The 144,179-nt window shown below is 46.1% G+C and overlaps 1 protein-coding gene and 1 non-coding gene across 2 annotated transcripts; one reads left to right on the top strand and one right to left on the bottom strand.

The window, feature by feature from the left end:
* Positions 1–27,544: 27,544 nt before the first annotated feature.
* LOC144480760 (NACHT, LRR and PYD domains-containing protein 3-like) lies at positions 27,545–99,075 on the bottom strand. Its single transcript, XM_078200336.1, has 10 exons — positions 98,964–99,075; positions 89,156–89,250; positions 87,865–88,028; positions 79,887–80,058; positions 79,732–79,797; positions 60,402–62,139; positions 53,932–54,018; positions 41,694–41,864; positions 37,854–38,021; positions 27,545–29,426 (listed from the first exon to the last, which is right to left on the bottom strand). The coding sequence occupies exons 2-10, from the start codon at positions 89,217–89,219 to the stop codon at positions 29,339–29,341; spliced, it is 2,718 nt and encodes a 905-aa protein (XP_078056462.1). The 5' UTR covers positions 89,220–89,250; positions 98,964–99,075; the 3' UTR covers positions 27,545–29,338.
* A 25,847-nt stretch (positions 99,076–124,922) lies between these two features.
* On the top strand, positions 124,923–125,112 carry LOC144481073 (U2 spliceosomal RNA). Its single transcript, XR_013495739.1, has one exon. It is a non-coding gene; the product is annotated as a U2 spliceosomal RNA (small nuclear RNA).
* The last annotated feature ends 19,067 nt before the right edge of the window (positions 125,113–144,179 follow it).

Here is a 144,179-nt window from a genome sequence, read left to right as displayed (position 1 = left end):
CGGAAGTGCTGATCTCTGACAACGGGACATCACTTTTCCAGCCAGGGGTTCACCAGGTTCATGAAAATGAATGAGATTCAACATATCAGAATGGCACCACACCATCCATTGTCGAACAGCCTAGTGGAGAGAGCGGTCCAGACTTTAAAAGTTGCTGTAAAGAAAGCAGCCCGCAGCCTTAATAGACAACAAACTCTCCCAAATGTTACTTGATATAGGAGAAAACCCTCATATCATGATGGGAATAGTGCCTGCGGAATTGCTCATGGGCAGACGCCTCCACCTTTGATCTTCCTGAAACTGGTGGGAGAAGAATGGAAACGCAGCAAGAAGCTCAAAGCGGAGGCCATGGCACCAGCAACCATGAGAGGCAATTGGAGGCAGGTGAAAAAGTACTGGCAGAAAAATTACGCCAAGGTTTCTGCAGGGTACAGTTGTGTCTAAGGGGTCCGGCATCCAATAAAATATGCGTGGGTGAGGCCATCCAGTAAAAATCGTCTGGACCAGGTGTAGGCCTCCAAAGCCCAGTTCATGCCGAAGCCAACTATGCCCAGCCGGCCACCACCCCGGACCGGGCTCTCCATCATTTGTATTTAGGAATTTGCAGCCGGAAATGAACAGGGCACATGAAGCCGCGGCTACTCCTTTGCCTCCTGAGGAATGGAGTGAACCAACACTCTGGCACTCGCTTCATCAGAGAGGAGCGACTGTTCGAAGTACGCCACCCATGTCAGACACTCTGTCGGCGGAACCAGACCGGCGCTGAAACGTCACAAGGGATGCATGCGGGGCGTGAAGCACTGAGGTTCTTTGGACTTAACGTGGGAGGGGCGTAACGACCTCAACGAGGCACATGAGGTTTGTCTCTTGGTGTCTCAGCTCCCTGATTGAGTTGATGATTGTCTGCTCAATCAGGGAGCCTTGCCTGTATATATGTTGAGGAGTGTCAGGGCTACTGACGATCTGGATTCTGACTGTGTACCTGAAACACTTTTAAGAGTGGAACTAAGATTGTAAATAAAGGGAATCTGGTGAAGGGACAGCGGCCTCTGAGTAATTATTTCAACAATCAGACCTGACCCGTGTTTCTGAGCAATGTGAGGTTGCAATTTTGCAAAGTGATACTAGGTGATTCATATGCGCAGGTAAAACATAAATCTGTTCCAGCAGAGAATCCGCCAAGGCCCTATCCCCTTCAGACTCACGTATTTACCCCGATATCTCTGTAATACACACACCTTGGAACAGACACTAAGGGGCAATATAGAATGGCTAGTTCACCTAACCTGCTCATATTTGGACTCTGGGGGAAAGCTGCAGGACACCCACACTTACAAATTCCACAAAGCCACCCAACCCCATAATCGAAGCTGGGACCCGGATGCTGTCAGGCCGACAATATTAGGGATGAGGTCTCACCAATCACTGTATAATTAAGGCATAACATCCTTATTCGATGTTAAGTTCCTCTGATAATTAAACATATCTCTCCATTGGCCTTTTTACCCACTGTCTGAACCTGTGTGCACCGTAAGACCGAGATCCCTCTACAACTTGGGATTCTGCAGCTGTTCTTCGTCTAAGTAACATTCCCTTTTTGATTTTTCCTTCCAAAGTGAAGAACTCCACACGTTCCGACCTCACTCTCCACCTCCAGATTGTGCACACACACAACTCTTCGAGATCCATATTCAATCTCCTCATGCCCCCCTCACGATATATTATCTTCCATACTTTTGTGTTAAATGCGAAACTAGGCCTCCTATCTTTACTGTCCTCAATTCAATCATCCATATAAGTTGGAAAAATGTAACGGGCCAGCACAAACCTCTGACAGAATGCTAGAATCAATTATATGATTGAAAAACTGAATATTTCCATTAAAGTATAAGGACGAAGAAGAGACTTATGAAAAAACATAACAGAGGCAGCATCATTTTGTGATGCGGAAAATAGGATTGAGAAATGTCTTGATGCTCACAGAGGCTGTAAGAATCACCGTGTATTCAAGGAGAATCACTCAATTACTGTACTTAGTTCATAAACCCATGCCATTAAAAAACATGCCAGCTGTTTGCTCACAACACTGGTGGTAATACATTAGCAGCGAGAGAGGATAAAACATCTACCAGGAAACGGGAAATCCGGATAACTGCTCTCCAATTAGGACGATAAAACTATTGGGTTCCTTAAGTATTCAGAAGGTCGATATATGACCAATGTTTTAGATGATGAGGCCATGTGCATTGCACATAGTTGTGTTCACACTCACAAAGTGCCTAAGGGAAATGTGAGGAGGGCAGATGGGATATTAAAAGTGTCAGGGAATGTGCAGGAAATGTCATATTGAGTACAAACTGGGACAATTGTAGATCATACACTTTGTCAGAAGAACAGAAACACGGGCTGTTGTCTAAATGCAGAGGGACTACAGAAGATTGCAGTGGAGAAGAGTTTGTTTTTTTCATACATGGATCAGGAAATGTCATCTTACATATCCAGCAAAAATGGAATGTTGACCTTTACTCAAATAGGACTGCAGCTCACATCGAGGGAACTCCTGCTACAACAGGCCAGTGCATTGGTGAGGCCACATCCAGAGTTGTTGCGGACAATTTCTCATATTTACATAGTAATAAACTTGCATTGCAGGCAGTTCATAGAATTTACTAGGCTGTTTCCAGGAATGACGGAGTTGTTGTCTGAGAATAAACAGAATAACTTGCGCCCATACCAATGGGAGTTGAGAGAAAAGAGAACGAATCTTACAGACACATGTCAGATTCTGACCTTTTCAATATCATAGGATATTGTCATTCATGGGACAACCAAGAATTACGGGAAACCGTTCCAAAATAACATGAGAAAACTTCAGATTCTGTGCGGATAAAAGTATAGAGTCCGATTGTCAATTTACCAATAATGACGAATAACAAATGTTAATCGAGGAAAGAACAGTAAGGGGGATAAGCACACTCTGATGTGGTGCAGGCTGACCAGTGTGTGCTGAATTGGATATGGTGGCTGCGAGAATTCACCCCAAACAACGACAGATGCGCTAATGTTGCTCATTGGAAAATGACCATCTTTGAGTGAATGCAGCTTCAAATTAGCACTCATGAGAAATGACGTGGAACTTTCTTTCCAACTTAAAAACAGAGCTAAAAATAGGTCAGAACAACAGGGACTTAACACAGGTGGCGTCATCTGTTTGTTCAGTATTTCAAAGAACACTAAATAATGAAGTAATTTCTATACCCCGTGGACATTCCGCAGAGTATATGTTAAGGACTTTCTGAAAACAACTCAAAGTTTATCTGAGGCAGATTTCCACCAGTATACAGAGAGATAGACTTCTACTCGGAATGCAATGCATCGTCCAATGCAATGGGTCAAGAAAGTATTCTATATGGTCCTTGCTGTCGTTGGTGTTCCTGGTAAATCACAAATGCTTTAAAATTATATGAATCTATGTGTGAGTCTGTGCCTGCTTTTAATCTGTTCAATGTGCCATATGCTGTTTAATGTGTTATACGCTGATCTGATGCTGACTATTGTGCAGATATCTGTGATATTTTCCCAATCGCTTGCATGATTTAATTCTGGTTCCTGCACGGAAAATCAAACTGTGGTCACAATTCCTATCAATTATGAAGCGATTATTTATTGAGTCCCACTGTGGGTACTGTTGAATTAGAGATCAGAACACGGAAAGTTTCTGAGGGAAAGTTATAATACAGGTATCTGTGATTGTGTGTTAGATTGGCACTAACTCGAGGGGACCCTGACCATGCAAAATTTGAGCTCTGAGTCACGGGGAAATTGTGCTGATTGTGACTATCAGAACATGTGAGAATGGAACAGGAGTAGTACATTCGTACCTTCCCCACTATTCAATAAGATCACGAATGACATGACTTTTTCTCAATTCGAATTTCCTCCCGTCTGGCACTAACACTTTAGTCGTTTATTTATCAAATAAATCTACTGAAATCAGCATTGAATATATTGAATGTCACAACAGCTACGGCTTTCTGAGGAACAGAGTCGACAGACAAATCACTTTCTGTGTTTGATAGAAATAATCTCTTAACATCCCAAAACCAAGAGAGACCTCTTCTTTTGACTTGGGACCTCCAATTGTAATCTCCCTTCCACGAGGAGACTCCCACTTGGTACCCATCCTTTCAAGAGCCCTCAAGATCTCAAAAACATTAAATTAAAATACCGCTGATGCTGAAAAACGGGCATTGAAACAGCAAATGTGGAAACATCTCAACCAGTCTGGCAGCGATGGCACATTGTCCCATTGTTTGTGGGAGTGTAATGAGATGAGTTTGCTCAGCACAACAGGAGACCTACCAGGGAGAAGAGAAAAGCAGATTCAAGAATGTGGTTTTCCACGACTTGTGCAGAGTGTGGAATGGAAGCGGGAACAAGAGCCATGCAAGGATCTATCAGAGACAATATAGGTCCAGACCCTGGTTCAGGGCCACTCGCTTACCTGGAAAGAGCAGGAAGAGGGATCCAGGGAAGTTTTGGGGAGTTTGAAATTAAAACAATTCCTGTCATCGCAGGAAAGTTCGAAGTTAAATGGTTGGTGATGGAGTTTACTTAGAGGTGGGGCCAGAACAGATGGTGAGACTTTCGTGTTATTTAAAGTTTTATTAATCCGACTGAAACTAATTAAAATAGGGAAGTAAATTCTTCATATTTCTAACATTATTAATGCAAGAAGTCAGGCTATTTATTTGGCAATATGTTTCAATGTTGATGAGGTTTATTAATATTTTTAGAATGTATCAATATTTGTAAGAGTTGAGGTTTATTAATGATGGTGTGGTTTGTTGAAACAGTTGCTTTTATTAAAATAGAAAGGAATAATGGCATTGAAAATTGTATATTGCGCAATTATGTTTACTATCAGCCGTGTTCAAGTGATCAACTGCAATGAACAGTGAACAGCAGAAGCAACACCTCTGGAATGGGCCATCATCATCTCAGGGATAATTCGGCCACAGTCAACGTTCATTCCCAGCAAAGGGAGAGGCAGAGAGAACAGTTACAGTGCTCACTGTATCCCGAAAAAGACAGGGATTAAGTTCAAGAAGAAAAAGTAAGAAAATATGGAGGATGGGGTGTGGAATGGACTGCCTGCAGTGATAGTGGAGTCAGACACTTTAGGAACATTTAAGCGGTTATTGGATAGGCACATGGAGCACACCAGGATGATAGGGAGTGGGATAGCTTGATCTTGGTTTCAGATAAAGCTCGGCACAACATCGTGGACCGAAGGGCCTGTTCTGTGCTGTACTGTTCTATGTTCTATGTTAACATGACGAAGGACCAGATTCACTGTCGAAAGAGAAGAGAACTTACAAACAACTCAAATAAGAGAAGCAAAGAGAGAGCAGGATAAAATAATGGCTTCTTGTTGTAAGAGAATATCACAGTTTTAGTTTCAATAACAGATAGTAAGAGGACGATAGGGACGAATGGTGGTGGTGGGGGGGGGGGCGGTGGATGATTTATGATTGGCGATATAGGTCATAGTTACCATCAAATGAAGAGTTAACATTCACTTTTAAGAGGGGAGACTGCAAATTTCAAGTAGCCAATACCAACCAAGCAATCCACCTATGGGACTCATGCATCCTCAGTTTGAATTCTTATCTGTAACTCTTCCCTTCCTCCATCACCCACCTCACTGTCAGTTCAAGAAGGCCGATCACCTTCTCAAAGGCAACATGGGCTTTCACACCAAATGTTGGCCTTATCAGAGGCGTGCCGACGCCATGAAATAATATGTTAATCAGAGTTGCTGTGTCATTTCCATGTTCTGTTCCCTTCTCTGTCTACAGTTAATTTAATGGCGATTCTGGTCCTGCTCCGGGGGAAGTGTGGCCTCTCCAGCTGCACCACTCGCTACCTGGTGGCCATGGCAGCCGGGGATCTGATGGTTATTATCTTTGAGATCATACTGCGGCGGTTCTCTTTGTATTATTACCCATGGTGTTTCCTGGACTTGACCCCCGTGTGCAGTGCTGTCAGTGTCCTTCGCCGTGCAGCCATGGACTGTTCTGTCTGGTTCACCGTCATGTTCACCTTTGACCGATTTATTGCCATGTGTTCCCAGAAGCTGAAAGCTAAATATTGCACCAAAAAAACTGCGGCTGTGGTTCTTGCAACAACAACCTTTCTACTCTGTCTAAAAAATGTGCCTCGTTACTTTAGATATGAACCCAAGAAAATAATCAACAATGTATCGTGGTTATGCAAAAATAAGAGAATTTTTTACACTGATCCTAGGTGGCAGGGGTTCACTAACTTTTCAACAGCATTAACTCCAATGATCCCATTCGCAGTAATTCTGATCCTTAACGCTCTGATTTTCCGACGCATTTTAATGGCCAGCCGAGCTCGCAAGTCACTGAAGGGTCAGAGCAAGGGAGACAAACACAGTGACCCAGAGATGGAGAGCAGAAAGAAGTCTATTATTTTACTCTTTGCCATATCCAGCAACTTCATAATTCTGTGGTTATTCTATGTTTTATATATGCTGGATGTGCCAGAACTCTTTTTAGATGACAGTGGTTATGATATCTTTGAGGACATCGCCTATATGCTGCAGAGTTTAAGCTGCTGCACAAACACCTTTATTTATGTGGCCGCTCAGCCCAAATTCAGAACAGAGTTAAAGAAAATGCTGAAATATCCGTTTGTATCGATTGCTCAGTACATTGATTGAAACAACAGTTTAAAAAAATCCATAGGGACAGGAACATGGTGGTCCTGTGAGCAGAGATATGATAGATATCCAGCTCAAGAAGAGCAAGATGTGACATGCGGGGAGGAGGTGAAGGGAAGTGTCTGCAGGAATGAACTGCATTGGAGGGATGTGCGCGGCGCAGGGAGAGAGAGAGAGCAGAAGAACCAGAGCTTGACTTCTACAAGGTCAGACAGGGCGAGGGGAAGGCTGCGAAGGACAAGGGGTGAACTTGACCTAACCCAGCATAAAGAGATCAGAAACAAAGTATCGCCTGAATGTATTGATTTAAACAGTTCCTAAACTTGAAAACAGCGGAAAGGGAGCTTGTTAATTGAACATTTCGGGGTATCTATTGGACCGAGGAGGGTTTTTTGCTGTCAGCATGTTGCCGTTTCTGGGATTTTGCTGTGTGAAGAGGACAAGTGTGTGGCTTTCTACCTGACAGCAATGTTGCAGAAACAGATGAAGGGAGAGAGGGAAAGACAGAGAAAAAGAATCAGGGAGAGAGATAGAGCGGCTGGATGTTGTGTGTTAGAGGCAGAGGGAGAGGTACAAGCTGCTATTGAGGTGCGGGGTTCTAAATGGGGGACAGGGTCTCCATTTAATTCTGAGGCTCCCGGGATGTGGATTTCACTGCCCCAGCCTCACTCTGCCTCACTCTGTACCTCTGTATAAAAACTGAGCACATTTCAATCACACTCCACACTGTTGACTGCATCTTGTGGGATCTTTCTCAGCAAGATCAGGGGCTTCGTTATAAAAACCGTCATGCTTTTCATGAAGGACGTTTACCCTTTCAGGAATGAAGGGATATACCCAGACTTGAGAAAATGCCCACAGACACAGGGGTGTGTGTGCGTGTGTGTGTTTGTCTGGCTGTTGTCTTGGTGTGTTTCTATGTATGTGCGTGCGTCTGTGTGTGAGTGTTCATGTGTTTGTGTGGGTGCATGCCTGTGTCTATGTCTCAGTTTGTTTTTCTGTGTGTGCAGCTTTGTGTGTTCCATGTGTTTGTGTGTATGTGTGTGCCTATATATATGTGTGTGTATGTGTGCGAGCGTGAGTGTATGTGTGTTTGTTTGTCTCAGTGCGTTTGTGTGTGCATGCATGTGTGCATGTGGGTGTGACGGGAGACAGAGTGAGGGAAGACAGTGAGGGGCGACTTTGAGGCATCGCACAGTGCGGGAATAATGCGAAGGGAAAAAGAGTGAGGGGGGAGAGAGTGAGATGGAGAGAGCAAGGCGGAATAGTGCAAGAGGAGGATAGAGCGACGGGCAAAGTGTATAACGGGAAAAGAGTTGGGGAGAATGTGAGGGAAGAGAAAGTGAGGGGGAGAGTGAATGAGTGGGAGAAGGGTTTCAGGGTGCGAAGGAATAGTGTGATAGGACAGAGTAAGAGGGGGAAGGAATAAAGGAGTTGAGGGAGTGAGATACTGGGTAAGGGACGAGCAGATGGGGTGAGAGAGAGAGATTGATGAGGTGAGAGGGGAGTTAACAGAAAGCAGAATATACTGGCCAGTTTGAATTTAATCTCAATTCATGAATTCTAACTTTCTATCTGAAGGAATTCACATCTGAGGATTCCAGTTAAAAATCCCAGTGACCCTCCCACTGTGATGTTGCTGAAAATGCTGTATTTAGTAAGTGGAAATATTATATCTCACAATGAGCAAATAAAATTTAATCAGATTTCTAGAGCAAGCAAATCCTAATTGAGGTAAGAAGAACAAAACTGTACACAATGCTCCAGGTCTGGTCTGGCCAAGGTTCTGTGCAATTGCAGCAAGACATCTTTACTGCTTTACACAAATCCCCTTGTGACGAAGGCCAACGGACCATTAACCTTGCTAAATGATTGCAGTCCCTGCATGCTAGCTTTTAGAGTCCCATGAACAAGGACACCCAGAACTTTCTGGACATCATCTATTTCCAATTTTGCATCATTGCATAATTACTTTGTTTCCCTGTATTTTCTACCAAATTTGGAGAACTAGACACTTATCCATGTTATATTCCATCTGCCCTGTCCTTGCCCATTTACACAGCCTGTCCAAATCCCGCTGAAGAACCATCACAAGTGTGTGTGTGTGTGCGTGTGTGTGTGTGAGTGTGTGTGGGTGGGTGGGTGTGTGTTTGTGTGGCTTCAAGGTGATTTAAACAAGTTGATTAAGTGGGCAAATACACAGGGAATGCAATGTAACGTAGATAAAAATAGTATCATGTAATTAAATGTGAATTTATCCATTTTGGATGGAGAAAGAGAATTGTATAGTATTCTTTAAATGGTGACATAGTAAATTTTAGAAAATTCAGAAATCAAATTCACAACAAAGTGTTGGATTGGACATAGAACAAAGAACAACAAAGAACAAAGAACAATACAGCACAGGAACAGGCCCTTCGGCCCTCCGAGCCCGCGCCGCTCCCCGGTCCAGGATTGAATCCTGAATCCAGGATCCCCGCCCAATTTTCCAGCCTACCTACATCCTAATATCCTATCCACCGAGCTGTCCCTCACAGTTACGATGCTTTGTTCATCACAACCTATTAACTCACCCCCACCCCCCCATTCCAGACCATGTGATCTCCAGGGAGAGGCGAAAACCCAGAGTGAAAACCCCAGGGCCAATGTGGGGAAAAAAAAATCTGGGAAATTCCTCTCCGACCCCCTGTGGCGATCGAAACGAGTCCAGGAGATCACACTGGCACTGATCAGAAAATGCTTCCCAACCCTATTCATTTCCACTTCTGCTTTACGAACACCATCTGAATTCCCTTCCCCCGAGACAGGCTCCCAACTATCCGCAGTCTCGCACTGTACTGGCACCAGCAAGATGATCATAGAATGAAGCCTTGAAACGAGAAACAAAGAACAATTAGCCCGCGCCGCTCCCTGGTCCAAACTAGACCACTCTTTTGTATCCCTCCATTCCCACTCCGTTCATACAGCTGTCTAGATAAGTCTTAAACGTTCCCAGTGTGTCCGCCTCCACAACCTTGCCCGGCAACACATTCCAGGCCCCCACGACCCTTTGTGTAAAATATGTCCTTCTGATATCTGTGTTAAACCTCCCCGCTTCACCTTGAACCTATGACCCCTCGTGAACGTCACCACCGACCCGGTGAAAAGCTTCCCACCGTTCACCCTATCCATGCCTTTCATAATTTTATACACCTCTATTAAGTCTCCCCTCATCCTCCGTCTTTCCAAGGAGAACAACCCCAGTTTCCCCAATCTCTCCTCATAACCAAGCCCCTCCATACCAGGCAACATCCTGGTAAACCTCCTCTGTACTCTCTCCAAAGCCTCCACGTCCTTCTGGTAGTGTGGCGACCAGAACTGGACGCAGTATTCCAAATGCGGCCGAACCAACGTTCTATACATCTGCAACATCAGACCCCAACTTTTATACTCTATGCCCCGTCCTATAAAGGCAAGCATGCCATGTGCCTTCTTCACCACCTTCTCCACCTGTGACGTCACCTTCAAAGATCTGTGGACTTGCACACCCAGGTCCCTCTGCGTCTTTACACTCTTTATGGTTCTTCCATTTATCGTGTAGCTCCTCCCGACATTATTCCCACCAAAATGCATCACTTCGCATTCATCAGGATTGAACTCCATCTGCCATTTCTTTGCCCAAATTTCCAGCCTATCTATATCCTTCTGAAGCCTCTGACAATGTTCCTCACTATCTGCAAGTGCTGCCAGTTTTGTGTCGTCCGCAAACTTACTGATCACCCCAGTTACTCCTTCTTCCAGATCATTTATATAAATCACAAACAGCAGAGGTCCCAATACAGAGCCCTGCGGTACACCACTAATCACAGGCCTCCAGCCGGAAAAAGACTCTTCCACTACCACCCTCTGTCTTCTCTGACCAAGCCAGTTCTCCACCCATCTAGCCACCTCCCCCTTTATCCCATGGGATCCAACCTTTTTCACCAGCCTACCATGAGGGACTTTGTCAAACGCTTTACTAAAGTCCATATAGACAACATCCACGGCCCTTCCTTCGTCAACCATTTTGGTCACTTCTTCAAAAAACACCACCAGGTTAGTGAGGCATGACCTCCCTCTCACAAAACCATGCTGACTATCGTTAATGAGTTTATCCCTTTCTAAATGCGCATACATGCTATCTCTAAGAATCTTCTCCAACAACTTCCCCACCACGGACGTCAAGCTCACCGGCCTATAATTACCCGGGTTATCCTTCCTACCCTTCTTAAATAACGGGACCACATTGGCTATCCTCCAATCCTCTGGGACCTCACCTGCGTCCAGTGACGAGACAAAGATTTGCGTCAGAGGCCCAACGATTTCACCTCTCGTCTCCCTGAGCAGCCTTGGATAGATTCCATCAGGCCCTGGGATTTGTCAGTCTTTATATTCTCTAACAAACCTAACACTTCCTCCTTTGTAATGGAGATTTTCTCCAACGGTTCAACACTCCCCTCCGAGACACTCCCAGTCAACACAAGGCTTTCTACAAATATGTCAAGAGTAAAAGGATGAGATGTGAAGGCATAGGACCCTTAAAAGGTGAAGGGGGAAAAGTTTGTGCGGAACCGTTAGAAATGGCGGAGGTGCTTAATGAATACTTTACCTCGGTATTCACGGTGGAAAGGGATCTGGGTGGTTGTACTGCTGGTTTGCGGTGGACAGAAAGGATCGAGCATGTGGACATAAAGAAAGAGGATGTGTTGGAACTATTGAATGGCATCAAGGTTGGTAAGTCGCCGGGACCGGATGGGATGTACCCCAGGTTACTGTGGGAGGCGAGGGAGGAGATTGCGGAGCCTTTGGCGATGATCTTTGCATCGTCGATGGAGACGGGAGAGGTTCCGGAGGATTGGAGGATTGCAGATGTGGTCCCTATATTCAAGAAAGGGAACAGGGACAGCCCGGGAAATTACCGACCGGTGAGTCTAACCTCAGTGGTTGGTAAGTTGATGGAGAGGATCCTGAGAGACAGGATTTATGATCATCTAGAGAAGTTTAGTATGATCAAAAGTAGTCAGCACGGCTTTGTCAAGGGCAGGTCGTGCCTTACGAGCCTGGTTGAGTTCTTTGAAAATGTGACCAAACACATTGACGAAGGAAGAGCGGTGGATGTGGTCTATATGGACTTCAGCAAGGCGATCGATAAGGTCCCCCATGCAAGACTTCTTGAGAAAGTGAGAGGGCATGGGATCCAAGGGGCTGTTGCCTTGTGGATCCAGAACTGGCTTGCCTGCAGAAGGCAGAGAGTGGCTGTGGAGGGGTCTTTCTCTGCATGGAGGTCAGTGACCAGTGGAGTGCCCCAGGGATCTGTTCTGGGACCCTTGCTGTTTGTCATTTTCATAAATGACCTGGATGAGGAAGTGGAGGGATGGGTTGGTAAGTTTGCTGACGACACCAAGGTAGGTGGTGTTGTGGATAGTTTGGAGGGATGTCAGAAGTTGCAGCGAGACATAGATAGAATGCAAGGCTGGGCGGAGAAGTGGCAGATGGACTTCAACCCGGATATGTGTGTAGTGATCCATTTTGGCAGATCCAATGGGATGAAGCAGCAGTATAATATGAAGGGTACCATTCTTAGCAGTGTAGAGGATCAGAAGAACCTTGGGGTCCGGGTCCATAGGACTCTTAAATCGGTCTCGCAGGTGGAGGATGCGGTCAAGAAGGCGTACGGAGTACTAGCCTTCATTAATCGAGGGATTGAGTTTAGGAGTCGGGAGATAATGCTGCAGCTTTATAGGACCCTGGTTAGACCCCACTTGGAGTACTGCGCGCAGTTCTGGTCACCTCATTACAGGAAAGATGTTGAAGCCATTGAAAGGGTGCAGAGGAGATTTACAAGGATGTTGCCTGGATTGGGGGGCATGCCTTATGAGGATAGGTTGAGGGAGCTTGGTCTCTTCTCCCTGGAAAGACGAAGGATGAGAGGTGACCTGATAGAGGTTTACAAGATGTTGAGAGGTCTGGATAGGGTAGACTCTCAGAGGCTATTTCCAAGGGCTGAAATGGTTGCTACGAGAGGACACAGGTTTAAGGTGCTGGGGGGTAGGTACAGAGGAGATGTCAGGGGTAAGTTTTTCACTCAGACGGTGGTGGGTAAGTGGAATCGGCTGACGTCGGTGGCGGTGGAGGCAAACTCGTTGGGGTCTTTTAAGAGACTTCTGGATGAGTACATGGGATTTAATGGGATTGAGGGCTATAGATAGGCCTCCAGGTAGGGATATGATCGGCGCAACTTGTGGGCCGAAGGGCCTGTTTGTGCTGTGGCTTTCTATGTTCTATGTTCTAACACATCCCTCTCCTTTGTGAATACCGACGCAAAGTATTCATTTAGGATCTCCCCTACTTCTTTGGGCTCCAAGCATAAGTCCCCACTTTTGTCCCTGAGAGGTCCGATTTTTTCCCTAACAACCCTTTTGTTCCTAACGTATGAATAAAATGCCTTGGGATTCTCCTTAATCCTGTCTGCCAAGAACATTTCGTGACCCCTTTTTGCTCTTCTAATTCCCCGTTTGAGTACGTTCCTACTTTCTTTGTACTCCTCCAGAGCTCCCTCCGTTTTTCGCTGCTTGGACCTAACATACGCCTCTCTTTTCTTTTTGACCAGTCCCTCAATTTCCCTGGTTATCCACGGTTCTCTAATCCTACCCTTCCTATCCTTCTTTTTTACAGGCACCTGCTTGTCCTGTAGCCCTAACAACTTTTCCTTAAAAGACTGCCACATACCAGATGTGGATTTACCCTCAAACAGCCTCTCCCAATCAAGAGCTGCCAATTTCTGCCTGATCCCAATAAAGTTAGCCTTCCCCCAATCCAACACCTTACCCTTGGGACACCACTCATCCTTTTCCATCACTATCCTGAAGCTAACAGAATTGTGGTCACTATTTGCCACATGTTCCCCTACCAAAACTTTGAAGACCTGACCGGGCTCATTCCCCAGTACCAGGTCCAGTGTAGCCCCCTCTCTAGTCGGCTGTCTACATATTGTTCCAACGAACCCTCCTGTACACATTTTACGAATTCCTCCCCATCCAGAGTCCCTGCCCTCAGCGATTTCCAGTCTATACCAGGGAAATTGAAGTCTCCCACTACAACAACCCTATATTTCCTGCACCTATCCAGTATCTCCTGACATATCCATTCTTCCACTTCCCTTGGGCTGTTGGGGGGCCTGTAGTACACATGTTCAATTATAAACCCAGGATTAAAGTTCAAACATACAATATGTTCACACTCTTCATTAGTTTCCTCACAGTTACTTCCCTGCCTACCTTAATATCATTAGCAAATTTATAATTGATATATATCGTTCCTTCATCCAACTTACAGATATCGGAACAGCAGCACTGATCATCGTTACGTATACCATTAAAAAGTGGATAGAGAAAATCACAAGGAACACCAATCAGAGCGAGAACAGGATAATAAAAATACTGAATAACATAAAGTGCGTATTCGATCCGTGTATCCATCCATCTGGCTGTAGTGGCAAGGTGAAGCCACACTGGTAAACCCCTTTCCAATGTTGTAACATTCGAATCTATTGTTCTGAGATCCTGATCCATTGCTTTATCATCCCAAACTATTGTTCTCAGATTCTCATCCATTGCTGAACCGTTCCAAATTATTGCTCTCAGAATTGGATCAATTGTTGTCATCTTTCAAACTACAGTTCCAATCCCTCCCATAACTCTCACTTGAGCCACCGTTTCCTGTTGCTGCTGTTACCAGTTCATAACTTATCGAGGTGACTCCCTTATAAATGAAACAATGACGCCCTCCCGTGAGACATAATTGTCACGAATCCATGGAGAATGAAATTAATATCTGTCACGAAACAAACAGGTTACGTTAACCCGTTTTGATTTTTGGATTCCGGGGCTTCAAAAACAACAATGGTCAGTTGACTGGCCGTGACTAGTTTAACATTATTTAATATAGTTATTGATAACAAACAGTTTGGCTGTAGCAAATTATCTGCATTGCCGAGACAAATCGACAGTTGACAGCTGATCACTGATCCGAGAGGAGCACCGAGAGAGTGGCAAGGAATGCACATTTTTTTCCTGCATTCTCCAGGCTCATCATGTGTCACCACTTTGATATTTGACAGTCAAAACGGTATATTCCCTGAGACAGGTTGGACAGCCAACCGCATTCGGGATCAGCATATTTGAATCATCGACTCTACCCACCATCATGTACCCCCCACCCCCCAACGTCCCCTCCCACTCCTCCCCCCCCCCCCACCCCGCCCCCCCTCCCCCCACCTCCCCCCCCACGAACAATTACCATTCACTTTCCCCTTGCCCTATCGTATGTCGCCACTCGGGCTGAATCTCTAAGCCTGGTTTGTCGCAAACCTCAATCCAGACATCCATTCACAAAGGTCACCTAAAAATGGGGTGTGGGGTTTCTTTTGGAGGGGGGTCCGAGTGTAAGTGAGTTGATAGAGTGGAAGTAAGGTGACAGAGACTGAAAGTGCATGTGCATTAACACAAACTAGCGGAAATGTTCGACGTAGAGGAATATGAGAGGGGCGATTAATTCTGGGGCCGAATGGCAAAACGTTGGAGTGTCAATTTGAGGTGAATTGAGACCAATTGAGACCAGGATCCTTCAGCAAGATAACTGATGAGAGTTCAAATAATTAACAAAAAAAACAGAGTCAATTGCTTCGAGATACGTTGAAGTGAAATTCAATGATATTCAATCCCACAAAGGCCCTATCCCTGTAACCCCATATGTTTACCCTGCTAGTCCCTCTGATATTCAGTGGCAATTGACCATGGCCAATCATCCTAACTCGCACATCTTTGGCACGTGGGAGGAAACCGGAGCACCCGGAGGTAACCCACGCAGACATGGGGAGAATGTACAGACTCCATACAGACAGTCACCCGAAGCCGATATTGAACACGGGCCCTTGGCGCTGTGAGGCAGCAGTGTTATCCACTGTGCCACCGTGCCGCCCATATGAGACTGCAAATCCCAAACTTAACCGGGTGAATGGCTTCCCAAAAGGAAAACCAAATGTGAAACTTCGATTCTGCAAGGACAGAAATATTTTTTTGCAATGTATGATCTGGTACATGTAAGGAATTTAGGGGATGGTTCCGATGAGTCCATGGCATTGTTATGAAAGAAAAAAACATGACCAGATTCTTACAAGGCAAATTTCAGGCAAAAGCGCTAAACAGAGAAATATCGAAACCAAAAGTAGGAGTATCAAGGTCAAGGGTGGGTACCGGTAGACAGGAAGGTGGGTTGAAGTGTGTCTACTTCAATGCAAGGAGCATCCGGAACAAGGTGGATGAACTTGGGGCATGGATTGCTACTTGGGACTACGATGTTGTGGCCATTACGGAGACGTGGGTAGAACAAGGACAGGAATGGTTGTTGGACGTTCCGGGGTATAGATGTTTCAGTAAGTGTAGGGAAGCTGGTAAAAGAGGTGGAGGAGTAGCATTGTTAATCAAGGATAGTTTAACGGCTGCGGAAAAGCACTTTGAGGGGGATATGCACACTGAGGTAATATGGGCTGCAGTTAGAAACAGGAAAGGAGCGGTCACGTTGTTAGGAGTTTACTATAGGCCCCCAAATAGTAATAGAGATGTGGAGGAAGAAATTGCTAAGCAGATTATGGATACGCGTGGGGGTCACAGGGTAGTTGTCATGGGGGACTTTAACTTTCCAAATATTGATTGGAACCTTTGTAGGTCGAATAGTTTGGATGGGGCACTTTTTGTGCAGTGTGTGCAGGAGGGTTTCCTGACACAATATGTGGATAGGCCGACAAGGGGTGAGGCCACATTGGATTTGGTACTGGGAAATGAACCGGGCCAAGTGTTAGATTTGGTTGTGGGAGAGAACTTTGGAGATAGTGACCACAATTCTGTGTCTTTTGTTATTGCAATGGAGAGGGATAGGGCCGGACGGCAGGGCAAGGCTTACAATTGGGGGAGAGGTAATTATGATGCGATTAGGCAAGAATTAGGGGGCATAAGATGGGAACAGAAACTGTCAGGGAAAGGCACTGATGAAAAGTGGAACTTTTTCAAGGAACAAATACTGGGTGTCCTTGATAGGTATGTCCCTGTCAGGCAGGGAGGAAATGGCCGAGTGAGGGAACCGTGGTTCACAAAAGAGGTGGAATGTCTTGTGAAAAGGAAGAGGGAAGCTTATGTAGGGATGAGGAAACAAGGTTCAGATGGCTCGATTGAGGGTTACAAGTTAGCAAGGAATGAGCTGAAAAAGGGGCTGAGGAGAGCTAGGAGGGGACATGAGAAGTCCTTGGCGGGTCGGATCAAGGAAAACCCCAAGGCTTTTTACTCTTATGTGAGGAATAAAAGAATGACCAGGGTGAGGTTAGGGCCGGTCAAGGACAGTGGTGGGAACTTGTGTATGGAATCAGTAGAGATAAGCGAGGTGATGAATGAATACTTTTCTTCAGTGTTCACCAAGGAGAGGGGCCATGTTTTTCAGGAAGAGAAGGTGTTACAGGCTAATAGGCTGGAGGAAATAGATGTTCGGAGGGAGGCTGTATTGGCAGTTTTGAATAAACTGAAGGTCGATAAGTCCCCTGGGCCTGATGAAATGTATCCTAGGATTCTTTGGGAGGCGAGGGATGAGATTGCAGAGCCTTTGGCTTTGATCTTTGGGTCCTCGCTGTCCACGGGGATGGTGCCAGAGGACTGGAGAGTGGCAAATGTTGTTCCTCTGTTTAAGAAAGGGAATAGAAATGACCCTGGTAATTATAGACCGGTTAGTCTGACTTCGGTGGTTGGTAAATTGATGGAAAAGGTCCTTAGGGATGGGATTTACGACCATTTAGAAAGATGCGGATTAATCCAGGATAGTCAGCACGGATTTGTGAAGGGCAAATCGTGCCTCACAAATTTGATAGAATTTTTTGAGGAGGTAACTAGGTGTGTTGATGAAGGTAGGGCGGTTGATGTCATATACATGGATTTTAGTAAGGCGTTTGATAAGGTCCCCCATGGTCGGCTTATGATGAAAGTAAGGAGGTGTGGGATAGAGGGAAAGTTGGCCGATTGGATAGGTAACTGGCTATCTGATCGAAGACAGAGGGTGGTGGTGGATGGAAAATTTTCGGACTGGAGGCAGGTTGCTAGCGGAGTGCCGCAGGGATCGGTGCTTGGTCCTCTGCTCTTTGTGATTTTTATTAATGACTTAGAGGAGGGGGCTGAAGGGTGGATCAGTAAATTTGCTGATGACACCAAGATTGGTGGAGTAGTGGATGAGGTGGAGTGGTGTTGTAGGCTGCAAAGAGACATAGATAGGATGCAAAGCTGGGCTGAAAAATGGCAAATGGAGTTTAACCCTGATAAATGTGAGGTGATTCATTTTGGTCGGACTAATTTAAATGTGGATTACAGGGTCAAAGGTAGGGTTCTGAAGACTGTGGAGGAACAGAGAGATCTTGGGGTCCATATCCACAGATCTCTAAAGGTTGCCACTCAAGTGGATAGAGCTGTGAAGAAGGCATATAGTGTGTTAGCTTTTATTAACAGGGGGTTGGAGTTTAAGAGCCGTGGGGTTATGCTGCAACTGTACAGGACCTTGGTGAGACCGCATTTGGAATATTGCGTGCAGTTCTGGTCACCTCACTATAAGAAGGATGTGGAAGCGCTGGAGAGAGTGCAGAGGAGATTTACCAGGATGCTGCCTGGTTTGGAGTGTCGGTCTTATGAGGAAAGGTTGAGGGAGCTGGGGCTGTTCTCTCTGGAGCGGAGGAGATTGAGGGGAGACTTAATAGAGGTTTATAAAATGATGAAGGGGATAGATCGAGTGAACGTTCAAAGACTATTTCCTCGGGTGGATGGAGCTATTACAAGGGGGCATAACTATAGGGTTCATGGTGGGAGATATAGGAAGGATATCAGAGGTAGGTTCTTCACGCAGAGAGTGGTTGGGGTGTGGAATGGACTGCCTGCAGTGATAGTGGAGTCAGACACTTTAGGAACATTTAAGCGGTTATTGGATAGGCACATGGAGCACACCAGGATGGTAGGGAGTGGGATAGCTTGATCTTGGTTTCAGATGAAGGTCGGCACAACATCGTGGGCCGAAGGGCCTGTTCTGTGCTGTACTGTTCTATGTTCTATGTACGCCATTCGGCCCCTTGAGCCTGCCCCGCCATTCATTTCGATCATGGCTGATCATCAAATTCAATATCATGATCCCCTCCCCCGCCCTCCCCCCCTCCCCACCTCCCTCCTCCCCCCTCCCCACCTCCCTACTCCCCCCCACCCTCCTCCCCCCCTCTACACCTACCACCCCCCGCCCCATCAATATACCTTGTCCCCTTGAGCTGCATCTAATTTCTTCTTGAAATCAGATAAAGTTTTGGTCTCAATTACAATCGGTTGTACTGAACTCCACATGCTCACCACCTTCTGGGTGAAGAAAATCCTCCTCACCTTAGCTCTGAAAGGTTTAAGCCGTATCCACAAACTATGACCCTAGTTCTGGACTCCCCCCGCCATTACAGAGATTCTTTCGGAATCAACCCTGTCTAACGCTATTTGAATTTTATAAATTTCTCTGAGATCCCCTATCACTCGTTTAAATTCAACGGAATCTAATCCTAACCGGCTTAATCTCTCGTCATACGGCACACCTGTCATAGAGCCATAGAGGTTTACAGAATCGAGACAGGCCCTTGGGCCCAAATTGTCCATGCCGCCAGTTCTTAAACCCCTAAGCTAGTCCCAATTGCCCACATTTGGCCCATATCCCTCTGTACCCATCTTAGCCATGTAACTTCCTAAACGCTTTTTAAAAGACAAAGTTGTGCCTGCCTCTACTACTAACTCGGACAGCTTATTCCAGACACCCACCACCCTCTGTGTCAAAAAAATGTCCATCTGGGCCCTTTTGCATCTCTCCCCTCTCACCTTGAACCTATGCCCTCTAGTTTTAGACTCCCCTACCTTTGGGGAAAGATATTGACTATCCAGCTGATCTATGCCCCTCATTATGTTATAGACTTCTATTAGATCTCCTCTAAGCCTCCTACGCTCCAGAGAGAGAAGTCCCAGTCTAACCAGCCTTTTGTTATAACTGGAAACATCAAGTCCCGTTGCATCCTCGTGAGGTTTTTCTGCACTCTTTCCAGTTTAATAATATACTTTCTAGATTTGGGTGACCAGACCTGTACACAGTGTTCCAAGTGTGGCCTTACCAATGTCTTGTCCAACTTCAACAATTCGCCCCAACTCCTGTATTCAATGTTCTGACTAATGCATACTCTGTGACTCCGCTGCCACACACACACTCACTCCCTCATTCCCACACACTGTAACACTCACACACCCACTACAGTATAAACTTACACTCTCCAACCACCCCCCTTCCCACCAAATACAAACTTACCCGTTCACGCACTCTCTCCCTCACTCCCACACACAGCAACACTCACACCCTCACTCCAGTATAAATTTACACTCTCCAACTCCCCCTCAAAATGCACACTCATCCGCTCACACATTCGCTCCCTCACTCCCACACGCAGCAGCACTCACACTCTCACTACAGTATAAATTTACACTCTCCAACTCCCCCATCAAATTCACACTCACCCGCTCACAAACTCAGTTGCTCTCTTACCCCACACGTAATCACTCACTGTCTGACTCAGACAGATGCACACGAACAATCTAGAGACTCACTCTCTCTTCCAGTTACAGTCACACTCAAGCTTTCTCTGCAACACACTCACTTCCTCAATGCAACACAACCACAAACCGAGTCTCTCATTCCCACACACAAATATAGACTAACCACCTCACTCACTTACATAGATACACTCAAACAAGCACAGACAAAACAGCAAGTCTATATCCCTCTCACATGCATGCATGCACTCCCAATTTCACATGCAAGCCAACATTCACAAACACACGCAAACACTGTCTTTGTCTTTTCCCACGCTCACACACACACACACACATTTCTCTCTTGCACACCTTTCTCTCACACGTACAATCACACTCATTTTCACATTCCCACAATCTCTCACCCACACTCGCACATGTCCTGTCGCTGGTCTTTCTGACACAACACAGACACACACACACATGCACGCACACAGGCAGAGTTTATTTTCTTTTGTTCAGGTGCAATATTCCCAGGCAACAGTGAATGGAGCAGTAACGCTGAACGTTAAAGTAACTTTTTAATTCAAGTGTTTACTTTGTTCTATGTCCATTATCTATGTGACTGTGTATTTCACTTTCTTGCAACTAACCTATTTACTGGTTTGATACTAACACGTGGAACATGTGGTCTCTCCAAATGTGTCACCTGCTAGTTAGTGGCCATGGCAACAGCAGAAATATTTGTCATTATTTTCGACGTGATAATGAAGCAGATTCCGCATGTTTACCTTTTACATTTTTTATTATTTGCTGCACTCTCTCAAAAGGTGCAATATCCACAGTAGAATTCTTCGCACAGCCACGGACTGTTCTGTTTGGTTCACCGTGACTGTCACCTTTGATAGATTTGTGGCCAGATGTTGCAGAAAGCTGAGAAGTAAACACTGCACCGTGAAATCCGCAGCGGTGATTCTGGGAACAGTAACTGGGTTGAGCTGTTTAAAAAACATGTTCTGGTGTTTTACGTTCACAGGTTCATCTGCGTTTATGAAAAGACTATGGCTTTGTAGACTTACAGGCGGCTTTATAAGCTCCCCTATGTGGGCATCAATCGAATTGCGGCAATATATTTTAACACCTTGTATTCCATTTATCCTGATTATAATGCTCAATATCTTCACCGTCAGAAACATTTTAGTGACCAGCAGAGCCCGTAGGAGACTCCGTGCTCAGAGCACTGAGAAGACTCACCTAGACCCAGAAATGGAGAATAGGAGGAAATCCATCATTTTACTGTTTGCTATATCAGCGAATTGTATTCTGTTATGGGGATTGTTGGTGTTTTCTTCGATACAGACACGCATGACATTTCTCCAGATTACGGATATTGCTGTGGGCTATTTTATCATAAAATTGGGCACCATGCTTCAACTTCTTAGTTGCTGCACAAACACTTGCATCTATGCAATAACACAGACAAAGTTCAGGCAGCAGGTGAAAACTATGCTAATATATCCCTTCAGTAGAATTGTGAAATCTATCCAATGATTCAAATAGATGAATAATTGAAATTTCCCATGAAGTCAAGATCTACTTTTACTTGTAAATGGACCAATTCTTTAAAGTTGTAGACAGTGTGTGGTTGGTTCATGTCACTGTCCATGTGCAGCAACTGTCCCTGAACTAATAGAACATGTGGTGCATCTTAATCTAGGATAGGAAAGGTTGGCTGGGGGGCGGGGGGGGGATGGTAGGGGAATGACAGAGCGGGGGGTGGGGGGGGGGGTGGTAGTGGGGTGCAGAGCCTGTCATTATGGCAACAGAACTGGCTGAAGAATATCCCTGTTGCAGTAGAGATGGAATGCAGGCAAAATGATGGTAGCAGAGCAGGGCGGAGGATTGCCGCTAATCAAACAAAGCATGGAAGGTGCCAGCACTGTGCTGGCAGAGTATGGGTAAGAGCACTATGTGTTTTCACAGAGCAGGGATGGGACCTATAACTAGGGTAACACATTGATGAGCATCTGTTTTGGGGCACAATTGTAATGATGTTAATCTCTTAGTAACACAATACGAATTGTGCTGCCATTGTGGTGAAACGTGCAGCCATGGGATATCTCTTTAGCTGCAGCGATGTGGTGTGGCAGTTTTCAGCCAGAATTGGAGGATCTGTTTATGTTAGTGTGCGTTAACAATATTTCAGTGTCTATGTTAGATTTTCTGCCTCTTATAGAATCATAGAAATCATAGAAACCCTACAGTGCAGAAGGAGGCCATTCGGCCCATCGAGTCTGCACCGACCACAATCCCACCCCACATATTTACCCGCTAATCCCTCTAACCTACACATCCCAGGACTCTAAGGGGCAATTTGCCGCTCTTAGATTCAGGACCCCCATTAATTTCAGGGTCTTTGTCAGTATAAAGGTATCTTTCAGTTGCAGCAACCTTAATTGCAGTCTCACTGAAGAGCCCCCATTCCCGACCCCTCCCCCTTCAATCACTGCAAATCACAAACACTTTTAGAACAGTACAATTGCATCTAATGGGAACTCTCTGCTTGGACATTGTCATGTGATTGTACATTAAAGCAATGTAAATGCCATGCAGCTTACAGCTTCAGCTATGTCATCGGGGAGCTGCAGCTAAGCTGTGGCAGTCGGGTGATAGGGTTCTTTTCCTTTGGGCTTTCAGTTACATTTTTGGAAGCAGTTTATCTGCAAGCTAAGAAGCAGACTGATTTTCTCCCTGTTTTTTTTTCTCTTTGTTTGGTTCTGCCTTAAAGGATCTGTGTTTTGGAAAAATAGATCCGACTACAACCTCTTCTGACTTTCTTCACAAGGAAAACGTGGCAAATAGGAACAGGAGGAGACCATTCAGCCGATCACAGGCCTGCACCGACAACAGTCCCACCTTATCCCATAACACCTCACACTTACCCTGCTGATCCCCCCGAAACTAGGATCAATTTGTCATGGCCAATTCACCTAACCCTCACATCTTTTGACTGTGGGTGGGAACTGGAGCACCCGGAGGAAACCATGACCAGCCATGATCACAATGCATGGCACAATGGATCACAATGGATCACAGGCTTTGAATTGAGGCCTAGTCACATCGGCCTTGAATTGAGGACTTGTGACATACAACTGGAATTGAGGCCTAGTCACACAGGCCTTGAATTGAGGCTTAGTAACGCAGGCCTTGAATTGAGGCCAAATAACACACAACTTCAATTGAAGCCTGGTCATACAGGCCTTAAACTGAGGTCTAATCCGCAGGTCTTGTGCTGAGGTCTAGTCACACAGAACTTGTATTGAGGCCTAGTCACACAGAAATTGAATTAAGAACAAGTCACACAGGCCTTGAATTGAGGCCTGGTCACACTGGCCTTGGATTGAGGCCTTGTAACATAGGCCTTGAATTGATGCCTGGCCACACAGGCTTTGAATTGAGGCCCAGTCAGAAAGGCTGTATTATACCTCAGGTACAAAGAACAAGTCCCTTTCCCACTGCCCTCCCCCCCACAGCTCACCCACCCCCAGTGAAACTGAACAATCCTTTCCATCCACAAATCCCACCACCCTGTCTAAAAACACAAGCAGTACTCTGCCTTTCCCCAGGCTCAGGAATGTGAATTTCAGCTCCCTCTCCCTCCCGAGTACTTCGCAGTGAGAGAGGCAGACTGAGAATGTTATAAAGAGAAACTCAGTAAAAGTAGATTGAAGCGCTGCCCTGGGCTCTCACACAGCACCGTGACATTACTGAGAGTAAAGCACAGGCACTGTCCAATTGGCCAATTAAACCGGGTCCCAATCACAGCCTTTTTCATTCCAGGCCCTTGTAAGAACTCGATCAAAATGTCCTCTCTACAGCTCTGTATCACCCTGTTCCTATCTATATCCCACCCTCATTTCCCTCAGTCTTTTATGTTTAAAATATAGACACTGTTGTAGTGTGAGGAATATGGGGCGGGGTTAAGGAGGCACAGAGCATGAGTGCACAGCAAGATCCCACACAGTCTGAACATGTCCAGATACAATGTGATATTTAAGTGAGGATTGAGGTGAAGTCAGTGGGCAATGAGGGACCACACCTCTCCCTCTCTCTCCCTCCCTGCCTCTTCCTTCCACCCCTCCCCAGTTAAAATAAGGGGACATCACTCCAGGTTTGGTGCTGTTTGTACATTTGACATGAACAGGGAACCTTCCACTTCTAGCACAGTCACGCCTCTGATTCCCTCTCTCTTTTACCTCCACCATCCCTGTCCCTATCCACCCCCCTCCTCTCTCTCTCTCCTGCACTTGATGATCTATCTCTTTTCTCTCTCTCTCTGTCTGTTTATCCCCCCCCCCCTATCTCTGTACGCACCCATCACCCTCCTCTCTCTCGCCTGCTCTGGATAATCTCTCTCTCTCTCTCGCCTGCTCTGGATAATCTCTCTCTCGCTCTGACGATGAATCTGGATTGAAATGCTCTCTGAAAGGTTTCTGTCTGACCATTTTAAATCATGTCACCCTGTGACCACTGTTTGTGTTGATCACTGATTCACATCGAGAAACGAGGCTGGGGGCAGTGGTGGGAGATGGAAGCAATAGTGTGTTAGCTTTTATTAACAGGGGGTTGGAGTTTAAGAGCCGTGGGGTTATGCTGCAACTGTACAGGACCTTGGTGAGACCACATTTGGAATATTGTGTGCAGTTCTGGTCACCTCACTATAAGAAGGATGTGGAAGCGCTGGAAAGAGTGCAGAGGAGATTTACCAGGATGCTGCCTGGTTTGGAGGGTAGGTCATATGAGGAAAGGTTGAGGGAGCTAGGGCTGTTCTCTCTGGAGCGGAGGAGGCTGAGGGGAGACTTAATAGAGGTGTATAAAATGATGAAGGGGATAGATAGAGTGAACGTTCAAAGACTATTTCCTCGGGTGGATGGAGCTATTACAAGGGGGCATAACTATAGGGTTCGTGGTGGGAGATACAGGACGGATATCAGAGGTAGGTTCTTTACGCAGAGAGTGGTTGGGGTGTGGAATGGACTGCCTGCAGTGATAGTGGAGTCAGACACTTTAGAAACATTTAAGCGGTTATTGGGTAGGCAGATGGAGCACACCAGGATGATAGGGAGTGGGATAGCTTGATCTTGGTTTCAGATAAAGCTCGGCACAACATCGTGGGCCGAAGGGCCTGTTCTGTGCTGTACTGTTCTATGTTCTATGTTCAATCGCAGTCAGTTGTCAGTACACTGAATTTGGGGAGCGGAACCATGGTCTCCCAGCAGGATAGGCTGCAGGGAAAATACACACAGCAAGATCCCACAAGCAAACTGCTCTGTTACCCTCCCCCCACCACCCCCTCACTGTTACCCTCCATTTCCCATTTCTCTCACTGATAACTCACAATCAAAGGAGAACGATGGGAGACACAGAGAGAGCCGGAAAACCCACAATCACATCCTGAATTAAATGAATTATTTTGTTTTTAACCACCGAGTTCTCCCACTTCAGCACAGACACTGTTCGGGAATGAAGCAAATACAAAAGGACATTCTGAGGGCCCTCTGAGATTAGGCCTTGAATTGAGGCCTAGTCACAGAGGCTGCATTAAACCTCGGGGACAGAGAACAGTTTTCTCCCCCCTCCCGCAGTGAATGAGGACAATCCTCTCCAGCCCCGAAACTGTCCCAGACACCACTGGAAGGAGTGAGAGGGAAAAGGGAGCCAGTGATCCCCAGACCCTGCCCCTTCCACCCTCCCCCCACCCTGCCCCTTCCACCCTCCCCCCACCATTAAAACAACAAATCACATTGGGATTTTCCTCGACTTTATTATAAGATGCAACACAGAAGCAAATAGGTGGAGCAACGGGGAAAGATTGCAGGGAAGTGAGTGAAAAAACGCCCTCGCCCTCTCTCTCCCTCCCTCCTCCTCCACCTCATTCTCTCCCCCTACTCTTGCCCTCTCTCTTGCTCCCCACATTCTAGAACCTTTGATCTCACCCCCTTGCACACTCTGCCTCCCTCACACTTTCCCCTCTTTTCCACTCCCTCTCCCACTGATTCTCTTCCCCTCACCCTCTCTTCTCCTCACTCCCTCCCCCTCATGCCCTCCCAGTCACTTTCCTCCTCACTTAATTTCTCCCTCCCCCTCACTCCCTCCCTCAATTCCTTCCCTTTCACTCCCTTCCCCCTCAGCCTCTGCCCTCACACTCTCCCCTTTACTTTCCATCCCTTAGTCTCTCTCCCTTCACACTTCCCCACTCGCCCTCCCCTCTCTCTCCTCCTCACTCTCTCCCTTCCCCCTCAGTCTTTTCCGTCACACTATTCCACCTCAGACACTCCCCTTCACTATCCGTCCCATCAGCCTCTCTCCCGCTTATGCTCTCTCCCCTCAGTCACTCTTCACTTACTCTCCCCCTCTCTCCTCTGACTCTCTCCCCGTCAGTTCCTCTCCCCGTTCTCTCCCTCCCTCATTCTTCACCTTTCTCCCCCTCACTCCGTTCCTTCACTCCATCTCCGCTCACTTTCTCCCCTTCACTCTACCTCTCATTCTCTTCTCTCTCTCTCCTCACTTTCATCCCCCTCTCTCCCCCTCACTCCCTCCCCTGTATCTCTCCGCTTCACCCTTCTCCTCCCCCTGCGTCCCCCGCACTCCCCTCTCATTCTCTTATCCCTCATGCGCTATCTTCCCGTCACTCTCCCTCCCCTCCTCACAATCTCCCTCCCCCTCACTCTCCCTCCCCCATTCTCTCCCTCACTTTTCACCTATTCTCCCCCTCATTCGACCTCTCATCACGCTCTCCCCTCACACCATCTGCCCTCAACCTCACTCGCTCTTCACCTACTCTCCCCCTCACTCTTTCTGCTCACTCACTCTCTCATTGAGTGTATTTAAGACAGAGATAGATATGTTCTTGATTGGTAAGGGGATCAAATGTTATGGGGGGAAGGCGGGAGAATGGGGTTGGAAACTTATCAGCCGTGATTAAATGGTGGAGGAGACTCGATGAGCAGAATAGCTGAATTCTGCTCCTGTATCTTATGGTCTTTTCAGTTTCACGCTCACTGTTAGCTACAGTATTTACACTAGTCCCCCGCTCTTTATTAGCTTGTGTACGTATTAGTTTCAGCATTCCAATGATTCACAATTAGCATTTAACTAAATAACCAGTATGTATTTAATTGTAAACAACTAGTTATACAGATGATAAAATTAGGAACATTCATTACAATTACAGAGCAGCAGCATTAAGCCTTTCTCTTCCAAGACTCAATAACACAGATCATGTCACATACTGAGCAGTATTCAGTTAAAACTAGCACAGACCAGAAAAGTTAGTTTACATTAATTTACATTGAAATAACAGATAATGCGAGGAGATTGTTCTGACGAAATGATACTAATTTGAAAGTGATTAATTCATAGTCTTTGAAGAATTTCCCTGATTCAATGTGATGCTTTTAATGGTATAGAATATCTACCCACTTTTCAGCGCCGGCATCTGCAACTGTAGATGGATGAAAAGCAACAATCTGACAAACACCAGGTAATATCTGTCATGGTAAAATAAACAGTTTGATAAATAATGGTAATATCTGACATCATGCATCTGTCCTGAGATCTTTGGGATAATCCAAAATAAATCATACATTCAGAAATTAAATAGAGCTGAGGTGAGTGTGCAGGAACAGAGTGAAATTGTGAATTCTAGCTTTCTATGCTCTCGCTCTGCATCTGCTCAGTGAGATATAAGGAACAAGGAAAGAGGAAACTGCATTTCCGAGGCTCCGATCCTGTGCAATGCTGCTCCAGTGTTCCTGTGTTGCTTTCGTTCTAGGGATGTCGGTTTCAGAGGAAATGTTATCACTTGTTGCCCAACTTAAATGTTATTTGGTTACAGAGCGCTGCGATTTCATTAACCTCTGCAATGCATGGGTTTGTTGCTTGATAGTGGTTTGTGATGTGCGTTTCTGTGGGTTTATGGCTGCGTGTTGAGAGTATTTAAGAGAGATTCTGTGTTTCTCTCTGTGTCAGTACGTGGATAAGAGTGTACAATTGTCTGCGTTTGTGAGTGTGTGGGTGTCAGTTTGTGCCTGTGTGTCTGGAAATATGTGCAGATGTATTATCTTGGAAACAGGAATTACAGAGTGCAGCAGAGTTTACCCACTCCCATTCTGAATGGGATTAGTGTCTGATAACTGCACCAAATGTACACATTACAGTCTGAGATCATCCCCAACTACAATCTCCAGACAATATCTCCCATAGGGAATGAGGGAACAGAGTTCATGTACAGTGTCTGGTGATAAAAGGGTTAATTCACCAGCCGGGGTTCCTGCTACAAACTCCAATCCCTGTCAATATTGTTCAATATTCACGCTGCAGTAACCGGTTCCCAGATGCAGACATGGAACTCACTGAACTTGTCTGAGGCTCACGGAGAGCAGCGCCTGCAGTAGCTGTGAGCCGCCAGCAGATGGTGGCATTGTGTCACTTTAATCACCAGATAGTGAAAGAGGTTTTGAGGAGAGGCTGGTGGAGCCTTTAATTCATTCACAGAGACAGAGAGGAAACTCTGACAAGATTGACCAATCTGCCCTCTGCTGGGTACTGTCAGAATCACACACACACTGTTCTCTCTCTGGGGAATTATCTCTGCTGCTCCATTTTGAAAGGAGGTTGAAGACTCTGTTGCTGAGAACACTGACAACACATTGCTGCTTAAACAATGGTTTGCAGCAATCTTTCCTTCAATGTGGAGACTAAAACTACAACAGTTTTCCAGCTGGGAAACCAGGTAAGCAGGGAAATCAGTGCCAGGCTGGAGGGGCTGATGGAATAGGGAGGGAGAGGGGCAGGAATGAAGGGTTTGGAAGGAGCTGTCGAAGATCTTCACAATTCAGGATTTCACTGTAACCGGTGGAGCAGCAATGTTTATAGATTGAAATGTTCACACTGTCACTCTCAGTCCCCGTCTGGATCCCTGCAGCGACTCCAGATGTCTCTTCCCATTTGGACTGAACTGATTTCGCCACAGCCTGAAACAGATTAAAGATGAAACAGGAAATAAACAGATTGAACAACAGGGTAAATAACAGGAGACTGGAGTTAATGGGACAAATCTTCTGGTCTCTGGATCGCCAGAGGCCAGACACACATCCGAAGATGAGCATCGGGATCCTGTGGATGTCCTGACGCACTGATCTACCTGGGAATTGTCCCAGAGGTATTAACTACTATTGGGGAATTCCCCTGCTGCAGTTAGAGTCAGATACTTGGGACAGATTCACAAAGTTTACCTGGATTATTACTCAGGTAATGTTAGACAGCTCACCACCTGGGCTAATACCTGAATAGCACACCCGAGTCCCCCAATCACTTCCCACTGATCCCCATACTCCACCTCCCACAATCTGACTAGACCCACTCATAGAGTCATAGAGGTTTACAGCATGGAAACAGGCCCAACTTGTCCATGCCACCCTTTTTCTTAAAACCCTAAGCTAATCCCAATTGCCCACATTTGGCCCATAACCCTCTGTAGCCAACGTACCCATGTAACTACCTAAATGTTTTTTGCAAGATAAAATTGTACCCGCCTCTACTACTACATCTGGCAGCTTGTTCCAGGCACTCACCACTCTCTGTGAAAAAATTGCCCCTCTGGACACTTTTGTATCTCTCCCCTCTCACCTTAAACCTATGCCCTCTACTTTTAGACTCCCCTACCTTTGGGAAAAGATATTGACTATCTCGCTGATCTAAGCCCCTCATTATTTTATAGACCTCTATCAGGTCACCCCTCAGCCTCCTTCGCTCCAAGGAAAAAAGTCCCAATCTATTAGCCTCTCCTTATAACTCAATCCATCAAGTCCCAGTAGCATTCTAGTAAATCTTTTCTGCACTCTTTCTAGTTTCAGAATATTCTTTCTATAATAGGGTGACCAGAACTGTACACAGTATTCCAAGTGTGGCCTTACCAATGTCTTGTACAACTTTAACAAGACATCCCAACTCCTGTATTAAATGTTCTGACCGATGAAACCAAGCATGCTGAATGCCTTCTTCACCACTCTGTCCACCTGTGACTCCACTTTCAAGGAGCTATGAACAAGTACCCCGAGATCTTTTTATTCTGTAACTCTCCCCAATGCCCTAGCATTAACTGAGGAAGTCCTGCCCTGGTTCAATCTAGCAAAATGCATTACCTCGCATTTGTCTAAATTAAACTCGAACTGCCATTCGTCAGCCCACTGGCCCAATTGATCAAGATCCCGCTGCAATTGGAGATAACCTTCCTCACTGTCACTATGCCACCAATTTTGGTGTCATCTGCAAACTTACTAACCATGCCCCCTATATCCTCATCCAAATCATTAATATAAATGACAAATAACAGTGGGCCCAGCACTGATCTCTGAGGCACAACGCTGGTCACAGGCCTCCAGTTTGAAAAACAATCCTCTACAACCACCCTCTGGCTTCTGTCAAGGAGCCAATTTTGTATCCATTTAGATACCTCACCCTGGATCCCGTGAGATTTAACTTTATGCAACAATCTGCCATGCAGTACCTTGTCAAACGCCTTGCTAAAGTCCATGTAGACATCAACTGCACTGCCCTCATCTACCTTCTTGGTTACCCCTTCAAAAAACTCAATTAAATTTGTGAGACATGATTTTCCACTCACAAAGTCATGCTGACTGTCCCTAATTAGTCTTTGCGTCTCTAAATGCCTGTAGATAGAACATAGAACATTACAGCACAGTACAGGTCCTTCGGCCCTCGATGTTGCGCCGACCAGTAAAACCAATCTAAAGCCCCTCTAACCTACACTATTCCAATGTCATCCATATGTTTATCCAGAAACCATTTAAATGCCCTTAATGCTGGCGAGTCCACTACTGCTGCAGGCAGGGCATTCCACGCCCTTACTACTCTCTGAGTGAAGAACCCACCTCTAACATCTGTCCTATATCTTTCACCCCTCAATTTAAAGCTATGTCCCGTCGTGCTAGCTATCAAGATCCGAGGAAAAAGGCTCTCACTATCCACCCTATCTAATCCTCTGATCATCTTGTATGCCTCTATTAAGTCACCTCTTAACCTTCTTCTCTCTAACGAAAACAGCCTGAAGTCCCTCAGCCTTTCCTCATAAGACCTTCCCACCATTCCAGGCAACATCCTGGTAAATCTCCTCTGCACCCTTTCCAATGCTTCCACGTCCTTCCTATAATGCAGCGACCACAACTGTACGCAATACTCCAAATGCGGCCACACCAGAGTCTTGTACAGTTGCAACATGACCTCCTGGCTCCGAAACTCAATCCCTCTACCAATAAAAGCTAACACACCGTACGCCTTCTTAACAACCCTATCAACCTGGGTGCCAACTTTCAGGGATCTATGCACACGGACACCCAGATCTCTCTGTTCATCCACACTACCAAGTATCTTACCATTAGCCCAGTACTCTGTAATCCTGTTACTCCTTTCAAAGTGAATCCCCTCACACTTTTCCGCATTGAACTCCATTTGCCACCTCTCAGCCCAGCTCTGCAGCTTATCTATGTCCCTCTGTAACCTGCAACAACCTTCCGCACTGTCCACAACTCCACCGACTTTAGTGTCATCCGCAAATTTACTAACCCATCCTTCTACGCCCTCATCGCATTTATAAAAATGACAAACAGCAGTGGCCCCAAAACAGATCCTTGCGGTACACCACTAGTAACTGAACTCCAGGATGAACATTTCCGATCAACCACCACCCTCTGTCTTGTTACATTTAGCCAATTCCTGATCCAAATCGCTAAATCACCCTCAATCCCATGCGTCCGGATCTTCTGCAATAGCTGACCGTGGGGAACCTTATCAAACGCTTTACTGAAATCCACTGCTTTACCCTCATCCACCTCTTTGGTCACCTTCTCAAAGAACTCAATAAGGTTTGTGAGGCACGACCTACCCTTCACAAAACCGTGCTGACTATCCCTAATCAAATTATTCCTTTCTAGATGATTATAAATCCTATCTCTTATAATCCTTTCCAAAACTTTGCCCACAACAGAAGTAAGGCTCACTGGTCTATAATTACCAGGTTTGTCTCTACTCTCCTTCTTGAACAAGGGGACAACATTTGCTGTCCTCCAGTCTTCTGGCACTATTCCTGTAGACAATGACGACATAAAGATCAAAGCCAAAGGCTCTGCAATCTCCTCCCTAGCCTCCCAGAGAATCCTAGGATAAATCCCATCCGGCCCAGGGGACTTATCTATTTTCACACTTTCCAGAATTGCTAACACCTCCTCCTTATGAACCTCAATCCCGTCTAGTCCAATAGCCTGTATCTCAGTATTCTCCTCGACAACATTGTCTTTTTCCTGCGTGAATACTGACGAAAAATATTCATTTAGCGCCTCTCCTATCTCTTCAGACTCCACGCACAACTTCCCACTACTGTCCTTGACTGGCCCTAATCTTACCCTAGTCATTCTTTTATTGCTGACATACCGAGAGAAAGCTTTAGAGTTTTCCTTGATCCTACCTGCCAAAGACTTCTCATGTCCCCTCCTGGCTCTTCTTAACTCTCTCTTTAGGTCCTTCCTGGCTAACTTGTAACTCTCAAGCGCCGTAACTGAACCTTCACATCTCATCTTTATACAAGTCTCCTTCTTCCTCTTCACAAGAGATTCAACGTCTTTTGTAAGCCACGGTTCCCTCGCTTGACCACTTCCTCCCTGCCTGACAGGTACATGCTTATCAAGGACACGCAGTAGCTGTTCCTTGAGCAAGCTCCACATTTCAATTGTGCCCATCCCCTGCAGTTTCCTTCCCCAACCTATGCATCCTAAATCTCTCCTAATCGCATCATAATTTCCTTTCCCCCAGCTATAACTCTTGCCCTTCGGTATATACCTATCCCTTTCCATCGCTAAAGTAAACGTAACTGAATTGTGGTCACTATCACCAAAGTGCTCACCTACCTCCAAATCTAACACCTGGTCTGGTTCATTACCCAGTACCAAATCCAATGTGGCCTCGCCTCTTGTTGGCCTATCTACATACTGTGTCAGGAAACCCTCCTGCACACATTGGACAAAAACTGACCCCTCTAAAGAACTCGAACTATAGCTTCTCTAGTCAATATTTGCAAAGTTAAAGTGCCCCATAACAAGTACCCTGTTACTTTCGCTCCTATCCAGAATCATCTTTGCAATCCTTTCCTCTACATCTCTGGAACTTTTCGGCGGCCTATAGAAAACTCCCAACAGGTGACCTCTCCTTTCCTGTTTCTAACCTCAGTCCATACTACCTCAGTAGACGAGTCCTCATCGAACGTCCTTTCTGCCACCGTAATACTGTCCTTGACTAACAATGCCACACCTCCACCACTTTTACCACCTTCCCTGCTCTTACTGAAAAATTTAAACCCCGGAACCTGCAACAAGCATTCCTGTCCCTGTTCCATCCATGTCAGCCAGATAGCCACAACATCGAAGTCCCAGGTACCAACCCATGCTACAAGTTCACCCACCTTATTCCGGATGCTCCTGGCGTTGAAGTGTACACACTTCAAACCACCTTCCTGCCTGCCAGTACACTCCCGCGATGTTGAAACCTTTTACCCATGACCTCACTACTCTCAACCTCCTGTACACGGGAGCTACAATTCAGGTTCCCACCCCCCTGCTGAATTAGTTTAAACCCTCCCGAAGAGCATTAGCAAATTTCCCCCCCAGGATATTGGTACCCCTCTGGTTCAGGTGTAGACCATCCTGTTTGTAGAGGTCCCACCTACCCCAGAGTGAGCCCCAATTGTCCAGGTATCGGAATCCCTCCGTCCTGCACCATCCCTCTAGCCACGTGTTCAATTGCTCTCTCTCCCTATTTCTCTCCTCACTATCACGTGGCACGGGAAACAAACCAGAGATACCAAACCCTGTCCCTCAATATATCTTCCAACAATTTACCCACCACAGATGTGAGGCTCATTGGCCTGTAGTTTCCCTGCAGCCCTTTTTAAACAATGGCACAACATTTGCCCCTCTCCAATCTTCAGGCAGCTGACCCATGACCATCGATGATTCAAATATCTCGGCTAGGGGACCCGCAATTTCCTCCCTAGCCTCCCACAACGTCCTGGGATATACCTCACCAGGTCCCGCAGATTTATCGACCTTGATGCGCTTTAAGACTTCCAGCACCTCCTTCTCTGTAATATGTACGCTCCTCAAGACATCAATATTTATTTCCCCAAGTTCCCTAACATCCATGCTTTTTTCAACAGTAAATACAGATGACAAATATTCATTTAGGATCTCACCCATCTCTTGTGGATCCGCACATAGATTAACTTGTTGATCCGTAAGAGGCCCTACTCTCTCCCTTGTTAATCTTTTGCCCTTTATGTATTTGTAGAAGCTCTTTGGATTCTCCTTTGCCTAATCTGCCAAAACAATTTCGTGTCCCCTCTTTGCCCTCCTGATTTCTCTCTTAACTCTACTCCTCCACCCCCTATACTCTTCAAGAGATTCACTTAATCCCAGCTGCACGTCATGTGCCTCTTTCTTCTTCTTGACCAGGGCCTCAATATCCCGAGTCATCCAGGGTTCCCGACTTCTGCCAGCCTTGCCCTTCACTCTAAGAGGAATGTGTTTACCCTGAACCCTGGTTAACACACTTTTGAAAGCATGCCACTTACCAGACGTCCCTCTTCCTTCCCACAGACTCCCCCAATTAACTTTTGAAAGTTCCTGCCTGATACCATCAAAATTGGCCTTGTCCCAGTTTAGAATATTAACTTTTGGGACAGACCTATCATTCTCCATAGCTATCTTAAAACTAATAGAATTATGGTCACTGGTCCCAAAGTGATCCCTCACAAACACTTCTATCACCTGCCCTTCCTTATTTCCCAAGAGGTGGTCAAGTTTTGCCCCCTCTCTCGTTGGGCCATCCACATACTGAATGAGAAATTCCTCCTGAATACACTCAACAAATTTCTCTCCATCCAACCCTCTAATACTATGCCTGTCCCAGTCAATGTTGGGAAAATTAAAATCGCCGACTATTACCGCCCTATTTTTCTTGGAGCTATCTGTAATCTCCTTACATATTTGCTCCTCTGTTTCCCGCTGACTATTTGGGGGCCTATAGTACAACCCTATCAAAGTGATTTCCCCCTTCTTATTTCTCAGTTCTACCCATATAGACTCAGTGGCCGAACCCTCGGATATATCCCCTCTCAGTACAGCCGTGATGCTTTCCCTAATCAAAAGTGCAACTCCCCCTCCTCTCTTACCTCCTGTTCTATCTTTCCTATAGCATCTGTACCCTGGAACATTAAGCTGCCAGTCCTGTCCCTCCCTTAGCCATGTTTCAGTAATTGCTATAATATCCCAGTCCCACGTACCCATCAATGCCCTGAGTTCATCTGCCTTGCCCGTCAGGCCTCTTGCATTGAAATAAATGCAGTTTAATCTGGACTTCCCTTGCTCTGTCTTGCTTCTGTCTGATCTGTCTGGTACTAGGATTACTGACACTGCCTTTACTAATTAATGAGCTCTCTTTAACTTCTGAAACATGGCTAAGGGAGGGACAGGACTGGCAGCTTAATGTTCCAGGGTACAGATGCTATAGGAAAGATAGAACAGGAGGTAAGAGAGGAGGGGGAGTTGCACTTTTGATTAGGGAAAGCATCACGGCCGTACTGAGAGGGGATATATCCGAGGGTTCGGCCACTGAGTCTATATGGGTAGAACTGAGAAATAAGAAAGGGGAAATCACTTTGATACGATTGTACTATAGGCCCCCAAATAGTCGGCGGGAAATTGAGGAGCAAATATGTAAGGAGATTACAGATAGCTCCAAGAAAAATACGTTGGTAATAGTGCTGTCCTCAAACTTCTCTTCTGTCTCCCTACTGCTTTGGATCCCACCCCTCTGCCAAACTAGTTTAAACCCTCCCGAGCGGTACGAGCAAATCTCCCCGCCAGGATGTTAGTCCCCCTCCAATTCAAATGTAACCCATCCCTCTTGAACAGATCAGCCCTTCCCCAGAAAAGATCCCAATGATCCAAAAATCTAAATCCCTGCCCCAGCTCTCAAGCCAGTCATTCATCTGCCTAATCCTCCTATTCCTACTCTCACTAGCACGTGGTACCGATAGTAGTCCTGAAATTACTACCTTCGAGGTCCTACACGTTAGCCTTCTGCCTAACTCACTGTATTCACATTTCAGGACCTCATCCCTTTTCCTACCTATGTCATTGGTACCAATATGTACAACAACCTCCGGTTGCTCACCCTCCCCCTTAAGAATGTCCTGCAATCGCTCAGAGACGTCCTTGACCCTGGCACCAGGGAGGCAACACACCATCCTGGAGTCTCGATTGCAGCCACAGAAACGCCTGTCTGTGCCTCTAACTAGCGAGTCCCCTATTACTCCTGCTGGCTTGCTCTTTGCCCAACCCTGTCCCACAGCAGAACCAGCTGTGGTGTCACAGGCCTGGCTACTGCTGGTATCTCCCCCTGACAGGCTATCACTCCCGTAAATCATCTCTCCCTCCCCTCCAGCCCGACTACCTCCCACTAGCCCTTGAACAAATCTGACTAAACCTCCCAACTTGGCCTCATCCGTCCCAACCTCTCCTGACCTGACATATAAACATGGAAGATAGGAGCAGGAGGCGGCCATTTGGCCCTTTAAGCCTACTCCACCATTCATCACAATCATGGCTGATCGTCCAACTCAAAAGCCTAATCCTGCTTTCGCCCCATAACCTTTGATCCTGTTCGCCCCAAGTGCTATATGCAGCCGCCTCTTGAATACATTCTTGACGATATCTCCGACTTAAACTGATTACTCAAGAACCAAACCCCAACCCACTACTCTCCAAAGCTAGAAACCAATCCCAACCCCCGACCACGCAACCACATCGGACTGGACACCCAACAACATTACCAACTCCCAGCCACCATCCAAACTGCTGATTAACCCTCCAACCCAACACAATACAACTCGACCACCCTCCCGACACCCAGAACTAATCCTTGAACCTCTCCTCAGCTCCCTGACTAACCATTTATCCAGTGACACACCAACCCATTCACTCCCACAATCAACTAACACTTATGGAGCTCCCCGGGGTCACTGTGCTGTAAATAAGGTGTGATCGCTCTACCGCGACTCCACTCTGCTCTGATGGAGATCGCCGGGGTCACTGTGCTGTAAATAGGGTGTGTGCTGTCTTTTCCCCGAATCTTGTCTGCTCTGATGGAGCTCCCAGGGTCGCAGTGCCGAAGATCCTGGGAGAAATATTCAGCAGTTTCAGGTTGGGAGAATTTTAAAACATACCGGCAATCTGCTTACCATTGCTGCTGTTTGGAAGGTTCAGGCCCATTTATATTTTAAATCCATTTATATTTTAATTGTTACACTAAAAATTAGCACAAACACTCACGAGATCCACTCCAGACTCCTGCAGGTCAGTATGAGGCGGCGGAGAGCAGGGACAGATCGATCTGTGAAGGAGTTTAATCCCAGGTCCAGAAACCTCAGTGACTGTTTTGTACAGAGAGCGGAGGCGAGATCCTCAGCACAAGAATCTGTCAGAGCGTTCTCATACAGACTGGAGACCAGAGAGAGAAATAACAGGAATCACGCTCAATCCCCAGTGTTTTAAATAATACCGTTAATAACAATAATAATGTATTGTATCAGACATTCCAAAAACACAACCTGCATTTCTGTAGAATGAGGAAATACTCAATGCTGAAAATGAAATATAAATAAACTGGAAATGCTCAGCAGGTTAGCTAAGTGTTTGTGAAGAGAGAAACAGGGGTAAAGATCGAGCTTCCATTGGAACTGGGAACAGGCAGTGAATTGACAGGTTTGAAGTGACAGCGGTGGGTGGCTGGGGAAGAAACAAAGAAAGGACAAACTGGAATTACAGGAGTGATTAAATGATAAAAGTGATGATGGGACAGGACCATAATCACAGGATCCCCATGTCCTTACTCGGAGTGGTTCGGGAGGGACATGGGATGGTCAGTGGTTTGGGAATGCAGTTTGTGGCGAGGTTGAAGATAATGCTGTGACTTTACCAGAAGCTCTGAAGTCCCAGCATGGGGATTGGAAATGGGTGGTGTGTCCGTGTGGGCAGGATAGGCAGAGTTATGAAGGTGATATTGTCAGAGGCGGACAATTAACGGCTGGCAGGCAGGGGGAGGTGCCCACTGAGGCAGCCCGGGCACGGGGCAGTCCCATTTCAGGCAATGCTGGCACCATCTCCAAAGGCAGCAGGACTTTCAAACACAGCAGCTCTGGAGGGAGCAGCGAGGGAGTTCTGCTTATTGAATGAGGGGCTGAAATGTCAGAAAGCAGAGCAAGGCTTGCCCCCCGCCCCCCTCCCCCTCCCTGGAGGGGGTCCTCCCGGGTGCTCAGGCTCAGAGGGAGGTCCTGTTCCCTCAGGATGGGAGGAGATTATCCCATCGGTACAAGCCAGTCTGGATGGAGATTGCTGGGAGGTGAGCAGGTTTCAGACACGTGGTTATAGAGTGGAAAAGGATCAATGTTCTGATGTGTTCTGCCACGGTGAGTGCAGCACAGCCTGATATGTGAATAAGGATGAGAGGGAAATTGTGGAAAGAACATCTCCACCCAGACACTGGCAATGCAAAGGATTTGCAGAATCTCACTGGCTGTCCTGTCTGGAGACAATACACATCTCTGTAACCTGTGCTTAATGCTCCCTTCTCTCACATTATCTGTCTTTTTAAGACCTGGTTGGCTGTAGAGATTCGCATTCTAATCAGTATTCTGTAACTTGATTTTGTGTCTCTGTGTCCTGTTTGAGAGCAGATTTCCACTCCATCTGACGAAGGAGCAGCGCTCTGAAAGCTAATGGTATTTGCTACCAAATAAACCTGTTGGACTTTAACCTGGTGTTGTTAAAACTCTTACAATGCAAAGGCAGCAGCATTGACTGTCAGAGACATGTCCGTTAGGCTGGCACCAGCATAGGCTCGAGCAGGGCTGACCAACATATTCACTGGGACTGGGCAAACACACGTCAATGTTTTTCTCACTCAAGGGGCCGATGAGTAAATTTCAGAATGATAAAGTTTGGCACAGCAGAAATTTCAATTAAAAACTAAACTGAGGTATGAAAAGAAACAACTTGCTGAGCACAATAATGAGTAATAAATAAAGATGATTATTAGAGTTTAATCCTCATCAATCACAAATTGTTTCTCTCCCACATTTGCTGCAGGTTGGCTCAAAAACCCAGCAGCAGCCCCTGGCTGGAATGCAACAATGTTAACCACTGTGTCACCGTGCCAGCCTTTTATAAATACATGTTGGCCCTGTCTAATCCTGCCATTAATTTCGAAGTGTTCTGTTATCACTTCCTTTATTATAGATTATTATAGGATTTCCATGCCATCAATGTCAGACTAATAGATCTGCAGTTGCCCGGTTTCCCGTAACCCCACATATTTACGCCGCTAATCCACCTAAACTACACATCTTGGACACTAACTGGCAATTTAGCATGGCCAATGCACCCAACCTGCACAGTTTTTTTGGACTATGGGAAGAAACAGGCGCAGCCAAAGGAAACCCACACAGACACGGGGTGAACGTGAAAACTCCACAGTCGCCCAAAGCTGGAATGAATCCGGGTCCCTGACGCTGTGAGGCAGCAGTGCCAACCCCGGTGCCACATCTTCACTTAATCTAATACAGTCCTTGAATTAGCAACGGTTGGAACACTTCTGCTGCTGTTTTTCAAATGAAAGGAATCTATTTTTGTTGGAAACGCCACACATTTGCACATCACCATGTCTAAAACAGCTTGTTGTGTGATTGGCACTGGAACGTGCTTCTCCAAGAAATTGCTTGAATACATTCTGTGAACGAATCTTCTATTCAACTTTTGACAATCTGAGCGATTTATACAGTAAATGGAAGAAGCCACAGGAGCATTGACCTACAGAGGGATCTGTGTGTACAAGTCTACAGATCCCTGAAAGTGGCAACACAGGTGGATGAGGTGGTCAAGAAGGCAGACAACATGCTTGTCTTCATCGACCGGAGCATCAATTATAAAAGTTGTCAAGTTATGTTACAGCTGGATGAAACTTCAGTTGGCCACATTTGAATATTGCTTGCAGTTCCGTTTGCGACACTACCAGAATGATGTGGATGCTTTGGAGAGGGTGCAAGGAAGGTTTACCAGAATGTTGCCTGGTCAAGGACGGTTAGGTTATGAGGAGACGATGTATAAACACAGATTGTTTCACTACAAAAAGGGAGGCTGAGGGGTGACCTGATGGAGGTGTCCACAATTATGAGAAGCATCAATATGGTGGATAATCAGAGACTTTTCTCCAGGGTGGAATGGTCAACTACAAGAGGGCACAGGTTGAAGGTGAGAGGAGCAAAGTTTGAAGGGAGGTGTGTGGGGTAAGTTTTCACCCAGAGGGTGGTGGGTGCCTGGAAGGCACTGTCAATGGAGGTGGCAGAAGCAGGCACGTTTCCAATGTCCAAGGTGCATCTTGGTAGATACATGAACAAGAGACAAACAGAGGAATAGAAACCGCAAATTGGCAGTAAGTTCTGGGTCTGAATAAGCGTTAGGAGGCGCCACAGGCTTGGTGGGCTGAAGGGCCTGTTACTGTGCTGAGCGGTTCTTTGTTCTTCTTTGTATATGAAGATTAAAGTCACCCGTGGTTATTGCAATATGTTTTTACAAAGGCCCCATTATTTTTCCTGTGTATTGTGTCGGAGATTGTGACTGTTGTTAGGAGCCTATCAATGATTCCCACAAGAGAACTTTTAACTTTGTTAAATCTTATCTCTATCCAAACTGATTCTGCATCTTGAACTAAGTTCACCTCTCGCTACTGTACTGACATCTGTTACTAACAGAGTGACTCCACCACCATGTCCTGTCCTCCATTTACTGTCATCTATTCACTCTCCCCCTTTTCACAGATCAATGGATGCTGTGTCCTGGGAGAGCTGTGAACATCTGAGGAGGAGGAGAGGACCTCAGAGGGTGAACCATAACATTATTCCCCCACTCCCTCAACATAAGGATTTGTGGGACTGACATCCCATTGCTCAGGGATCAGAGAGAGAAGCAACAGGAGTCAGAGGAAAAGCAGTTTTCCTTATTCATAACTGACGCCAATAGTGATGGGCAGTGTTTTTTATACAAATACCAGTGGTGAAATTATATTTTTGAACATTCAGTTATTATAAACACAATCTCTCACAGTCTGCTACTTACTCCAGTTTCTGTATTTTACAGTCTGAATTCCTCAGAGCCACAGACAGCAGTTTCACTCCAGAAGCTCCCAGTTTATTGCCACCCAGATACAGATGTATCAGTGAGCGGTTTGTACTGAGAGCAGAGGCCAGGTCCTCGGCACAAGAATCTGAGAGATCATTATCATGGAGACTGGAGATCAGAGAGAGAAAAATAACAGGAATCAGGGTAAATCCACAGTGTTTTTAAGAATAAGATCATTAACAATAATAATGTACAGCGCGGGACATTCAAGAAACACAACTTCAGTTGATACAGAAGGCAAAATTATGTTGATGCTATCAGTCTGAAATGTGAATAAAATATGTGGAAAATCGCAGCAGGTCAGGCAGTATCTGTGAAGAGAGAAACAGATTTAGTTCCAGTTCAATTCGCTAAAATTAAAACTTGGGAGGAGCAGTGAATTAAATTGTTTTAAGTGACAGGGAGCTGGGGATGGACGGGTGACAAGGAAAGAACAAAATGGAAGTGCCGGAGTGTTTAAATGACAAAAAGGATGATGGTGAAAAGAGAAAAGTACAGGATTCCCATGTCCTTATCCTGAGGGAGGGACATGGGATGGTCAGTGGCTCAGGAATGGATTCAGTGGTTTTGTTGAAGATGATGTGCGAGAAACTTTTTTCACAATGCCAGTGGTTCGGGTCTGGAATGTACAGTCTGGAAGTGTGTTGGAGGCGGGCTGATTCGAGGCATCACAGAGGGCAATCGATGAACAATCGAATGAAACAATGTGCAAAGATACGAGGAGAAGGCAGTAGAATGAGACAAATTCCTAATCCTAGCTTGGTGAGCCGGTGCAGACACATTTCGCCTCGTGGTATTCCGCAATAATTCTGTGAAGATAATTGTTGGAAATGTATCGAGATTTTAACTGGAAGCTGGTGATGTTGCAGTGTCAACAGGGTTAGGTTATTTAGCCAGTGTCCACAAAGGGCCATTGGTATCTCTCTCAGATAGAATCAGAGAATTGTTACAGAGCAGAAGGAGACCATTCGGCCCATGCTCTCTGCACTGACTCTCTGAATGAGCAATTTACTCAGTGTCATTCCCCCAAATTCTCCCCGTAACCCTGCACAATCTTCCTTTTCAGGTAATAATCCAATTCCCTTTGGAAATTTTCAACTGAATGTGTCTCCACCACACTCCCAGACAGTGAACTCCAGCCCATAACCACTGGCACGGGCAGCACTTTGATAGGCGGCAGTGCTGGAGAGACCAGTGAGGAAGACCTGGTTAAGAACACAGGGCTGGAATGGGAGGAGAATGATGCACTTGGCAACACTTGTTACTCTTCCCCAAGGCTACGTGAGTTTGGAGCAAATTTCTGTTCTCTCAGGACTGGACAGTATCTGCCACATCAATCCAAGTATATCGGGATGGAGATTACTGGAGACCTGAGTAGGCATGGGTTATATGGTTGCATGAGGCAAAAGGATGAATAACTTGCCAAGTTCTGACAAGGCGGTGAACCATTTTATAGCATATAATCCAAGGCATATGGGGTTGAATGAGAATGAAAGTGAAATGGTCGAAAGGTAATTCCCACACAGACACAGGCAATGCCCAGAAAGCAGCATCAACATGTCAGAGACATGTGAGCCTCTCTCTGCAGGGTTCTGGTTTTAACAACACCAGGCTAAAGTCCAACAGGTTTATTTGGTAGCAAATGCCATTAGCTTTCGGAGCGCTGCTCCTTCGTCAGGTGGAGTGGATATCTACCCTCAAACAGGTTCTGGTTAGTCAGATAACTCTAGCACTGAGAGAATGGGATGGTCAAAGGCAAGAGTTTTCCTTGCGTAGACATGGTGGTCAGTCAGGTTGTCACCAGCATAGGCTTGTGTCTTTGATGGGAGAGTAACAATGGAACTTTATGTGTCTGTTGAAGAGAGCACGAAACGTCAGGAAATGAACTAAAAATCGTGACAGCGTCCAGATTTTGTAATCCTCACACCGAGAATTAGCAGCTCTGCAGTTAGGAGAACAGCACATAGTGTGGGAAATCGCTGATTGTGACACTGGTTTTAGAGCTGAGAGTGTGCGGTCGAATGGATGGACACAGGAGACTCTCTGGCAACACAGAGCTTGTTTGCCCATCACTGGTCACATGGAACCGTCTGAAGGACGTGTTGGAATCTATACTTCATTACAAGCTATGCCTTGAAGAAATATACTGAATATTGAAGGATATTGAATTCGATGACCAGCCATAAACAAAATGAATGGTGGATCAGGCTCGAAGGGCCGAATGGCCGACTCCTGCTTCTAGTTTCTATTTTAATCATGTTTCTATGCAGGTTATGTTGTCGGCACCGTGCTATCTGTAGCCGGTTTCCTTTATTGTTACTGAAGCAGTATAATTGACATCATGTTGATTTTAATCTGAACTAATGCAGTGTTCTGTTGTTTCAGTGTTTCCCCTGGGATGGCAGAGTAGAGCTTGATTGCGGGTGATTGACAGGTTATGTCATGTGACTGAGGGACAGCTATTTTTCACAGAACATTCTAGTTTCAATTCTGCTTTCAGAAGCTGCTTGAAGTTAAGACAAACAGCAGTGCTGTTTCCCTCTCTGAAGTTGGAGTTTTTGCTGTTTAAGTGTTGCTGTGTTGGAAGCTGTCAGAGACTGGGGTGACCTCTCTGCGGTTGGACTGTTCGGAGGCGACGTCCTTCTCTGAAAACAATTGTCTGTTGGCACTCCGGAAGTGGTAAAAAGCTGGAAATCGGCATCACGTGAGCATACTTGTTTTTGTGCTAACTAATGTTGGAGAAGGGTGTATGTCTGTGGGTATTGCTTTATATTGGAACAACAGAGATAGCTAGCTGTTAAGAGTTATATTGTGTCATGTCTAAGTCTTGCAATTGGTAAAGTTTATGCCAATTCTTGTTGTTATATTCTAACTGCATTCTTAAATAAACTGTGTTTGATAAAAGCATCCTAGTGGGTCACTTCATTCATACCTGGAGTGAAACACCTCATGCTCATCAATGCCAAAATCAAATGTAAAACCAAGGGTCCAGGCTAACTTCACAAAACACCTTGGAGTTTCTGGTCTGCATCTTAACAATTGCCTCCATTCACTCTGTACTCTTCCTCACAAATCAAGGGTTGTGTGACTGGGTGACGTGTGTCCCCCTGTAAGCATGTGAACGGGTCCTCAGAGTCACCGTCACATTATTCCCCTACACCCAGGGCACAAAAATCAATGTGATTGACATTCCACTGCATTGGGATCAGAGAGAGAGAAATAACAGGAATCAGTGAAAATTCAGGTTCTGGTTCATAACTTCCAACCCCTGGGCCTTTATAGAGATTTTCAGCACAGAAAGAGGCCCTTCAGCCCATCCTGTCTGTGTCAGCCATCAAGCAGCAATCTATTCTAATACATTTCCAGCACTTGCTCCATAGCCTTGTATGCTGCGACATTTCAAGTGTTCGTCTAACTGCTTCTCAAATGTTGTGAGTGTTCCTGACTCCACCACCCTTTCAGATAGCGAGATTCAGATTTCCATCACACTCTGGGTGAAAAAGCGTTTCCATAGAACCATAGAATCCCTACCTGGACATTTACCATGGCAAATCCAACGCCACTACACATCTTGGGACACTAAGTGACAATTTAGCATGGTCGATCCACCTAACCTACACATCTTTGGACTGTGGCAGGAAACCAGAGTACCTGACAGAAACCCGCACACACAGGAAGAACATTCAAACTCCACAGGCAGTCACCCGAGGCTGGAATTGAACAAAGGTCCCAATGTTCAAGGTTTATCTTGATAGAAACATGAACGGGAGACGAACAGAGGAATAGAAACCGCATACGAGCAATAAGTACTGGGTCTGAATAAGAATGAGGAGTCGCTGCAGGCTTGGTGGGCCGAAGCGCCTGTTACTGTGCTGCATGACTCTTTGTTCTTCTTTGTCCATGAATGTTAAAATCACCTGTGATTATTGCAGAATGTTTTTACAAGACCCCATTATTTTTCCTGTGTACTATGTCGGAGATTCTGAATATTTTTAGGGGCCTATTAATGATTCCCACAAGTGATCATTTAAGTTTGATAATTCTTATCTCTACCCAAGCTGATTCTGCATCTTGATCATTGGAACTAAGTTCACCTCTCGCTACTGTACTGACATCTGTGACTAACAGCGAGACTCCACCACCATGTCCTGTCCTCCATTTACTGTCATCTATTCACTCTCCCCCTTTTCCCAAATCAATGGATGCTGTGCACATCTGAGGAGGAGGAGAGAACCTCAGAGGGTGCACCATAACATTATTCCCCCACTCCCTCAACATAAGGATTTGTGGGACTGACATCCCATTGCTCAGGGATCAGAGAGAGAAGGTAGGGCAGTTGATGTCATATACATGGATTTTAGTGAGGCGTTTGATAAGGTCCCCCATGGTCGGCTTATGATGAAAGTAAGGAGGTGTGGGATAGAGGGAAAGTTGACCGATTGGATAGGTAACTGGCTGTCTGATCGAAGACAGAGGGTGGTGGTGGATGGAAAAGTTTCGGATTGGAGGCAGGTTGCTAGCGGAGTGCCACAGAGATCAGTGCTTGGTCCTCTGCTCTTTGTGATTTTTATTAATGACTTCGAGAAGGGGGCTGAAGGGTGGATCAGTAAATTTGCTGATGACACCAAGATTGGTGGAGTAGTGGATGAGGTGGAGGGCTGTTGTAGGCTGCAAAGAGACATAGATAGGATGCAAAGCTGGGCTGAAAAATGGCAAATGGAGTTTAACCCTGTTAAATGTGAGGTGATTCATTTTGGTAGGACTAATTTAAATGTGGATTACAGGGTCAAAGGTAGGTTTCTGAAGACTGTGGAGGAACAGAGAGATCTTGGGGTCCATATCCACATATCTCTAAAGGTTGCCACTCAAGTGGATAGAGCTGTGAAGAAGGCCAATAGTGTGTTAGCTTTTATTAACAGGGGGTTGGAGTTTAAGAGCCGTGGGGTTATGCTGCAACTGTACAGGAACTTGGCGAGACCACATTTGGAATATTGTGTGCAGTTCTGGTCACCTCACTATAAGAAGGATGTGGAAGCGCTGGAAAGAGTGCAGAGGAGATTTACCAGGATGCTGCCTGGTTTGGAGGGTAGGTCTCATGAGGAAAGGTTGACAGAGCTCGGGCTGTTCTTTCTGGAGCGGAGGAGGCTGAGGGGAGACTTAATAGAGGTTTATAAAATGATGAAGGGGATAGATAGAGTGAACGTTCAAAGACTATTTCCTCGGGTGGATGGAGCTATTACAAGGGGGCATAACTATAGGGTTCGTGGTGGGAGATATAGGAAGGATATCAGAGGTAGGTTCTTTACGCAGAGAGTGGTTGGGGTGTGGAATGGACTGCCTGCAGTGATAGTGGAGTCAGACACTTTAGGAACATTTAAGCGGTTATTGGATAGGCACGTGGAGCACACCAGGATGATAGGGAGTGGGATAGCGTGATCTTGGTTTCAGATAAAGCTCGGCACAACATCGAGGCCCGAAGGGCCTGTTCTGTGCTGTACTGTTCTATGTTCTAGAAGCAACAGGAGTCAGAGCTTATTCATAACTGACGCCAATAGTAATGGGCAGTGTTTTTTATACACATACCAGTGGTCAAATTATATTGTTGAATATTCAGTTATTATAAACACCATCTCACACAAAATAACAGGAATCAGGGTAAATCCCCAGTGTTTTTAAGAATAAGATCATTAACAATAATAATGTACAGCGCGGGACATTCAAAAAACACAACTTCAGTTCATACAGAAGGCAAAATTCTATTGATGCTGTAAATCTGAAATATAAATAAAATATGTTGGAAACTCTCAGCAGGACAGGCAGCATCTGTGAAGAGAGAAACCGATTTAGTTTCAGTTCAATTAGCTAAAATCAGAAATTGGAAATTAAATTGTTTTAAGTGACAGGGAGCTGGTTGGACGGGTGACAAGGAAAGAACAAAATGGAAGTGCCGGAGTGATTAAATGACAAAAAGGATGATGGTGAAAGGGAAGAGCACAGGATTCCCACGTCCTTACCCTGAGTCACAGGGAGGGACATGGGATGGTCAGTGGCTCAGGAATGGAGTGTGTGGTGGGGATGAAGATGATGAGAGAGAAACCTTTTTCACACTGCCAGTGGTTCAGGTCTGGAATTCACAGCCGGGAAGTGTGGTGGAGGTCGGCTGAATCGAAGCAGTCAAAAAGGAATTAGATGATTATTTGAATATAAACAATGAGCGAGGATACGAGAAAAAGGCTGGAGAATGACACAAATTCCTAATGCTAATTTGATGAGCTGGTGCAGACACGATGGGCCAAATGGCCTCATTGTGCACCGTAAGAATTCTGTGAAGATATTGGTTGGAAATGTATCGATATTTCAACTGGAAGTTGGTGGTGTTGCAGTGTGGACAGTGTTAGTAGCCATAGTCCTCAATGAAATATTAATATTTCTCTCCAATAGAGAGAGACAATTTGTTACATGTAGCTTCAGGGACACAACTTAGTAAATGTGGGGCAATGGGAGGAGGTGGGACTCCATGAACCCCACAGCGGTAAGAGGACCAAACCCTCAACATTAGCGTCATTCTACATCACACTCGAGACACCGAGCCAACTGAACTAACCAACTCCACACTATTGCCAGAACGGGCACATAAATATCTGACAGGTGAGGGGAATCCGTCCACTCAGGCAGCACAGGCAGAATCACAGAATTGTTACAGAGCAGGAGGAGGCCATTCGGCCCATTGTGTCTGCACTGACTCTCCGAATGGGCAACTCACTAAGTGTCATTCCCCCACCTTCCCCCAAAACCCTGTGCATTCCAGAGCTTAACCACTGTCTGCAGGGGAAGGCCCCATTCAGGCAAAGCTGGCACCAGATTTAAAGGCAGACAGCAGCACTTTTAAAGGCTCTGAAGGGAGCAGTGAGGGAGCCCTGGTTAATGAACAAAGGGCTGAAATGGCAGAAGGCAGATTAAACCCAATACGCTGACACTTCCCTGGAAATTCTCACGGCTATATCGGTTTGGAGGGAGGTTCTGTTCCCTCAGGACTGGAGGAGGAGGAGACCGGTCACATCAACCCATGCAACTCTGGATAGAAACTGCCGAGGGCCAGAGCAGGCAGCACGTGGCTGCAGTGAGGCAAAAGGATCAATAACCTGATATGTTCTGACAAGGTGAGCGTTAAACTTACAGGCTGATGTGTGAATAAGGATGAAAGAGAAATTGTGGAAAGAACATCTCCACCCAGACACTGGCAATGTCTAAACAGCAGCATCAATCTTCAGGAACATGTCAGCCTCTCTGAGAAGGGTTCCGGTCGGTCAGAGATGACTGCTGCACTGCCGACCCTGAGTGACCATTCTGGTGGTCCCATGATGGGCAGTCTGGCAGCACCATAGGCTTGTGTGTGTCTCTGATGGGTGAGTAACAATGGAAATTTATGTGCTTGTAAAAGAGGGAACACAGCGTCAGAGAAGGAGCCAAGAGTGACAGTGTCTGGATTGTGTCATCCTTATGCCAATGGAAGATGCAGTGCTGGAGCTGGGAGACCTGGAGGCTGGGTGGGCAATCGCTGATGGTGAGATGGGTTGTGGATCCAGAGAGAGAGTGAGTGAGTGAATGGATAGGCACAGGAGAGACTCTGCTGCTCTAGTCCATAATTTGGCAATTGTGTTTTCACCATTGATCACATGGAGCTCTGGATGAGGAACAGTCTCCAGGACATGTTGGAATGTGCATTACCCGCTAACATTCTTCACTCTCTCACAAATCAACAGCTGCTGCGAGAGGGAGACAAGTGTCCACCTTGGAAGAAGAGGAGGTGTTCACAGAGGGTGCTCTGTCACATTATTCCCCATAACCTCCACCAGAGCTGATACTGCCTCACACGATTAGCGAAGAGATTGCAATCTGGCAGCACAGGGCAGTACACACAAACCCGAGCAGCTGATGGAGGCAGCAATAGCTGAGTTCTCTCACACTCTTGAATGGACAGGTCATTGTCAGCTTCAGGTCGATGAAATGTGACTGGAGTCTTTAACAAGGTGGCAGATACTGGAGCTGCAGTGTAAGATATTTTAACATCCAGTGGAGTTTCCAAAGGCTCTGTGTATCCAAACACAAAGGATGGAGTCAATCCAGGCCAGCAGTGTTACCATGTCTCAGGTATGAGCACAAATAGCATCCTCCACAGAGAGATTGGTGACCTTCATGGAGAGTCACATCCAGCCTATCACCCACAGGAAATACACATGAACCTGCAGGTTCTCACCAACTCCATGAGCTCTGTGGAACACGGTCTGCGGGAGGGGTGGGAAAATGTGCCTGGAGTCACTGTCAGGACCTCCCCAGCTGAGCAGGGAGGGTCCAGTTTGCCCTGAATGGATAGAGGAGCGGCTGCCTGCAGCATTGGGGAGCTCCTCTCAGGATGCCCCTGGTGTGGGCAGTGGGTCCTCTTCTGCTCCGACTGGAGGTCTGTGACCAGTGATTGTCGAGCGGTGTTCATTCATCCGTTGTCTCAGCGTCTGCATAGTTTCCCCAATGTACATTGTACAGCGTCTGCATAGTTTCCCCAATGTACATTGGGGAAACTATGCAGACGCTGTGACAACGGATGAATGAACACTGCTCGACAATCACCAGGCAAGACTGTTCTCTTCCTGTTGGGGAGCACTTCAGCGGTCACGGGCATTCGGCCTCTGATATTCGGGTAAGCGTTCTCCAAGGCGGCCTTCGCGACACACGACAGCGTAGAGTCGCTGAGCAGAAACTGATAGCCAAGTTCCGCACACACGAGGGCGGCCTCAACCGGGATATTGGGTTCATGTCACACTATTTGTAACTCCCACAGTTGCGTGGACCTGCAGAGTTTCACTGGCTGTCTTGTCTGGAGACAATACACATCTTTTTAGCCTGTCTTGATGCTCTCTCCACTCCCATTGTTTTGTTTCTTAAAGACTTGATTAGTTGTAAGTATTCACATTCCAACCATTGTTCATGTAAATTGAGTCTGTGTCTTTATAAGCTCTGTTTGTGAACAGAATTCCCACTCACCTGAAGAAGGGGCTTGGAGCTCCGAAAGCTTGTGTGGCTTTTGCTACCAAATAAACCTGTTGGACTTTAACCTGGTGTTGTTAAACTTCTTACTGTGTTTACCCCAGTCCAACGCCGGCATCTCCACATAATGCAAACACTTGCAGCCCATCCCCAATTGCCTTTGAGAAGGAGGTGGTGAGCCATCTTCTTAAATTCTGCAGAACATCTGGTACAAAACCGTTAGGAAGGGACATCCGGGATTATGATCAATGATGGAAAAGCAATATATTCCAAGTCAGAATGGTGTGTGGTTTGGAAAGAAATCTGAAGCTGGTTGGTGTTCCATCCTTCTGATATCCTTGCCCATCTCGGTGATGGATAGTGCCTGTTTGGATGATGCTGGCTCAGGAACCTTGGTGAGCTGCTACATTCCATCTTGTATGTGGTAAAATACTGCCACTGTGCGTCAGTGGTAGAGACAGTCAATGCTTAGTTTGGTGAATAGCCAGCTGATCCAGTGGGCTCCTTTTCCATGGATGAGCTTCTTCAGTGTTTTTGAAGCTGCAGTCAATCCAGCAAGATGAGCAGATTCCATCACACTGCTGACTTGTGCCTTGGAGATGGTGGGCAAAAATTTGGGAGATAGGACGCGAGTTCCTCATGTCCGAATTCCCAGACTGTGATCTACCCTTGGAGCCATAGTGTTTAGAGTTCAGTGACTGTTCAATGGTCCCAGTGCGCCCCCACCACTCGGGATGGACGAGGATTCAGCGATGGTGCTGACATTCAATGTAAAGGGAATATATTTAGATTCCCGTCTGTTGGAGATGGTCCTTGGCTGGCATTTGTGTCGTGAAACATTACTTGCCATTCATCAGGTTAAGCCTGAACGTTCTTCAGACCTTAAGACGCCTGCTCTGTTGAAGAGTCATCCTGATTCGAAGGGTTAGCTGTTCTCTCTCCACAGAAGCTGTCAAACATGCTGAGCCTTTCCAGAATTTTCTGTTTTGTTCAGATCTTGCTGTTTATGGGCATGGACTGCTTCAGTCTCTGAGGAATTGTGAACAGTACTGAGCATTGTGCAATCATTAGTGAGCATCCTCACTTCTGACATTATAATGGAAGGAGGGTCATTTATAAAGCAAATTAAAGGTGGTTGGGCTTTGGACATCACCCTGAGGAACTCCTGCAGTGATGTTCATGAGGCACTGGAAGGATGACACTTTTCTGACGATCAAGAGCAGACTGATGGAGTAGCAATTCATCAGATTGGATTTGCCCTGCTTTGTTCCACATTGTCCGGTAGATCCAGTGTTGTAGCTGTACTGGAACAGTTTGGCCAGGGGAATGGCTAGTTATGGAGCACAATTCTTCAGTACCATTGCTGGGCTACTGCCAGGCTGACAGATTTTGCAGTACGCGGTGCCTTCAGTCATTTCCTAACCTCACATGCAGTGAATTAAATTATCATCTGTAATGTTGGGGACCTCAGGAGGAGGCTGAGATTAATCATTCTACTCAGCACTTCTGGCTGAAGATGGCACTGATGCTCTGGGTTCCCTCATCAGTAATGATGGAATTCTTGTGGCATGTTTATAGAATCATAGAATTCCCACAGTGTAGAAGGCGGCCCTTTGGCCCATCGCGTCTTCACCAATTCGTTGAAAGAATATCTTACTCAGGCCCTATCTCTGTAACTCCACATATATGGCCCACTAATCCCCTAACCTACACACCCTGACACACCTAGGGACAACTTAGTGTAGCCAATCAACCGAACGTGCACATCTTTGGACTGTGGGAGAAAATAAGAGGACCCTGAGGAAACCCACACAGACACTGGGAGAACGTGCAAGCTCTACACATAAAGTCACCCAAGGCCGGAATTGAACCCTGGTCCCTGGCGCTGTGAGTCAGCAGTGCTAACCACTGTGCCACCTTGTCACCTAATGTAACCGGCATGTCCAATATTTGTGGCATGTCTAACACTACTTATGACTGGATATGGCAAGACAGCAGATCTCTGATCTGATCCATTGGTTTTGGTGTGATTGAGCTCGGTCTATCACATGCTCCGTCCGGTCTGTGGTCTGGTGGCCGTGTGCTGGAGCTTCACCAGGTGCACATCTCATTTTTAGATAAACCCAAGTCTAATTTGTTAGTATATATAAAGAAAATTAGTTGTAGTAACACAGTACTGGTTGCTGGAGAAAGCCACTGTCAGCTTCCTATAAATGAAAAGGTACAGTTCACCTCTCCTGCCGGTTTCCTGTCACTTCGATAACTTCATATCCAGGCTGCCTTTGTCTCTTTTATTTCATGGTCTCCAACTTTGCTGCCAGGCTTATTATGTGTCTACTAATAGCGGACAGTGTTTTTAATAACAGGAATACTGATAGCAATGGTATATTTAGTATCATTATTTGTGTTCTTAAAAACAATGTCCATTATTAATAGGGACATCATTCAGACTATTCTACACTGTGATTATTGCCATTGCCAGCTGAGCCTTGAACTGCTGAGCTGTAAGCTCTGGAATTCTCTTCATAAACCTCCCCACCTCGATCGCTGCATTCTCTTTTAAGATGCTCCTTAAGCTCCGTTTAACACAAATTTGAGTGTGGATCCCTCGGGATAAAACTCATCAGAATTCCATGTAATTTGTAATCTGCCTCACCGATATACTGCAGTTTTCCATGTTTAATCAAACTGAGAAGCCGACAGACATAAACATCGATAATCTGAATGACAAATTAAACTAAACTGAACATGCGACCAGCCATGTCGGTTAATTCTATAAACATTTAATTGTTTTGTCCATCTTTTTTATTCTCATGAATGGTTTTGAGAATAATTATAACTGATTAGTTAATTCTTTCACTCCTGAATCTCACAGTTTATTGTAACTCAGGTTCAGACACATGACTGGTTTGTACTGAGAGCAGAGATGAGAATATCTGAGGCTGTTACTCTCCAAACTGGAGATCAGAAAGAGAAAGATTTCAGGAATCAGAGTGAATCCGTGGTGTTTAACACGCACACTGACAGGAATGATGTGGAATGGTTATTAATGACACTATTACTGACACTGATAATAATTTACAGTGTCAGACATCAACTGATTATTAACAATCTCGCACAGTCTGATACTTACTGCAGTTTCTGTGTTTTACATTCTGGATTCCTCAGAGCCGCAGACAATAGTTTCACTCCTGAATCTCCCACTTTATTGACACCCAGACTAAATGGAGAAAGTGGGAAACACATTAAATTCAGATTAATGTTCAGCAGAAAAAATAGCTGGATCTATTTTTGTGTCAGAAACGTAGCACCAGTGGTGACCTGATTCAAGTTACGATATTATATCTCACCCAAGTTGATCTTTCTCTACACCCCAGCTGTGACTGTAACACTGCATTCTGGACTCTTTCCTTTCCTTCCCTATGTACGGTATGTTTTGGCACTAATAAATGTGACAATATATTAGACAATATCAAACCCTTTCTGTTGAATGGAAAAGGCAATAGTCAGCATTGAAAAATGATGAACAATTAACTCCCACTGGTTTGCCTACTGGGGGAAACCACTTTTACACCTCTCAAAATGTATATTTTGTTTAATTGTCCATGGGATATGGGTGTCGCTGGCTAGACCAGCATTTATTTCCCACTGCTAATGGCCCAAGAGGAGGTGATGCCGACATCCTGTGAACAAGCAAGGAACGTTTAAACATGTCCCACATTCTGGTCTCATTTCCTGATCATCAGAATTACCCTCCTGAATCTCACTGACCCTGCCAAGTTTCTGGAAATTCAAATCATTTCTGCTGTTACATAAATCCAGGATTTTATGAGAATTGTACATTTTACTGAGAGTTAAATGATAAAGCTGTGAGAGTGGATCCCTCGGGATTCCCTGCACTTCTTAACTATTGACATTATAACATCTGTATAATATCTCAGGGTGAGTTAAAGTGTGAAACTGTGCTAACTGTTGCTTTAAGATCCATCCCCTAGATTTTATACAACCAGGAAAGATTATTCTCCCATTTGAAAGTTGAAATGTTTCTGTTTGATTAGTTTATAGGGGAGGGGTGTCTCCCGCTACATTCCACAGTAAACAGGCTCTACATTTTCTGCAGGTATGGCTAGTGTTCTATCTCCGGGAAATACCGGGAGTTCCCTCTTCCCAGTAGATCCTCACATAGGAAAAGGATTATCCGAAAATCCTGTTTCATATCACTGACGGGTTGACTGGAGATTTTCCAGCAACAGGTTTCCTCATTCAGGAAATTCTGGTTTCCTCGGCTCAGATGTAAGCTCTGCAGTCCTGCCACATTTAGTTGTGAATGATAGTGGACGATGAAACAACAGAAGGAGGAGGCTCCACAAATATCCCATCCTCATGATGGAGGAGACTCGCACATCAGTGCAAAAGATATGGTTCAAATATGAGTAACTAACTTCAGTGGCTGAACCATCCAAAGGGCCACAACATCACAGATATCAGCTCATTCCATTCACTCCACGTCAAGAAATAGTTAAAGATAATGGATACTGCAAAGACCACAGATCTTGACAATATTCCAGTAACTGTACTGAAGATTACTGCTCCAGAAGTTGCTCTGTTCCTCGCCAAGCTGTTCCAGTAGAGCTACAACACTGATGTTTACCCAAAATAGTGGGAAATTGCCCAGATATGACCGTAAACAAAAAGGAGAGAACAAATCCAATCTGTCCATTTACCACCCCACCAGTCTACTCTCAATCATCAACAGAGGAAGGCGTCATCGAGACTATCAAGCAGCACTTAATTAGCAATGACCTGCTATCTGACTTGAAGCTAGTGCTTAATCAGGGTCACTCAGTCCCCTACCTCATTACAGCCTTGATGCAAACACGGACAACAGAGGTGAACTCAGGATGTGAGATGAGAGTGTCTGCCCTTGACATCAAGGCAGCAAATGGCTACATGTAGCAAAAAGGAGCCAGAGGAAAACTGAGGTCAATGGAAATGAGAGAAAAAACCTCCCTGCCGGTTGGAGCAACACCAGCACAAAGGAAGATAGTTATGGTTGTTGGACCATCGACAAGATGCAGTGCAACAACTCAGCATGGCTCGTTACACAGCACTGTCCAGTCTTGTGATGATTTCTATCCCTGGAAGGACAAGGGCAGCAGATGAATGGAAACATCACCTGGAAGTTCCCTTCCAAGATACACACCATCCTGACTTGGAAACATATCACCGTTCCCTCACAGTGACCGGGTCAAAATCTTGGGACTCTCTTTCTCACAGCACTGTGGGTGCACCTACACCACAGGAGTCCCGAAATGCAATTCTAGTGATATAATTGTGAGCATAGTTGCTTTCCAAGCAGTTGATAGGGGTTTAATTCCCAGATATTTCTGTTTGTTGGAGTGTGTGAAGAGAGGGTCATCTCAATTCCAGGAAATCACAGCAGGAATTTCTCAGGGCAGTGTCCTCGGCCCAACCATCTTCAGCTACTTCATCAATTAAATTTCATCCATCATAAAGTCAGAAGTGTAGATGTTTGCTGATGTCTGCACAACGTTCAGCACCATTCTCAACTCCGCAAGACAGTGATGCAGGACCTGTCCATATTTAGCAAGGCTTGAACAATATTCAAGGAACGCTGACAAGTGCCAGGCGATGACCATCTCCACCAAGAATGAATACAATCAACTCCCTTTACATTCAATGGGATTATCATCACCTGAATCCTGACGATCAGCACCTTCGATGCTACCATTGGCCAGAAACAGACTAGACATATCATTACTGTGGATTTTAGAGAAGATTAAAGGCCAGGAACTCTGCGCAGAGTAACTCACCTCCTGACTTCCAAATACATTTCCACCATCTACAAGACACACGTCAGGAATTTAATTAAATACCATCCACTTGTCTGCATGAGTGCAGCTCAAGATTCAGGAAGCTCGCCACCATCCAGGATAACTCTGCTTGTTGACTGGTGCTCCACGCTCAACATTCATTCCATCCACCAGAGAGGTACAGAGCGAGCAGTGTGTACCATATATAAGATGCAGTGCAACAACTCACCATGGCTCATTACACAGCACCTTCCAAACTTGTGATTTCTATCCCTAAGGACAAGGGCAGCAGATGAATGGAAACATCTCCACCTGGAAGTTTCCTTCCAAGATACACACCATCCTGACTTGGAAATATAGCACCATTCCCTCACAGTGACTGGGCCAACATTCTGGAACTCTCTTTCTCACAGCTCTGTGGGTGCACCTACACAGTAAGAAGTTTAACAACACCAGGTTAAAGTCCAACAGGTTTATTTGGTAGCAAAAGCCACACAAGCTTTCGAGGCTCTGAGCCCCTTCTTCAGGCCTACACCACAGGAGTCACTAAATGCAATGACAGTGATATAATAATGAGCATAGTTGCTTTCCAAGCAGTTGATACGGGTTTAATTCCCAGCTATCTCAGTTTGTTGGAGTGGATGAAGAGAGGGCCAGGAGGTAGTAACCACAACATAAAAGATTGGGTCAATCCAATTTAGTCAAGTCTGCGGCTCCAGCCTGGAGCAGTAGTGTGAAACTGAGCTGAGGGTCCGAGAGTCAGTTGTTCATTTAACTACTCTGAGCCGGCCCACGCTGAGTTCTAAAGGGAAATGGTGAATCTAATAGCGACACAGAGGAAACAAAATTCATTGGTTGGTTAAAAAAAATGCCGTTTGTGACTGGCTTTATATTGCTGTGAATTGGAGGAAGCAACAGAAAGGGTCAATGATGGTTCTGCTGTTGATGTGGTGCACATGGATATTCAAAAATCATCTGATGCAGTGACGCAACAGACTTGTGGCATAAGCTCATAAAATAAATGGGAAAGTCGCAATGTGGATACAAAATTGGATGAACAATGAATAATGGGTATTTTTCAGGCTGGAGGATGTCAGTAGTGGAGAACCCGAGAGGTCAGTATTGGGATCCTTGCTTTTCCCTGATATATATGAATGATCTAGGTAACTGCAGTATAGAGGAAAATTTCAAAGTTTGTTGATCACAGAAACCTTTGAGGCGTCGTAAACTGTGAGGAGGAGAGCTTGGGACTGAAAAACAGACAATAGTGGAGTGTACAGATAGGTGGCAGATTAAGTTCAATGCAGAGACATGCGAGGTGATACTTTCTGCTAACATGCACGAGGAAGGAATATAAAATAATCGGTAGAATAGTTAACAGAGTGCAGGAGCAGAGGGACTGGACGTATATGCACATTGATCATTGCTGTTAGCAGGCAAGTGTAGGTAGCAGTTAATAAAGAATACAGCATCTTGGGCTTTACTGCTGTGAAATAGTTTATGTTTGTAGGCATCAGATAATAATTCATGAGTTTAAGTTGAATTTGTGCTTGTGTGTTAAGAAAGAGCCAAAACTTTAATTTCACTTTGTGTTAAACAAAGCTGCCTGCCTGCGGGTTTTTTGTGTCCCTGCATTTTAATTTAAGGTTTACGACATTGTCAGAGTTATAGAGGTTAAAAAAATGGTTGCTTATATTCAGAAGTCCACAATGAATGATAGAAACACTGAGTTTCAGTTGCAACCTGTTAACCCAAGAAGCAAGATGGAGTTCACAGAGGCTGCCAGTAGAGGCAGCGCAATGCAGGGACTCAGAAAGCAGGACCCACAAGATAAATCACCGTCAGAAACCAAGGAGGAAAAGAGGAGTGCCAGGAAGGCAGAAGTCAAAGAGACAAAAATACCTGAATCTGAACAAGACTGCTCCCTGAAGTTAAAGAGAGGAGCAGAGAGAGGCTCCCAGTTAAAGACAGAGCTGTGAGATGCAGACATTGTAAAGTTTGCTCACGAGAATCCAGATATCTGATATATTCCTAAAGTTGGTGACACCTTCATACAGACTATGAGGCACTGGTGTCTGATGGCATGGCTGAGTATGGAGGAATAATGAAAGGAAACATTGAAATATTGGACAGGGATCCTTGGTGAAGGCATCTGAGAGAAAGCATTGAAAAGATTCCAAAAGCTGCTTTTTTTTTCTAGAGTGGAGCTTCTGGAGCGGAAGCATCAGTCCCGGTGAGACGGGTTTTCTCACATTGTTACAAACCTTTGGGGGGGATTTGAAGAAGAATCCACTGAAGTTACTTTGGGTGGCATCTGTCAATGAGTTTCAGAGAGTGGTATTTCTGAACCACAGGTGGATTGTTGGTTTACATTAACTGTGTACTTACTGAGAACATTAAAGCATAAGATCTATTTTGTAACACGTGTCATCCTTACAGATCTGCAGACGTCTGTGAAGTTAGATGGGGTGGTGCATTGCAGTTATTTTTTTAACGAAGGTTTTAGTCTTTTGTTAAAAGTTAATCGACTACCTTGTTATTCTGTTCATCTACATTTCTAAACAATAAAACAATAAATAAAAGTTATGATTTACTGAGCCGGGTTTCTGCTCTTCGACCTGACTGTCCAGAAATCAGCTGGGATCATAACATTGTCAATAGGGGCATAGGGTACAAGAGCAAGGAGGCTGTGCTGAACCTGCAAAAGACATCAGTTAGATCTCAGTTCAGTGCGTCATACTTTAGGAAGGCTTAGAACACAGTGGAGAGAGCACTGAACATGTTTAAAAGATTGGCTGCAGGGATGTGAAACTTCAGACACGAGGATCGATAGGAGAGGTTGTTCACCTTGGAAGGAAGAATGCTGAGAGGACATTTGATAGAAATGTTCAAAATAGTGATGGTGCTGGAGAGAACAGGGAGCAAATCAAAATGTTGCTGCTCGGACAAGGATCAACAACAAGATTTAAAGTGATTTGCAAAAGATGCAAATACAATGTGAATAAAGCTATTTTTTTTAAAAACACAGCAAGTGATTCAGGTTTTATGAGGCTGCAGTCAGAACCATGGAACAGAAACATCGTGGGCTGCTGTAACCTAAGGGAGGTTTCTTTTCATAACTGCACACTGTGAGGTTTAATACAAGACTGAACCTCCACTGCGACCCTGACTGATGTTACCAGTTATCACATGACTTATAAAAGGACACTGTCCCGATAAAACACACACCAACTATAATACATAACAGAGGCAGCGTGCAGGAAAATAATCCTGACAATAATTAGCCCAAACTGTCAGCTGTACCGAACACAAGAGAAACAGATTTCTTTCTAGCATCATACATAATCAGATGGTTTCTGTTGGGAGAGTGAAATATCCTTTTTTAAAATTTTGTAACGAGGCCTTTACACCTCTAATTATTTAAAATTCATCCCAATAATGCTTTTATTCACTCAAGGAATGTGATCATCGCTGGTTATGCCAACATTTATTGCCCATGCCTATTTGCCCACGAGAATCTGCCTTCTTGAACCGCTGTAGTTTTATCAGAGAATCAGATTTATTACAGGTTCAGAAGGAGGCCAATCGGCCCATCATATCTGCATCTGCTCTCAAATGAGCTTTATGACTTTATGCCATTTTCCCACACTTTGTGACCATTGGACATTGTTCCAAATAAAACAGAGGCATGTTCAGTTGAGGAAGTCAAGAGGGAAACAAAGGAAATGGCTTCTCAATGAAAATATCAGGGACGAGACCAAACAGTTACCTCAATTCCTGACACTTGTGCAGAACGGGTCCCAGCCGCCGGATCCCTTCACACTGAATGTAGCATTGCTGTAGATTGAGGTGTTTTATTGTATCACAGAGTCCAATGACATGAGACAGGACCGCACAGTCAATCGGGGTCAGTCGCAATTCACTAAATGAAAGTGTTTCCACAGATCCCACTGTGTTCCGAGCCAGTGCTTTATTCTGAGACTCAAACAGGTAGTGGAATGTGTTCAGGAGCTTCCTCTTCCCAGGTGCAGTCTCTGTGTCTCCAATCTGCCCTTCAACCTTCTCCTTCACCCAGTCAATGACTCGGCAGGTTGTTTGATGAAGAAATGGACCCAGAAACTCCACCAGGGGTCGAGCTGACTGTGGGGAGGACAGACCAGCAACAAAACGGAGAAATATCTCAAATCGCCCATCTTCCTTGCTGTGGGCTTCACTGAGGAGTTTCCCGATCTCCCCGGGATCTGGAGTCAGGAATTGTGTGAGTGCAGCTACAAACTCTTGGATGGTGAGGTGTGGGAATGTGTAAACCACACTCTGGGCAGAAACATCTCTCTCCAAAAGCTCCATCAGGAACCCAGACAGGAACTGGGAAGGTTGTAGATTGTACTCAATCAAATCTTCATCTCTAAACACAATCTTCTTCTCGGAGACTCCTGTGAAGGCCATCTCACCAAGCTTCTGTAACACATCACGGGGGTTTTCAATCTCTCGGCCATGGTTTTTCAGAATGTTGTAAATATAGTACGAATATAGTTGGGTGATGGTCTTGGGAACTTGCTGCCGTTTCCTGTCTCTTTGCGTAAAGAAGGGACCCAGTGACAGAGCGAGGATCCAGCAGTAGGAAGGGTTGTAACACATGGTGTACAGGATCTCGTTCTCCTCCACGTGTTTGAAAACAGCTGCTGCCACCGTCTGATCTTCAAAAGCCTTGTTGAAATATTCCTTCCGTTCATCACCAACAAGTCCCAGGATTTCAGCCCGGACACTGATCTCAGCCTTTTCCAATAAATGTAGTGCAGTGGGGCGGCTGGTCACGAGCACTGAACATCCTGGGAGCAGCTTGTGCTGTATTAAACTGTACACAATGTCAGACACTTCACACCAGCATTCGGGATCTGTGCACATGGACTGGGGTTCTGTATTTCTCCGATTGTCAGCAAAATCAATCCTGTCCTTGAATTCATCCAAACCATCGAATATAAACAGCAATCCCTCTGGGTTCCTCCAGAGCTCTCCCAGAATATTCCCAAAGTAAGGATACTGATCCAGTATCAGATTCCTCAGATTTATTCTACAGTTAATAGTGTTCAAATCCCGGAATTTAAAATTGAAAACAAATTGAAAGTGTGGGTATATTTTCCCACTGGCCCAGTCATAAACAATCTTTTGTACCATTGTTGTTTTTCCAATTCCCGGCACTCCGCTCACTGCTGCTGAACTCCCAGATTTAAATTTTCTCTGGGAAAAGCTGCTCTGAAACAATTGATCAGTTCGGATTTTTTCCAGTTCTTTCCGGAGATCTTTCTCTCTCCATTCTTCATGGTCTTGGCCTCTTGCCAGCAGTTCATGTTCGACAAGTGTCCGATCTCGAACAGTAGAAATAACCGTTAGCTCAGCGTATCGACCAACCAGCTGGAAAATCTTAACCTTCTCCTTTATGAGGATAGTGTTCACTCTCAGTGTTTCAGTTTGTACCCGGAGTGTCTCCTTGTGTTTCTGTTGGAGATCTTCAATAAGAACGGAGAGAAAGTTAGTTCTATTGGCATTTTACAAACATCCCGGTGAAATTGACCAATCCATTAAATATTGCAGGCATTAGTTCAGTTCCAACATAGATTTTTGTACAACTGGCTTTTACAACTAATGGCCCATGGGCCAAATTCAGCCACTGAACTGTTTGTATTCAGCCTAATAAATATGGTTGGACAGCTCAGCTCTGCAGAAGTCAAATCTGATCCAAACACCGGTCTCCCTTTCTGCCTCTGCAGATCTGCAGAGTTTTTCCGCAATTTTCTCTTTTTATGTCATTTGTCATGCAACAGAATTAGCCCACAAATAAAGAAAATATGGCGAGAAAGGAGGCTGTGATTGGACAAGCAGCAAAGTGTTGAAAACTCCACTTTTCTATTTCAATTTGAACCTTACAGAGCTCGTATCACGACAGCGAATAGCAGGGTTCAGGTCAGGGCAGAGAAAGGGCGAGAATCCTGAGGAACAATTACCGCACGTGAGTGGGGTGTTTGCGTGTGCATAGATATGTGTGAGTGAGTGCACAGAGAGAGAGAGATGGAGAAAGACAGAAGCAGAGTGTGTGCGAGAGAGTGTGTGTGAGATTATGTGAGAGTGACAGAGAAGGAGAACAACTGACAGAGAGTGTGTGGGAGGGAACATGAGAGTGAAAAATTGCCTGAGACTGTGGGTGTTAAACAGAATGCGATAATAACAGAGGAAAGGTTGAGGGATAAAGGTTGTGAGACTGTGTTAGGGAGAATGACAGAGGAAGCGATGAAGAGGGAGATAGTGTGAGTGAGAAAAGGCGAGAGGATAATATTGTGAGACTGAGTAGGTGAGAGTGAGAATGTCGATGTATGTAAGATAAAGAGAGAAAATGTGAGAGCAAAACACAGAGTTATCGATGTGTGTTTGAGAAACACACAGCGTGTATGGAAGAGAGTGCGTGTGAGAGGAAGAATGAGGGTGTTGTGGGTGGACATAAGAAAGAGATTGTGAGAGTATGTGAGAAATATGAGAGAGGAAGACCATGCGAGAGATTATGTGACAGAGAATCTGTGTGTGACTGAGTGACGATGAGTCTGAGAATGTGTGTATGAGTGCATGTGTGTGAGTCTCTGTGAGGGATAGAGTGTGAGAGTGTGTGCGCAAGTGAGTGACAGTGAGTATGAGAATGTGTATGTGAGAACATGTATATAACTGTATGTGGGACAGCGTGTGTGTGTGTGTGAGAGAGAGTGTACTGTGACAGAAATTGTGCGAGAGAGTTTGTGGGAGAGGGTCCGTTGAAGAGGTTTTTTTTAATCATTTACTGGATCCAGATGTCACTGGCAAGGGTAGCATATATTGCCCATTGCCGATTGCCTTTACGATTGTGGCGATGAGCTGCCTTCTTGAAGTCAAGGAACCGAACAGCACGTCTTTCGGGCTATGGGAGAAAAACGGAGCACCCGGAGGAAAACCATGCAGGCGCAGGGAGAACGTGCAGACTCCACATAGACAGTAACCCAAACCAGGAAAAGAACCCGTGTCCCTCGCCTGTGAGGCAGCATAGAGGGAGCAGCTGGAAAATGCAAGGTTAAAACAGAAGTTTAGTGAAGCAAAACTTGAAACTGACATGTGGCCTTAGAAGTTGAACAATATAATGATATGCAAGTGTCACGGGTGAGTCACTTTCATACACACTGTGAGAAGGACGATAATGAGAAAGAGAGCTGTGATAGAGAGGGATGCAGCTAACAAGAATTTGGGGAGATAGTGCAGAAATATAGTAAATTCGAGGCAACTGTGAAGTGAAACACAGAACACAATCAAAAACTGTCTAACGACACAACATGTCAGAAGGAGATAGAGGCTGACATAGAGAGTGATAAATTGGTGTCTCTATTCTCAGCTCAAATGGTATGATGTGCAGTTTTGAGAACCATGGGGTGGATGGAATCAGTGATAAATTGAATTATTGAATTTGCTACTGTCGCCTATGGTGGGTTGTTTTACACATTTGGGAACATAGAGCTGGATGAAGACAGCGACAGGGGCGGAGATATGGTGTGCATTCGGTGGAACCATCAGGTCCACTTGCACCGATGATCACGACCCTCACATAGACCACAAATAAACCCAAGGGGCCATTTGCACCAAAACAAATAAGTGAGCAAGTGATTGCACGATGTTACAGGACTGGGAGGGGAAGGAACTATGTCCCTACACATCATCTGGAAATGTTGTAAACAAATTGGCAAGAGGCAAATGCTAGGGTAGGTTCATACCGATCCACTGCTGTGCTGGAAATTGGTGGGAGGCTCAGGTCATAGATAAAACAGATCACGGCTGTATGGCTAAGCTAACTAACAATCTGGAAAAAGGCTTTGAATCACAGCATTCTGAATGCACATTTAAAACACAATATGCTTTGATAAGGAAACTTGTGTTTGAGTAAGTTTCTGTGTTGTGTGACAGGTCCGTGTGATTTTTCTTGCCAGCAAATCTGTGCCTCCTGTCTGTGGCATTGAATTGTGCTGGTTAACCCTCTGTGATTTGGTTCCATTAGCTGGTTTCAAGTTTCTTGGTAAATGCCTGCAGTTATATGTCGAAATAGGTTGAGTCAGGAGAAGATAATTGTGATAAAATGATACAGGAGTTTTTGAAGCACCTGCTTTGTTTTGGCGGGTGAGTGGTGATGATGGGACAATAAATATAATTATTTACACTTTGGTTTAACTTCAAAGACTATCTATGGCTTAGAGAGATTGACTATTAAACCAGAAAGGCATTGTTTATAATTTCTTCAGAATTTACCTTTAGCTTTGAGGATAATTGCAGTTTTTGTAGAAAGAAGAATGATGACTCCTGTCTGAACCTATTCCCTTATTTTATTTTAATATTCTATTTTCAGTTATAAATCGTTAACAATGAATGAAAGCAAAGTTTAATGCTGTGCAGAGGATATGTGAATGCGAGGCATCCATGCTCGATGAGTCTGTGTGTCTAATAAAACACTGGTATGGATTTTACTTTGCTGTCTTGGTAGCTTTAATGTTTTGTTTCCCTTAATTACGATTTTGTAATAAAAGTTTCAATAAACAGTTTATAATCAAATGTGGGTCATGAGTAGAATGAAAAATGAAATTTATAACCAGGCAAAACTTTGAAATTCCTTAATCCTGGGCACGGTTGCTGATAACTTATTTGTATTTTTTTTAAACGGGCAGTGATGATGTAACTACTTTTGAAAACTTTTGTTCTTTTTTCATTTCCAACGAGCAAAAACTTAACAATTCTCTGTTTAAATTTATTGCACATCTCATATACGGATTGCGATTTTTTATTGAGAGCAGATTTTAGCTTTCAGTTTTTCTCAAATGGACAGATATATCTGGACTGTATTAGCTAACTTGGCTCCAAGCCAAATGTATATTTTGTGTTTTCTTCAAATATATAGCTCATGAAGCACAAGACAATAAGGAAGTCGACCAGCTTCAAGACTTCAAGACTGTTTATCACAACATAATGATAATTGGGGATGCAAAGGCTTTGTCTTTTTGCAGAAAAGGTGAACACATTTAAACTAATTTGTTACCCTTTGAATTAAAGTATTTGTGATTAAATTCACTTAACTTCCATTTCAACTCGGGCACTGCTGCATCTGATAATTTAACCCTTCTCTTAAAACTGCCATCCCTGGATATTTAACTGTTTAAATAAATTGATTGTATGGATATTAGCAACTCGTATTTAAGAAGTTACATACTGTTTAAGAGGCTAATAAGCATTTTTTAAAATTGTTTTTAAGGAACAAAGAGTAATATGATTTAGTCTATAGGTTTTGTTTTTGAGTTTCGAGACCTTTTTGTTGTTCGAAAAGTGATGAGTTAAACATATTCTCAGCTTATGGTCAATTTGAATCTTGGCCTCAATTTCTAAAGGTAATATGAAGTGTTTTGTGTGTTATGCATGCGGAGTAATGTTAATGTAAACTCAGCTAACATATACAGAGGCATGAAAAATATGTTGCTGAATTTATACTCAATTAAATGCTAATATGTCAGAAATTAATGACTGTAAAGTAATTTTACAATAACACTTTAGGGCTGTTATGTGTTCAGGAACGAGGTGATCTGCAGATAGGAAGACAAAGTTAAATATTGGGAATGACAATGAAGTTGCAACAGATGATAAGATTTTTCCATCATTTAATTGTCTGCAGTTATGGAATGGAATTCAAAAGCTTAAAAGAAGAATAAAATACAGAGTTTGCGCCAATCACGCTATTCACGAACTAAAGGAAAAACAGTTAAGGACAGTAGAAGGGAAAGCTGGTGGGTACCACATTAGCAGAATTCTATCAAAGAGACAAGATAATTGCTTGCTCCTTCCCCATATGCCAATGTGCCACCCCTATTCAAAAAGGGATGGAGGCAAAAAGCAGGTAGCTATCGGCCGAATAGCCGAACATCTATTGTGGAAAAAGATTGGAATCAATTATTATGGAAGCAATAGCAGCAGATTTGTAAAATTATAATCTAATTAAACAGCATCACCATGGCTTCATGAAAGGGAAATATGTCTGACTAATTTATTAGACTTTTTCGAGGAATTCTCAACCAGAGTGGAGAGAGGGGCAGCAGTAGATGTGTTGTATTAGGACTTCCAGAAGGCGTTTTACAAGGTAAGTCAAAAAAGTTCAAGATATTAGATATGAGCCCATGATGTTTGAGGCAGTGTATTGGTATGGATCGAGGACTGGATAATGGGCAGGAAACCGCGAGTGGCATAAAGGGTTCCTTTTCAGGTTGGTGACCTATCAACAGTGGGTTTACACAAGGATCAGTGCGGGACTGCAAATCTTTACAATATATAATAATGACTTGGATGAAGGAAATTAATGTTTTGTAGCCAAATTTACAGACAATACAAAAATAGGTGGAAAGGCAAGATGCAAGATGGATTCAAATAACCTATAAATATTTTATTGTAAGCTAAGTAAGAGGGCAAAAAGGTGGCAAATGGAGCATAATTTGAGAAAATGTGAAGTCAGAACATAGAACATAGAACAGTGCAGCACAGAACAGGCCCTTCGGCCCACGATGTTGTACCGAGCTTAAACTGAAATCAAGATCAAGCTATCCCACTCCCTATCATCCTGGTGTGCTCCATGTGCCTATCCAATAACCGCTTAAATGTTCCTAAAGTGTCGGACTCCACTATCACTGCAGGCAGTCCATTCCACACCCCAACCACTCTCTGCGTAAAGAACCTACCTCTGATATCCTTCCTGTATCTCCCACCACGAACACTATAGTTATGCCCCCTTGTAATAGCTCCATCCACCCAAGGAAATAGTCTTTGAACGTTCACTCTATCTATCCCCTTCATCATTTTATAAACCTCTATTAAGTCTCCCCTCAGCCTCCTCCACTCCAGAAAGAACAGCCCGAGCTCTGTCAACCTTTCCTCATGAGACCTACCCTCCAAACCAGGCAGCATCCTGGTAAATCTCCTCTGTACTCTTTCCAGCGCTTCCACATCCTTCTTATAGTGAGGTGACCAGAACTGCACACAATATTCCAAATGTGGTCTCGCCAAGGTCCTGTACAGTTGCAGCATTACCCCATGGCTCTTAAACTCCAACCCCCTGTTAATAAAAGCTAACACACTATAGGCCTTCTTCGCAGCTCTATCCATTTGAGTGGCAACCTTCAGAGATCTGTGGATATGGACCCCAAGATCTCTCTGTTCCTCCAGTCGTCAGAACCCTACCTTTGAACCTGTAATCCACATTTAAATTTGTCCCCCCAAAATGAATCACCTCACATTTATCAGGGTTGAACGCCATTTGCCATTTTTCAGCCCAGCTTTGCATCCTATCTATGTCTCTTTGCAGTCTACAACAGCCCTCCACCTCATCCAATACTCCACCAATCTTGGTGTCATCAGCAAATTTACTGATCCACCCTTCAGCCCCTTCCTCTAAGTCATTAATAAAAATCACAAAGAGCAGAGGACCAAGCACCGATCCCTGTGGCACTCCGCTAGCAACCTGCCTCTAGTCCGAAAATTTTCCATCCACCACCACCCTCTGTCTTCGATCAGATAGCCAGTTACCTATCCAATCGGCCAACTTTCCCTCTACCCCACACAAGTCGTTCATTTTGGAAGGGAGGACAAAAGAAAAGCGTATTATTTAAATGGAGAAAAACTGCAGTAAGTCACAAGACAAAGTACCTTGGTGGTACTTGAGCACGAAGCACAGACATCTGGCACATAGGTGCAGCAGGTAATCAGGAAATCTACTGGAATGTTGGCCCTTATTTCAATGGTGTTGGAGTACGAGTAGGGAAGTCGTGTTGCAAGTGTTGGTGAGACCACATCTGGAGTACTGAGAACATTTTTGGTCCCCTTATTTAAGGAATATATGATTTCATTCACGGCATTTCACAGAACTCATGGAGGAATTGTCTTATGAAGAAACGTTAAGCAGGTTGGGACTCTACTCATTGGAATTTAGAAGAATGAGAACTCATTTCATTGAGACAGATAGGATTCTTAAGGGGCTTGTCAGGCTAAATGCTGAGAGAAGGTTTCCAGTCATGGGAGACTCTAGGACAAGAATGCATAGACTTCGAATAAAGGGACGCCAATTAAAGACTCTTCTCCCACAGGGCTGTGAGTCTTTGGAACTCTTTTCCAGAGAGAGCTGTGGCGGAAGAATTATTGCGTATTTTTAAGGCTGAGAAACATATTTTTGATCAGCAAGGGAATCAAGGGTTCTGGCAAATGGCGGGTAAGTAGACATGAGGAATGTCAGATCAGATGATTCTATTGAATGGCTGAGCAGGCCCAAGGAGCTGAACAACCGACGTCTGTTTTTCTTATGGTCTTATGTTCTCATGATCTTATGAGGGGCAGCACGGTGGCACAGTAGTTAGCACTGCTGCCTCACAGCACTAGGGATCCGGGTTCGATTCCCAGCTTGGGTCACTGTGTGCGTGGAGTTTGCACATTCTCCCTGTGTCTGCGTGAGTTTCCTCTGGGTGCTCCGGTTTCCTTTCACAGTCCAAATATGTGGGTGAAGTGGATTGGCCTTGCTAAATTGCCAATTAGTGTCAGGGTGCGTAACTAGTGTAAGTGCATGGGGTTATGGGGATAGGACCTGGGTGGGATTGAGGTCGGTGCAGACTCGATGGGCCGAATGGCCTCCTTCTGCACTGTAGGATTCTATGATCTATGATGTATGATCTTGTATATCCCAGCGTAAAAGCCTTGTGTGGATTTAAAACAGACAAACATCTGAATTGTACAATGGAAATCCGAACCCTCGATATTGACAGTGTCCAAGTTCCTTATAAGGGAAACGGGGAATATTGTATTACCAGCTAATTGAAAGAATAGGAATATGGCTGTGAGAGTTTTTCCCATTGCTAACACCATCCCTTGCTTTAAAACCCAGATCCCATCACGCTGAGGCCACCTCAAGCTGGTCGACAGAGATAAACTGGAAGAAAACATTGGTAATGTCACTGAAGAATCAAACAGTACTTTGGGCAATTACGATGATAAGTGTGAAACTAACATTGTAATTTTACATAAAGACTGGCAATGGATCAAGAAACAAATACAATTCACCAAACTATTGCCCAAGTCATTCAACAAAGAGGGGAAACCAGGCAACTGATTGCAGCAACAAACGGAACCAACTGGTGAGAGGAATTTTGGAATTGGGGTGCGAAAGTACAAATACATCAATGGATAAGAATTACTTTCCATGTTGCAATTATTGTTGTAGTTTCGACGCTAAAGTAACAAATACATACTTTGATCATTTGAATTCTGGAGAGATGAAATGGAAAATAAGTTAGAAACACAATTGTACATCAGAAAGCCCGAACTACTGATCAATATACTTCGAATGTAACATGACATGGATTTAAGTATCTGCTTAAACAGGGTGTGGACGGAGAAAGAACGGCTACGACAATGACTTAACAAGAATAATGGCAACAGTGACTGTTAAAAGGGTATTCTCGCTGGGAGAGAAGCATGCTGGGATTTTTATTCAACATATAGATTAAAACCAGGTTTCGGTCGTAAAGAGACTGTGGTCTGGGAGCTGTGTTCTGAAATTCCTGTATTGGCCCAGATAAGGGAAGTTGTTTACATTAACAGAAACACTGCGTCACTGATTTATATAGCTGCTATGTATGGGATATATAAAATGAACTAAGCGTAAAGGTGTCTTTCAAAAGTGATTTCAGTGGATGTTCGAGCCATGTGATCGGTTTCTGGTTACACAATTGGCTGGATGACAGAATCTTCCGGAGGCGAACGGAGAATTGTGGATAAAAAGCCATGTGGGTCCTTTGTTTGGCAGCGATAACTCAAAGAGACCGACCATCGCAAGTAGACTTGTACCCTGAAGGATGCTTCAGAGAAGGGGAAAATAGATTCTACATCGAGGATATTTCTTGGCCAATGTTTTCCTCAACTGGGTAGTATCTATTTTCAGTTTAATAGTTAAAGTTGACGTTTAGTTAAAGTTGATGTTCAGTTAAAGTTAAAGTGCAGTTTAAGAATTAAAGTTCAGTTGAAAGTTGATGTTCAGTTAGTTAAAGTAGAGTGAAGATTTAATGAGTTGCAACTGTTTATGTTTGAATTGGTACGAGAAGTGTAAAATAAAGCAATAATTGAATTGCTGTCCTGGTTTGTCTCATTAAATGAAATGCTTGGAATGTGTTTACATTAAAGCTGCATGACAAGAGTGAGGTTTGATGAGGCGCAACTGTGCTCCAGTTCGCTAATGCTCAATTGATCAAAGAGGGACTAACAGCGAAATGTCTGCAGAGCATGATGGGAAAAAGGTCAACTTTGCGCAAACCATAAAACTGCTGCAAATAAGGAACACAAGCAATAAACAGAGGCCGTCAGGATCTATAATTGGGTAATACAGGTAAGACAAGAGCATTTTACGGGACAAGTGGATCCTTAATGAGAGAGAGTATGCGAGCGAGAGCGAGTGAGCAGAATGTGTGGGTGTGACTTAGAAGTGGTGAGAAACATAGTTTGAAAAATGGTATGAGAGAATGAACATGAGAAAGTAAGTTTGAGAGAGAGAGAAAACCTGTGAGAGAGGTGATGAAGGTGTGAGGGAAAGTGTGAAAGAGTGAGTGAGTTTGAAAGTGCGTGAATGTGTGTGAGATGGAGGATGTGATAGAGAGAGTGAGTGAATGAGTTAAGGAGTGAGAGTGTGAGAGAGAAAGTGATGGAGATTGTGAAGGAATCAACAGGAGAGGGCGCGCGTGACAGAGAGAGGGCGCGCGTGTGACAGAGAGAGGGCGCGCGTGACAGAGAGAGGGCGCGCGTGTGACAGAGAGAGGGCGCGCGTGACAGAGAGAGGGCGCGCGTGACAGAGAGAGGGCGCGCGTGACAGAGAGAGGGCGCGCGTGACAGAGAGAGGGCGCGCGTGACAGAGAGAGGGCGCGCGTGACAGAGAGAGGGCGCGCGTGACAGAGAGAGGGCGCGCGTGTGACAGAGAGAGGGCGCGCGTGACAGAGAGAGGGCGCGCGTGACAGAGAGAGGGCGCGCGTGACAGAGAGAGGGCGCGCGTGACAGAGAGAGGGCGCGCGTGACAGAGAGAGGGCGCGCGTGACAGAGAGAGGGCGCGCGTGACAGAGAGAGGGCGCGCGTGACAGAGAGAGGGCGCGCGTGACAGAGAGAGGGCGCGCGTGACAGAGAGAGGGCGCGCGTGACAGAGAGAGGGCGCGCGTGTGAGAGAGAGAGGGCGCGCGTGTGAGAGAGAGAGGGCGCGCGTGTGAGAGAGAGAGGGCGCGCGTGAGAGAGAGGGCGCGCGTGTGAGAGAGGAGAGGGCGCGCGTGTGAGAGAGGAGAGGGCGCGCGTGTGAGAGAGGAGACGGCGCGCGTGTGATAGATAGAGGGCGCGCGTGATAGAGAGAGGGCGCGCGTGACAGAGAGAGGGCGCGCGTGTGAGAGAGGGCGCGCGTGTGAGAGAGAGAGGGCGCGCGTGTGAGAGAGAGAGGGCGCGCGTGTGAGAGAGAGAGGGCGCGCGTGTGAGAGAGGAGAGGGCGCGCGTGTGAGAGAGGAGAGGGCGCGCGTGTGAGAGAGGAGAGGGCGCGCGTGACAGAGGAGAGGGCGCGCGTGTGAGAGGAGAGGGCGCGCGTGAGAGAGGAGAGGGCGCGCGTGACAGAGGAGAGGGCGCGCGTGTGAGAGAGGAGAGGGCGCGCGTGACAGAGGAGAGGGCGCGCGTGTGAGAGGAGAGGGCGCGCGTGAGAGAGGAGAGGGCGCGCGTGTGAGAGGAGAGGGCGCGCGTGTGAGAGGAGAGGGCGCGCGTGTGAGAGGAGAGGGCGCGCGTGTGAGAGGAGAGGGCGCGCGTGTGAGAGGAGAGGGCGCGCGTGTGAGAGGAGAGGGCGCGCGTGAGAGAGGAGAGGGCGCGCGTGAGAGAGGAGAGGGCGCGCGTGAGAGAGGAGAGGGCGCGCGTGACAGAGAGAGGGCGCGCGTGACAGAGAGAGGGCGCGCGTGACAGAGAAAGGGCGCGCGTGTGAGAGGAGAGGGCGCGCGCGCGTGCCAGGAGAGGGCGCGCGCGCGCGCCAGGAGAGGGCGCGCACCCGCGCGCCAGGAGAGGGCGCGCCCGCGCGCCAGGAGAGGGCGCGCCCGCGCGCCAGGAGAGGGCGCGCCCGCGCGCCAGGAGAGGGCGCGCCCGCGCGCCAGGAGAGGGCGCGCCCGCGCGCCAGGAGAGGGCGCGCCCGCGCGCCAGGAGAGGGCGCGCCAGGAGGGGGCGCGCCCGCGAGCCAGGAGAGGGGGCGCCCGCGCGCGCCAGGAGAGGGGGCGCCCCCGCGCGCCAGGAGAGGGCGCGCGCGCCAGGAGAGGGCGCGCGCCAGGAGAGGGGGCGTCCGCGCGCGCCAGGAGAGGGGGCGCCCCCGCGCGCCAGGAGAGGGCGCGCGCCAGGAGAGGGGGCGCGCACGCGCGCGCCAGGAGAGGGGGCGCCCGCGCGCGCACCAGGAGAGGGCGCGCGCGCCAGGAGAGGGCGCGCGCGCGCGCCAGGAGAGGGCGTGCGCCAGGAGAGGGCGCGCGTGCCAGGAGAGGGCGCGCGCGCGCCAGGAGAGGGCGCGCGCGCGCGCCAGGAGAGGGCGCGCGCCAGGAGGGGGCGCGCGTGCCAGGAGGGGGCGCGCGCGCGCCAGGAGAGGGCGCGCGCGCGCCAGGAGAGGGCGCGCGCGCGCCAGGAGAGGGCGCGCCCGCGCGCCAGGAGAGGGCGCGCCCGCGCGCCAGGAGAGGGCGCGCCAGGAGGGGGCGCCCGCGCGCGCCAGGAGAGGGGGCGCCCGCGCGCGCCAGGAGAGGGTGCGCCCGCGCGCCAGGAGAGGGCGCGCGTGCCAGGAGGGGGAGCGCGTGCCAGGAGGGGGAGCGCGTGCCAGGAGGCGGCGCGCGTGCCAGGAGGGGGCGCGCGTGCCAGGAGGGGGAGCGCGTGCCAGGAGGGGGCGCGCGTGCCAGGAGGCGGCGCGCGTGCCAGGAGGGGGCGCGCGTGCCAGGAGGGGGCGGCGCGTGCCAGGAGGGGGCGCGCCCGCGCGCCAGGAGAGGGAGCGCGCCCGCGCGCCAGGAGAGGGCGCGCGCCCGCGCGCCAGGAGAGGGCGCGCGCCCGCGCGCCAGGAGAGGGCGCGCCCGTGCGCCAGGAGAGGGCGCGCCCGCGCGCCAGGAGAGGGCGCGCCAGGAGGGGGCGCGCCCGCGAGCCAGGAGAGGGGGCGCCCGCGCGCGCCAGGAGAGGGGGCGCCCGCGCGCGCCAGGAGAGGGGGCGCCCGCGCGCGCCAGGAGAGGGGGCGCCCGCGCGCGCCAGGAGAGGGGGCGCGCGCGCGCCAGGAGAGGGGGCGCGCGCGCGCGCGCCAGGAGAGGGAGGGCGCGCGCGCGCGCCAGGAGAGGGAGGGCGCGCGCGCCCCAAGGAGAGGGCACGCGCGCGCGCCAGGAGAGGGCGCCCGCGCGCCAGGAGGGCGCGCGCCAGGAGGGGGCGCCCGCGCGCGCCAGGAGAGGGGGCGCCCACGCGCGCCAGGAGAGGGGGCGCCCGCGCGCGCCAGGAGAGGGCGCGCGCCCGCGCGCCAGGAGAGGGCGCGCGCCCGCGCGCCAGGAGAGGGCGCGGCCCGCGCGCCAGGAGAGGGCGCGCGCCCACGCGCCAGGAGAGGGGGCACGCCCGCGCGCGCCAGGAGAGGGGGCGCCCGCGCGTGCCAGGAGAGGGGGCGCCCGCGCGCGCCAGGAGAGGGGGCGCCCCCGCGCGCCAGGAGAGGGGGCACCCCCGCGCGCCAGGAGAGGGGGCGCCCCCGCGCGCCAGGAGAGGGGGCGCCCCCGCGCGCGCGCCAGGAGAGGGGGCGCGCGCGCCAGGAGAGGGAGGGCGCGCGCGCGCGCCAGGAGAGGGCGCCCGCGCGCCAGGAGAGGGCGCGCCAGGAGGGGGCGCCCGCGCACGCCAGGAGAGGGGGCGCCCGCGCGCGCCAGGAGAGGGGGCGCCCGCGCGCGCCAGGAGAGGGGGCGCCCGCGCGCGCCAGGAGAGGGGGCGCCCGCGCGCGCCAGGATAGGGGGCGCCCGCGCGCGCCAGGAGAGGGCGCGCCCGCGCGCGCCAGGAGAGGGCGCGCCCGCGCGCCAGGAGAGGACGCGCCCACGCGCCAGGGGAGGGCGCGCCAGGAGGGGGCGCGCCCGCGAGCCAGGAGAGGGGGCGCGCGCGCCAGGAGGGGGCGCGCGCGCCAGGAGGGGGCGCCGCGTGCCAGGAGGGGGCGGCGCGTGCCAGGAGGGGGCGGCGCGTGCCAGGAGGGGGCGGCGCGTGCCAGGAGGGGGCGCGCGTGCCAGGAGAGGGCGCGCGTGCCAGGAGAGGACGCGCGTGCCAGGAGAGGACGCGCGTGCCAGGAGAGGACGCGCGTGCCAGGAGAGGACGCGCGTGCCAGGAGAGGACGCGCGTGCCAGGAGAGGACGCGCGTGCCAGGAGAGGACGCGCGTGCCAGGAGAGGACGCGCGTGCCAGGAGAGGACGCGCGTGCCAGGAGAGGACGCGCGTGCCAGGAGAGGACGCGCGTGCCAGGAGAGGACGCGCGTGCCAGGAGAGGACGCGCGTGCCAGGAGACGATTTGTGCGACAAAGTCGATGTGAGATATAATGCAAGACATGAAGCATTTTTTTTGGGAGTGGAGTTTGGAAACTCGCAAATGACAAGCATCTGACCGGATTCGGAGGAGAAATAGCAAACATTTTTTTTTCTTTTTAAAAGTTGCAATCCTTTGAGCCAGAGTTTAATTCTGGGATCATCCCATCCCGTTATAACATCGACTGGAATTGTTACAGAAGTGGGGACCTGCCTGGAATTTCAAAACGTTGAGAAAGGGTAATTGGATTCTTAGTAAAATTCAGTGGAAATTTTCACACGTGGAAGGCCTGTTACTGGATGCTGAACGGTAAAATTATTTTGGTGTTTATTGTACCACAGTTGGAATGCAAAATCCCATTGGAAATTGCGAAGACGTTCCTGAAAATGGAAGGTGTAACACTGATGGGTTTACAGAAAGTAACTAAGACTTGGTTAACTGAATTGGCAGATAATTTGGAATGAGAGTGACTTGTAGGGGAAAGGAAAGGTGAAATTATTGAAAGTCTCGCGAATCATTTAAAATTGCAAGGGTTGCCTGACAGCCAAGTTCTTCAAAAAGTGGGGAAATTGGACACAAGAGGGAGCTGGAGAAATTAATCGCTGTCGACTGCATATTTCTCTGTTCAAGAGAAACACAGATCCATCACCATCCAGTTATTAAATAACCTCCACACAATTACCACTTATAGATATAGACACAAGAGCCAAACTGTGAGACAGGAGAGAGAAGAATGCAAAGTGTTTAAGGAAGATTGAAACAAAGAAGTGAGAATTCGCCACCCCTCTCCACATGGCAGCATCAGGGCTGCTGAGCACCACATGCAGTATTGAGAAGTCTGAGCTGAACCCCATGCTGATTGATCTGAGAAAAGTCAGGTATGGAAAGGTCTGGGCTGAGCACTTTCCTGAACTGAGAACATTCAGAAATTCCGTAAATGAGGTCCTTGAGAAAAGCCTTAATTCAATCTCAGAACTGGAACAAACTGTCAGCGGGTTTTCAAAGCAGTTACTGGAGTCTGAGAACAGAATTAGAAAGTTTGAGGATAACAGCATAAGCAACGACAAACTACTCTTTCATTTACTCTATCGAAATAGGCAGTTAGAGGAAAGATGTGAGTACCTCGAAAAATTCAGGAGACAGAATCCCCTGTGAGTTTATGGGGTAAGCACAGTAAGAAGTCTCACAACACCAGGTTAAAGTCCAACAGGTTTATTTGGTAGCAAATACCATAAGCTTTCGGAGCAATGCTCCTTTCGGAGCATTGCTCCGAAAGCTTATGGTATTTGTTACCAAATAAACCTGTTGGACTTTAACCTGGTGTTGTGAGACTTCTTACTGTGCTTACCCCAGTCCAACGCCGGCATCTCCACATCAGTTTATGGGGTGCCAGAAATCTCAGAAGGCGGGGACATTATCCATTTGGTCAAAAGCTCTTTCAATGAGCTACAGAAACTGCCAGTCGATGTTCTACATAAGCCAACCCTCTCAACTCCAGAATCAACCTAGTGAATCTCCTCTGCACCCCCTCCAGTGCCAGTATATCCTTTCTCAAGTAAGGAGACCAAAACTGTACACAGTACTCCAGGTGTGGCCTCACCAGCACCTGAGACAGTGGCAACATAACCTCGCTGTTTTTAAAGGTGTCAGCCATAGCTCAGTGGGTAGCCCTCTCGCCTGTTAGAAAATCTGTCAGCTCAAACCCACTCCAGAGAAATGGATGCAAAAATCTGGACTAACAGTCAGTGCAGCACAGAGAGAGAGTTCTAACGGTGCAGGGAGCTCTCCAGATGCCCCAGCCAACATTCAATCAAAATCAGACAGATCAACTGACCATTCCTCCCAGTGCTGTTGGAAGATTTTAGTGCATGAAAAACATTGATGCCGACAAATAATGTTCTACTACAACTAGAGCGGGTTCATAGATCGCTGCAACAAAATCCGTTGAATACTAATACACCCGGAGATAATCGGTGGTAAAATTGCTCAGATTCCGAACACAAAAGAGTATATTCTCACCAAGGCAAGAGGTGAGAAAAATCTCCAATTGAAAGGAAGGTGATTCATGCTCGATAACGACGACTCACCACATCTGGAGTGGTAAACATGTGAATATACAGCTATTAAAAAGCAGTTTAGGGAGAAAAGCATAAGGTTTCAAAACATTAACCGGTGAGGCTGAGAGTCCACCTCAAGGATGCAAGCAAATCCTTTTCATCTGCATTGGAGGCTGCAGAGGATTTGCAACATCTGGGCATCAGTGCGAGCCGATTGGAGGGTAACAGCTGGAGCGAACCTTGCACCACATGGCATGTTATTTGCTGATATTATTTTCCAAGTGGCAGAGATGTATTTTTTATATGCACTTTGCTTTATTCAGTGATTTTCAGAAAGTTTTAGCTAGTTCACATAACGGGTGGGGATATGAACACTTTGATGGGCGGGGTGGAGCAGTCTCAGCTGACCGTATCCATGGACACGGGTGCGCTTGTTGAGACGGGAGAGTTAACTCATGTGGCTTATCACCAATGGAGCTGTAGGCCTCAGTCGGAACATCTGCTCTGGAGAAATATAGTTATTATACTCAAGTAGACATTTGTTGGTTTAAGCACATTTGGTTTTCAGCACTTGGAAATGAATCAAATTTGCAGTTAAACTTTTGATGTATATAGTTTTTATCTCAGTAATTGGCAGTACATTTTTCTTTCTTTTTCTCCTTCCCCCCCCTCTCTCAATGCTTTCTTCTCTGATATCAGGCTACTTGCCTAGCTAGATACTCCAGTCAGATCAATTAAATGCAGATTATTATGGATGTGTTCAAGGTTATTAGCTAGAATGTAAACCTGATATAAACCTCTTAAGGGAAAAATGCTCTCTCAGCTAAAACATCAAAGCTGCAAAATTGCATTTTTAAAGGAAACACATTTGTCAGATAAAGAACATAGTAGCTGGGCAGATCTTGGGCAAACCAGGTCTTCTTTTCCTCTCACCCATCAGGGGGAATAAGGGGTTTAACAATCTTATTTCACAGACTGTTGAAGATTTGGGTCCACTCACAACATACGGACAATGAAGGCAAATTCGCATTGCATGATGGAACAGGAGAAGGCACGGAACTGCCCCAAATGAGAATGACCCACAATTCATGAAAATATTCTTCAACCTTATCTCAGCTAAAAGTACAGGATTGTTCTAACTGGGTGAGATTCGAATTGTGTTCTGTTCCAAATGGGAGACTGGCTCTCAGCATCATCAAACCCGTGCTCCAATACAAGCAAATCACTGAGAAATCATGTTACTGAAGCTGGGCTGCTGGACATATGGAAGCTTCTGCACCCGAGTAACAGAGACTTTATATTTTACTCCAAAACTCACTGCTTTCACTCTCGCATTGACGATTTATTTACAATTGAGTCAGAGTCTCATAGAATCATTGACAGTGACATTCTCGCTATAACTCTCTCTGATCATAAGTCCATAGGCTTGTGACCTGGGTCAAAAATCTACTGCAAAGAGATGATGCTTGAATGCATCTTTCTTAAATGATGATGAGAAAATAATTACAACGTTGTCTATAACTTAATACTGTCCCTGACCCTATGAAACAGCGTGAAGGAACATTTAAGGGGCCGCATCATATCATTAATTTATTCTTCTTCCTTTTGGAACAAGTAAAAGTGATCAAATGTAAAAAGGTAATTCATAATTTAGAACAGCAACACAATAAGCAGCACTCATTAGCTTTGATGGTCACCCTCAAAAAGGCTCGCCGAGCTCCCGATACTTGACTTTCAGAACAAGTTGAAGGGTGTTTATGAGTTGCAAAACAGAGACATTACGAGCATGTTAACAAGGCGAGCCTTGATAGTGGGGAAGGAAGCCACCAGGTCCATAGAGTCTCTACCGACTCTACGACAGAACATCCCACCCAAGCACTTTCCCATAACTCCACATATTTACTCCCGCTAATCCCCCGAAATGGATGAGTTAACTGAGGATTTGAACTATTTAAAGAATAAACTTGAAAAAACAAACTTGGCAGCGGTTCAGTGAAGTTCAGGCATTCGAAGTATTTATGGACTATGGTGGAAAATACGCAGAACAAGAAAATGAGGTTCTGGTAATTTAGAGTTGGTTCAGTGAAAAAATATAAAGCACAACAGACAAAAGATGATTGGGAAAAACAGGAATGCAGTGTGAAGGTTGTGATGCGATCAGCCATGGACTTGTTCAATGGTGGAGCAGTTTAGAGGGACCGAGAGGTCAACATTTGCTCCTAATGTGTATGGTCGGATGAATTGCAAACTTGAAACTGTGCAGAACAGATGAGGATGGACGACAAATTCAAACAATATTTAACCCTGATTCCGAGACTTCGATTTTCTGATTTCTAAATTCTGACAACTAATTATTCAGACTCTTAGAAGTGAAATAATTAGTTTGCAATCTTCATTGTCATCACTTACCTTTTAGGTTACGGGGTACTTCCGATAAACCTTGTGGGATGTTCATGTAAACAAATGCATCAGGACCTGATTAAAGGAATTACAATCATGAAATCAGCTATGTGCAATATCAGAAAAATCTGCAATGTTTAATTCACTGCGCGATTTTACTGTACCAAGTGTCGGTAATTCTCTCAGTATTTTCTCCAACTTGGGTAACCCACGGTGCATTTCCACAAAGGATTCCCACATCACCCTGAGAGCCCGAGAGCCTTTCTCTATCACCAGATTTAGGAGAAGTTTGGAACAGTCCGCGAGGTTCCCACTGTCTGTGATTTCATTTACTTTCTGTAAAGAAAAATAAGGAACGTATTGGAAAACAGAGTGAAAGGTAAGCACTGGGAATGAGAAGGAAAGGATCTGTTCAGGGATTTCCCAGGTGTTTTGAGGACAGGAGGCAGTCCCTGGACTGGGTTCTGAACACTGAATAAAGATCACATTTTGATTCCGTCCTTAATTTAAACGACATACAAATAAACCAAATTTTTAATTTTATATAATTTTCAAAGAGAGTGAGAAATCCCAGAGAACCAGCAATAATTTCAATGGGATTAATTTCATCTGATCTTCCGTGCCCAACATGACATCAGATTACTGTTAGACTATATGATCCACTTTTTAATTATGTTGTGGCAGTGTATCATGTAAATGGCAGACACCGCTGCCATGCGTGTCGATAGTGGAGGGCGTGAATGCTGATGTTGGTGAGATGGGGTGTCAATCAGGTGGCTGTTTTGTCCGGGATGCTGTCGAGCGTCTTGAAAGTTGTTGGAACTGCGCACATCCAGGCAAGTGGAGACGATTCCATCACACTCTGACTGTGCCTTTTAGACGATGAATAGGTCTTGGGGAGTGAGGAAGTGTGTCATTCTCCACAGAATCTCCAGAATCTGACCTGCTCTCGTCACCAGTATTTTGTGCCTGGTACAGTTCAGTTTCAGGTCAGCTCCGATCACTTTGACCATGTGCATCTGGAACAGACAGCCTGATAAGCAGGAGGTCAAATAAGTTAAACCTTTTGTTGATTCACTCACCGCCTGCCACAGACCCAGTGCAGCAGCTATGCACTTTAGGACGTTGCTTGCTCATTCAATGGTGGCGCTACTGAGCATGACTTGTTGATGGATATTTCAGTCGCCACCCAGAGTATATTTCCTGCCCTTGCCATCCTCAGTGCTTCCTCCAAACACTGTCACATGGAGGAGCACTTGTTCATCAGATAGTGGGCATGGTAGGATGAAACCAGCAGGCAATTTCATTGCCACGCTTCCAACCGGATTAATGAGACTTCAGGGAGTTCAGACTCAATGTTGAGAATATCCAGGGCAATCCGCTCCCCACTGCATGTCAAGGTGCTATCACCTCTTGTGGGTCTTTCCTGTCAGCGGGACAGGTCATACCCAACAATGATGAAGCTGGTATTTGGGACATTGTCTGCAAGTATGATGTTAAGAGTTTCATTGTTTCAGGGTACTGGTTGACTAGTCAGTGGGATCGCTTTCGGAGCCTTAGCACTGGCCCCACATAATGAGATTTGTAGGGTCGACAGGGTTGGAAATGTAATTTTAATTTCCGGATGAATCTTTCAGTTTCAATACTTTTAGAGTTTGCAGCCTTTTAATCAAACTGAGTTGCCTCTTAGACTCTTCAAGAGATAATCACACTGTTTTAGAGCTGGGGTCACACGTAGTCCAGGCAAGGACAGCAGATCTCAGTCTACAAACGGCATTATTGGTTGGTATGGGTTTTTACATCAATGGATAATGTTTTCATGGTCAGCATTACCGAAACTAGATTTCAATTCAAGATGTATTAGTTGATTTTCATTTCCAAAATATTCCATACTGGGATTTTGAAAGCATGTGCCCAGAGTATTCGCCCGCATTATTAGTCAACAATGTTATCTACATTGGGGCAGGGGTGTGCTGGTAATTTGGCAACAAGTGCAGGTTAGAGGCTGCAAATTCTGCAGCGATTACCTGTGCATATGTAGAAACATGGAAAACAGGAGCAGAAGTAGAACATTTATCCTCCGATCATGCTCCGTCATTTATTGAGATAGATGGTCATAGCTGACCATCTATCTCAATGCCACATTCTCGCGTTCTTTCCGTATTTTTAAAAATGCATTTCTTTCTTGAACATATTCAGTGACTTGGCCTCCACAACCTTCAATGGCAGATAATTCCACAGGTCCACTACCCTTTAAGTGAAAAAATTCTCCTCCTCTCCTCAATAGTCTCCCATATCCTGAGACTGTGCCCCCTGGTTCTAGATTCCCCAACCATGGAAAACTTACGTATGTAGTCTGTCCAGTGCTGTTAGACTTTTATACATTTCAATCAGATCTCCTCTCATCCTTCTGAACTGTAGTGAAACTGGCAAACTTGAAAAAATCCCTCCTCTTCGGACAATGCGGCCAACTCTTGTGCCAGCCTCCGCTATATTTTCTCGATGGCAAACACATCCTTTCAAACCTGCACGCAATATGACAGCTGTGGTCTTGCCAAGGCGCTGTGCAGCTGCAGGTGGACATGTCTAATTATGATCAGAAATCCTTTTGCAACGAAGACAACATTCCATTTGCCTTCCGAGTTGCTTGAGGCATCTGCCTGTGCACTTTCACTGATTGGTGTACAAGGGCACCCAAATCCCTCTGGCTGTTTACGCTTCCGATTATTTCGCCATTTGAATAATACTCTCTGTTTTTCCACACCACAGTGTATAACCTTACATTTAGTGGCATTCTACTGCATCTGACACTCACTTACCTGCTCACCCACTCACCTTGTCCAAACCACTTTGACAACTCCTTGTATCCTCCATTCCCTTCATCCCACCCAGTATTGTTTCATCAGTAAATTTGAAACTGTTACATTTGGTTCCCTCATCCTGATCATTTATATGTTTTGAGAAAAGCTGGGTGTGAAGCCCTGATACCGAACAAGTCACTGCCCGTCATTTATTCGCACTCTCTTTTTCTTGTGTATAAATCAATTTGGATCCACACTAACAAATTACCGCCTGACCCATGTACTTTAACTTTGCCCACTGACTTGTTATGAGGAATCATATCTGAAAGCACAAAAACGATTCTTCTACTGGTTCTCTCTTAACTATTCTACTAATTACATCCTCAGAAAACTCCTGCCGATTTTTTAAGCATTATTTGCCTTTTATAAACCCATGCTGGCTTTTTTCGTTCCCGTTAATGTTTTCGAACTAGTTTTTAAAATTTTTCTGGCAACTTTCCCACTACCGATGTCCGGCTAATTGGTGTGTAACGCTCTTTTTTCTCTTCCTACATTTTTAAATAGTGGGGTTACATTTACAACCCTCAATTCCGTAGGAACTGCTTCAGGGGCTCATATAATTTTGGACAATGACCATCAGTGCATCCAATATTTTCAGAGCCACTTCCTTTAATACTGAGATGTCGAGTATCAGGTGCTGGTGATTTGCCACTCTTTCAACCCATTAATATCCCCATCACATTTTTCTTACAAATACAGATTTAGTTCAATTCCGTCTATTCATTTGGTTCCCGAACATATTTGGAAGTTGCTTTTTCCTTTTCTGTGCCCTCTTTTGTGACGACAGAATGAAAGTTTACGTTCAATTCTTCTGCCATTTCTTTATTTTCCATTGCAAATTTCCTTGCTTCTGATAAGGAGGGACCTCCATCGTCTTTATTTATTTTTTTCTCTTCGCATACTTACAGAAGCTTTTACTGTTAGTTTCGACTAGTCTGCAATTTTAATCTCAATCTAATTCCTGCGCTGGATCATTTTTTAATCTTCTTTTGCTGAATTCAAAACATTTCCCATCATCAGCCTTGCTGCCTTTCTATGCCAATTTTATATGGCTCCACGTTGGTTTTAATATTATCCCTAGTTTATTGAAAAAGCCACGTTTGAGCCACATTTCATCAGGTTTTTTTGCGCCAGACAGGAAGTCAGCACTATTGTAATTCATGAAAACGTTGTTTAAAAATAAACCATTTCCTATCCACCATCAACCACGTTAGTAAGGTTCCACCATCTATCCTTGATAATTCGCTTCACATACACGCTTAGTTTCATTTGTTTAGATTCAGAGCCCTAGTTTCAGATTCAAATATTTAACTCTCGAACTGAATGAAACATTGTCATTTAATAGGTGCTCTTCTCCAAGGGAACGGCACAGGATTGTGAATTAATCCTTCATTACTCATTGCACAGTATCTGGTTTAGAATAGCCTGTTCGCTGGTTGGCTTCTCAATGCATTTGTCTAAAGAGAACACTCCAGGAACGCCTCCTCTACTATACCATTGCTAGTTCGGTTTGTCCAATCTAGGTGTAAATTTAAGTCATCCATGATTTCAGTTGGACCCTTATTGCATGAATTCTGGATTTCGTGTTTAACACCTTAACTTCTACACCCCACATAGGCTGCAGCACTCCATGACGTCAGATCATCAACACTGTCAATTAGGAATAAATAAATCCTGGCCTGGATGGTGACACGCACATCCAGGAAAGTATAAATTAAAGAAAGAGAAGCTCAACTTGTTGATGTTGGGGATTGAGGAGAAAGGGGTAAGGAACTTTACCTGGTTGTATGCAGTTTTAACATTTTAATATTAAGTTGTCATGCAGTCAAAACAAGGATGTTATGAGAGTTGAGCAATTATTGTTAATGTGAGAATTTGTGAATGTTGGAATAATTCCACTCAGGCGGAGCAGAATATGGGATGTGTTGGTGCAAGTTTTCAAGATGCTGAAAGCAAGTAATGAAATCAATGTACAGCAACAATGGGGAGCAGTTGGGTTTTTCGTTCCCAAAGTTTTCATTTGTGTCCCTTTCCCAGTTTTTGTTTGACACATTTCCATCATTCCAACTCTTTTGTGCTTTAAGCTGCTTTTCTCCCACCTGCCTTTGTTACCTCTCACTCTACTTTTATCACTGCCACTAACACCATTTTCTTTTTTTTTCAGAATTATACCCAAACCGTTTCCTTTTTACAGATGCTGACAGATCCTTTGGCTATTTTCACCTCGGCAGATCGTTTTGAGATCACACTATTTACTATGTGTCTCCTTTTCTTTCCTATTTTCCAGTTTCCTTCCTGTCAAATTCTACAAAGATCTTGTTGCATTCATTATCATGAGTAGCGTGGGAATAAAATTATGCGGTATTGTGTATTTAACAACGAAATACTTATTTGAATCAGTGAGATAATCCTTCCTCATCCTGCAATCAGATCTTTTGTTTGAGACGCAGAAGTTAGGTTTACACTCGACCACAGTAGTGAGGAGGATTACATTTTTGGAAGTGCTGTCTTTCAGATGAGACGTTTACACAAGATACAATCTGCCCATTGCAGTGGATGAAAAATGTCGCACAGCACCATTTCAGAAAAGAGTCAGAGTTATGCCCCAATCAACATCGTAAGAAGATACATTATATGTTCAGTATCACATTGTTACCTATGGGAATTTGATGTACGAAAATTGCCTGACATGTTTCCTATAATACAACGACAGCAACTCAAACTACTTCATTGAATACAAGGAGTTTGGAGATGCTTGGTAGACATGAAAAACAATTTTTAAACACAAAATATTTTTATACGATTGTGTAATTGAAGATGCCTCAGTACAAAATAATTATTGAAGGAAGCAATTAGATGGAGGGACTAGATGAGTAGCTATTGGGTACACCGGACCTATCTTTCACCCATTGTCCTTCAAGGTGGTAGAGGCGTAGGCTTTGGACGTTCTGTTAAGGGAGTGTTAGTGATTTGCTACAGTGCATCTTTTACGAGGTGCACATGCTGACATTGTGACGTGGGAGGAAATATTTTTAAGAACAAATTCCATGCAAATCAAGTGGGCAGCTTTATTCTAGATGGCGTCGAGCTGCTTAGATAATGTTGGACACAATAATCCATGATTGTGGAGTGTATTCCGTCACGTTGCCCATTTTTGTCTTGTGGATTATTTGCAGACTTTGGGAATTCAGGAAGTGAGCCTTGCAGCAAAATTCCCAGCCTCTGACTCTTCTAGTTGAGTTTGTTTTCAATTTTAACTCTCATGGTTGTTGAAGGGGGTTTCCGCAATGGTAATGTGACTTAGTGTCAAACAGGGATGGAGTTGTGTGGCAGGAATATCACTGACCATTTACTAGACTGGATATTGTCCAGCTCCTGATATCTGAGGAGTTACACATTAAGTTGTACATTTTAAAATCAATACTAAAACACCTCCACTTCTGACCAATTGATAGCAGATAGGTCATGAAACAGCTGGATATATTTTCAGAGAACACAGGACGTTAAGGAACTCTAGTATCAGGGCCATGGGTCTGCCATGATTGACCTCAAACAATCACAACTATCATTGTGCTAGGTATGACTGCAGCCATTGCAGAGATTTAGCGCAGTTCCCATTCATTTCTATCGCCTTAGCATTCCATGACAGAGTTCAATCAAATAATGTTGTGATGTCAGAGGCAGACACTCGTGTTGGTCCATGAATGGACCAAGGGTTTAATGAGATCAGGAGGCAAGTGATACTGGCAGTACCTAAAAGAAACTTCAATTATCATGTTATTAAATGCTTAAAGTGTATTTATTCATGTTACAAAGAGGCTTGCATTAAGAATGCAATGTAGTGACCGAGGCAATCCCGTCGTTGTCATGCTCCAGCGCCTGTTCAGGTACATTGAGGGAGAATTTCGCATGGTCAATGCACCTAACCATCATGTCTTTCAGGCAGTAGGAGGAAAGCTGAACACCCGACAGAAATGCACACAAAAACTCGGCAGCACGGTTCCAAAGTAGTTAGCAGTGCTGCCTCATAGCGCCAGGGACCTGGGTTCAATTCCCGGCTTGGGTCACTGAGTGGAATCTGCACAGTCTCCCCGTGTCTGCGTGGGTTTCTTCCGGGTGCTCTGGTTAGGTACATTGGCCATGCTAAATTCACCCTCAGTGTTCCCGAAAAGGCGCTGAAGTATGGCAACTAGGGGATTTCACAGTCACATCTTTGCAGTGTTAATGCAAGCCTACTTTTCACAATAATAAATAAACTTTAAAACGTGGAGAACATGCAGACACCATGAAGAAAATGACTCAAACCAGGAATCGAACCCAGGTTCCCAGCGCTGTGAGGCAGTAATGCTAACCACTGTGCCACTTTGCCGTCCCATACTGCAAAGTATCTGCAACTTTAAGTCACTGGCAATGACTCATTTTATCTCTGCCACTTAATGGGAGGAGGCTTGTGGGGTGCAAATTTTCCATATGGATTTGTCCTGTTTTGGGCAAATGGGATAGACATTTTTTACACGTTGTTGGGTAGATGCATTGTAGCTGTACAAAGAACAAAGAACAAAGAACAATACAGCACAGGAACAGGCCCTTCGGCCCTCCAAGCCCGCGCCGCTCCCCGGTCCAGGAACGAATCCTGAATCCAGGATCCCCGCCCAATTTTCCAGCCTATCTACATACCAATATCCTATCCACCGAGCTGTCCCTCACAGCTCCGATGCTTTGTTCATTACAACCTATTAACTCACCCCCACCCCCCCATTCCAGACCATGTGATCTCTAGGGAGAGGCGAAAACCCAGAGTGAAAAACCCCAGGGCCAATATGGGGAAAAAAAAAATCTGGGAAATTCCTCTCCGACCCCCTGAGGCGATCGAAACGAGTCCAGGAGATCACAATGGCCCTGATCGGAAAATGCTTCCCAACCCTAGTCATTTCCACTTCCACGAACACCATATGAATTCCCTGCCCCCGAGACAGGTTCCCAACTATCCGCAGTCTCGCTCTGTACTGGCACCAGCAAGATGATCATAGAATGAAGCCTTAAAACGAGAAACAAGGAACAATTAGCCCGCGCCGCTCCCTGGTCCAAACTAGTCCACTCTTTTGTATCCCTCCATTCCCACTCCGTTCATATAGCTAAACTGGAACAGTTGTCTTTTTAGGAGAGCAGCAAGAGAGACCATAGCTTCTTATTGTTCAGCAAATTATTCTTCCTCTAATTTCATCAGGTCTGCGATGTGAAAATGGACAAAATCACTAAACCCACTATATCCTGGACTTACATGACTTTCTTTCACACCAATATGATCGCATGCTGCAAACATCAGACAGAGTCTCGCCACTCCTTCAATCGCCTGTTCTAGTCTGTCCCGGTAGAATTTGGTCAAAACCAACAGTTGGTTATCTTTACAGTTTGTCAAGAACTCAGTGATTTTAGAGTTTGGATCTGTGAACAGAAATTGAAAAAAAATGAAACACAATGAGTTCCTATCTGGACTGTTTTAATTTCCCGTAAACTTAAAACAACCCACTGAAATGTCATGTGAGCCATGTTATCAACTATCTTTCAGAAAACATTCGTGATATTTATCTCATTTGTGAATAAAACCTATATACCCAGCTGGGCTCCAAATCACTTCATACCCCTGGTTAGTAAGAAGCAATTCACATCAAATTACCAATATCAATTACCTTTTTTGCAGGAAATGTTTTTGCGTTTAGAAGCATTTTCCAATTTCATTCCTGAAAGGTTTTGCCTTTATTTTAACTGCAATCGCCACAGCCGGGATTGGTCTATTCAGGAGCTTGTCTCGCTTGTAACATAACTTCTATCCCTACATGCTCTTGTTCTCTGGACATAAAATCCAACATTAAATTGTTTGTTTTACTTTTTGCTCCCTTTTCATGATATTTTAACAATCTATATTCAGGGATTCTCAAGGTTCTGTAGAGCTTCCAAGTTTCTAGGTTTTCCACATTTGGAAAGGGCCCTGTTCTATCCCTTATTGCAAGTGAAGGACCTGATGTTTGTCTGCATTTTAATCTATTTGCCACAAACGTGCCAATTCACTTAATTTACTGATATTTCATTGCATATTGCCACTATATTGACTACGATGTTTCAATAACTTTGTCATAATCAGTTTTATAAATCCAATTTTTTATTCCATCATCTAGGCTGTCAATAAATTTGATCAGTAGTTGTGAGCCTAACACAGATGCTTCTGGAACACAGCAAGTTGCATCCTGACAGTCAGCCTAAATCACCATTTACCTCATCTCTATCCCTTGCTTTTCCACCAATTTCATAATGAGGTCACAAATTTGCCTTCAATCGCATGACAGAAATTTTAAGAAACTCTGTCCAAATTCCTTCTGAATGTCCATGTAAACAATGCCTATCGACATGCACGAGACATTGCTTTCAGCACAACTTCATTATATCAGTTTTACTGGTTTATAATTTGCTGCCACTATATTCTTCTCTGCTCCTTGTGTGAACTGCAGGTTCATGAATGAGGTCTGGATTCATTAACAGGACGGTGAAAACTTGGGAGTATTTTCTGAACCTACCATTGTCCAAAGCCAATCTTTTTGAAGATATTGGATATACTCCGCTGTTGAAACCTTCAGCCATTTTTGTGACAGGTGTTTTCGATTCTGGTGCTCTAAAATAAACAAATCCAGAGCAGGGTTAAATGGAAACTGTGAAGTGAAAATGCCTTGTTTGTATCTTTAAGCAGCAATATGATTTCCAAAATTTATATGGGGACTATCTTTTGGTATTTACAATCTCACAAACACCATGTAGATATATATATACCTGGTAGATCTGACGGTGATCCCACAACCTTGGTACTGTTGGTACTGCCTCTTCAAAAAATCATCTTGATCTCATTTGCCCTTGAAAATCCCTGGTCCATGTCCAGCCTCCTTTTCTCCAAAACACATGATGATAACTTTACCTGCTAAATGTGGACACAACTTTCTTGGAACTTGTTTGAATACATCTAACTAGGTTTCCACCTATGCCACAATACTGAAACAGCTCTTGTCAAAGTCAAACATTACATTCTAGCAGAAATAAAATGGTCAGTGAAGTATCTTCAGCCGACTCTACGTCTCTGAAGCCTTTGGCACAGTTGATCACATGATCATCCTCTTCACTGCCTTCCAGCTGGGTGGAAATTATCCCAGTCTTTTTGTTTATCCAGTAAATCGCACAGCACATATCACTGGCATTGGTTTATCTTCCCAATCCCATTCTCTGGAGTCCCACCAGTGGGCTATCTGTTTCTCATAAATATATTGCTTGTCAGCAAATAAAAAATAGTGTTACACATAAAAGATGATCTTATGAACTGCCCTGAAACTTGTTTCTCGTATCTTAACTTGCACTGCATCTCATTAACCCTAGATCCTTGTACACCATCTGGAACCTCAATCGAGCTTTTCAAATATATCCACTGACTCACATTTCCCAGTCAGATATTATAGTCCGGCCTTAGATGTTGGCAATATTTCCGCACTCCTGAAAGTTTGACCAGCCCTTATTTGGATTGTTCTACACATGGGCCCCTTGCCTTCAGCTGCCAAGAGACTACGCTGTGGAATACTCATCCCAAACATCTTCCAGCCTGTGGAACCCTTTCTTTAATTAAGATACTCATTAAGAGCTTTGGATCTGAACAAACTGGTTTAGCATTGGGAGACATAGTGGCAGAGTGGTTAGCACGACTGTCTCACATCTCCAAGGACCTGCCTTCGATTCCCAGCTTGGTCACTGTCTGTGTGGAGTTTGCACATTCTCCCCGTATCATTGTGGGTTTCCTCAGGCTGCTCCGGTTTCCTCCCACAGGTTGATTAGTCATGCAAGATTGTCCCTTAGTGTGGCAGGATGTGTTAGTTAGAGTGATTAATGGGGTAACTGCGTGGGGTTGTGGGGATAAGTCCAACATGCGATTGTTGTTGGTGCAGACTCTATGGGCCGAATGGCCTCGTTCTGCACTGTAGGGTTTCTATTATTTCTGAGAGGTTTCTGGGTGTCCTTCCTTGTACTTCTTTTGTATTTTGGGATACGACATCAAGTAGGCAGACTACCAGGGGAAAATTGAAACATCAAAACATAATCTCTGTAAAGAGATTCAATCTCTATCCCAGACCTTGCAATGCTCTCCAGGTAAGGAATTTCTCGCTCATGCCGGCGGACATGGCATGCTCCCCTTCCAGGGAAACCAGCAGTAAACCTGGCCACAGAAAATGAGTAAATTGTCTGAAGGAGAACCCTATCGAATCTGGTCTTCCTGGAGCCAATAATAGCCTACAAGGCCAAAGCAGGTACGGGAGGGGCTTCCCTCCTGTTACCGCACATCCTCCCCATCTTCACTTCCACCACTCCCCCCTTTCGCTTCATCTACTGCGGGTGCACTGAGATCGGAAACGGGGGGCAGAACTGCAAAAATTAAGTTCCATGCTTTTCAGAAAACCAAAAAAGGTGTGTAGTCAAGGAGAACTTCCCGTAAAAGTGTTCCATGGAATCCTAAATGCCTCAAAAGAAGCAAGAACTGCGAATGTGTGTGAACAGAAGCAACTGACAGCTCTAAGTGATTGCTCCTTGCAACATCCCTCCAACGCAAGTCCACATGGTGAGGAGGATTCCGATATTTTGAACCCTCAACCTGGGATTGTGTCTGTCTGAATGATAACGATGGGCTCTATCCTCCTCGGGTTGGACACTGTCTGATCTCAATCACTACATCTTGCCTAGTTAACAAACTCTCTGATCTTACTGGCTCCATCTAACCCGGGTCACATAATGTCTGATCTCACTGACTCCATCCTCCTCAGGTTAAACACTATCTGGTCTCACTGACTCCATCCTCCCCGGGTTACACACTGTCTGATCTCACTGACTCCATCCTCCCCGGGTTACACACTGTCTGATCTCACTGACCCCATCCTCCCCGGGTTACACACTGTCTGATCTCACTGACCCCATCCTCCCCGGGTTACACACTGTCTGATCTCACTGACTCCATCCTCCTCGGGTTACACACTGTCTGATCTCACTGACTCCATCCTCCCCGGGTTACACACTGTCTGATCTCACTGACTCCATCCTCCCCGGGTTACACACTGTCTGATCTCACTGACCCCATCCTCCCCGGGTTACACACTGTCTGATCTCACTGACCCCATCCTCCCCGGGTTACACACTGTCTGATCTCACTGACTCCATCCTCCCCGGGTTACACACTGTCTGATCTCACTGACTCCATCCTCCCCGGGTTACACACTGTCTGATCTCACTGACTCCATCCGCCCCGGGTTACACACTGTCTGATCTCACTGACTCCATCCGCCCCGGGTTACACACTGTCTGATCTCACTGACTCCATCCTCCCCGGGTTACACACTGTCTGATCTCACTGACTCCATCCGCCCCGGGTTACACACTGTCTGATCTCACTGACTCCATCCTCCCCGGGTTACACACTGTCTGATCTCACTGACTCCATCCTCCCCGGGTTACACACCGTCTGATGTTTTACTACTTTCCCCATGTTTCTGTCCCGGGTCTGTTCACATTTTGGGTGAAAAGTGGAAATTGGCCATTTGCTCTCCCAGCTGAGGATATATGTGCAGAAACAGCGTGTGTTTGAAAAGTGTAACAGTAACAGGAGGTATACTCAGTGTTATAATGCTGTGCCTATTCGGACTAGAATCACCCAGAAACACAGTTTTGATGCTGTCTGTGTTCAGACTAGAATCACCCTGATATACTCTGTAATAATGCTGTCCGTATTCAGACCAGAATCTGCATGGTGGCACAGTGGTTAGCACAGCTGTCGATGTCCATCATGGTTTTAAACAGAAATTGATAAAGCCTCACCTTTTCACTGTCCTTGTGCCAAGATCCACTGGTGTCCATGGGACCAAGGAATTCCTCCCTCCTTTCCTTCCAAACACCTTGTGACTGACTCCCTCCCTATCTCTTCAATCTTCCCCATTCACTTTTCCTATTCTCCACTGCTCTGACCAATTGTGTGGGACAATATTACTTTTCATTGATCAGACTCTGTTCCAACATCAGCAGGAGTTAATTGAGGAACCTCACCCCATCAAGGAACCACACCAGGGATTTACAAACTTACAGGGACAGGGGTAAGTGAACATTCATTTTCATTCAATGAGATGATTGTTCACCCGTTACTGAATACAATCTACCAGGTGGATAATTCACCGAACATCCACTGCTCAGTTTGCTGAAAACTATTACAAATTTCAGAAACCATAAATTTGCACAGTGTTTTTTGAACCACTCAAAACCACAATTGGTTCCCACCTCCTCTCACTCCCTCTCTCCCTTTCACTTCTTCTCCCATCTTTTCCCTCTCCCTATTCTCCCTCCCAGGGGTGCAGCAGCAGCTGAAACAGAAAACCAACCTTCTGCTCTTTGCTAAAATGAGGGGGACATTTCTGCAAGGTGACTTAGACTGTGGGGCGCTGGCATGCGAGGGAAAAGCTCAGATTTAGAATCATAGAAACCCTACAGTGCAGAAGGAGGCCATTCGGCCCATCGAGTCTGCACCGACCACAATCCCACCCAGGCCCTACCCCCACATATTTACCCACTAATCCCTCTAACCTACGCATCTCAGGACTCTAAGGGGCAATTTTTAACCTGGCCAATCAACCTAACCCGCACATCTTTGGACTGTGGGAGGAAACCGGAGCACCCGGAGGAAACCCACGCAGACACGAGGAGAATGTGCAAACTCCACACAGACAGTGACCCGAGCCGGGAATCGAACCCAGGACCCTGGAGCTGTGAAGCAGCAGTGCTAACCACTGTGCTACCAGTGAAATTCTGCATCTTGCAACATGCATCTTAACAAAATAGACCAGATCAACAAAGGGATAACTTCAAATGTGGCTTCTTAAAAATGAGCAGAATCTCATAGAAAAGTTAAACAAAGCAAAATATGATGAAATGAGTTCAAACACACACCGGTCCCCGCAGTCCCCACCAGGTAAGGAAAGCTTTTATGTTTCAGGGAGATATCGCATTCTCCCATTCTGGGCACACCTGGCAGGGAACATAGCTGTCAGGTCACTAATGTCAAGATGGCTATGGCAGGTGAGGACCTACAAACTACCATTGTCACAAAAGAGGTATGTTGGGCAAACTAATTGGTTAAGGGCAGGCAAGTCTCCTGGCCCTGATGGAATGCATCGCAGGGTACTAAAACAGATGGTGGGGAAAATAGCAAATGCATTATGTGGTCGGGAAAATGCTTGAATCTATCAGGGAAGAAATGGCGAGACAACTGGATAGAAATTGTCCCATTGGAAAAATGCAGCATGGGTTCATGAAAGGCAGGTCATGTTTGACTAATTTGGTGGTATTCTTTGAGAACATTACATGCTCAGTGGACAATGAGGAACCTGTGGATGTGGTGTATCCGGATTTCCAGAAGAAATTTGACAAGGTGCCGCGCCAAAGGCTGCTGCATGAGATAAAGGTGTGCGGTGTTACGGGTAATGTAATGGATAGAGGATTGGTTAATGAACAGAAAGCAAAGAGTGTGGATAAATGGGTGTTTTTCTGGTTGGCGATCTGTGACTAGTGATGTGCCTCAGGGATCAGTGTTGGGACCGCAATTGTTTACGATTTACATTGATGATTTGGAGTTGGGGACCGTGTAGTGTGTCAAAATTCACAGCTGACACTATGGTGAGTGGCAGAGCAAAGTGCGCAGGGGACGCTGAAAGTCTACAAAGGCATATAGATAGTCTAAGTGAGTTGCCGAGGGTCTGGCAGATGGAGTACAATGTTGGTAAATGTGAGGTCATCCATTTGGATAGGAATAACCGCAAAATAGACTCTTGTTTAAATGGTAAAAAATTGCAGCATGCTGCTGTGCAGAGGGACCTGGGTGTCCTTGTGCAAGATTCACAAGCAGTTGGTTTGCAGATGCAGCAGGTAATTAAGGCAAATGGAATTTTGTCTTTCATTGCTGAAGGGATGGAGTTTAAAAACAATGAGATTATGTTGCAGCTGTATAAGGTGCTGGTGAGGCCACACCGAGAACACTGTACAGTTTTGGTCTCCTTACTTGAGGAAGGACATACTGACAGGGTGCAGAGGAGATTCACGAGGTTGATTCCAGAGTTGAGAGGGTTGGCTTATGAGGATAGACTGAGTAGACTGGAGTTGTACTCATTGGAATTCTGAAGAATGATCTTGTAGAAACATATAAGATTATGAAGAGAATAGATAAAATAGAAGCAGGGAAGTTGGTTCCACTGGCAGGTGAAACTAGAACTAGGGGGCATGGCCTCAAAATAAGGGGCGCAGATTTAGGACTGAGTGGAGGAGAAACTCCTTCACACAAAGCGTTGTGAATCTGTGTAATTCCCTGCCCAGTGAAGCAGTTGAGGCTGACTCATTGAATGTTTTTAAGGCAGGGATAGAAACATTTTTGAATAAAAGGAATTAAGGGCTATGGTGAGCAAATTCAGCTGAGACCACGAAAAGATCAGCCATGATCTTATTGAATGGCGGAGCAGGCTCGATTGGCCAGATGGCCTATTCCTGATCCTAGTTCTCATGTTCTTATAGCTGCAGTAGATGGGTAACTGGACGACCCACTCGAACTCCCGTTGCCTGGACCTAGATTAGCCCACCTACCTGACATCAAAAGAAGATTCAACAGGAGTGTTAGAAGTGTTTCAATTACTGTATTCTCATCAGAAACATTAATAAAGTTCACAAACTATCTGATCTCAGAGGCTCCATCCTCTCTGGGTTACACACTGTCTGATTGCACTGACTCCATACTCTCCGGGTTAGACACTATCATCTCATTGGCTCCATCCTCCCCGGGATACGCACTGTCTGATCTCACTGCCTCCATCCTCCCCAGGTAATACACCGTCTGATCTTAATGGCTCCATCCTCCCCGGATGACACACTGTCCGATCTCGCTGACTCCATCTTAGCCAGAATGAAAGTGGAAATTCCCTATTTTTAAACAAGCTCTTTACAATACAGGGGAAAATGCAATTTTCCTTCTTAACTCCTCACTTAACTGTGCAGAAGGAGGCCATTCAGCCTATGAAGTCTGCACCAATCACAATCCCACCCAGACCCTATCCTTGTAACCCCAGGTATTTTCCCTGCTGATCCCCTTGACACGAAGGGGCAATTTAGCATGACCAATCAACAGAACCTGCACATCTTTGGAGTGTGGGAAGGAACTGGAGCACTAGGAGGAAACACCTGCAGACCCGAGGAGAACGTACAAATTCTGCATAGACAGTCACACAAGCCGGGAATCGAACCTGGTTCCTTGGTGCTGAGGCAGCAGTGTTATAACCATTATACCAGCTGTATCTGAGGTCATCATTGCAGATTAGAGAGCAGCTTCCTCGATGGTCAACTGATGGAATGTGACTGGGCCGGATGGGGTACCCGGACAAGCACTCCGATCATGCTCAGATCAGCTGGCAGGGGTATTCGCAGACATTTTCAACATCTCTTTACAACAATCTGAGGTCCCTATTTGCTTAAAGAAAACGACCATTACCCAATACCAAAGAAAAGCCTCACAGCCTGCCTTAATGACTATTATTCGGTGGCTCTGACATCCATTATTGTGAAGTATTTCGAAAGGCGAGTCATGGCATTAATCAATTCCAGCCTCCCGACTGCGTGGATCACAACAGTTCGCCTACCGCCACAACTGGTTCACAGCAAACCCCATCTCCCTGGCCCCGCACTCAACGCTGGAACACTAGATAACAAATACACCTATGTCAGACTCCTATTGATTGACTGCAGCTCAGTCTCCAACACCACTATTCCTACGAAACCCATTTCCAAACTCAGTTGCCTGGGCCTCGGCTCCTCCCTCTGCGACTGGATCCTGAACTTCTTAACCAAGAGACCACAATCAGTAAGGATAGGCAACAACACTTCCTCCACAATCTTCATCAACACCTGTGCCCCACAAGGCTGTGTTCTCGGCCCCCTACTATATTGATTATACACCTATGACTGTGTGGCCAAATTCCCCTCCAACTCGATTTTCAAACAATGACAAGACTGAGTACAGGAATGAGATAGAAAGTCTGGTGAACAGGTGCAGCAACAATAATCTCTCCCTCAATGTCAACAAAACAAAGGAGATTGTCATCGACTTCAGGAGGCGTAGAGGAGAACGTGCCGCTGTCTACAGCAACCGGGGCGAAGTAGAAAGGATCCTGAGGTTCAATTTTTCAGGTGTCCAGATCTGCAACAACCTATCCTGGTTCCCTTCTGCCAACACTATAGTTAAGAAAGTCCACCACGCCTTGTCAGAAGACGAAGGAAATTTGGCATGTCAGCTGCAACTCTCACGAACTTTTACAATTGCACCACAGAAAGCATTCTTTCTGGCTGTATCAAAGCTTGGTTTGACTCCTGCTCTGCCTAAGACCACAAGAAACTTCAAAAGGTCGTGAATAAAGCCGAATCCATCACACAAACCAGCCTCCTATCCATTGACTCTGCCTACACTTCCTGCTGCCTCGGCAAAGCAGCCAGCACAATTAAGGACCCCACTGCACCACAGACATTCTCTCTTCCACCTTCTTCCTTCCAGAAAAAGATACAAAAGACTGAGGTCACGTACCAACTGACTCAAGAACAGCTTCATCCCTGCTGCCATGACTTTTGAATGGACATTGCATTAAATTGATCTTTCTCTGCACCCAAGCCATGCCTGGAACACACCATTCTGCACTCTTTCATTTCCTTCTCTATACAATACTTTTTACTGTATGTTAATACATGTGACAATAATAAATCAAATCAAAACCGTGTTGCCCCTTGCTGGACATGCCAGCTACCTTTTAGTGATTCATGCAATGAAACACCTGGATCTCTCTGTACTTTACTCACCTGCAGTCTGCCTCCTTTTAAAGAACCATCTGCCTTTTGATTCCACCTACTTGAAGTGCATGACCTCACACTTGCCCACATTAAATTCCACTTGCCATGTTTTCGCCCCGTCACCCAGTCTATCCATATCCCTTTGCAGCATCACAATATCCTCATCACAACATGCCCTTCCAATGAACTTGGTATCATCGGCAAATTTGGAAACCGTACATTGTTTCTTCTGCCAGGTCACAAAACAATTGTCAGCCAAGAATTGATCCCGTCGGTGCTACCCTTCCAGTCTGAAAAGAAGCTATTTATTCCAACTCTGTTTTCTCCTGACAGTTTTCAATCCACGCTAACACACTTCCTCCAATTCCATGAGCTTTACCGTGATGCACCATCCTGTTATGCATCACCTTGTCAAATGCTCATACAGGGCTCAGACTGAAATAATGAAGAGAGATCTGGTGCTGTGTTTACTCAGACAAGTGCTTGATTGCAGTAATTTAGATGGTGCAGCACAGTGTTTACACAGACACGGCCTAGATTGTAATAACAGATCTTTCTATGAAACATCGAATCATCCAATTGCTGCAGTACAGGAGGAGGCCATTTGGTCCATCCAGTCTGTACCGCCCACAATCCCACCCAGACCCTATCCCCGTGTTTACCCTGCTAATCCCCCTGACACTGAGCAGCAACTTAGCATGGCCAGTGCCCCTGTGCTGCTGATGTTTGGAGAGTGTGAGGAAAGGGCCGCAGACACGGGGAGAATGTGCAGACTCCACACAGACAGTGAGCCAAGGCCGGGAATTGAAGCCGGCTCCCTGGCGCTGTGAGACCGCAGCACCAACCACTGAGCCACCGCGCCGCCCACAATGTAACTGACCGTCCCCGTTCTGTTAATATGATACAAAGACGGGCTGTATTTACACAGGAAACCGACATTTTAATCCTCAAGCTGAATGTTGTTGAAGTTGAAACTTTTTCTGGGCCGTTAATTCCTCACCGTGATTCACAAACCCGGCCCCGGAAATACCCGGATACGCAGCGACAAACCGCAATGCGCCTGCGCGCAGGCTCACTCCGGTCGGCGGCCGCTGCTTTCCGGCTCGCGGATTGGTCAGCTCCAAGTCACGTGCTGTGAGCGGGCAGTGACTTCAGACCCCCCTCTCCAGCAGAAACCGTTAACGGCCGCACCACGTGACCGCGAGCCGCTCTCACTGAGTGGGCGGGACCGCACGGCACCCTCATTCTCCATTGGTGCATTCTGCTGTCCGTCAAATGACCACAGCCAATAGGAACCCGCTCCAGCAGAATGATTGGCAGCCAGTGTGGGCGCACTCGGGCAGCTTGTGATGAAGCAGCGACTCGCTGCCACTGGGGACAATCCCAGTCAGCGAGAGTCGGCGCCGCTGAAGTGGAGACTTTTTCTCTTATTTAATTCCTTACCGTTATTCAAAAATTCGGTATGAACGCCACTGGGAAAGCCCCGCACACGCAGTGAGAAACGGCACGGCGCCTGAAGTCCGCACTCGAGGCGTCGGCGGCTGATTTTCCGCTCGCCAATTGGCCAGATCCAGGTCACGTGCTGTGCGTCGGCAGTGACGTCAGAACGCCCCCTCCAGCCGCGCGCGGAAACCGTTTAACGGCCGCTTCCAGCCACGTCACTGAGTGGGCGGCACCTCATTGAGTATTCATTCAGATTTACATACAGCATGGAAACAGGCCCTTCAGCCCAACTTGTCCAGGCTGCCCCTGTTTTTAAACCCCTAAACACGTCCCAATTGCCCACATTTGGCCCATATCCCTTGATACCCATCTAACTAAATGCTTTTTAAAAGACAAAATTGTCCCCACCTCTACTACTCCCTCTGACAGCTCGTTCCAGACACTCACCACCCTCTGTGTGAAATAATTGCCCCTCTCACCTTCAACCTCTGCCCTCTAAGGTTTAGACTCCCCGACATTTGGGAAAAGACATGAACTATCCAGCTGATCTGTGCCCCTTTTTATTTTGTAGACCTCTATCACCCCTCAGCCTCCTATGCTCCAAAGGAAACAAGTCCCAGTCTATTCAACTCCTCCTTAGAACTCAATCCATCAAGTCCCGGTAGCATCCCAGTAAATCTTTTCTGTACCTTTCTAGTTTAATAATATCCTTTCTATAATAGGGTGACCAGAACTGTACACAGTATTCCAAGTGGGGCCTTACCAATGTCTTGTACAACTTCAACAAGACATCCCAACTCCTGTATTCAATGTTCTGACCGATGAAACCAGGCATGCCGAATGTCTTCTTCACCACTCTGACCACCTGTGACCCCACTTTCAAGGAGCCATGAACCCGTACCCGAGATCTCTTTGTTCTGTAACTCTCCCCAACACCCTACCATTAACTGAGTAAGTCCTGCCCTGGATCAATCTACCAAAATGCATCACCTCGCATTTGTCCAAATTAAACTCCATCTGCGATTCGTCAGCCCATTGGCCCAATTGATCAAGATCCTGCTGCAATCCGAGATAACCTTCTTCACTGTCCACTGTGCGACCAATCTTGGTGTCACCTGCAAACTTACCAACCATGCCTCCTATATTCTCATCCAAATCATTAATATAAATGACAAATATCAGTGGACCCAGCACTGATCCCAGAGGACACCGCTGGTCACAGGCCTCCAGTTTGAAAAACAACCCTGGACAACCATTCACTGGCTTCTGTCATCAAGCCAATTTTGTACACATTTAACTACCTCACCCTGGGTCCCATGATGTAGGTTGTGCAACAACCTACCATGTGGTACCTTGTCAAAAGCCTCATTGATTCATTGCACAATCCATCACTGCACCTCATTCTCCATTGGTGCATTCTGCTGTCCAGCAGCTGAACACAGCCAATAGGAAGCCGCTCCAGCAGAGTGATTGACAGCCAGTGTGGGTGGAGTCGGGCAGATTGTGATGAAGCAGCGACTCGCTGTGGATTCGCTGCCATTGGGGACAATCCCAGCCAGCAAGAGGCAGCAAGGGCGGCACCTTCCGTCCCCAAGCGCAGCATTCGCACCATCCCACTTTCTCTTCCATTTGGGCAGCACCACAAACAGCTTCTTGTTGTTTCTTCCATTGGCAGCACCCCCGGGTGCTCTTGGTGCTCCCGTTCCAGCACCTTTCATCTTAATGATGGGGGAATGAGGCTCTCATAGCCCAGAATAAACATCCAGCAACACCGCCAACTCCCAGCTTCCGCACATTTACCGCCGTAACTCCAGGTGCTTTCTACTCATCCTCCCTCTCTGGACAAGTTCCACTCCCTGCCTCATAACCGGATCACTCCGGGTGGCTTTCCATACCTGGTTAGCGGTTACCGGAACATTATCTTCTTGTGTGAAATGCATTATCTGCACATTCCAGCGGGAACATCTTTATCTCCAGGCAAAGGCAGCCTTGACAGAGCATCCGCATTGCCGTGTTTCTCACTGACAGCACCAACACCCACCTCTACAATCAAACTGCTGCCATGGACGGTGTCCCATTGAATGGTCCAAGGATGGAAGATAAAATATAGGAATTATGAATGGGAGTCAGTAATTCAGCCCTTCGAGCTCCGTCACAACATCATCATGGCAGAGCTTTTAATTTCTTGACATAAAGACGATGCCGAAGCCTTCTTTTTCCACCCGAGCAAACTTTTCCTCAGCTTTCGTCAATGATCTAGAAGCGAATACTATGGATCTTCCTCTCCGTTTGACATAACGTTTGACAGGACAGCCTCAATCCCATTGGGCAAGGCTTCACATGTAAGCTACAGCGGTAACTTTTTAAAATTGAACTCGCATTTCCAATCTCTTCAAAGCCTCCTTTACCGCCAGGGAGGCCTCCTTTTGTTCACTTCCACGGCTCTCCTTTCACCAGCAACTGGAGCATCAGTTTCAATGTTGTCGCCAGGTCTGGATTGAGCTTGTTGTCATAGTAATTGATTAGACCCAAAAACAACCTGAATTGGGACACATTGTCTGGTCTTGGGGCCTTCATGATGACCTCCATCTTAGGCTTTGTGCAATCCATTTCATGACCCAGGCGTTCAATGGAGCCCTTGAAGAACTCATATTTCTCTCTTGATTTGCAGGCCGTGCTCCTGCAACCTCTAAGGTATTCTCCAAGTTCTTGGAAAAGAGTCGAATCCATGAGCAAGATGTCATCCAGGTAAGTCTGGATTCCTGTCATTCCACTCAGGATTTGGTCCATGGCCTTCTAATCGAGAAAAGGGCGCATGTAATCAAGATGGGGGCACTCCAAACCGAAATTGGGGGCACTTGTAATTCACCTGGGCACTCCTCATTGACAGGAGCACTGCGAGCTGATATGCGGGCACTCAGAATTGAAACTGTCACTGCTCTAAATCTAAATGGGAGCACACCTAATCGGGATAGAAGTCTCTCTTATTCAAGATACGGCGTGCTCCCAATCGAGACAGGGGGGCACTGCTAACGGTGGGGAGGGGGGGGGGGGGATGACTGCTAACGGCGACGGTGGGGGGGTGGGCACTGCCAACAGCGACGGGGAGGGGGCACTGCTAACGGCGACGGGGGGGGGGCACTGCTAAGGGTGACGGGGGGGGGGGCACTGCTAATGGCAACAGGGGAGGGCACTGCTAACGGCGACCAGGAGGGGGCACTGCTAACGGCAACAGGGGGGGCACTGCTAACGACGATGGTGGGGGGGGGGCACTGTTAACGGCGATGGAGGGGGGACTGCTAATTGAATTAGTCGCTGCTCCAAATCTAAATAGGAGGCACCCCGAACTGATAAAGAAGGCTCCATTATTCGAGATATGGGACACTCCTAATCGAGGGAGGGACAGACCTAATCGAGGTAGGCAGCATTCCTAATTGACCGGGGACAGTCAGAAATGACGGGGGGCACTCCCCACTGAAATAGTCACTGGTCCAAATCTAAACAGGGGGGCATTCCTAATCGAGATAGAAGGCTCCCTTATTGCAGATAGGGTCACTCCAAATCAAGATGGGACACTCCTAATCGTTAGAGGGTCACTCGCAATCGAGATAGGGGGCACTCCAAATTGAGATAGTTGGGACTTCAAATCGAGGTAGAGGGAACTACTAATTGACACGGGCACTCCTGTGAACCTGGCAGTGAACCCAGCCAGGCCTGTGACACTGAATCTCAAAGCACACAGTGAATCCAGCCAGGCCTGTGGGACTGTATCTCAAGCGACAGACAGAACCCAGCCAGGCTTGTGACACTGAATCTCAAAGGACACAGTGAATCCAGCCAGGCCTGTGGGACTCATAGAAGAATCATAGAAACCCTACAGTGCAGAAGGAGGCCATTCGGCCCATCGAGTCTGCACCGACCACAATCCCACCCAGGCCCTACCCCCACATATTTTACCCGCTAATCCCTCTAACCTACACATCTCAGGACTCTAAGGGGCAATTTTTAACCTGGCCAATCAACCTAACCCGCACATCTTTGGACTGTGGGAGGAAACCGGAGCACCCGGAGGAAACCCACGCAAACACGAGGAGAATGTGCAAACTCCACACAGACAGTGACCCGAGCCGGGAATCGAACCCGGGACCCTGGAGCTGTGAAGCAGCAGTGCTAACCACTGTGCTACCGTGCCCATTTCGGGGTGCCTCCTATTTAGATTTGGAGCAGCGACTAATTCAATTAGCAGTCCCCCCTCCATCGCCGTTAACAGTGCCCCCCCCCCACCATCGTCGTTAGCAGTGCCCCCCCTGTTGCCGTTAGCAGTGCCCCCTCCTGGTCGCCGTTAGCAGTGCCCTCCCCTGTTGCCATTAGCAGTGCCCCCCCCCCCGTCACCCTTAGCAGTGCCCCCCCCCCCGTCGCCGTTAGCAGTGCCCCCTCCCCGTCGCTGTTGGCAGTGCCCACCCCCCCACCGTCGCCGTTAGCAGTCATCCCCCCCCCCCCCCCTCCCCACCGTTAGCAGTGCCCCCCTGTCTCGATTGGGAGCACGCCGTATCTTGAATAAGAGAGACTTCTATCCTGATTAGGTGTGCTCCCATTTAGATTTAGAGCAGTGACAGTTTCAATTCTGAGTGCCCGCATATCAGCTCGCAGTGCTCCTGTCAATGAGGAGTGCCCAGGTGAATTACAAGTGCCCCCAATTTCGGTTTGGAGTGCCCCCATCTTGATTACATGCGCCCTTTTCTCGATTAGAAGGCCATGGACCAAATCCTGAGTGGAATGACAGGAATCCAGACTTACCTGGATGACATCTTGCTCATGGATTCGACTCTTTTCCAAGAACTTGGAGAATACCTTAGAGGTTGCAGGAGCACGGCCTGCAAATCAAGAGAGAAATATGAGTTCTTCAAGGGCTCCATTGAACGCCTGGGTCATGAAATGGATTGCACAAAGCCTAAGATGGAGGTCATCATGAAGGCCCCAAGACCAGACAATGTGTCCCAATTCAGGTTGTTTTTGGGTCTAATCAATTACTATGACAACAAGCTCAATCCAGACCTGGCGACAACATTGAAACTGATGCTCCAGTTGCTGGTGAAAGGAGAGCCGTGGAAGTGAACAAAAGGAGGCCTCCCTGGCGGTAAAGGAGGCTTTGAAGAGATTGGAAATGCGAGTTCAATTTTAAAAAGTTACCGCTGTAGCTTACATGTGAAGCCTTGCCCAATGGGATTGAGGCTGTCCTGTCAAACGTTATGTCAAACGGAGAGGAAGATCCATAGTATTCGCTTCTAGATCATTGACGAAAGCTGAGGAAAAGTTTGCTCGGGTGGAAAAAGAAGGCTTCGGCATCGTCTTTATGTCAAGAAATTAAAAGCTCTGCCATGATGATGTTGTGACGGAGCTCGAAGGGCTGAATTACTGACTCCCATTCATAATTCCTATATTTTATCTTCCATCCTTGGACCATTCAATGGGACACCGTCCATGGCAGCAGTTTGATTGTAGAGGTGGGTGTTGGTGCTGTCAGTGAGAAACACGGCAATGCGGATGCTCTGTCAAGGACTGTACCTCAAACGACAGACAGAACCCAGCAATGCCTGTGACACTGAATCTCTAAGGATAGAGTGATCCCAGCCAGGCTTGTGACACTGAATCTCAAAGGACACAGTGAACACAGCCAGGCCTGTGAGACTGAATCTGAAAGGACAGAGTGAATCCAGCGAGGCCACTGTTCGACCACCCCTAAGCCTCCTATGCTCCCAGGGAAAATGTCCCAGTCTATGCACCCTCTGCTTATAACTCAAACCATCAAGACCCTGCAGTATCCCAGTAGTTCTTTTCTGCACACTTCCGAGTTTAATAATATCCTTTGTATAATAGGGTGACCAGAACAGTACACAGTATTCCAAGTGTGGCCTTACCAATGTCTTGTACAACTTCAACATGATGTCCCAAATCCCATTCAGTATTCTGACCAATGAAACCAAGCATGTGGAATGCCTTCTTCACCACTCTATCCACTGTGACTCCACTTTCAAGGAGCTATGAATCTGTACCCCTAGATCTCTGTTCTATAACTCTCACCAATGCCCTACCACTAACTAAGTAGTGCGCTGGTTCGATCTACCAAAGTGCATCACCTTGCGTTTATCTAAATTAAACTCCATCCACCATTCATCAGCCCACTCGATCAAATGATCAAGATCCCGTTGCAATCCGAGATAACCTTCTTCACTGTCCACTATGCCACAAATCCTGGTGTCATCAGCAAACTTACTAACCATGCCTCCTAAATTCTCATCTAAATTATTAATATAAATTACAAATAGCAGGGGACCCAGCACCGATCCCTGAGGCACCCCGCTGGTCACAGGTCTCCAGTTTGAAAATAGAACAACCCTCCACAACCACCCTCTGTCTTCTGTCATCAACCAATTTTGTATCCATTTGGCCACCTCATCCTGGATCCCATGAGATTTAACCAAATCCAGCCTAGTTTTGCTTTTAAATGTTTACATTTTCAAACACTGAAACCCCTTGCCCTTGTTGGGAATATCAATGTGGTTTGAGAAAAGCAAACACTGATCCCACACTCAACACCCCCCAACACAGGACTGAGCAGAGAGTGTGAAATGTGACTGGTGTGAGTGTGGATTATCTTTTAAAAGTGGGTAAGAAACACTCCTCCATTTTCAAATCTTTACCTTGTTTATGTAGCATCTCGGACTCCCCTGACACTCACTATCCATCTGAATTAATCTCTATTCCTCACTGTCTAACTGTTACTCTCTGCATTGCTCCCTCTCTCTCTTCCTCTCCCTCTCTATCCCTCTCATCCACTATGTTGTTTACCGTTAAGGAGTCTAATCACGGAGAATTCAAACACTCTTTCTGTTTCTGTCTTGGCAGAATTAGCAACATGAGTGCAAATTTCAAGATTGGATTCACACAATACAGAGAACGGTATTTATATAATGGCTTCTGCAATGCTGGTGAGCTCAGTACATGTGGTACCGAATGTTACAATAAGATAGAATCTGTATTCAGACAACTGTTACTCTCTGCATTGCTCTCTCTCATTCTCCCTACCTCTCTGTTACTCTGTATCTCTTCCTCTCTCTCTCTATCCCTCTCATCCACCATGTTGTTTATCATTAAGGGGTCTAATCACGGAGAATTCAAACACTCTTTCTGTTTCTGTTTTGGCAGAATTAGCAATATTAGTGAATATTTCAAGACTGGATTCACACAATGCAGACAGAACGCTGGTGAGCTCAGTACACGTGGTACCTGAATGTTACAATAAGATAGAATCTGTATTCAGACAACTGTCACCCCACAGAGTCCAAACTTCACCGTGTTAATTTGATTTGATTTGATTGATTTGTATTGGGATGCAGTGAAAAGTATTGTTTCTTGTGCGCTATACAGACAAAACATACCGTTCATAGAGTACACAGGGGAGAAGGAGAGGAAAGGGTGCAGAATATAGTGTTGCAGTTACCGATAGTGTGTAGTGAAAGATCAGCTTAATATATGGTAGGTCCATTCAGAAGTTGACATTCTCCCCAAGCACTAAAGCTTTCCACAAAGCAAGGCTCACAAATTCAACACCAATTTCTTTGTCCGCTCTCCCATCATGCTGTGTTCGGAGTCTCTGATCGATGCTGAGGGCCTAGTATTTGAGGCTCTGAGCTGAACCCACAATCTGTCTGATTCTGAGAGAAGATTACTGCCCACTCATATATATACCCTTGAAATATATCTGTTGTGTACAGAGTCACTTCTTTTCTCCCTGTGTCTGCTACCCTTAAAGAACTATTGAATAATCTTTAAACATCTGTATTATCACAGAACAGGGCCAACATGGGGGAATCTAGTATCAGGGGGGGGGCACAGTTTAAAATTCATACAGCTCCCATTAAAGATGGAGATGAGGAGGAGTAATTTGTTCTCTCAGGGGGTGGTTAGTGTTTAGAATTCAAAGTTAAAATTCATTTATTGGTCACAAGTCAGTCTTACATTAACACTGCAATGAAGTTACTGTGAAATTCCTCTAGTTGGCGCCTGTTCGGATCAATGCACCGAACCAGCACGTCTTTCAGAATATGGGAGGAAACTGGAGCACCCGGAGGAAACCCACGCAGACACAGGGAGAACATGCAAACCCCGCACAGACAGTGACCCAAGCCGGGAATCAAATCCAGGTCCTCGGCGCTGTGAAGCAGCAGTGCTAACCACTTTCCCCAGAGAGTGAGTTGAGCATTATGGGGAGACAGGCAGCAAAGTAGAGTTCAGGCCACAGTCAGATCAGCCATGATCTTATCAATGGGAGGAGCAGCCTCAAGGGGCAGAATGGCCCACTTCTGCTCCTATTTGTTGTGTTCTGCGTGGTACTTTAAAAGGCCATTGTACTCAGCATTGCAGGAACTCTGCCGAACACACTCTATCTCAATCACTTCCTCTCCCTCTCTGTGACTCTCACTCCATTCCTTTCCTTCCCTCTGTTATTCTCTCTCTATCTTGTTATAGGGAAAAGTCCCTTGTACCAGTGCATTCAAGGAAGTCGAGTTGCAAGGCAAGGTTCAAAGCGTTTTTCTTTAATGTACAATTACTGGGAACCCCTGTAGCCAGCTTAGAAACAGTGCTTGGCCACGTTGATCTCAATAGTTACACATTTGCTCTGGATATTTATAGGAATCCAAATTCGAGCAGGAACATTTGCTCATACATTTTTACAATACTTATAAAGTGGCCTGTCTGGTCAGGAAGTTCCCGGAGAGACTTGTCAATTTGCATCTGTATGGTGTGTGTCCGTGTTAATGGGACTGCCTGTTCTTGCCCCGGTGTTTTAATGTGTTTCCCATTATCCTCTCGATGTGTCCCCTTATCTAAATTGACCTCTACTGTTTTGTGTCTGTATTCTATGCTTGCGAGATTAGGTGTTAATGTCATTTTGTCCTGCTGTGTGTAGGGGGATTTAATCTAATCTTTTATTCTTTTTATCCTAGTTTATTAAGTTTCTTTGCCTGCCTTGGCCATTTTATTCCTGTAATATTTTATTGACAGTCCGGTTGTGCCATATAACCCACTCTAGGTCTTGACTCGCAGATATCCCGATCTTCTGGCCAAGGGCCGATTTAAAATGCAGCTTCGTGCTGTTGCTGGGCAGAATAAGGATCTTTTGTCGGCTTTGAAATTAAAGGTCTCTCAGCTGTGCAGAGGGGGATTTAAACGAATGTCCATTCGGTGTTCCCCTCTGCATTGTGGGCACGTTACGAATGGTGCCAATCAGTCCAATAAATGAATATGTTTAATGAGGTGAATATTGATGAGATAATAAAAATATGGCTTTTGGAAAATGGCCTACTTCAGTCCCTCCTCTCGTCCAGGGGGTCCCATTCATGGCTGACCCCCCATGGACGATCTTCAGAGGTACAGTGACTTGTACAGATGTCGTCCTTGCCGTTGTTCCTCTTCCTCTGTGGCGTGGTTAAATTCTTGCATCTGGATACTGGCAGTGGGTAGCATTCTTGATGCAATATTTGCACATATCACTTTAATACAGGTTAGGCCCAGGCAGAGTGTGAACAGGATGGCTACGACTAAAATTAATCCCTTCATAATGTATGCTCCCCAAACTGTGTTAAACAGCCACCCTAACCACCCATCAGTCCCTGTAAATCCCTGTTTAAAGCTATCCAATTGCTTTTGTATCCCGGACATGGCTGCTGTTATGTTTAATGTCTCGTCATGTACATATGTGATGCATTTTCCTTTGATGATGGTGCATACCCCTCCTTGTCTGGCTAGCTGATAGTCTACTGCATATCTCGTTTGCTGTGTGTATAGTCTGAGTTCTGCGAGTTCTTGGTCAATTGCACCCAGTGCTTGTAGGGTGTTGTTTCCTAAGATGGTAAGTCCACATATGAAGAAATTCCTATTACTGGCACTGATCACCCCTGCGATGCCCCCTAGGGATAGTGTCCCCAGAAATTCATACCCCAAAGAAGATCCTAATGTGACAGGGGCCTGCCAGTCTTGACCCACACTTGACCCTGACTGCACAGAGCTGTGCTGAGGTGGTTCATGGGAGTGGGGCAATTCTGTCTGAACTTAGCTCCTGTAACTAAATGCACTGGAACTACTGAATTAGAACGCAGCTAACTGTGCACTGGAACATCAGAATGCACTTAGCTGTGTACTAGAACATCAGAACTGAAGTGGATGGCCTCACACTGACTATTCATAGATTTGCAGGTTTTTTTTGTGCTGTAGCTTTACCAACTCACTTAGTCTCTCTGTGTTCCTGATTTCTAAGAATTAAATACAGTCAAATTCTAATTCAATTACAGCTAGTAGGTCAGGAAACTTAAACATAGAAACATAGAAAACTGCAGCACAAAACAGGCCCTTCGGCCCCACAAGTTGTGCCGAACATATCCCTACCTTTTAGGCCTACCTATAACCCTCCATCCTATTACGTCCCATGTACTCATCCAGGAGTTTCTTAAAAGACCCTATTGAGTTTGCCTCCACCACCACTGACGGCAGCCGATTCCACTCGCCCACCACCCTCTGTGTGAAAAACTTCCCCCTAACATTTCCCCTGTACCTACCCCCCAGCACCGTGAACCTGTGTCCTCTCGTAGCAGACATTTCCACCCTGGGAAAAAGCCTCTGAGAGTTCACCCGATCTATGCCTCTCAACATCTTATATACCTCTATTAGGTCTCCTCTCATCCTACGTCTCTCCAAGGAGAAAAGACTGAGCTCCCTCAGCCTATCCTCATAAGGCATGCCACTCAATCCAGGCAACATCCTTGTAAATCGCCTCTGCACCCTTTCAATCTTTTCCACATCCTTCCCATAGTGAGGCGACCAGAATTGAGCACAGTACTCCAAGTGGGGTCTGACGAGGGTCTTATATAGCTGCATCATTATCCCCGGACTCCTAAACTCAATCCCTTGATTGATAAAGGCCAGCACACCATACGCCTTCTTAACCACCTCCTCCACCTGCAGGGCCGATTTTAGAGTCCTATGGACCCGGATCCCAAGGTCCTTCTGATCCTCCACAGTACTAAGAGTCTTTCCCTTAATATTGTACTCCTTCATCCAATTTGACCTGCCAAAATGGACCACGACGCATTTATCTGGGTTGAAGTCCATCTGCCACTTCTCCGCCCAGTCTTGCATCTTATCTATGTCCCTCTGTAACTTCTGACATCCCTCCAGACTATCCACAACCCCACCAACCTTCATGTCATCGGCAAACTTACCAACCCATCCCTCCGCTTCCTCATCCAGGTCATTTATGAAAATGACAAACAGCAAGGGTCCCAGAACAGATCCCTGGGGATCACCACTGGTGACCGACCTCCATTTAGAAAAAGACCCATCCATACACACTCTCTGCCTCCTTTGGGCAAGCCAGTTCTGGATCCACAGGGCAGCAGCCCCTTGGATCCCATGCCCTCTCACTTTTTCTAGAAGCCTTGCATGGGGGACCTTATTGAACGCCTTGCTAAAATCCATATAAACCACATCTACCGCTTTCCCTTTGTCAATGTGTTTAGTCACATTTTTGAAGAACTCCACCAGGCTCGTAAGGCACGATCTGCCTTTGACAAAGCCATGCTGAGTATTCTTGAGCATACTAAACCTCTCCAAAGCTCATAAATCTTGTCCCTCAGGATCTTCTCCATCAGCTTACCAACCACTGAGGTTAGACTCACCGGTCGGTAATTTCCTGGGCTATCCCTATTCCCCTTCTTGAAAATAGGAACCACATCCGCAATCCTCCAATCCTCCGGCACCTCTCCCGTCTCCATCGACGACGCAAAGATCATCGCCAGAGGCTCTGCAATCTCTTCCCTCGCCTCCCACAGTGACCTGGGGTACATCCCATCCGGACCCAGCGACTTATCTATCTTGATGCCATTCAAAGATTCCAGCACAACCTCTTTATTAAAGTCCACATACTCAATCTTTTCAGTCCACCGCAAGCCCGCAGTACATCCACCCAGGTCCTTCTCCTCTGTGAAAACTGAGACAAAATTCTCATTAAGCACCTCTGCCATTTCTACTGGTTCGTACTAATTTTCCCACCTTCACGTTTTATAGGCCCTATTCCTTCATGTCTCATCCTTTTACTCTTCACATATTTATAGAACGCCTTAGGGTGTTAAAGTATGAGCTAAAATAAAAGTTCTGATGAAGGGTCATCCTGACTCAAAACTTTGGCTCGATTCTCTTTTCATTTGGAGGCCCACACTGTCTGTAATTTCCACACAGTAAAACAACAACCTGAGTTGTTGTCTTGTCCTGCCAAGTGGGTGCAGGAGAACCAGTGGGACTCGCCCAACAGAGATGGAGAGTTGGAAGCAGTGTTAGAGAGCACACTGCTCTCACCTGTCTTACTGTTATCAATTTGACATTAAAATTGATATTTAACCTCGTGGATCCGATCTAGAATCCTCAGCATATTGGATCAGGTTATAAATCAGTAATTTCCAAATATGTATATATAAAACCACTCGATAGCAAATCTCTTGTTCAGAGATTTTGGTTGAACACAGAATAAAACTATCAGTAAATTTAGGGGCTTGATTCTATAAATGGCACAGGATGGAACATTGCAAGTGTTTTTGCCAAACAAGGGCGGCACGGTAGCACAGTGGTTAGCATTGCTGCTTCACAGCTCCAGGGTCCTGGGTTCGGTTCCCGGCTCGGGTCACTGTCTGTGTGGAGTTTGCACATTCTCCTTGTGTCTGCGTGGGTTTCCTCCGGGTGCTCCGGTTTCCTCCCACAGTCCAAAGATGTGCGGGTTAGGTTGATTGGCCAGGTTAAAAATTGCCCCTTAGAGTCCTGAGATGCGTAGGTTAGAGGGATTAGTGGGTAAATATGTGGGGGCAGGGCCTGGGTGGGATTGTGGTCGGTGCAGACTCGATGGGCCGAATGGCCTCCTTCTGCACTGTAGGGTTTCTATGATTTCTATGATTCTATGGTTTCTAAAGTTTGCCCTTTGAAACCGATTATCTGATCATTCTCTGAATAAAAATGTTGCACCATCTGAAATAAACAATCCAAGATCAACTAATTAAATGTGAGGTGCAAATCCTCCAGAAGTTTCACACTCCATTATTCAACCAACATTTAAATACAGTAACAGGAGGCAATTACTCTGCCCCTTGAGCCTATTCCTCTATTTAATTAAATTTTGCCTAATCTGCATCTTAACTCCATTTACTCTGAGTAGATGTCATCCTCGATAAGGACAGTTGACGATGACCTGCCATAGATTCACTTCACTTGTCATCCTGAGTTAATGAAATTCTGAGCATCTTCTTGAGTAACTCCATTGGGTCACAATCCACCCTGTTTGGTGTCTCTGTTGCTGGTTTACAATAATAAATGTAACTGGAGTGTTCGTGCTCATTGCCCAGCAGCTGCAGCCATTGTTGCTCAGAGATCATTCAGTTTGGAAGTTAAATGGTTAATCTCCATGTACAGAAACAGTCCTTCTCTCAGCTCATTGACAAGGAACTGGCTCCTGGGCTCTGGGGTGAAACCACAAATATCAGGAAATCAATATTTGCTCAAAATTCCGAAGTCCCAGTTGGAATTTGTTTCTTATCATTTGACTGATTTACTGAACATCTCTGGGACAAGAAGAGTTAAAGTAAAATTTCAAATGAAACTTGTTGACAGTTGAATTAGCCGCAGGTTGTCAAACTGGTTGAATTTGATGCCTGGAATGGGGCCGCTCCCTTCTCTGCAGTAAGTGGGGAATGTTTAAATTGAATTCCATGCTGAGGATGGGCAGCAGCTTTCACACAGAGGGTAAAGCTGTGAGCCTCACTGAAAAGGGAAACAATCACATTTCCAATTTGTTTCATTTCAGCAAGTTGCAAGAAATTTCTATCTCATTGATGCAGAGGATCAGGGAGAGAACTGACACCCACAACACTGAAATGAAGAGACAGGGATTTTTTGCAGACAGAAGATAAGATTAATGTAACTTCTTACATTTGATGCCTTGACCAATATTCTGTACATGCACCTTGTCCTGGATTCCAACATATCTCTGTTTCGTTGGTCTCTCTTTCCCCAATCCATCCATTTATTGTGTATTTCATCAGCTTATTTGCCTTTTCTAAATGCATTACCTCCCACTACTCTGGATTAATTTTATTTGACACTTTTCTGCCCAGCTGTTCAGTCCACAGACTTCTTCCTTCATTCTAAAGCTTTCTGTCTCACTGTTAACTACTCAACCAATTTTCATATAACTTGCAAACTTCTTAATCATGGCTCCTATATTTATGTGTAGCAGGATCATTTGCAACCTCAGGAAGGTTTTTCTTCTGCAATTCACTCCAGCCCCAATTAAGTCTCCCATGTGGGGTTTACGCGTCATGGCCAATGGTGGTGGAACCAGTAAATGTTTGATGGCAATATTGGAAGTGCTGGAACCCCGAGGTACAATGGCTGCTTATGGGTGGAGCACTCTTCAGGAAGAGGACTTGTGTTTAGTTTACAGGAAGTCAGGAAACTTCTTCACTCCTTTCGCTCGGATTATTGCTCATTGAAGTTGGAAATGGGAGGCTCTGACGAATAACTACAGAGGAATGTTCAGAACTGTGAAGAGTGGAGAAATAAGCAGAGGACCTTCCTTGTGCCGATCACTACTATATTTAGGACTGAATTATTGATATTTACCACAAACAGCAAGGCACCGAGTACTGAGTCCTCACTGGATAATCGTTCAATTACAAAAAATATCATCCACTATTACAATTTGATTCTAGCCATTGAGCCAGTTTTGGTTCCAAATGACCACTTTCTTTCCCTTGGATCCAATGGCTTTTACTTTTCTGACCAGTTGTCAGAAAAAACCTCACTAAAACCCACGTAGACTGCATCAAACAAGTGTCTCTCTAATCTGAGAAAAATCAGTGAGGTTCGTCAGACATCACCTTTCTTTAACGAATTGATGCCTTTCCAAAAGATCATTTATAATAACTGTCCGAAGGTCTTTGAATAATTTGTCCACCAAGATCTACCTGACTGACCTGTAATTACCCCTTGCTGCTTTTTAAATAACTGTACAACATTAGCAGTTCCCCAATCTGACAACATCACGCTGTAGCCAAAGAGCACTGGAAAGTGATGGTTAAAGCTTCTTCTTTTTATTCCCTTACTCATCTTGGCAGCCCGAGATATATTTATAAAATACATTTTGTCTTTCCTTTTTTACTGCCCTCTTATTGTTTCCTGCCCTCTTTTTGCTTTTCCAAGTTCCTTTTTAATTCCACCTCTGTAATTGCAGACTGACACATTCCCAGGTTCAGGATAACGCACTGGGGGCCACAGTAAAATCTGGGGCAGCTCCCACAAAGGGAAAAGGCTGCTTTTTAAGACCCCTCAGCGAGAGAATGAAAACTCAAAATAAACCCTCAGGCTACATGTTTGACATATGTTCATGCTAAATGTTAACTGTGATTGTGAATGGAGTGAGTAACATACAGAATTGGAAGAAACTTATTTGTTTTGCACTTTGTGTGCTGTCAGCTTTGAGTAGTCTTGTAATATACTTTTATAAACCTAATGTATAGAGTATATTGCTGGACAAATACATTTTAATTGCTCTTTGCCCCCTAACCTCAATTCATCTCAGTTAATTTTGGGACAGTTGAAATCCACTTTGATCGCTGCCATTTTGTTTCTGTATTTGGAAAGGCCAGGCCTATTCGGGAAAGTCAGCATGGGCTTGTGTGGGACAGGTCATGTCTTACTAACTTGATTGTTTTTTTTGAGGGGTCGTGAAGGTGATCGATGAAAGTAGAGTAGTGGATGTTGTCTACATGGACTTTAGAGAAGGTCCCACATGGGAGGCTCATCCAGAAGATTAAGATGCATGGGATCCACGGTGACTTGGCCACTTGGATTCCGAATTGACTTGCCCAAAGAAGTCAGAGAGTTGTGGTAGAAGGGTGTTTCTCTGGCTGGAGGTCCATGACAGGCATCCGCAGTGGGACCTATCGCCTTGAGATATATATAAATGACTTGGGTGATAACATGAGTGGGTCAGTAAATTTGCATACAATCCTAGATAGGTGGAGTTCTGGATCGTGTAGAAGGTTGTCAAAGGATACAGCGGGATATTGATCAGTTGCAGATATTTGAGGAGAAATGGCAGATGGAGTTTAATCCGGGCAAGTGTGAAGTGCCGCACTTCGGGAGGTCAAATGTTAAGGGTAAGTACACAGTTAATGGCAGGACCCTGGACAGCATAGATGCAGTAAGAAGTCTTACAACACCAGGTTAAAGTCCAAGTTAGACTTCTCACTGTGTTTACCCAAGTCCAACGCCGGCATCTCCACATCATAGCATTGATGTACAAAGGGATCTTGGGGTTCAAGTCCATTGCTAACTGAAAGTGGCTACACAAGTAGATATGGTGGGAAAGAAAGCGTATGGCATGCTTGCCTTTATTGGTCGGGGCATTGAGTTTAAGAGTTAGGCTGTCCTTTTGCAGCTTTATAAAACTTTGGTTAGGCTGCACTTCGAGTATTGTATTCAATTCTGGTTGCCACATTACAGGAGGGGTGTGGAGGCTTCAGAGAGGGTGCAGAAGAGGTTTATCTGAATGGTGCCTAGATTAGGGGATATGAGCTATGAGGAGAGGATGGACAAACTAGGGTTCTTTTCTCTGCAGCGGCAGAGGCTGAGGGGAGACCTGGTAGGAATCTATAAAATGATCACAGGGTTGACAGTCAGAATTTTCTATCGAGAGTTACTACTCGGGGGCATGCACTTAACGTGAGAGGGGGAATGTTCAACAGAGATGTGAGAGGCACGTTTTTTACTCAGTGGTAGGTGTCCGGAACGTGTTGCCAGGAGTGGTGGTGGTAGGTGTCTGGAATGCGTTGCCAGGGGTGGTGGTGGTAGGTGTCTGGAACACGTTGCCAGAGATTTTGGTGGTAGGTGTCTGGATCATGCTGCCAGTGGTGGCGGTTGTAGGTGTCTGGATCACGTTGCCAGGGGTGATGGTGGACGGTGTCTGGATCGCGTTGCCAGGGGTGGCGGTGGTAGGTGTCTGGATCACATTGCCAGGGGTGGCGGTGGTAGGTGTCTGGATCGCGTTGCCAGGGGTGGCGGTGGTAGGTGTCTGGATCACGTTGCCAGGGGTGATGGTGGACGGTGTCTGGATCGCGTTGCCAGGGGTGGCGGTGGTAGGTGTCTGGATCACGCTGCCAGTGGTGGCGGTGGTTGGTGTCTAGAACACGTTGCCAGGGGTGATACAATCGGTGAATTTAATAGGCTTTTAGAGAAGCACATGAATATGCAGAGAAGAGAGGGATGTGGACCAGGGGCAGGCAGAAGGGATTAGTTTAATTTGGTGTCATGTTCAGCACAAAATCGTGGGCTGAAGGGCCGTTTCCTGTGCTATGTTCTATGGATAGAAACATAGAAGATAGGAGCAGGAGGAGGCCATTTAGCCCTTTGAGCTGCTCCGCCTTTCACTACGATCTTGGCTGATCATCCAACTCAATCGCCTCATCCTGCTTTCTCCCAAGAACCTTTGATCCCATTTGCCCCAAATGCAATATCCAGCTGCCTCTTGAATACATTCTTCTCAGCAATTTCACTACATATTTGCTCTTTGACTTCCTTTTGACTGTCTGGGGTCGATGTTAGACTCCCAGAACTGTCAGTGTCCCTTTCTTGTTCTTCAGTTCAATCCATATGACCTTATTTGATGATACCTTTATGAATGAAAATATTATACATTGATGTTAATATTAGTAGAAGAGTGGTAACTACTTTCACCTCCTACAGTGTTCATTGGTCAACTGCTGACACAATGAGAAATTTGGTAACTATATTCATGTTAGAGCTTCAACCAGGGCACTCATCTCATGGAGATTGTCACTGTCCAGAGGAATCATATCCACTTATAATGTATAAGTGCAGAGATATAATTCATACATTACCAGAGCTTAATATCAAAACTCCATCAAATCAAACACATCAAACATAAATGTTAACATAATACAACCCTGCCAGACTGTTAGAAACCAAGTGAAGGATCATTTAATTCACCATTGATCACCAAACTCCACATTTCCCTTGAGAATATTCTCTACCACGGGAATCAGTCTGGTTTCACCCTGCACTGGGAGTAAATCTTTAACCAATGGGATTTCCCAGTGCGGAGTCTCAGTGAACAGGATCCCACCTGTAACCAGGTTATGGAGATCAGTGGGACTCTCTGGATTTCACTGGGCAGCTGTCTGTGTCACATCTGATGTGGAGAGTTAATGATAACTCTTGGGAAATGCCTGATCCCAGAGCTAACAGATGTTGTGTGATGGAGAGGTGGATTTATTCACTGGTTCGGCTAAAGGCAACACTTCAGTCAAATTGATCTTAATCGTGCTTATCTCCAGATGAATGTGGATCCAGATTCACAACAACATTTGACTATTGTGACATACCAAGGGCTATTCAGATATACAAGACTTCCATTTGGCATCACGTCTGCACCTGTGCTGTTCCAATGTGCCATGGATCAAACTCTAATCGGATTAGAAAGAGTCCAGTGTTTCATAGGCCGTATCTAAGTTACTGGAAAGAATGAGGAAGAAAACTCCACAACCTAGATGCCACACTCCAGAGACTAGAAGATCATGGATTAAGAGTACGGAAAGATAAATACGGAAGATTTCCAATCTTCTATAGATGCAAAGAGACTGCACAAATTGCCTTCAAAAGTCAAAGCCATTTCTGACGCACCTGCACCTCAACATCAATCATCTTAGTTCTCTTTGGGCTTATTAACGTATTACTCATGAAAGGGTTGTCACTAATCTAGTGACTATTCTTCAACATTTACACAACTTTTTGTGTCATAAGATGAAATGGAAATGGGTGGATCTGTGTGAGAAAGCCTTCATACAAGCTAAAGAGGTACCAGTAAAGTCAGAAGTCCTGACACACTTTAATCCAAATTTACCTTTGCAACTGGCAAGTAATGCATCACCTTATGGGATGGAGGCAGCAGTTTCTCACAGAATGCCCGATGGGAAAGAGAAGCCGATAGCTTTTGCACCAAGACCTTGAACAGAGCAGGAATGAACTATGCACACAAACAAAAGGAAGCTCCAGGAATCATTTTCAGAATCAGGCCAACACCGATGTGGAAGGAAATTTACTGAATTCATGGATAATCGGTCACTAACAATGTTTTTTGGGCCTCATACTGGGATTCCATTTCTCACAGTCAGCCGGACATACCATAAAATATCGTAAATCAAGTTTCCATAGGCAAGCTGAGTTATTAAAGAAATTATTTTTGGTGGTCAGGGCTCGATACCCAAATCGAGGAGAGAGCATCGATGTGTTTGTCTTGTGCAAAAGTTCAGAGCCTGTTGCCACGAGCTCCATTTCACCGAGGGGAATGCCCGCAAGGACCATGGTCAGCTCTGCTGAGGGCCGTTTGGCTCTATTCACTCTCCACAGATGCTGTCAGACCTGCTAAGATTTTCCAGTGTTTTCTGTTTAAGTTTATTTATTAGTGTCACAAGTAGGCTTACATTAACACTGCAATGAAGTTACTGTGAAAATCCCCAAGTCGACACACTCCAGCGCCTGTTCGGGTTACACTGAGGGAGAATTTAGCACGGCCAATGCACCTAAGCAGCACGTCTTTCGGACTGTGGGAGGAAACCGGAACAACGGAGGAAACCCAGGTAAACACGGGTTGAACGTGCAAAGTCCACACACAGTGATCCAAGCCGGGAATCGAACCCTGGTCTCTAGCACTGAGAGTCACCGATGCTAACCACTGGGCCACCCGTGCCACCCTTTGTTTCACATTCCAGCATCCACAGTGTTTTGCCTTTATTTCAACAAAAGCAATTTGCATTCTTATAGCTCCTTTAATGCTATAAAATATTCCAAAGTCCTTCACTGGAGCAAAATGAGGCAAGTTTATTGTCTTACTGTCCTTACTGGGCAGGAGAGTAAAAGCTTGATAAAAGAGGCAGATTTGTAAAAGATTTCTAAGGGACAGAAGGGAGTAAATTCTGGAGCTCTGGACCCAGGCAGATGAAGGCACGGCTGACAATGAAGGGATGAAAGAAATGAGGGACGCAGAATTGAAAGAACGCTGAAACTTTGGATGGTTCCAGCGTTGGAGAATGTTAAAGATATTGGAAGGGGTGAGATCATTCAGAAAATTGAAGATGGGAAGGAGAACTTTAAAATCAAGGCAATTCCGGACTGACTCCCAATGTCGCTCAGTAAGCACAGGATGCAGGGTCGACAGGCAGCCTGGAGTGAATAAGATCCAGTTTCATAATATGAGTGAGCATGGGGAACATCTGTGGTGGGTAAATTGTTGGAAGTTATTTTGAGAGACAGGATCAACAGGCAGTTAGCTTGGCTTTGTGAGTGGAAAATCATGTCTCACAAATTTAATTGAGTTTCTTGAAGGGGTAACCAAGAAGGTAGATGAGGGCAGTACATTTGATGTTGTCTACATGGACTTTAGCAAGGCCTTTGACAAGGTACCGCATGGTAGGTTGTTGCAGAAGTTTAAATCTCACGGGATCCAGGGTGAGGTATCTAAATGGATACAAAACTGGCTTCTTGACAGAAGCCAGAGGGTGGTTGTCGAGAATTGTTTTTCAAACTGGAGGCTTTGACCAGCGGTGTGCCTCAGGGATCAGTGCTGGGCCTACTGTTATTTGTCATTTATATTCATGATTTGGATGAGAATATAGGAGGCATGATTAGTAAGTTTGCAGATGACACTAAGATTAGTGGCATGGTGGACAGTGAAGAAAGTTATCTCCAATTGCAACGGGATCTTGATCAATTGGGCCAGTGGGCTGACGAATGGCAGATGGAGTTTAATTTAGACAAATGCGAAGTGATGCATTTTGGTAGATTGAACCAGGGCAGGACTTACTCAGTTAATGGTAGGGCGTTGGGGAGAGTTACAGAACAAAGAGATCGAGGGGTACATGTTCATAGCTCCTTGAAAGTGGAGTCACAGGTGGACAGAGTGGTGAAGAAGGCATTCCGCATGCTTGGTTTCATCGGTCAGAACATTGAATACAGGAGTTGGAATGTCTTGTTGAAGTTGTACAAGACATTGGTAAGACCACACTTGGAATATTGTGTGCAGTTCTGGTCACCCTATTAGAGAAAGGATATTATTAAGCTAGAAAGAGTGCAGAAAAGATTTACTGGGATGCTACCGGGACTTGATGGATTGAGTTATAAGGAGAGGCTGGATAGACTGGGACTGTTTTCTCTGGAGTGCAGGAGGCTGAGGGGTGATCATATAGAGGTCAATAAAATAATGAGGGGCACCAATCAGCTAGATAGTTTATATATTTTCCCAAAGGTAGGGGAGTCTAAAACTAGAGGGCATAGGTTTAGGGTGAGGGGGAGAGATATAAAAGTGTCCAGAGGGGCATTTTTCTCACACAGAGGGTGGTGAGTGTCTGGAACAAGCTGCCAGAGGTAGTAGTGGAGGCGAGTACAATTCTGTCTTTTAAAAAGCATTTAGATAGTTACAGGGGTACGATGGGTATAGAGGGATATGGGCCAAATGCGGGCAATTGGGATTAGCTTAGGGGTTTAAAGAAAAAGGGGCGGCATGGACAAGTTGGGCCGAAGGGCCTGTTTCCATGCTCTCAACCTCTATGACCTCTGTGACTCCTATTGAACTCACTGTGTGACGGCAATTAATTCCAAATTGTTTGGAAATAACTTTGTTCATAGCTCAAAGAGTTTTTAAACTGGCTCAATTATATATTTTCTAAATCGCAACGACCAGTCGGAGGACGGAGACAGAGTCAGAGTCGTTTCAGCACTGCAGGAACCATTCAACCCATCGAGATGTAATACAAATCTCAGATTACAGAGACCAGATCCAATTACTGAACTGTGATTTGCTGAAAGAAAACCAGGAACAACATTACGTTTGGTCGCAAAGAGCTTACAAAGAGAAAACTAGCAGACTCGACACGGAAGCAGAGAATCTGCAGGTCAAGGTAAGATTTGTCTGCTCCTGTACTTTATGTATTTCTTTATTTTAAAGCATTTTCTCAGTCAGACTATGTTACATGGGCAGTTGTAGCCATTCCCTTTCCTTGTGGTTTTATACAGTGACTGAGCTGGAGCAGTGATGAAGGTGATCTGTTTAACAGTGAGGCTCCCAGAATCAGACCACTCCTGTTCCACACCATTATTTTTCATTTTTAAGAGGGATGGAATGAGGTGAATCAGAACATTCCCACATCCCAGTTCAGACGGGGCTGGGCCCTGGACCTTCCTTGATATGGGTTTTACCATAACATTTACTGTATCATATGGGGAATGTTTCATTTTTGAAATTACAGGGAATTAATTTTAGGAGTTTTGGCGCCGTCAACATACAGAGTTTAGCTGCACAGTCTGCATCTCCCTGCTCCAACCAATACTGAATTATTATTATGTAATGAATGCATGCTCAAGTGTTTGGCTAAAAGTTAAAATGTCAGGTGAACACTGTGACTTTTTGTAATGTTACAGATAGAAATTCACTGCACTTACTGATTTGGAAATGATAACCTTTCTAACCAGCCTTAAACATTGCTTCCAGCTGAATTGGGTGCGTACTTGTCAAACTGGTTCAATTGGTTTCTCTCTCCCATTAATAGAAACTCTAAATATCTCATAACAGCTTTTACCAGAGGGTGAAACCCAGACACAGGTATTATAAACAGGGCCAGCTCAGATGATCGGTATCATTTCTACTGAGATAACCAGGAATTGGCTGCAGTGAATTAACAAAGACAGGATATGCACAGTGACAGTAAAGCCGGTGTGATTGAGGTAAAGTAGAAATGTAGTTTCTGAACTGATTGTGAAGTGTCTCTTTCTTCCTTCCATTTAAATGTGTTGCCTCCCAGGGAGATTATTCTGGGCTGGGCTGAAAAATGGCAAATGGAGTTTAACCCTGATAAATGTGAGGTGATTCATTTTGGTAGGACAAATTTAAATGTGGATTACAGGGTCAAAGGTAGGGTTCTGAAGACTGTGGAGGAACAGAGAGATCTTGGGGTCCATATCCACAGATCTCTAAAGGTTGCCAGTCAAGTGGATAGAGCTGTGAAGAAGGCCTATAGTGTGTTAGCTTTTATTAACAGGGGGTTGGAGTTTAAGAACCGTGGGGTTATGCTGCAACTGTACAGGACCTTGGTGAGACCACATTTGGAATATTGTGTGCAGTTCTGGTCACCTCACTATAGGAAGGATGTGGAAGCGCTGGAAGGAGTGCAGAGGAGATTTACCAGGATGCTGCCTGGTTTGGAGGGTAGGTCATATGAGGAAAGGTTGAGGGAGCTAGGGCTGTTCTCTCTGGAGCGGAGGAGGCTGAGGGGAGACTTAATAGAGGTGTATAAAATGATGAAGGGGATAGATAGAGTGAACGTTCAAAGACTATTTCCTCGGGTGGATGGAGCTATTACAAGGCGGCATAACTATAGGGTTCGTGGTGGGAGATACAGGACGGATATCAGAGGTAGGTTCTTTACGCAGAGAGTGTTTGGGGTGTGGAATGGACTGCCTGCAGTGATAGTGGAGTCAGACACTTTAGAAACATTTAAGCGGTTATTGGATAGGCACATGGAGCACACCAGGATGATAGGGAGTGGGATAGCTTGATCTTGGTTTCAGATAAAGCTCGGCACAACATCGTGGGCCGAAGGGCCTGTTCTGTGCTGTACTGTTCTATGTTCTATGTTCTATGTCCTCCGCTCCCTGCAGTGAATCCATCCTTTGTGGCTGTAGCTATTATCTAACTGTGAGCTCCCGCAGTGAATCCATCCTTTGCGGCTGTAGCTATGATCTAACTGTGAGCTCCCAGCAGTGAATCCATCCTTTGCGGCTGTAGCTATTATCTAACTGTGAGCTCCCCACAGTGAATCCATCCTTTGCGGCTGTAGCTATTATTTAACTGTGAGCTCCCTGCAGTGAATCCATCCTTTGCGGCTGTAGCTATTATCTAACTGTGAGCTCCCTGCAGTGAATCCATCCTTTGCGGCTGTAGCTATTGTCTAACTGTGAGCTCCCTGCAGTGAATCCATCCTTTGCAGCTGTAGCTATTATCTAACTGTGAGCTCCCTGCAGTCAATCCATCCTATGCGGCTGTAGCTATTATCTCACTGTGAGCTCCCTGCAGTGAATCCATCCTTTGCAGCTGTAGCTATTATCTAACTGTGAGCTCCCTGCAGTGAATCCATCCTTTGCGGCTGTAGCTATTATTTAACTGTGAGCTCCCAGCAGTGAATCCATCCTTTGCAGCTGTAGCTATTATCTAACTGTGAGCTCCCTGCAGTCAATCCATCCTTTGCGGTTATAGCTATTATCTAACTGTGAGCTCCCCGCAGTGAATCCATCCTTTGCGGCTGTAGCTATTATCTAACTGTGAGCTCCCCGCAGTGAATCCATCCTTTGCAGCTGTAGCTATTATCTAACTGTGAGCTCCCTGCAGTCAATCCATCCTATGCGGCTGTAGCTATTATCTAACTGTGAGCTCCCTGCAGTCAATCCATCCTTTGCAGCTGTAGCTATTATCTAACTGTGAGCTCCCTGCAGTGAATCCATCCTTTGCAGCTGTAGCTATTATCTAACTGTGAGCTCCCTGCAGTGAATCCATCCTTTGTGGCTGTAGCTATTATCTAACTGTGAGCTCCCTGCAGTGAATCCATCCTTTGCAGCTGTAGCTATTATCTAACTGTGAGCTCCCCGCAGTGAATCCATCCTTTGTGGCTGTAGCTATTATCTAACTGTGAGCTCCCTGCAGTGAATCTATCCTTTGCAGCTGTCGCTATTATCTAACTGTGAGCTCCCTGCAGTGAATCCATCCTTTGCGGCTTTTGCTATTATCTAACTGCAAGCTCCCTGCAGTGAATCTATCCTTTGCAGCTGTCGCTATTATCTAACTGTGAGCTCCCCACAGTGAATCCATCCTTTGTGGCTGTAGCTATGATCTAACTGTGAGCTCCCCGCAGTGAATCCATCCTTTGCGGCTGTAGCTATTATCTAACTGTGAGCTCCCCGCAGTGAATCCATCCTTTGCGGCTGTAGCTATTATCTAACTGTGAGCTCCCGCAGTGAATCCATCCTTTGCAGCTGTAGCTATTATCTAACTGTGAGCTCCCGCAGTGAATCCATCCTTTGCAGCTGTAGCTATTATCTAACTGTGAGCTCCCGCAGTGAATCCATCCTTTGCAGCTGTAGCTATTATCTAACTGTGAGCTCCCCACATTGAATCCATCCTTTGCAGCTGTAGCTATTATCTAACTGTGAGCTCCCCGCAGTGAATCCATCCTTTGCAGTTATAGCTATTATCTAACTGTGAGCTCCCTGCAGTGAATCCATCCTTTGCGGCTGTAGCTATTGTCGAACTATGAGCTCCCTGCAGTGAATCCATCCTTTGTGGCTGTAGCTGTTATCTCACTGTGAGCTCAGACAGTGACTGAGAAACAGTTTATTCAACACTGGGACCCCTCACAGCTCAACTTCTTTCTATTCTCCACCAACCTCTCATTTTAAATAAGAGGTGATGCGATTAACCAGGGACAGGGAGCACAGGGTCTCCACAGACAGTGACGAGATTGTGGAAGGAGCTTCTTGGGGCACAATGTGAGATAATACACTTTGGATTTAAAAGCGACAGATTTGAATCGAGTAGGACATTAATGACAGATGGTCATGCTGAGACTGATTCTTGATACAGAAATCAGTAAATGTTGGATTCAGTTTGAATATGTTTTTACAGGCCGCTATAATGAGGTTAGTTGGAGCTCAGTGTGTTCAGCTTTGAATTCCTTTCCAGCCGCCCACAATGGCTCCAGATGGAGCTGCGCTGTAATTGTTAGGCTAATACCTGAGATCGCTTCTCGGCCTTTTGGCTAAGATCAAGTGTAGTATCGTCATGCTGTACTTGGTTGAAGTCATTAGGTTACATTTTAGCTTCATTTGAAGCAATTTTTAAAAGCGGCATCTCGGCCTTTTGGCTCAGATGCAAATGACATCAAGCCGTGGAGGAGGTGCAATGCCTACTCCAATCAGCTTGGCTCATGTAGATCAAGCCCAAGACAGGAGGTGAGAGCCCTGTCTTGTCAGCTTGGATCGGGAATGTCTCAACTTGTTGAGACTCTGAATTGGACTTGATTTGATTGTATTGGATTTTTAAAAAATGCCTGAGATGAAAGGACTGAGCTGCTGATAGACTAGTTCAACTGGTTATATTTCTGAGACTAAATCAGCATTGGGTATAATTTAATATGCTGCCCCCATTTGTTGATTTACCTCAACTGATAATTCCTTCTCTATAAGATCCTGTCAATTCCATTCATTAAAATGATAATAAATCCTGTTAAAGGAAAGAAAGCACTGTTCATGTTCTGAAGGATTGTGTGGTTAGGAAACAAATACCCATTCAGTAACACACAACGGGTTACTTGTGGTACCATCAGGATTGAATTGTTGGATCAAACAGTGCGTTAAACTGGGAGGGGATGGTTTGGGCAGCGGGTCAGAACAGACCCCACATCCTTCAATGGAATTAGATAAATGATTGAAGAAAGAAGACGCAGAGTGAGAAAACTTTAACCTTGTTCTCATAAAAAGCCAGTGCAGATATCGGAGCCTGCTCATTGAATTTAAAACTATTTTAATATCCATGAAAATAAATAATATCAAGGTGTAGTAATCTTACCAAGGCCAGTTTTCCATCACCAAGCACCCATTTATTTACAGTGGCAATTGAGTGCCGCTCGACTGCTGTAGAGTGTAAATAGGCCCTGAGTCAACAACTGCTGGCCTGAGTGGAGCCAACTGATTTTCAACCCCCCCCCCCCCCCCCCCCCCCCCGGCTGATCTCCATCTGTGGCTCGTCGCTGGCAATGGCCATGCCTGTGACTGGTACTGACGCCTGTACTGACACAGGTTCCCTATTCCGGTGATGGTTCATCTGTTTCCTGATTATCTTGACCTGCACTTGGACTTTGTACAACATGGGCCCTGTCTTTTCTGTTATAATCTTGAGGACCCAATGGATGCTGTCCTTCAAGTTCCTGACATGGACTGGGCCACAGGTCTTAAATGCTCTTTCTGTTTGCACAGAATCCTGGTTCTTTTTCTGGGTCTTCTGTTGGGACTCCACCCATGCTGCCAGGTTTGGGAAAAGTAAACTTTGTCTTGTTTGAAGCCTCCGTCCCATTAATAATTCCACTGGGGCGATTCCAGTTGTTGTATGAGAGGTTGGCCTGTTGTTGAATAGAAATCGCACCAGTTTGGTCTCTATGGACACCACAGGTTGCTTCTTAATGCCCAGATTAAAACTCTGCACCATTTGATAGGGGGCTGTCCTAATGTGTTTGATGCCATTGAAAAGCATGAAGGTGTGAGAGTCGATGCTTGTGAAGGTAGTGCCATTGTCAGAGAGCAGGATTTCAGGTATCCTGTGCGTGCTGAAACTTTGTCGTAGATTCTCAGTGGTAGCCTGGGAAGTGGTGGAGTTCATCTGATGTATCTCCAACCATTTGGAATGTGCTTTGACCATGATCGGAAACATAGAGCCCAATTCAGTGATTCTGCCTGTGCTGCCTGAGTGGATGGAATCCCCTCACCTGTCAGATATTAATGTGCCGGTTCTGGCAATAGTGTGGAGTTGGTTAGTTCAGTTGTTTCGGTGTCTCGAGTGTGATGTAGAATGACACTAATGTTGAGGGTTTGGTCCTCGTACTGGCTGTGGGGTTCATGGAATCCCATCTCCTCCCATTGCCCCACATTTACTAAGTTGTGTCCCTGAAGCTACATGTAACTAATTGTCTCTCTCTATTGGAGAGAAATATTAATATTTCATTGAGGACTATGGCTACTAACACTGTCCACACTGCAACACCACCAACTTCCAGTTGAAACACCGAAATATTTCCAACCAATATCTTCACAGAATTCTTACGGTGCACAATGAGGCCATTTGGCCCATCGTGTCTGCACCAGCTCATCAAATTAGCATGAGGAATTTGTGTCATTCTCCAGCCTTTTTCTCGTATCCTCGCTCATTGTTTATATTCAAATAATCATCTAATTCCTTTTTGACTGTTTCGATGCAGCCGACCTCCACCACACTTCCTGGCTGTGAATTCCAGACCTGAACCACTGGCAGTGTGAGAAAGGTTTCTCTCACATCATCTTCAACCCCACCACACACTCCATTCCTGAGCCACTGACCATCCCATGTCCCCTCCCTGTGACTCAGGGTAAGGACATGGGAATCCTGTGCTCTTCCCTTTCACCATCACCCTTTTTGTCATTTAAACGCTCCGGCTCTTCCATTTTGTTCTTTCCTTGTCACCCACCCATCCCCAGCTCCCTGTCACTTAAAACAATTTAATTCACTGCTATTTCCAATTTCTAATTTTTGCTAATTGAACTGAAACTAAATCTGTTTCTATCTTCACAGATGCTGCCTGACCTGATGAGAGTTTCCAACATATTTATTTATATTTCAGATTTACAGCATTAATAGAATTTTGCCTTCTGTATCAACTGAAGTTGTGTTTCTTGAGTGTCCCGCGCTGTACATTATTATTGTTAATGATCTTATTCTTAAAAACACTGTTGATTTACCCTGATTCCTGTTATTTTCCTCTCTCTGATCTCCAGTCTGAATGGTAATGATCTCTCCGATTCTTGTGCCGAGGACCTGGCCTCTGCTCTCAGTACAAACCGCTCACTGATAGATCTGAATCTGAGTTACAATAAACTGGGAGATTCAGGAGTGAAACTGCTGTCTGTGGCTCTGAGGAATCCGGACTGTAAAATACAGAAACTGGAATAAGTACCAGATTGTATGAGATTGTGTTTATAATAACTGAATATTCAACAATATAATTTGACCACTGGTATTTATATAAAATACTCTGCCCATTACTATTGGTGTCAGTTATGAATAAGGAAAATTGCTTTTCCTTTGACTCCTGTTGCTTCTCTCTCTGATCCCTGAGCAATGGCACGTCAGTCCCACAGATCCTTATTTTGAGGGTGTGGGGGAATAATGTTATGGTTCAACCTCTGAGGTCCTCTCCTCCTCCTCAGATGTGCACAGCTCTCCCCGGACACAGCATCCATTGATTTGTGAAAGGGGGGAGAGTGAGTGGATGACAGTAAATGGAGGACAGGACATGGTGGTGGAGTCTCACTGTTAGTAACAGATGTCAGTACAGCAGCGAGAGGTGAACTGAGTTCAAATGATCAAGAAGCAGAATCAGCTTGGATAGAGATAAGAATTAGCAAAGTTAAAAGATCATTTGTGGGAATCATTTATAGGCCCCTAACAATATTCAGAATCTCTGACAAAATATACAGGAAAAATAATGGGGTCTTGTAAAAACATACTGCAATAATCACGGGTGATTTTAATCTCCATATACAAAGAAGAACAAAGAACTGTACAGCACAGTAACCAGCCAACAGGCCTGTGGCGACTCCTAATCCTTATTCAGACCCAGAACTTACTGCCCATACGCAGTTGCTATTCCTCTGTTTGTCTCTTGTTCATGTGTCTATCAAGGTACACCTTGGACATTGGTAATATGCCTGCTTCTGCCACCTCCATTGGCAGTGCCTTCCTGGCACCCACCACCCTTTGTGTGAAAACTTACCCCACACACCTCCCCCCAAACTTTGCTCCTCTCATCTTCATCCTGTGCCCTCTTGTAGTTGACCATTCGACTCTGGAGAAAAGTCTCTGACTATCCACCATATTGATGCCTCTCATAATTGTGTAAACCTCCATCAGGTCACCCCTCAGCCTCCCCTTTTGTAGTGAAAACAATCTGTGTTTATGTAACCTCTCCTCATAACTTAACCCTCCTTGACAAGGCAATGTTCTGGTAAACCTTCTTTGCACCCTCTCCAAAGCATCCACATCTTTCTGGTAGTGTGGCGAACACAACTGCACGCAATTTTCAAATGTGGCCAACTAAAGTTTCATACAGCTGTAACATAACTTGCCAACTTTTATACTCCATGTCCCGGTCGATGAACACAAGCATGATGTCTACCTTCTTGACCACCTCATCCACCTGGGTTGCCACTTTTACGGATCTGTAGACTTGTACACACAGATCCCTCTGTAGGTCAATATTCCGATGGGTTCTTCCATTTACTGTATAAATCACTCAGATTGTCAAAAGTTGACGAGAAGATTAGTTGACAGAATGTATTCAAGTCCCCCCCCGCCCCCCCCCCCCCCCCCCCCCCCCCCCCCTGTCTGAACCCGGAGTGCCTCCCTGCTGTCTGAACTGAGCGTGCCCCCGCCCCACCCCCACCCCTCCCCCCGGTCTGAACCGGGCGTGCCCCTCCCCCCCCCCCCACCATCTGAACCGGGCGTGCCCCCCCCCCCCCCTGTCTGAACCGGGCGTGCCCCCATCTTGATTACGTGTGCCCTTATCTCGATTAGAAGGCCATGGACCAAATCCTGAGTGGAATGACAGGAGTCCAGACTTACCTGGATGAGATCTTGCTCATGGATTCGACTATTTTCCAAGTACTTGGAGAATACCTTAGAGGTTGCAGGAGCACGGCCTGCAAATCAAGAGAGAAATATGAGTTCTTCAAGGACTCCATTGAACGCCTGGGTCATGAAATTGACGGCAATGAATTACACAAGGCCCAAGATGGAGGAAATCATGAAGGCCCCAAGACCAGACAATGTGTCCCAATTCAGGTTGTTTTTGGGTCTAATCAATTACTATGACAACAAGCTCAATCCGGAGCTGGTGACAACATTGAAACTGATGCTCCAGTTGCTGGTGAAAGGAGAGCCGTGGAAGTGAATTTAAAAAAGGAGGCTTCTCTGGCGGTAAAGCAGGCTTTGAATAGATTGGAAATGCTAGTTCAATTTAACCCAAAGTTACCCCTGCAGCTTAAATGCGACTCCTCGCCCAATGGGATTGGGGCTGTCCTGTCTAACGTTATGTCAAATGGAGAGGAAGATCCACAGTATTCGCTTCTAGATCATTGACGAAAGCTGAGGAAACGTTTGCTCGGGTGGAAAAAGAAGGCTTCGGCATCGTCTTTATGTCAAGAAATTAAAAGCTCTGCCATGATGATGTTGTGACGGAGCTCGAAGGGCTGAATTACTGACTCCCATTCATAATTCCTATATTTTATCTTCCATCCTTGGACCATTCAATGGGACACCGTCCATGGCAGCAGTTTGATTGCAGAGTTGGGTGTTGGTGCTGTCAGTCAGAGAAACACATCTATACAGATGCTCTGTCAAGGCTGCCTTTGCCTGGAGATAAAGATGTTCCCGCTGGAATGTGAAGATAATGTATTTCACACGAGAAGATAAAGTTCCGGTAACCGCTAACCAGGTATGGAAAGCCACCCGGAATGATCCGGTTATGAGGCAGGGAGTGGAACTTGTCCAGAGAGGGAGGATGAGTAGAAAGCACCCGGAGTTACGGCGGTAAGTGTGTGGAAGCTGGGAGTTGTCGGTGTTGCTGGATGTTTATTCTGGGCTATGAGAGCCTCATTCCCCCATCATTAAGAGGAAAGGGGCTGGAACGGGAGCACCAAGAGCACCCGGGGGTGCTGCCAAAGGAAGAAACAACAAGAAGCTGTTTGTAGTGCTGCCCAAATGTAAGAGAAAGTGGGATGGTGCGAATGCTGCGCTTGGGGACGGAAGGTGCTGCCCTTGCTGCCTCTTGCTGGCTGGGATTGTCCCCAATGGCAGTGAATCCACAGCAAGTCGCTGCTTCATCACAATCTTGATGTGGAGATGTCGGCGTTGGACTGGGGTGGGCACAGTACGATGTCTCACAACACCTGGCTAAAGTCCAACAGGTTTATTTGGCAGCACAAGCTTTTGGAGTGTCGCTCCTTCTTCAGATTTTCCATCTCATTCCTGCACTCAGTCTTGTCATTGACACCACTGTGGTGGTGTCATCAGTAAACCTGAAAATCGAGTTGGAGGGGAATTTGTCCACACAGTCAGAGGTGTATAAGGAATATAGTAGGGGCCGAGAACACAGCCTTGTGGGGCACTGGTGTTGATGAAGATCGTGGAGAAGGTGTTGTTGCCTATCCTTACTGATTGTAGTCTCTTGATTAAGAAGTTCAGGATCCAGTCGCAGAGGGAGGAGCCGAGGCCCAGGCAACTGAGTTTGGAAATGGGTTTCGTAGGAATAATGGTGTTGGAGACTGAGCTGCAGTCAATCAATAGGAGTCTGACAGAAGTGTATTTGTTACCTAGTGTTCCAGCGTTGAGAGCAGGGCCAGGGAGGTGGTGTTTACTGCGGACCAGTTGTGGCGGTAGGCGAACTGTTGTGATCCACGCAGTCGGGAGGCTGGAATTGATTAATGCCATGACTCGCCTTTCGAAACATTTCATAATGATGGATGTCAGAGCCACTGAATAATAGTCATTAAGCATGCTGCTAGGCTTTTCTTTGGTATTGGGATAATGGTCGTTTTCTTTAAGCAGATAGGGACCTCAGATTGTTGTGAAGGGATGTTGAAAATGTCTGCGAATACCCCCACCAGCTGATCTGAGCATGATCTGAGTGCTTGTCTGGGTACCCCATCCGGCCCAGTCGCATTCCATCAGTTGACCATTGAGGAAGCTGCTCTCTAATCTGCAATGATGACCTCAGATACAGGTGGTACAATGGTTATAACACTGCTGCCTCATAGCACCAAGGAATCAGGTTCGATTTCCGGCTTGTGTGACTGTGCGAAATTTGTACATTCTCCTCGGGTCTGCATGGGTTTCCTCCGAGTGCTCCAGTTCTTCCCACACTCCAAAGATGTGCAGGTTCTGTTGATTGGTCATGCTAAATTGCCCCTTCGTGTCAAGGGGATCAGCAGGGAAAATACCTGGGGTTACAAGGATAGGGCCTGGGTGGGATTGTGATTGGTGCAGACTTGATGGGTTGAATGGCCTCCTTCTGCACAGTAGGGATTCTATGAGGAGTTAAGAAGGAAAATGGCATTTTTCCCTGTATTGTGAAGAGCTTGTTTAAAAATAGGGAATTTCCACTTTCTTTCTGGCTAAGATGGAGTCAGCGAGATCGGACAGTGTGTCATCCGGGGAGGATGGAGCCATTAAGATCAGACGGTGTATTACCTGGGGAGGATGGAGGCAGTGAGATCAGACAGTGCGTATCCCGGGGAGGATGGAGCCAATGAGATGATAGTGTCTAACCCGGAGAGTATGGAGTCAGTGCAATCAGACAGTGTGTAACCCAGAGAGGATGGAGCCTCTGAGATCAGATAGTTTGTGAACTTTATTAATGTTTCTGATGAGAATACAGTAATTGAAACATTTCTAACACTCCTGTTGAATCTTCTTTTGATGTCAGGTAGGTGGGCTAATCTAGGTCCAGGCAACGGGAGTTCGAGTGGGTCGTCCAGTTACCCATCTACTGCAGCTATAAGAACATGAGAACTAGGATCAGGAATAGGCCATCTGGCCAATCGAGCCTGCTCCGCCATTCAATAAGATCATGGCTGATCTTTTCGTGGTCTCAGCTGAATTTGCTCACCATAGCCCTTAATTCCTTTTATTCAGAAATGTATCTATCCCTGCCTTAAAAACATTCAATGAGTCAGCCTCAACTGCTTCACTGGGCAGGGAATTACACAGATTCACAACGCTTTGTGTGAAGGAGTTTCTCCTCAACTCAGTCCTAAATCTGCTCCCCTTATTTTCAGGCCATGCCCCCTAGTTCTAGTTTCACCTGCCAGTGGAACCAACTTCCCTGCTTCTATCTTATCTATTCTTTTCATAATCTTATATGTTTCTATAAAGATCATTCTTCAGAATTCCAATGAGTACAGCCCCAGTCTACTCAGTCTATCCTCATAAGCCAACCCTCAACTCTGGAATCAACCTCGTGAATCTCCTCTGCAGCCTGTCAATATGTTCTTCCTCAAGTAAGGAGACCAAAACTGTACGAGGTGTGGCCTCACCAGCACCTTATACAGCTGCAACATAATCTCATTGTTTTTAAACTCCATCCCTCCAGCAATGAAAGACAAAATTCCATTTGCCTTAATTACCTTTTGCACCTGCAAACCAACTGCTTGTGAATCTTGCATAAGGACACCCAGGTCCCTCTACACAGCAGCATGCTGCAATTTTTTACCATTTAAACAAGAGTCTATTTTGCGGTTATTCCTATCCAAATGGATGACCTCACATTTACCAACATTGTACTGCATCTGCCAGACCCTCGCCCACTCATTTAGACTATCTATATGCCTTTGCAGACTTTCAGCGTCCTCTGCGCACTTTGCTCTGCCACTCATCATAGTGTCATCTGTGAATTTTGACACACTACACGGTCCCCAACTCTAAATCATCAATGTAAATCGTAAACAATTGCGGTCCCAACACTGATCCCTGAGGCACACCACTAGTCACTGATCGCCAACCAGAAAAACACCCATTTACCCGCACTCTTTTCTTTCTGTTAGTTAACCAATCCTCTATCCATGACATTACCCGTAACACCGCACACCTTTATCTCATGCAGCAGCCTTTGGTGCGGCACCTTGTCAAATTTCTTCTGCAAATCCGGATACACCACATCCACAGGTTCCTCATTGTCCACTGAGCATGTAATGTTCTCAAAGAATACCACCAAATTAGTCAAACATGACCTGCCTTTCATGAACCCATGCTGTGTTTTTCCAATGGGACAATTTCTATCCAGATGCCTCGCTATTTCTTCCTTGATAGATCCAAACATTTTCCCGACCACATAATGCATTTGCTATTTTCGCCACCATCTGTTTTAGTACCCTGCGATGCATTCCATCAGGGCCAGGAGACTTGTCTGCCTTTAACCCATTAGTTTGCCCAACATACCTCTTTTGTGATAATGGTAGTTTGTAGGTCCTCACCTGCCATAGCCATCTTGATATTAGTGATCTGGCAGCTATGTTCCCTGCCAGGTGTGCCCAGAATGGGAGAATGCGATATCTCCCTGAAACATAAAAGCTTTCCTTACCTGGTGGGGACTGAGAGGACCAGAGGGTGTTTGAACTCATTTCATCATATTTTGCTTTGTTTAAGTTTTCTTTGAGATTTTGCTCATTTTTAAGAAGCCACATTTGAAGTTATCCCTTTGTTGATCTGGTCTATTTTGTTAAGATGCATGTTGCAAGATGCAGAATATCACTGGCATTTCAATCTCTGAGCTTTTCCCTCGCATGCCAGCGCCCCACAGTCTCAGTCACCTTGCAGAAATGTCCCCCTCATTTTAGCAAAGAACAGAAGGTTTTCCTGTGTCAGCAGCTGCTGCACCCCTGGGAGGGAGAATAGGGGGAGGGAAAAGGCGGGAGAAGAAGGGAAAAGGAAAGAGGGAGTGAGAGATGGAGGTGGGAACCAATTGTGGTTTTGAGCGGTTAGAAAAAACAAATTGTGCAAATTTATGGTTTCTGAAATTTGTAATAATTTTCAGCAAACTGAGCAGCGGATGTTCGATGAATTATCAACCTGGCAGCTTGTGTTCAGTAACGGGTGAATAATCATCTCATTGAATGAAAATGAATGTTCACTTACTCCTCTTCCTGTAAGTTTGTAAATCCCTGGTGTGGTTCCTTGATGGGGTGAGGTTCCTCAATTAACTCCTGCTGATGTTGGAACAGAGTCTGATCAATGAAAAGTAATGTTGTCCCACACAATTGGTCAGAGCAGTGGAGAATAGGAAAAGTGAATGGGGAAGATTGAAGAGATAGGGAGGGAGTCAGTCACAAGGTGTTTGGAAGGAAAGGAGGGAGGAATTCCTTGGTGCCATGGACACCAATGGATCTTGGCACAAGGACAGTGAAAGATGAGGCTTTATCAATTTCCGTTTAAAACTTTCCTCTTTCTCTCTCTATCTCTCCGCCTGAACTGTTGCCTGTTTCTTTCTCCTTTTCCTATTTTTTTTTCTGCTTTTGTCTCTAATATTTTCTGGATTTTATTTTGTGTCAATCGGTGACCATAATGAGACTGAGCTTCCTCGCTGTTTAAGGGAGGGTGATTGACACTAGATCCACCAATCAGAGAAGGGGAAGCATCGAAGCCCCGGCCTTGGTGTTAATGGATGTGCACGGACCATCATGACCAGCACTATGCGTGTGCATGACCAGAGTGCGGCTCCTCTCTCTGCGCATGTATCGGCCTGCCGCCTGAGCGCAAGAGGAAACAGTTAGAAAATAGACACGGAAAAAAAGAACAAAGAAAATTATAGCAGAGACACAGGCCCTTCGGCCCTCCAAGCTTGCACCGACCATGCTGCCTGAACTAAAAAAAAACCTACTCTTCTGGGGGCCATATCCCTCTATCCCCATCCTATTCGTGTATTTGTCAAGATGCCCCTTGAAAGTCACTGTCGTATCTGCTTGAACTTCCTCCCCCGGCAGCGGGTTCCAGGCACCCACCACCTGTGCAAAAAAAAACTTGCCTCATACATCTCTTTTAAACCCTGCCCCTCGCCCTAAAACCTATAGCCCCTAGTAATTGACTCTTCCACCCTGGGAAAAAGCTTCCGACGCAGCATCAACACTGAGTATATCTGGGTGATTATAGAATCATAGAATCCTACAGTGCAGAAGAAGGCCATTTGGCCCATCGAGTCTGCACTGACCACTATCCCCACAACCCCATGCATCTATCATAGCCAGTCCCTCTGACACTAAGGAGTAATTTAATTGCAATTGTAATTTTGTAATTGTAAATTTAATTGTAACTGGATTACAGAGTTCTGGGCTAATGGTAAGATACTTGGTAGTGCGGATGAACAGAGAGATCTCGGTGTCCATGTGCATAGATCCCTGAAAGTTGGCACCCAGGTTGATAGGGTTGTTAAGAAGGCGTACTGAGTGTTAGCTTTTATTGGGAGAGGGATTGAGTTTCGGAGCCAGGAAGTCATGTTTCAGCTATACAAAACTCTGGTGCGGCCACACTTGGAGTATTGCGTACAGTTCTGGTCGCCGCATTTTAGGAAGGATGTGGAAGTGTTGGAAAGGGTGCAGAGGAGATTTACCAGGATGTTGCCTGGTATGGTGGGAAGGTCTTATGAGGAAAGGCTGAGGGACTTGAGGTTGTTTTTTTTAGAGAGAAGAAGGTTAAGAGGTAACTTAATACAGGCATACAAGATGATCAGAGGATTAGATAGGGTGGATAGTGAGAGCCTTTTTCCTCGGATGGTGATAGCTAGTACGAGGGGACATAGCTCTAAATTGAGGGATGATAGATATAGGACAGGTGTCAGAGGGAGGTTCTTCACTCAGAGTAGTAAGGGCGTGGAATGCCCTGCCTGCAGCAGTAGTGGACTCGCCATCATTAAGGGCATTTAAATGGTCATTGGATAAACATATGGATGACATTGGAATAGTGTAGGTTAGATGGGCTTTAGATTGGTTTCATTGGTCGGCGCAACATCGAGGGCCGAAGGGCCTGTACTGCGCTGTAATGTTCTATGTTCAATTTAGCATGGCCAATGCACCTCACCCGCACATCTTTGGGTTGTGGGAGGAAACCGGAGCGCCCGGAGTAAACCCAGGTGGACATGGGGAGAATTGTACAAACTACATACAGACAGTGACCCAAGCTGGGAATTGAACTCTGGTCCCTGGCACTGTGAGGCAGCGGTGCTAACCACTGCCACCGTGCAGATTCTGGTCTGAATACGGACAGCATCAAACCTGAGTGTTTCTGGGTGATTCTAGTCCGAATAGGCACAGCATTATAACACTGAGTATACCTCCTGTTACTGTTACACTTTTCAAACACGCGCTGTTTCTGCACATATATCCTCAGCTGGGAGAGCAAATGGCCAATTTCCACTTTTCACCCAAAATGTGAACAGACCCGGGACAGAAACATGGGGAAAGTAGTAAAACATCAGACAGTGTGTAACCCGGGGAGGATGGAGTCAGTGAGATCAGACAGTGTGTAACCCGGGGAGGATGGAGTCAGTGAGATCAGACAGTGTGTAACCCGGGGCGGATGGAGTCAGTGAGATGAGACAGTGTGTAACCCGGGGAGGATGGAGTCAGTGAGATCAGACAGTGTGTAACCCGGGGAGGATGGAGTCAGTGAGATCAGACAGTGTGTAACCCGGGGAGGATGGAGTCAGTGAGATCAGACAGTGTGTAACCCGGGGAGGATGGAGTCAGTGTGATCAGGCAGTGTGTAACCCGGGGAGGATGGAGTCAGTGAGATGAGACAGTGTGTAACCCGGGGAGGATGGAGTCAGTGAGATCAGACAGTGTGTACCCGGGGAGGATGGAGTCAGTGAGATCAGACAGTGTGTAACCCGGGGAGGATGGAGTCAGTGAGATCAGACAGTGTGTAACCCGGGGAGGATGGAGTTAGTGAGATCAGACAGTGTGTAACCCGGGGAGGATGGAGTCAGTGAGATCAGACAGTGTGTAACCCGGGGAGGATGGAGTCAGTGAGATGAGACAGTGTGTAACCCGGGGAGGATGGAGTCAGTGAGATCAGACAGTGTGTAACCCGGGGAGGATGGAGTCAGTGAGATCAGACAGTGTGTAACCCGGGGAGGATGGAGTCAGTGAGATCAGACAGTGTGTAACCCGGGGAGGATGGAGTCAGTGAGATCAGACAGTGTGTAACCCGGGGAGGATGGAGTCAGTGAGATGAGACAGTGTGTAACCCGGGGAGGATGGAGTCAGTGAGATCAGACAGTGTGTAACCTGGGGAGGATGGAGTCAGTGAGATCAGATAGTTTGTGAACTTCGTTAATATGTCGAATGGTGATACTGTAATTGAAACATTTCCAACACTCCTGCTTCTCCTTCAGCATCTTTTGATGTCGGGTATGTGGCTAAATTGTCATTTTGATTCACACTGGCTCTATTTGACTCTCTTTCTCTTTTGGCATAATCAGATCTCCGGGGGATCGCTGGATTAATTGTGAAAATCCACAGTTGCAATTCAGCAGGGATTGTGGCCTGAAGAACTATAAGAGGTGAACCAGCACAGTATTATGAGAGCGCCAGCCAGAGAGAACCCTTCACATTCAAACAGCTGCCATATATTTTCTGGAGAGGAAGGTAAGAGGAAGTTCCATTTACTCTGGTCCTGTAGCAAGTACAAAAAGATGATAAGGTGAGGTTGGAAATGCTGAGTGAGATGTGGAGTGTGTGAGCACCAAGCACAATTATCCAGTGTAAGGCTGTGTGATGTACCATGAAGTTGGAGCAGTTTGTGTCTCGTGAAACACCGTGCCTGAATTTCACAAGCCCCCGACAGTGTCACGTTTTGGTCCGTAAAACACGCAATATTGGAATTGCAGTTTCATTATTAAACAGAACTGGTTGACTGTTCTGGCTTAATCTTCCTCTGAACTGAACTGAGGGTGTGTGATGGTGGTTTTGTTATTTCCGTTTTCAGTTATTTTTGCTGAGCGATTTCCTGTGTTGCCAGGGTAACGATCTGACTGATCTCAGTACCAGAGACAGAGGTGTGGACACCAACCGGTGGAGAGAAAGCAGCTGGGTGGGGGGCCAGGCGAGGGGATCAGTCCGTGTGAGGCAGATTCTGGAGATAGACAGAGGCGATGAGATATGTTAATCAGAAAGGAGAGAAAGACCAGGGCGAACCGACACTGAGACAGACGGGGGTCAGGGAGAAGAGGAAAAACAGTGAGCTGGAGAGAGACACACTAATACAGATGCAGGGAAGATAGAAATTGAGATGCGAAGTGAGGAAACAGCAACGATAAAAAACAGGGAGCCAGTGGTGGGCAATTTGTGTATATCAGAGAGGGCATTAGTAGAGTAGTGAGAGATGACCCTTAGTTCTTGAAGATCAAAGTGTAAAATCAGTTGGGTGGCCCTGAGTAACAGCCAGGGACAGAAACCATTGGTGTGAATTGTTTGTGCGCCCAATTTCCTTCCAACAAGCGCACAGGTGAACTCATCCTATTGGCAAACCAAATACATTAAATCAGATAAACTGAGGGACAAAATAAAAGCAGTGGCGCCTTAAAAAGTCAGGAACTGTTCAAAGCAAAATAAAGCAATGTGTGAAGGAAACTTAAAATATCAAATCAGCACGTGATTCAAGGGATCGATAATGGACGCCAGCCCCTGCCGGGCCTCAATGGTGCTTGTGGACTCAGCATGCTCCCTCTCCAGGGACACCCTACCACGTATGTAGCTGCAGTCGAGGGGAAGACAGTCGTGTGGGACGATCATTTTGGTTGCCATCTGCCTGGGCCTAATTATGGCCAATCTAGCCAGGCCCAGGAGCAGGTTCACAGGGAGGTCCTCTGCCTTCCTCACCCCTACCCCTCCGTACCAGGTGCCCGTAGATCAGGAGCGTAGGACTGAAGTGCAAACAGATCATCAATGAAAGTTATTTGGGGGAACCAAAAGGGAGTGCAGCCGAAGACATTGAATGTAGACGTGGCCCACGGACTCCACAAGATCCCAAGAAGGGCAGGTTTCTTGTGAGCCAGTGAATCGGTACAATTTACAGTTGCGTGGTATCGCTGCGTGCACTAGCTTCCACCCCAGGTCCCCAATGTATTGGAAGAGGATCCCTTCAGAGGGGGACCTCCAGTGGGAACCTCCGCCGCCAGACAGCAACAAGGCGAACCAAGGCGTGTCTGGGTGATGGGTGAGGATACAGTAGTGGAAGGTGTGCAGCAGCAGCCCAGACAGGAAACCCTTTGTGCTGAGGCAAAAGGCATGGAGGGCATTTCTGCAAGGCAGCTCAAACTATGGGGTGCCTGATCCAGGAAGTGAGGTCTGGGTTTCGGGTCAATGTGAAGTTCCGCCCGAGCAGGTACGTTTAGACGGGATCTCATCACGCAGTTGTGTCTCCTCGAGACCACGTATGACATTGTGTCCGAGCACGACCCTTCTAAGGTCATAGATTCCATTGGCCATGAGCTGAAAGTCCTCCACCACATACTCAGCAAGCTCGTGGGGTGTCATCCAGTCCACTCCACCACCAGAACGTCCCTGACCCTGTCACACAGCAGTTACAGCCTTCCTCTCTGCCAGCCAACTGAAATGGTATTGGTGGAGGAGCAGATTCCACAGCAGCGGCTTCCGAACGACAGCTGCTACTCCAGACAGGGGAGAGATGTACCTTGAGGTGACCATGACCCAGACTTTCAGAAGGAGGGAGAGGAATTTCACACCTGGCGGAAGAAGTACATCGCCAGGGCACACCATTGAGGAGGGGATTCAACGAGGAGGTATCCCTGCAGGGTCTGAAGGTGGAAGGTCACCAGTGCCTGATCGCCCTCCCTCAGCAGGAGACTCTGAACCACAGCAGTGACCCAGTGCGGTCTTTTCTCTCAGAAGAACTCTACGAGTGTTCTCTGGATGTTTATGACAAAGGTGGGAAGGGGTCTAAGTGACCAGCCACTACCACAGCATGGAGGCAATCAGCTGGTTTATGATGAGAACTCGCGCCCTGTAAGATAGCACTCAGAGCAGTCCTGTCCAGCTATTCAGACGAGCGGAGACCTTGGCCTCCAGCTCTTGCTAATTCGCCAAAATGTTATTCAAATATGTGAAGCCGTGTTCCATCTTTGGATGTGACTTATCAGGTGTTAATATCAAGTGGGATCGTAATGCTGTGATCATGTTGAATTCCAGAACACTTCTGAATGGCCCACATCTGTTTAAAGTTGATTTATTCGTGTCACAAGTAGGCTTACATTAACACTGCAATGAAGTTACTGTGAAAATCCCTGAGTTGCCACGCTCCAGTGCCTGTGCGGCTACACTGAGGGAGAATTTAGCATGGCCAATGCACTGAACCATCATGTCTTTCGGACCAGGGTAGGAAACTGGAGCATCCCGAGTAAACCCACACAGACATGGGAGAAAGTGTGGACCCCTCACGGACAGTCACCCAAGCCAGGAATCGAACCCGGGTCCCTGGCGCAGTGAGGCAGTAGTGCTAACCACTGTGCCACCCGATTTGCTCCCTCCCTGAGCCATTTGATTTATTATTGTGACGTGTATTAGTATACAGTGAGAAGTATTATTTCTTGCGTGCTGTACTGACAAAGCATACCATACACAGAGAAGGAAAGTAGAGAGTTGGGTGTTATAGTCAGAGTTCGGGTGCAGAGAAAAATCAACTTAATACAATGTAGGTTCATTCAAAAGTCTGGAGAGTTTAAAAGAGTTCGAATAGAGTTTTCGAACCATAGAATGAGAGTGAGAGGTAGAATTAGAGTGTAGGCTGCGCACAGCTCGCAAGGAGTCTGTGGCACCATCTTGGATTAATTTTCATTTGCTCTTTCTCCTCCCTACCTGAAGCATTTGCTCTCTCTCTCTCTCTCTCTCTCTCCTCCCTCCCTGAACCATTTTGTTCTCCCTCACTTCCCTGAACCAGTTGCTCTCTGTTGTTGAACCATTTGCGCTCTCTCTCTGTCTGTCCCTCTACTATTCCATCTCTTCTCCTTTCTCTAAAATAGCTATGACTGTCACACTACATTCTGAACTCTCTCGTTTCCTTCTCTATGAATGGTATGCTTTGTCTGTACCTTGTGCAAGAAACAATACTTTTCACTGTATGCTCATACATGCGACAGTAATACATCAAACTTACTGGGTTTCGTTCTATCAATCAGTGACCATAATGAGGCTGAGCTCTCTATTGGCCAGGGACAGCTGATTGACATCTAGCTCCATGGATACGAGGAGGGGGGCAGCGTAATTCCTCCCTTGGGCTTCTTGCATATGCAGGGACAGTCATGACCGGCAATGCGCATGTGCAGAATCAAACTGGAAACAGGGCGCGGGACCACTCAACACACATGCATCAGCATGCCGTCTGAGCGTGAGGAAATGGTGACCGAATAACGGTGAGAAAGTGTTTGAAAAGAAACAGCCTCAGCACTGAAAATCTGGGTGATTCCAGTATATACTCAGTATTGATGGTCTGAATACAGACCATCAACACTGAGTATATCTGGGTGATTCTAGTCTGAAAACATATCATCAATCATAGAAATCCTACAGTGCAGAAACAGACCATTCGGCCCATCAAGTCTGCACCGACCACAATCCCACCCAGGCCCTACTCCCACATCCCTACACATTTACCCGCTAATCCCTCTAACCTACGCATCTCAGGACACTAAGGATCAATTTTATCATGGCCAATCAACCTAACCCGCACATCTTTGGACTGTGGGAGGAAACTGGAGCACCCGGAGGAAACCCACGCAGACACGAAGAGAATGTGCAAATTCCGTACAGACAGCGACCCAAGCCGGGAATTGAAACCAGGTCCCTGGAGCTGTGGAGCAGCAGTGCTAACCACTGTGCTACCATGTCGCCCCATCCTGAGTATATGTCTCTCCACTTCCCTGAATTCTCATTCTATCTCTTCCTCTCTCTCCCTCTATATCTCCCTCCTCCTTCCCTGAACCAGTTGCGCCCTCACTCTCTCTCCTCTTTTTCTCCCTCTCCCTCCTCCTTGAACCACTTGCTCTCTCTCTCTCTCTCTCTCCTCCCTCCCTGAACAATTTGCTCTCCCGCCTCCCTCGATTTGATGTGTCCCTCGGGTCAATTATGAGGTCTCCGTATCTCGATTTGCAGGTGTACGTTGATAATATATTTCAGACAAGTAGATAAAGTTCCGCTAACCAGGTATGGAAAGCCACCGGAATGATCCGGTTATGAGGCAGGGAGTGGAACTTGTCCAGAGAGGGAGGATGAGTAGAAAGCACCCGGAGTTACGGTGATAAGTGTGTGGAAGCTGGGAGTTGTCGGTGTTGCTGGATGTTTATTCTGGGCTATGAGAGCCTCATTCCCCCATCATTAAGAGGAAAGGTGCTGGAACGGGAGCACCAAGAGCACCCGGGGGTGCTGCCAATGGAAGAAACAACAAGAAGCTGTTTGTGGTGCTGCCCAAATGGAAGAGAAAGTGGGATGGTGCGAATGCTGCGCTTGGGGACGGAAGGTGCCGCCCTTGCTGCCTCTTGCTGGCTGGGATTGTCCCCAATGGCAGTGAATCCACAGCGAGTCGCTGCTTCATCACAATCTGCCCGACTCCACCCACACTGGCTGTCAATCATTCTGCTGGAGCGGCTTCCTATTGGCTGTGTTCATCTGATGGACAGCAGAATGCACCAATGGAGAATGAGGGTGCAGTGATGGATTGTGCAATGAATCAATAAGGCTTTTGAAAAGGTACCACATGGTAGGTTGTTGCACAACCTACATCATGGGACCCAGGGTGAGGTAGTTAAATGGATACAAAATTGGCTTGATGACAGAAGCCAGTGGATGGTTGTTTTTCAAACTGGAGGCCTGTGACCAGCGGTGTCCTCTGGGATCAGTACTGGGTCCACTGTTGTTTGTCATTTATATTAATGATTTGGATGAGAATATAGGAGGCATGGTTGGTAAGTTTGCAGGTGACACCAAGATTGGTCGCATAGTGGACAGTGAAGAAGATTATCTCGGATTGCAACGGGATCTTGATCAATTGGGCCAATGGGCTGACGAATGGCAGATGGAGTTTAATTTGGACAAATGCAAGGTGATGCATTTTGGTAGAGTGATCCAGGGCAGGACTTACTCAGTAAATGGTAGGATGTTGGGGAGAGTTACAGAACAAAGAGATCTCGGGTACGGGTTCATGGCTCCTTGAAAGTGGGGTCACAGGTGGACAGAGTGGTGAAGAAAGCATTCGGCATGCTTGGTTTCATTGGTCAGAACATTGAATACAGGAGTTGGGACGTCTTGTTGAAGTTGTACAGGACATTGGTAAGGCCCCACTTGGAATACTGTGTACAGTTCCGGTCACCCTATTATAGAAAGGATATTATTAAACTAGAAAGAGTACAGAAAAGATTTATTAGGATGCTACCGGGACTTGATGGATTGAGTTCTGAGGAGGAGTTGGATAGACTGGGACTTGTTTCCTTTGGAGCGTAGGAGGCTGAGGGGTGACCTTATAGAGGTCTACAAAATAAAAAGGGGCACAGATCAGCTGGATTGTTCATGTCTTTTCCCAAAGGTCGGGGAGTCTAAACCTTAGAGGGCAGAGGTTGAAGGTGAGAGGGGCAATTATTTCACACAGAGGGTGGTGAGTGTCTGGAACGAGCTGTCAGAGGGAGTAGTAGAGGC

This window comes from Mustelus asterias, chromosome 30 (assembly GCF_964213995.1).
Source record: "Mustelus asterias chromosome 30, sMusAst1.hap1.1, whole genome shotgun sequence".
In the NCBI taxonomy this organism is placed as follows: domain Eukaryota; kingdom Metazoa; phylum Chordata; class Chondrichthyes; order Carcharhiniformes; family Triakidae; genus Mustelus; species Mustelus asterias.
This window is presented reverse-complemented; position numbering and strand designations above follow the sequence as displayed.

What these genes read in the sequence shown, in the direction of transcription:
- LOC144480760 (XM_078200336.1), bottom strand. Translation starts at nt 89,219, where the DNA reads ATGGCTGAAGGTTTCAACAGCGGAGTATATCCAATATCTTCAAAAAGA. An exon ending in AGTACCCCGTAACCTAAAAG is followed by an intron (nt 62,140 to 79,731) that starts GTAAGTGATGAC and finishes TTCTTATTGAAG; the next exon opens with ATCTCCAACAGAAACACAAG. An exon ending in CACAAGTGTCAGGAATTGAG is followed by an intron (nt 54,019 to 60,401) that starts GTAACTGTTTGG and finishes TTCTCCATTTAG; the next exon opens with TCTGGGTGTCAATAAAGTGG.